The sequence below is a fragment of the Chenopodium album genome, chromosome 11, assembly GCF_948465745.1.
Source record: "Chenopodium album chromosome 11, dcCheAlbu1.1, whole genome shotgun sequence".
Taxonomy (NCBI): Eukaryota; Viridiplantae; Streptophyta; class Magnoliopsida; order Caryophyllales; family Amaranthaceae; genus Chenopodium; species Chenopodium album.
In genome coordinates, this window is record NC_137844.1 from 55,183,289 (window position 1) to 55,318,692 (window position 135,404).

Below are 135,404 nucleotides of genomic sequence, written 5' to 3' on the forward strand. Positions count from 1 at the left end.
GGTATTTTATTATTTAATTATTTATTACAATAAATATTATTTACACAATTATTTTAATTCCTTAAAACTAGCAAAATAATTTCCTAAAGTACTAAATAGGAGGGCCGAAAATATGAGCTTAGGAAAGCTCAAAAATTTCAGCCATCCCATGTAGATTTTGGGAAAAATATTTTTTTGGTAAATTGTATTTTTAATTATCTCCTTAAAATCTCCTATTTTCCTTAAATCTAATTCTCCATCTTTTTAGTATCCAATCATTTTATTTTCTTGTCATCTATTTTTCTTAATTATTCCCCAAGTAATTCCAATTTCCTTAATATTTTTCATGACAATCATACCTTCCATATTCAATTATACACAATCTCTTCAATATCAAAACTTTCCTTAAATCTTTACTCACTTCTCCAAGTAATCCCTTAAACCCTACTTACCATAATTCTTCCCAAATTCTCTTACCATAATTCTTGCATGAGCTAGCCTATAAATACCCCTCCATACCTCTCACATTCTTCACACCAATTCTCTTCTTTTCTTCTCCTCTTTAAAGCCAATTTTCGGGCACCTCTGGTCAGTTTTTGGGGTATTGCTGTTTCACAAAAGATTGTTCCTCTCAAAAAATCCTTGAGGTTAGGCTCAAGAATCACCCAATTCGGAGTTATATCAAAGGAGTTATAGCCTCTGCAAGTTCTGCCTATTATTTCCAATGAAAATCCAATTCTTCTCTTTTCCTTGGTTTCTTATCTTTTCTCTTTCTCTTCTCTTATTCAATTATTATTATTATTATGGGGGATTTATAAAAATTATTATGAGTAGTTTTAATTATATAAATTAGATTTTTAATGATGTTTATGAAAATTAATTTAAAAGGTTCATGTACATATAGTTGAGGGTTTTTAATTTCATTGTTGTGATTATTTGTTAACCTTATATTAATTAAGGTTATATTTATTTGTAGGGTGTTTTTGATCAAGCTACTTGAGAGTTCTTTTGAAGTGTTTTTGGCTAAGCAAGGATCAAGATACGTTAGGTGGCTAGATACCTTGAAAGTGATCGATTTGAATGAGCATGTTTGAATAATTTTATGGTGATTGAATTAAATTAACTCGAATTATGGTTTATGAAATAAAAGTATGTTTAAAAGATTGGTTTTAATAATTGAATTGGAGTATTGATTTTTATAACATGTTTTGATTAATTAATTTATTATTCATGTTTAAAAAGGATTGGTTTTGAAAGCTTGTTGGATTTATAAAAAAGAAGGGAGTTTGAATTATTATTATTAAAGGTTGGAATTATTGGATTTAAAGAGGATTTATTTAATCATTGAATTAAATTTATTATTTATGCTTTATAAGCATGTTAGTAATCCCACTATGCGGATTTGGTATTTTGATAAGGTCTGTATGACCGGGTCTTTCCTCAAGAATAGCCTTGTAACATAAGGAGACTAGCTTGGGGGGTGTGCACACTTGGGAGAGGAATTGGTTTAATTGGTTTTAAAATAATTGGAATTGGTTTTATTGATTATTGGGATTTGAATATTGAGAATTGGTTTTGAATCATGAGTTTGGAATTATTGGAATAATTATTGGAATTGATTTCAAAAGCATGTTTGCAAATAAATTGAGTTTAATTATCTTGCACTTACCGTACTTAGCATATTTTGCTAACCCGTATTTCTTATTTGTTTTGGTTCGCCCTGTTTACCGTAATGGTAAGCAGTGTTATTTCAGGTGGAGTGAATAAATTGATGCATTGGAGTCCCGGGATTTGGTTTCACTAAATTAGGAATTTTGGTCTTGTATTTAAATTGAGTACTCATAACATTGGTTTCTATCTATAGTTATTATTAATAAAGAAGAGTTTTGAAGTTTCCGCTGCAAAGTATTGTTTTGTTAGTAAGTTGAGTAGCCTTGCGTAATCACGCGGCGGTAATACGCCTAAGTCTATCTCTACGGTATAATTATACGTATTATACTAGTATTTCCGTAGAGGGAGATTTGGGGGTGTTACAATACGTTTTATAACAAAAAGGTAACATGAGAGTTTACAAAAGGGTAACATTTGTGTATACAAAGGGTCACCTTTATGCTTAAAAAGGGTAACATTCGTTCACACAAAGAATAACAAAATTCAGCACATTAACTTCAAAATTCAGTTTCATTCCAAGGTTGATTATATCAAAGTTACCTTCAGTTTCATTTGATTTCGATGTTTGTGCTAAATTTGAATCAATTGACTTACGAGGAACCACTTGATTTTCTTCTACATGGTCAATTTGATTACCTCTAGTGTCCTGATTCGTGCTTATACTTTCTCTATCCTCATTCATTAATGGCGCTTCTCTGTGTCTATCATCAATTCGAGTAGTTTCTATGTTATCTTCTACAAAATTCTCTGTTTCATTTTCTATTATTGTGCGATTTAGGTCGAAATCACCTAACAATGGTGTTTGAATTTGCCTCTGCTGTTGTAGAAAATCGTGGATCAAATTACTGCAATTTGATGAATTGAAGTTTGCTGATGAATCCTCCATTGATGATCGAATCGATCGAATCCCTAAGGTAATCAATTTTTCTCTCTCCTCCATTGTTGCGTTTTCTTTCTCCTCCATTGTTGCGTTTTCTCTCTTTCTCTCTCCTCCATTGTTCTCAGTTTTTTGCGTTTTTTATGAAATTTAAAAATAAATTTTTTTAAAAAAAAAAAAAAGCACGTATGGCAGCACCCGATTTACAATAAATTATTGTAAACCGGGTGCATGCAAAATTTTTTGAAAGTCAAAACGTGTCAACTAATAAAAAACGGAGGTAATACAAAATAAAGCGCAAAATTAAAGGTTTAAGATACACGGAGTATTATACATACATTGAGCCAGGGACTGCGAATGACTCACTGAGTTGAGACGGCAACTCCCACAGGAGAGTGAAGATTGGAGTAAATTAATTTTTGGTAAATTTGAGAATTACTCGTAATAAAGTTACTATTATACCCTTACTAACTTGTTTGATAGAGTGAATTTTGGTAAATTTTTGATTAATGGCTCGTAATAAGTTACTAAAATAGCCTCCATTTTACAAGTACCTAATATTGACTTATCGAGGGTAGATTACTAAAATAGCCTCCATTTTACAAGTACCTAATATTGACTTATTGAGGGTAGAATTGATTTTGTCAATGTTGATATGAGTTTATGAGGTAAATTACTAGTCGGTTCTCTTAACGAATAAATATTCTGTATTTTAAATGTTTAAATGTAGACGTTACCTAGTTTAATTGAAGTTTTACGGGATGTCAATCTATATCATATAATGATTTTTCTCATAATCATCCCTCCACGACAAATCCATTACACTTGTATTAGTTGTATATATAACTCTCAATAAACAGACACAAACAACCCAAAATAAAGACATTTTTGGGAAGTAATTTGAAGTCTTTTAATATATGGAGTAACACAAAGTTTTATATGTGGCTGGAGTTACTCAGTCAAAGGTTATTCGGTCGGTTAGAGGTTACTCGGTGAGTATTTTGATATGTGTCAACTTGCCGCACGGTGTGACTAGCCACATATTAAATATAAAAATAAAAAAAGCGGGAGTGTGGATTTTGTCCAACAAAAAAAAAAATTAAACTTTACAACAACTAATATTGACTTTGATTTTTATCCTTTTAGTATGTAAACACATGTTCAGTAAAATGTTGTTTAATAGCCTCTTTTTATTGGTGTATAGTAGTTATTATGACATATTGTTGATAATTACCACCCAGCAATTTTACCAAATATCTTTGTAAATAATTAGTACTTGTAGCCATTCTAAACAATCCATTCAAATTATCATTAATTGTTCAAACAAAAGTCAATTCAACAACAATAGATGGACAAGTGTTGTGTTAGATAGATGTATATTCACACTTTTCACACTTATCTTTCCATGTTCACCCATGATCACTTTGTACCCGTTATTTTGGATTTTGATCCATCTCTTAGAGTCTTAGGGTAGTCAATAGTAATGGTGTTTGATAAAATTGTTATTCCACATTTTCACTATGAATATGGATGATTTCTCGTCTTTGGAAGTGTAGTCTTGACCATGCTCTCTAACAAAAGAAATTCTAATGCAATGAACAACATAACAAGTTAAAGTCGATAATTATCGTGTTGAAAACATTAACTTTAAACCAACTTAATTAATCTCATGTCAAACTCTTTGTCATTAGGTGCAATTTAGGTTAGGATAACTTATGCCAACTCTAAACGTCCGATTCATCAAAAACACAATAAATTGAATTGTTGCCGGCCTTGCCGCCCCAAGGACAATGCTCTTTCTTGATGGGCTTGCAAATAATACAGATGACAATGAAAATGACCTAACAGAAACTGTAAAAGGGAAAAAAGAAGAGCTAGACATAATCAAGGCAAAGGAAGTAAAAAGAGGAACAAAGAAGACAGCAGCCAATGATTTCCCCCTGCAATTTCCATGCTTATCTAACATAAAGAGCATTAAAGTAAAGGCCCTAATTTCAGGGGGAAAGCTAAATTGCAACCAAAGAAGCCGTAGCTTGCCCAACACCCTTCACCCAGCCCTACAATGACAGGATATTTACTTTAGTCTTTAATGCAGATTTTTTTTTTTTTTTTTTTTTTTTTTTTTTGGTGGATAGGTTGGCTAGGTATATTCTCGGCCTTCGGATCCAGGCCATCTTGGACCACTCGTCGAACCTCAACACCCAGACCCGAATCTGACTAGACCTCAATGCATAGTCGTTGTTAGACCCTATACAGAGAAATGATGCATCCGAGACTCAATTCAAGTTGTTCTGCAGCATATCCGAGATGTGGCTTTGATGCCACAAGATCACTGACTAGATTGGCTCTACTAATGAAATTTGCAAAACACGTGTAGCAAAGGAACTTTTATCATAAATAAACCTGAATAATTTAATCTAGATTTATGCTAGATTCGCGGCTCTTCCATGGGTGATTAATCACAGTACAGAGAAGGGGACATAAATTTTACAGCACAAACACAAATTACATGAACATAAAATTCATTAGATATAATCATATTAGCTAATGGAATTCATTGCATGAATCAGATCACTTGCACATTCAAATGTCTGCTTAAGGCAGAATTCAGCATCTCTTAAAAGACTCTTCCAGAAACTATACAGACAGAAATCTTGTTAGCAGCACAAGCAAAATCAGCAGCTATGCTCTTTTCTTTGTTCCCACCCCCTTCCCACCAAAGAAAAATAAAAAAAGTTTAATAAAGAGATTACGGAGTAAACTAAATTTCTCGGATACTAATCTTTCTTTGAGGAAGCCCTGCTACTGGCTACACTCCATTGATCTGAAAACCCGGTAGAGGCGGCCCCATTGCAGCCACATTTTGCTACGGTTCTGACACTCTCAATCAACTCCTCAGTGCGCGCTTCTTGTGACAGTATCTCTACCAACTGCTCTGGAGTTATCACCAGCTTCACCTTCCAAACTCCTTCTTTTGCTCCTCCTTTATTGCTGTACCTCGAAAAGACATCAGTATTTGATCTCTTGAGAACATTGCTTTGAGTTGTACTCCTGCTATCAAAGGACATCCTATAACCTGCATTCCCTCCTGTTGTACCTGTAGGTATACTCTTGGATCTAACATGCCCTACCTTAACATCAAACTCGTCTTTATATTCTTTACTCGTATGAAGCGGAAGAAGCAAGTACGAAACTCCAGGATGAAGCTCTTCATTGTTTAGCAACGGCTTCCAGAAGAGATCATCACTCTTGAAAATGGCGTGGCAAGGAAATTCTTCCAAGATAAAGCCTACTGTTATAGGGCCATGGAATTCCATAATACCGCCATTTGCTGTGACAACTTGGATGGTCTCAGCCTCCTCCGCACCTCCCATGCCACCAAACAAGCAATTTCCCATGATGACTAGTACTAACTACTGGTTTGCTCCAACTATAAGAGGCTTTTTTGACACAGAAAGCATTTTCCAGTCATCCCCCTAATTTCAGCAATGCAGTTATGCTGATCTAGTGGGATTCTGGTATAAATGCAGGGGGGTTGGTTTTGGTCGGCAAATTATTGAGTTATAACTTATGAAAAAAACAAAAACTAGTTTTAAACCCGGGCAATGCCACGACTATATTCTAAAATAGTGAAGTATTAAATTCATGTTCCCCTGGTCCCCTCACCTCAATCTTTACTAATCTTTTGACTAACAAATGATAAGAGAACAAACAAAAAGCGATTCATCTTATAACAAGAAAACCGAGATCTAAGAGTAATTCAACGTCACGCTACGAGCACATATAAATAAGCCAGTGTTAAGCAGTGGTCTGAATCTGATGGTGTCTCCAACATCCACAGACTAAGCCAAAGAAAGATGGTCAAAAACACACCCAAGACTCATTGAAGTGGTCCACTAAACCTCATCATAACCTTCACTTTCCCTTTAACAAAGGCTATGTCTATATTCTATACCAAGGAATAAGATTTTTTATTTCCCGCTGCTTTTAAAAACAAACAATATTCCCAATCCCAAAGTACCACTATCCTTTTAAAGTAAGTGGAGTTTTATGCAGCAATTAACTGCAGTTTGCAGCTAAAAAGGTTTATATTAGTGGTTGTTAACTCCACTAATACATGCACTTCTAATTAAAGAAACATCAAAACTACAAAATAGAATATATTGCCCTCAAAATCCTCTAACTTTAAGCCTGAATCCACCTTATAACCACATTCCTAATGCAAATGACTTATATAGTATCTGGCAGCTCAAAAGGTAACAAAAGTATGCAACTTAATAGAAAAGAAATACTAATATATTGAAGTAAGAACCACTAATAACTTTCCATACATGTAAAGATGTAACAGTGTAACACCCCACTCACATATTCATTTTAAAAAAAAAAATAATAAAATAAAATAAAATAGGTTTAGTCCGACACAGTGCATAGAGTTTAGAGTTCATTCACAATTATTTCTACCAAAACCCTGCATAAACTTCGGGAGAAAATGATGTACATGAACTTGACGATGGTTCCCGACTTTAAATCCACCCAATGCCCAGTAGCTCCCTTTAGATTTTTGTAAAGAAGAAAAGGAAAAATCAACAATAGCATATTAGCATCCCACTTTTTTACACTTTAACATGTTCGGTATCTTGCACAGGCTGCACTACTTTTACTAATTACTGCCAGCGCAAAGATTGAGACAGATACTGCTTAATGACAGTCTGTTACTCAAGTAACTCCATTAATATGATGTAATAACTACCAAAAGGTTCCAGTTGCTAGAAGCTTCCTGTATCCCCTCAGGGGACAGATGACAGTTTGTAACTTCCAAAACCCAAGCTCAATTTTCACAGTAAAGTGCAAGTATAATATCACCAAATTCCAGGTCTCAGAAACAATAACAAATCTATAATGGTTTCACATCCCCATGGGAACGTTATAAGTTTTCCATGCAACCTATATGAGCCTTCGCATGTCTTCCACCTTGTTGGTCCATGTCTAAACATTACAGCCTGTGGCGGGTTTTCAACGGACTTTTCAGACCCTCTATGATAATCGAGTATCAAAACCTAGCAAGGTGTTTGTTTGGAGGGATAGAAAAAGGAGGATAGGGATAAAAGAAAAGAGATTCAAATTTTGCCTTGTTTGTTTAAGGGGATAGGGATAACATAGGAGAGGGGATAGGGATAAATTTACAGGTTATCCCTCCAAAATAATAACTAGGGGGAGGTTGTACAAGGATTGGGGACAAAATGAAGGAGATTTGAGCAAGTATAGTTAAGTAACTTTCTAACTTATCCCAATATAATTCCCAATTCATACCAAACAAAGGACGATCTCTTTTTTATCCTTATCCCACTTACTAATCCTCAAAACTTATCCCACCCTTTTATCCTCCTTATCCCTATCCCTCATACCAAACACCATGTAGAGTGACTCACTTAGTAATCCTCAAAACTCATACCCTTTTGACCTCCTTATCCTTATCCCTCATACCAAACATCCTGTAGTGAAACAGGATTAGACACCATCGGCATCCCGGAGAGGTCTGATAGTGTAAACAAATCTCTGAGTCGGAAAACTCTCGAGAGCAAATTTAGGTAGTAACTAATAAGGCACACCCTAGGGAACAAGGAAGATAAGAGTGGACCCTTAAATCCACTCTCTAAGATGAGGGCAAACGTTCTCATCTTGATATGACAAAAGGCAGAGTGAGGGGTAATAAGACCACCTCAAAGCCCCAAACAGTCTGCGTAAGCAAATGAAAGAAATATACATGGAAAGTTGGAAACACAGTTCATGTTCCATCCCGTATACAGCTAGTACACGTAGAATTCCAATGGCAGATACAGCCATACAGGCATACAGCAGATTACAAGTTAGGCAGGTAATAGCAAATAAATGGCAGATGTGTCAAATTCATTGGAATTCAAGAATCCAGGACGACATAGATAACGTAAACATGAGCTTGAAACTCATAATAGCTGATAGGGAACATTAAAAAAAACCTCAATAACTGCTACCACAACGGGTAATCATAGTTAAGTTATAAGTAGAATTGTCAAGTCAAAAACAGCTGCACCTTCATTCAGCCGTGCATCATATACAACCTTGCAAGATCCTCAAAGTTCCATCCAACTCTATGCCATTAAGTAGACCCAAAATGAAATACAATACTTCCTGATAAGAATAATTCAGGCTCAGATAGGCAGAAACACCAAGTAGGAGTATAGCATCTTTACATAGTCATCTATGTCCAAAATATACAAAAAGTACTCCTGTGTCCTCAAAAGAGCAAAGATGAATCAGTGCATAGGTTTTCTGGGAGCACGAGGGCGAACTGGTGTCTTGGATGGGCTAACCCTGTACAAATACAATCCACCAAAAACAACATGTAAACAGAGCTGTAGTGAAATACATGGGTATTCATATAAATGCACCGAACTCTGATATATGGTATCTGACCTTATAGCTGAAGTTCCCAAGACCACACCACTGCAATTCAGAGCTGCTATAGCACTTTCAGCCTGAAGAGGTCAAATGGTAAAGCGCATCAGTAACATGCTTTAAAAATTCTCCATTGAGTCTTCACTATGATCTTTATATATCCTGTTTTCTTCAATTTCTCTTCATTCACTAGGTTGATGATTTAAAATAACTATTTTTCGGTTCATCTACTAGGTTGATTACTCGATCAAATCAGACTAACAAGTGCTGAATTATTTTTTATTCTCATAGAAGTCAAAAGGCAGCTATACCACTAACACCCACGATCCAAAATACATCAGTGGCAGCATTAATAAAGTGACGGAGATCATGAAATTGGTAAACAAAACAGATTTATGCCAAAGTAAGCATGCTCCCACTGTCCCACAGACAATGCCCTTATGCCTTCTGTTGCACAACAAGTATTCGTCTACAAACCTCTGCCTATATTAGCCAACCTTTCAGATAGTTCAACTAGAAAGACAGTACACAACATAGATGGAGACTTTCAGAAATTTTTCTATCATAGAGTTTAGAAGTACAGCATGATATACTCTCTAACTGTTGCAAGTTGCAGGACAGACAACCACAGAGACATGGAATAAAAATATACTCTACTCAGTTGAAGAATAATTTTAAACACCCAAAAGTCACACTCCAGAAACACTAATTTAACCAAGAGGTAACAGATGTATTTGATAGAAAGTAAATGTTAAAATTTTTGATAGTTCAACCTTTTAGGAAGTATGCTGACAGCAAGTGCCACAAGAAAAAAGAAAAAACAAAAAATTCCATAGAGCATGTAATTTGTGCTGCATTTCATTAGAGTTACAGTGGTCGACAAAGAAGGATTAGGGCATTAACCTAAACATCAGTCAGAAAAGTGCAGCCATAATACTGCAGGACCACCTAAATTACATCTCGACATTCATCATCATGCAATTTACAGCTTCGTGGCTTTTAGACACTTCAACTTATTACTTTCAAACAACAATGTCAGTGGTGATTGTGCTACACTTTCCACTATAAGCTGAGCACAAATAATGCATTCAACACCTTTATAACCATATCAAACCTTGAAAAAAAAAATTTAGAGAGCAGGAGTTAAAAATGATCCCACATTGAAAAGCTCCCGCAGAAAGGTGAAAAAACATGTTTCATCCTACATTATAATTATTTCACTTCCATAGTATGTATGGGTTTTTTTTTTTTTTTTTTGAAATACACTTCCATAGTATATAAATACTCAATAAGCTTTGACTGCAAACATAATTCAGGAACACAACATTTTAAATTTTTAACTGACTGAAGGTCAGTTATATTGGAGGATAAATCCATTGTTAATTGGGATCAAAAATCACATTGTGCAGGTATATACCGATAAGACTTTTATCGCATTAACTAATCCCCACATACACCTCAAAAACAAAAAAGTGTATGGTTGAATTGATGTACATAATTTGACTTTCTATTCATCAATGTACAATGTTGGACCCTAAAAGGATATAATACCTATTCAATAAAATGAAAAATTAACAAAAATAAGGTCTAGAACTACAATTTCTCTCAGTGAATGCTAAAGTTATTTTACTCAAAGTCAGCAATGAAATCTTGAAGTCTAGAACGGAAATGAAAATACTTACCATCTCAAACTCAACAAAACAAATACGAGTAGAATGGTGATGATCTCCAAGCATCCTTAAGCGACGAACCTAAAACAAACAAGATCTGCAGTTCAATAAAGACCCTAAACAAAAAGAAAGTAATACAGTAAATTTCCAGGCAAGACTAAGCCACAAACCTCTCCACAAATTGTCTCAAAAAATACTTTGATTTCAGTCTGTGAGACCTACGCAACCAGGGTCACATACATTAAACCAGCATACAAATTTTGACAATGAACAACGAAAAAACAACTGCAAGAAAAAGAAAAGGCACCTTCTTATCGATATTGGTGCAGTAAACAGTTCTTGCACACATTTCACGCTCATCGTCGTTCTGAAGTCAAAATTACCCAAGTATAATATGTTAAATGGAGAAACAAAATAATAAGCCTAAAAGCAATATGAATGGTGATGGTGGTGATGACACTCACCTGGGGCAAAAAAGTGGGGTTTACAGGAGCAATTGCAGTCTTAGAAGGCAGAACTTTGATCGGATAAAAGCCAAGCATAGTACCAGACAGACTCAATGCAGCCTGTGCACCTTCTGCAGCACCACATAACAAGTTGTTTTGTTAAACTTAAAGAATCAAAGTTTTGATTTTGAAACTACAATAAGGACATGTTCAATGCTTTACCCTCATCTGTGAACTCAACAAAGGCGAACCGAAGCACAGAATTCGGGTCACCACAAACACGGCAATCCACCACCTAAAAGAGAGTGATACAATTTACAATACTATTCAGAACTAATGATAAAATTCAACAAAAACACAAAGAAAAACTACTGCTCGTAGACTAGTTTATTTTTAACAAATTCAAAAGCAAATACTGCCAAAAAAAAAAAAAAAAAAAACTGATAGAATTTGAGTCTATGAAATCAAATACCTGTCCATAGTTGATGAAAAGACCAGCCAGCTGCTCTTCAGTAACCTACCAAAAAACCCCAAATATAATTTTAGAAAATACAAAAAAGATTTAATTTTTTCTTTCATTTAATTTTTTCTTTCAATGAAAGTGATAGAATACCTGTTGATCAATATCAGAAACATAAACAGTCCTTCTAATAACTTCTTCCCTTTGTGCCATACCAGTTCGATTATTTGGCCTACGCTTTCCTTGACCATAATTAGCCTTCTTCTACACATAAACAACCCATTTCAATGAATGACAATCTTATCACACACAACAACAGATTCAATAAACAGTTAAAAATTCACAAAAAAAAAACAAAAAAGCATCACTCGAACCTTTCTCAGATTAAGATTATTCTGAGGATTCGGGAAGATTCGAAACGGATCATCCATAGTAGGAGGACCGAAATTAGGAACAAACGATCGAGGAAATTGAGGGGGAAATTGATGCTGACTACTGAGTAGAGATGGCGGAACAAATTCTTGAGCACATGGGTTTAATTTCGATAACATTTCCTCCAATTCCCTCATTTCTCTGTTATGATTTTCATTATTGTTGGTATTGTTCGTGTTATTGGAGGTCCGATTCATTGATGACCCATTTTCAACACCCAAATCACCCTTAACACCATTTTCAACCACTGCCATTTCTTCTTCTTCCTAAACTCTCAACAACTCTCCTTTTTCTCTCTCCTTTGAAAAATCCGCCTACCTAATTCAATCAATATAAAAAACCATAGATTATAAAACTGAATATAAAAACTATAGATTTGATCGTATAAAAGAAAATAGAGAAAAGGGTATTACCTGGGTTTAAGGAAGTTTGAATGATCGAATGAACTACACAACGAGTGATTGATTTATTTGAAACCTAACCCCACCTCGAGATTCTTCTAAAAGGGGGGAAAGATTAAGAAAAAGAAAAAATAGGAAATTCTATTTTTATGAAAGAAAAAATTAGGGCATTAAATGAGAAAGTATTGAAATGAAATTAGAGGAGAGAGAAAATTTTGTCGTGTTGGATCATAAGGTGAAAGGGGAGCAGAAGATCAAGTTTGAGTCTGCTACAAATCCTTCCAAAAATGGCGAAAATCGCTTCCTTATTCAGCACCTACTCTTTTTTTTTTTTTTTTTTTTTTGGGTTATTATTATGATTGATATTTAAAAATAAAAATTTATCATGAATTTTTGACAGGAAATATGAGAAAAAGGGGTGCCAAGTCTAAAGGTGACATATGGTGGGATTTGATTGGTGGATGTGATGGAGTGGGTTTTGGAGGGTGAGAGAGAATAATGGATGGATAGGATGATGCATGCCATAATGTCCCATGCTAATATATGATCTAGATTTTAGAGATGATATAATTAAATTGTTTGATTATCAAGTGATAATTGGTGTAATTGGGAGTGGTTTCATTTTATTATTACCTTAATAAAGTGTGTAGAAGTTTATCAGTTATGAATTTTGGATTTAATAATTTTAGGGAAGAAGTCTCGTTTTATCTCCTTGATAAGCATATTTCCTTTATTAAGGGGTAAAATTGTAATATCATATACTTGTATACATACTAAATTACGCATTTATTTATGACATTGTCAACTGAAATAACATAAATTGTTTATCAGGAAAATTAACTTGGATTTTCTCATTTATAGTCTTGTAGTTGAAGTATTTAGCTTGTGAGAAGTTTGATCTAGTAGAATTTTTTCCGTACACAAAAAAATGATTATTCGATCTTGCATGGTTCAAACATCACACAATATTTTTTGCTTGTTCCATGTACTAGTCCAGTTTAACTACTCCGTATAACTCGTATTCTTTATTTGATATGGAGCATTGGATTGAGTCAATAACAAATTACTTTAGTTTAATTTGTTTGGTTGGCATCAAAGAAATTACAATTCCTAAAAAAAAAAATTGAATTACCTAAATGGAGGTGGGTAAATTATTTTGCACAATATGTATTTCAATTTCCCACATAATGTGCAAATTAGCATTTAGCGTATTTCTATCAGCATTAACCAAATAACATAGTCTACTCTTTAACATATTTCATTTTCCTCCATTTTACATTTTCTTTTATGAGCATTAACCAAACAATAGTCTTTAATGTATTTGCTAGGGATTTTTAGTACTACATAAAATTGGTGCAACCATGTGCCATGACAATGATATACTCCGTAGTTTTGTTATATCAATGTATATGCAATGTATGTGATATTGACAAAATGTGACACATATAAATGTTGAATGCACACAAAATAAGTGGGATTAGGAGGGTAGTACTAAGGCGGTGCAAGAATGAATGGAAAATGGGAGAGTTTGGTTAACCAACTCGTGAATAGTTGTTCTGTAGTGCTTTAATATCTTTACTAGGTGGCGGTACACTTGGGCTAGTAGTGGCCTATTGCGCTTGCTTACCGCAATAGTGCACCGCACCCTTACACACACACACACCCACCTCATGCCCTGATGGTACTTGCTTGGTTGTGGCATGCACAGCTGCTGTAGCCTGCAGGAGGACAAGCCAGCTTTCTCTGCCCCTGCAGTCCTACAGTCCTTCGCCAACCCTTTTTGTCGTTTACTCGCTTTACTCATACACTATTACACTCATACTTTTCATTAGGGGTGTCCATAATTCGGATAAAATCCGAAATCCAATCCAATCCAAACCGAATTGTCAATTCGGATCGGATCCGAACTTTAAATCGGATCGGATCGGATTGAAATTTTTTGAAAATTCGGATTTTCGGATCGGATCGGATTGACCCTATTCGGATCCAATTAAAACCGAACACCGAACTTTAAGATGCCAGCATTTATAATATGGTCTGTTTTGGTTTATAATTGGGCCTTTAAAATTTAGCCCAAATACATACTATATAAATAAAAACCCTAAATTTGCCTATTTCAGTCTTCATTACACGCCTCTGACTCCCTCAACCCTCAACTCTTCAAGCGCTCTTTGCCTCTTTCTTCATCACTTCATCAGTTCATCATCTACTCTGCTACTCATCTATCTCATGAAAATTTAAATCAAATCATTCCTTTTTATTTTCTTGTTTTAATTATATATTAATATTGTTACTGATTTTGAATCTAATTATTATTTTCTCTTTATTTTTTCTCCCAATATCAAGATTTGTGCAAGATATCCATTGATGAGCCTGATACAGTTGAGGTTTTAGACGACTAAGCTTCTGCCTTGATTAAAGAATGCTGGTGGGCTGTTTTTGCTGCTGTTTTTGCTGCTGTTTGCTGCTGTTTTCTTCTTAAGTTGCTGTGCGCCTGTGACTGCTAGTCTGCTACTGCCAGAAGTGCTACTTATTTTGAACAAAAATCATGCTACTTAATTGTTGTAATGAACTCTTAGTGTTGCCTTTTAGTTGTACTACTTATGTTAAACAATTTAATTTGTTTGGATGTTAAGCAATTTATGTTAATCATGACTATCATTTTATGTTATCGTACTAGTATATTAGACGTTATAATCAACTTAATTTAATTCGGATTTCGGATCGGATCCAAAATAACCGAATTAAAATTCGGATTGGATTGGAAGAGTAATTCGGATTGGATCGGATTGAAAAATGAAAACCGAATTATAATTCGGATCGGATTGGATTTGGCCTAAATCCAAACCGAAAACCGAATGGACACCCCTACTTTTCATTGGATTATTGGACCTCAAACTAAACCATTTGCAATTTTGCACAACAGTTCATTAACATGGCCCGGCAATAAATCTTGGCCCCTTTTAGTCCCAAGCCCAATTTTTTTTTTTTGGGTGTTCCATTAGCCCAACTTTATTAATGACTTTGTATAAGGGCATGTTCACATTACTGAACTGAACTGAACTGAATATTTTATAAGAGAAAGAAATTAGAAGCTGAAATGCACTGAACTAAATTGATTGGAGTTTGACTGAATTGAACTGAAATTAAGCTGAAATGAACAGGCCCTAAGTAAATATAAAATGATATTGGGTTTAGATAAAAAGATAGTATTCGAATTCGAACAATGTCTCACATCATTACATGAAATTAAGCTAGTAACCTTAATTAGGTCACCAGTCATTTGACTTATTAAAAGAAAACGCCCATCAAAGTTGAGATTATTAAAAAATAATCGAAAATTGGATTATTAATAGTAAATGGCCTAAAATTGAGATTAATAAAACCAATTTTTATTTCCTATATTTCTTCTCTTTTAGTGTTAATCAAACAACTACTTAAATTGTATTTCTCATGAATTTTAACTTCCTTATTTTCTTTTAACCAAAGGCAAGATTGTGAGGGGAACACTACCTTTTAAATTTTTTTTTTTTTTTTTTTTTTTTGCTATTAAGTGAATAATGTTGGAAGTTTTTGAGTGAAACACAAAGAAAATGTTAAGAGGAAATAAAAGGGAGAGTTCTATGTTGATAAAGTTCAAATTTTTTGGAAGTATTACTTGTTTGAGAAGTGGAAAGTGTGTTGTGGCTTCTGATCATTTTTATATCCGTTTTCTCTTTGGTGGTTTATTTTTATTGGAATATTAGCTTAAGTCCCATGTAACACACGGATTTTACAACTTAATAACGGAGTATGAATTACAATGTTAATTTAACAACAGTTTTCAATTCCAAATAAAATAAAATAAAGTAAAATATGTTTTCAATTGAAACAAAATAAGTTGAACCTGATTAGAGCAAATAAAAACTACTCCAACAAAGTTGGATGATAGTACATTCGTATATATTACCTTACACATACAAAGTAGTATATGTTTGAATTTTATAGGGAAAAAAAATATCGTACCTAATATAAAATATATAAAAGATATGTGTTTTAAAATGCTTTTTTTTTAATGCATATTTAGAATATACTTCATACACCCTTGGTTTTGCCTTTAGTATATAGTTTTTTATTGATGATTGTATCAGTTGCAATATTTATTATTTTGTTTGTTGGGATTTAAGAGCAACTTCAATGATAAGCTAATTGTTAAATTAGCTTGTCATGCCACATATGATTTCAAGCTAACTTTCTTTATAGCTATTTTGTGCCCCAATGGTTAGCTACTAGCTTGCTAATTAAAAACTTGACTTTCTCAATTAGCCCTAAAAATTTAATTATTTTAATATATTAATCTCTAATAATTTTGAAAACTTTTTTGTCAAGCAAATTAGCTTAGACAAGCAAATAAAATTAGCTTAGACAAGCTAATTTGCTTGGCCAAACTAATTGTATTTTTTAGCTCCAATGGTCAAGCTAGTAGCTAGAGATTTTTGAAAATTACAAGCAAGTCTCTAGCTACAACCATTAGAGTTGCTCTAATAGCTATTGGGATATGATCCCTTGATTTTAGCTTCCTCTTGTTGCTGCTTTAGTAGGTTTTATTGTTGATTAATATTGTTTGTTTAATTGCTAGTTGTTATACCCTTAAATGTTGATTAAAGTTGTCTGTTACGGGGGATAGCTGGTCGTTTAGCTCCCTCCATTGCTATATAAAACAACTTCTTCACCTCCGTAATAAACTATCAAAAAATCAACAATTTCTTTTCACTTTTCTTGAAATATTCTTTCGATTTTCGAGCAAGTACTTTAAGTTCCAATTAGGTTTGTGAGTACATACAAACACCAGCGCCGTGCTCATCTTGGAGGGTTGCCGCTTGATTTCTATTGCACTAAGGGTAGTGTGTGGAATCGTCTTTTAAGTCAATGATTCACCATGATGCGACAATTGTAAGTTTAGTCTACACAACATTGAGATAAGTATCTATCGTTTCAATTGCTTAATTAATAACAAATAATGCGCATTATCAGATACAAATATATCTTTTATGATCTTATAAATACACTAATAGGGTAACACTTACTTTTAATATAACAAAAGTAACTGTAATATCATTGGATATCAAGCATAATATTTGATGTTATCAATTTCCTTATGCATATGGAACTATTAAAAAAAATCAAACAAAATTCATTAAAAAAAAAATACGAAAAACCAAATCAAGAACAGCTGTATCATATTTGGTGCAATCGTACTATGTAAAGTTGCGATTTCAATCTGTGAGGACATAGAAAAACAATGTAGGAAATTTCATTGGAATAAGGTTGATAGGACAAAATACACTTCAAGAATAAGATGGAATCATGTTACCAAGCCAATGGAGGTTGGGAGGCTAGGGATTAGACGACTTAAGTTGTGGAATATTGCTTTTATGGCTAAATTAGGGTGGACTATGCTAACTAATTCTTCAAAGCTTTGGGTACGAATTTTAAATGAAAAATACTTAAAACATAGTGCTCTCTTTGACTGTAATGCTAATGCTTCTCAATCACAAATTTGGAAGGATATTTTGAAAGGCAGACATTTATTGGCCTTGGGTTTAAGAGTTGGTATTGGCAATGGTAGAACTACCTCTCTTTGGTATCACCATTGGGTAGGTAAGGCTCCCTTGTACACTCTCATGAATGTTGAAGTTCCTAATTCAAAGGGGCATTGGAGTGTTGCAAATATAATTAGAAATGGGTGTTGGTACTTGAGGGATGTTGAGCATCTTTTACCTTTATATATTATAACATTGATTAAAGCTACTCCTTTATCCAAAATTCATGACATGGAAGACTTTATAACTTGGGACCTTAGCAAAACAAGGATTTTCACAATTAAATCAGCTTACCATTTCATGTTAAAAGATTCTTGTACTCCTAATAATTTGCATTCTTGGAAATCTTTATGGAAAATACATGCTCCTTTTAAGCATAGAATGTTGGCTTGGAATTGTGCACATGGTATCTTACCGGTGGCAGAAACTATTTCTTCTTATATGCCTCTTATATATCTCTCCATTTTGCTCAAGATGTAATTTATACAATGAGTCACACATCCATTTACTTAGGGATTGTTTTACATCCTCTATATTATGGAATGACATAGTTGCAAGAGTGTATCAACTAATAGAAGATAGAATTGGGGAATGTTTTCCTTGAGTTGTATCATTCACAAAGACAGAATATATACAAAGTGTACAAGCCTAATCTTAGGCGAAACTAGAGGAGTATATTTAGGAACTAAATATATCCTTTGACTAGAGAATATTATATACTAAATATTTACATATTTAACACACCCCCACAGTCGAAGCGGGAGAGGAACGGACGTTGAGACTGTCCCTAAAATCATCAAACAAAACTCGTGGAAGGCCCTTGGTAAAAATATCTGCAATTTAATTTGATGTCTAGAAGGCACATGAAGTACACGAACTTCACCCCGAGCAACTTTTTCCCTAACAAAATGAATATCCATCTCAATATATTTCGTCCGTTGATGTTGTACCGGATTTCCTGATAAATAAATAGCACTCACATTGTCGCAGTAAACAAGAGTAGCCTTTTTAATTGGACAATGTAGCTCTACCAAAAGATTCCGAAGCCAACAGGATTCAGATACAACATTAGCCACCCCACGATATTCTGCTTCGGCACTAGATTTTGATAATGTAGGTTGTCGCTTTGACGACCAAGACACCAAATTATCACCCAAAAAAACACAATAACCCGAAGTAGATCGCCGAGTATCAGGGCACCTACCCCAATCTGCATCTGTGTATGACACCAGAGTAGAGAAAGAAGATGGGTATAAATGTAGACCATAATCCAATGTACCCTTAACATACCGAATAATCCGTTTTAGAGCAGCCATATGGTCTACTCTGGGATCATGCATATGCAAACACACTTGCTGAACAGCATACGAGATATCCGGCCTAGTAAAAGTAAGGTACTGAAGAGCCCCTGCAAGACTCCGATAAAGAGTTGGATCATCAAATGTAGAACTAGAGGTAGCACTAACCTTGGGCTTCGTATCAACCGGAGTAGCAGAAGATTTACACGAGGACATCCCTGCGCGTTCAATTATCTCCTCTGCGTATTTCCGTTGAGATAAAAACATACCTCCCTTATTCCGAGTCACAGCAATACCCAGAAAGTAATTCAAAGGACCGAGATCCTTCATAACAAACTCAGAGGCAAGATGATCCATAATAGAACATCGGAGAATATCAGAAGAGGCGGTGAGAATTATATCATCAACATATAATAAAATGTATGCCATATCAGACCCCTTACGATAAATGAATAGAGAATTATCCATGGTGCTGTTAGTAAAACCAAGAGACAAGACATAATCTGCAAAACTCTTATACCAAGCTCGGGGGGCTTGCTTAAGTCCATATAATGACTTATGCAATCGACAAACATAATCTGGATGGTCACGATCCCTGTAACCCAAAGGTTGATGCATATAAACAGTTTCCTGTAACTCACCATGAAGAAAGGCATTTTTAACATCCAACTGATGTATTGGCCATGCCTTGGATAGAGAAAGACTAAGAACTGTGCGGATCGTAGCCGGCTTCACGACCGGACTAAAAGTCTCACCACAATCAATGCCAACCTGTTGTGTTTTACCATCACCTACAAGACGGGCTTTATGCCTCTCAAACACACCATTAGATTTGACTTTATGAGTAAAAATCCACATAGATCGAATCACATTAGCATCCGGAGGACGGGGCACTAACTCCCACGTCTTACTTTTAATAAGAGCATCAAATTCATCATCCATAGCCATTTTCCAATTCGGATCACGTAAAGCCTCAATGGGATTCCTAGGTAAAGGAGACCTCTCAACCGAAGTATGTAAGTTAGCATATTTCGGATTTGGCTTATAAATCCCATGTTGGCTACGTGTTACAACTCGACTTTGGGAAGCAGAAATGGGTTGAGAATTTGTAGTGGAGGGTGCAGGATGTGTTTGGGCTAGAGGTGAGGTAGAAATTGGGCTTGGGGAAGAAATGGGCCCAATAGGAGAAGGCATTTGAGGAGAGATAGGTTGGTGAGGAGACGTAGGCTGGTTATCCACGGCTGGCCCACCCACCGAGACACCACTGCCACCTGCATCCGCTGGTAACCTGGCGGGGCTGGCAGTTGGTGGCGCAAAACCATGCTGCCGGACGCAGGGAGTAGCATCAGGTGGTGGGGTGGTCACGCGTGGAGGAGAAGAAGGGAAGGGAAGCACCTGTTGGGCTGGAGAATTAACGGGCCCAGAAGGTGAGTTGGGCTCAGTAGAAGATGTAGATTGTTGCATATGGTGGATCATATAAGAAGAAAAACCATCATCAAGAAAGTCATATGTATGCAAAGTAGGAGAATGCACATTAGCAAAAGGGAAAGTATGTTCATCAAATAAAACATGGCGACAAATTATGATTTTTCTAGTAGACATATCATAACATTTGTAACCACGAAGGTTAGTGGGGTACCCAAGAAACACGCAAGGAGAAGACCTTGGTTGCAATTTATTAATAGTGGTAGAGGGAATAAGAGGATAGCATAGACACCCAAAAACCCGAAGATGATCATAAGAGGGAACCCTTTTGTATAAGACTTTAATAGGAGATTTATTATGCAACAATTGACTAGGGAGAACATTAAGGAGATAGGTTGCCATTTGGAGAGCATGATGCCAAAATGATGGAGGAAGAGAAGCATGAGCTAAAATGTACTTCATGCTCCTAAACTGATTAAGAATCTTATTTCTGTTAGAAAGTTTACTAAGGATAATTCTGTGTCAGTTGAGTTTGATCCTTTTGGGTTTTCTGTGAAGGAATTTCGGACGGGGAGACCAATCATGAGATGTGAGAGTCACGGAGACCTTTATCCAATTTCACCACCTTTCAACAATCAAGTTTCCTCTTTTGCTGCAATTTCTCCTAAGTTATGGCATGACCGCTTGGGTCATCCGAGGGCACCTATCTTAGATTTGCTTAGGAAGAATAAAGGAATTGATTGTAATAAAAATTCTAATTCAAGTATTTGTAGCTCTTGTGTTTTTGGGAAACATATTAAGTTGCCATTTGTTTCTTCTTCTTCGAGTACTACTATGCCTTTTGATATTTTACATAGTGATCTTTGGACATCTCCTGTTTTGAGTTCTGCGGGACATCGATATTATGTGCTTTTTCTTGATGATTTTTCAAAGTATTTATGGACTTTTCCGTTGGGTAGAAAATCTGATGTTTATGACATTTTCTTAGCCTTTAAAGCCCATATCTCAACCCAATTTGAACGTAATATCAAAAATGTGCAATGTGATAATGGTCGGGAATTTGATAATAATTCTTTTTGGGATTTTTGTAAAAATCATGGCATGTCATTCCGTTTATCTTGTCCTCACACATCTTCTCAAAATGGGAAGGCCGAACGCAAAATTCGGTCTATTAACAATGTCACTCGTACTCTTTTAGCTCTGATACCATGATAGAAGATAGAATTGGGGAATGTTTTCCTTGAGTTGTATCATTCACAAAGACAGAATATATACAAAGTGTACAAGCCTAATCTTAGGCAAAACTAGAGGAGTATATTTAGGAACTAAATATATCCTTTGACTAGAGAATATTATATACTAAATATTTACATATTTAACATCAACCACACACTTTTGGTTTTCATCTATTCAAAATTGCAGATTGGAAAAATTGGTTGAATTATAACTTGGGATTGGATAAAAAATGGAAACTGATTTTTATTACAACCTTATGGCATATTTTGTTACAACGAAATGCAATGGTCTTTAAGAATAAGCAAATAAATCCACACACATTATTCACAAAATTCTTTTTGGATTATCAATTTACTTATTCCATTTTGCAGGTTGATGATGGAAAAAATAAAGGCAAAGGCAAGGTAGGAAGCTCTTCTAGCAAGAACTGGGAAGCACCAAAGGCATGATACATCAAAATCAATACCGATGATGCGTGGATGAATTCTGCAATTTCTTCTGGTGGGGGTGTTCTAAGACGTGCAGATGGTACTTGGTACGTGGGTTTTTCATGTAAATATGAGGCTAATTTTCCACTAGTTGCAGAGTTGTATGCCTTAAATGATGGATTGTCTATTGCGGACGATCTCAAGATAAAGAAGGTGGAAATTGAAACCGATGCTGAATCTTTGAGAACGATGTTGCTAACCACGGGACCTAATCCTCATCATGAGTTAGCTGTTGCAGTGTGTGATGTGGCTACTGTTCTTAGGCGTTTAGAGGTAGCAATAATTTCTCATGTTCCTAGGGAGAAGAATGTATTGGCTCACAAGTTGGTTGTATTTGGAAAAGAAATGGCGGTGACTCATTATCTAGTCCCTGAGTGCGTTCGTGCCATATATTAGGTTGATTTAGTTGAAGTTCATGCTGCTGCAGCAGAGGTGAATGTTGCTGCACCTATGTAGTTCAATGCCTTTTCTTCATTATGGATGGAAGTTGTTTTTGGGGTAGTTCAGGTTGATGAGTATGGTATTTCTGGTAGTTATGTATAGCGGCAGTATAGTGTTAGCCTTTCTGTTAGGCAATTTTTTGGATAGCATCCATTTTCATTGTACTAATTATGTGATGCTAGTTGTAATTAAAACTATGGCATTAGTCTTTTAATACAAGTATTTTCCTGTTTGTGTTAAAAAGTACTATGTAAAGTTGCTTAAAGATAGTATTTCTTCCTATAACATTCTTGCCTCGGTAAGACTTTAAATTTGAAGGTGAAATATAAAAGTGTCTAACATGCGCGTATCTCACACAGAGCCACATAGGCAGTTGATGATAGATTTGCTATTGTTCAAATTCCATATAACCAGATTAGATGGTACTTTAAATTCTTGTACTATCATCGGTGTTTCTTAGAGCATTCACTACAATTAGCAAAAAACCACTTCCTTATTCTCTCTATACACACTTTCTCTCCTCTTGCTCTTGAGCATTTTTGTGATCATAATTTTATTCCACCAATAATCAAAAAATTTTCCTCACCATTATCTCTTAACCCACTCAAAACGCGTCATTTTGGGGGTGGGCAAAGCAAAATTACAAGCCGCCTCTTTTATTTGTTACAGGGCCAGCGGCTACCGTTCATTGCATTTTTTGCTCATTGGATGAGCAAATTTAGTTTTGCTCATGAGCAAATTTAGGCCCTGTTCTCATTGACTGAAATGAGCTGAGCTGAACTGAACTTATTAGAGCTAAACTGAACTTACTCCTCTGTCCCACTTTACTTGCAACATTTTGACTGGACACGCCTGCTGATGCACATGTTTGACCGCTAATATCTTTTATTATATACTAATATAAGCCATAAAAAGTTTATATTAAGAAATTATACATTAAAATAGACTTAAGAACATATTACATGATTATATTGGCTTTCAAATAATAGCTAAAAAAGATGGCCAAAGTGAGATGTGTGAATAGTGCAAAAAGTCAAAATGTTACGAGTAATTTGGGATGAGGGAGTATTAATTAGTGATTTTTAACTACGGATTAATGATCTTTGATTATTTATTATTTTTATTATTATATATGTGTATATACAAATATACATATTAAAATAATTTTAAGAAAAATATACTATATAATTAAAATATTTATGAAAAATATATTAAAAACATGGAACCCCAAAATATTTTAAAATCATATACTATATAATTAAAAAAATAAAATATTAAAATGACAAAAGAACACAAAACACTTTTTAAAAAATTCTCAAAATGAAAAAAATAAAATAATAACTCCTAGCTCGTCAAATAATGAAATACGGTATAATAGTCATTAAGTGAAATATGGTATAACCGTATAATAGTCATTATTATTATTATTATTATTATTGTCGTTGTTGTAATATAAGCTTAAAAGTATGAAATTTGGCTTTATATCATTAGCAATATCATTAGACATGAATTGAAGTGAACTGAACTGAAATGAATTATAATCTAATGAGAATAGACCCTTAGAAATAATCCTTAATGTAGTACATTATTTTTGATTTTCACCCATAATATTTGCTCATGAGCAATTTTTTTGCTCATTGCAGTGAATCTCTTAAGATCATTGTTACTATTGTACTTCGTATATTTTAATTTACCATGTGCTAAAAAAATAAAAAATATTTCTGTTCACTGAATTTTTTCTCTCTTCAAATTTGTCAATTTCCAAATTTTCTTCCGCAATTATTTTTCACGTGATTTTCCCCATTTTTATTTTATTTTATTTAAAAAAATAAAAATAAAAATAAAAATAAAAATGGACCCAGTCCACTGCGCACACCCTCCTCTTTCGCCTCTCTCTCATATCTCAGCAAGCAACACCTTACGGCCTTACCTCTTTCCAAACCACTTCCCAGTTCCCACCCTTTTTTGCTCCCAAAAAAACCACCATCTTTCTTAGCCGCCTTTCTCCTGCGACCGGAACCCGGCGACTGTTCAACGCCGATGAAAATTTACAACAAGATTACCGCAGTTGCAACTCGATACTCCCTTCTTCCGGTGGTTTTCAGCCCCAATGTTCAATTCTCAATTATTAGCAGTTGTTGATTCCCAAAACTTAGGGTTTTTCCGATTAAACCCTAGATCTGAAAAACACTGGATTTTCTCCACACAAAACTGAGATTCTACTCCCTTAAATCTTGAATTTTTAGAACAGAATCACAATTCACAGTTAGTCGAAAACTATGAAGAGCAGGTCGAATCGTAACCCGACATCCGACCCGCCGGATGACTGGGTAGATGGTTCATGGACGGTGGATTGCATTTGCGGCGTGAATTTCGACGATGGAGAGGAGATGGTGAATTGCGACGAGTGTGCTGTTTGGGTTCACACTCGTTGCGTTCGTTTCGTAAAGGGGGAGAAATCATTTGCTTGTGATAAGTGCAAGAGTAAAGCTAGTAGGATTAACAATGATAGCGAAGAGACGGAGGTTGCGCAATTGCTCGTTGAATTGCCAACCAAAACAGTCAAGATGAGTAGTGGGAATAATAATGTTTATAGTACAAGTAATTCTTATAGTTTTAGTAATCATCCTCCACCTCCTCCCCCGCCTCGAAGACCGCCTTATCGATTGTGGGCGAATCGACCGATGGAGGAGAGGGTACATGTGCAGGGGGTACCTGGGGGTGCTGATGATCCTGGTCTTTTTCAAGGGTTTCCTATACTTTTTGGGTCTGAGTTGTGGAAGTGTAGTGGCTATGTTCCAAAGAAGTTTAATTTTAGGTATAGGGAGTTTCCCTGTTGGGAGAAGGAGCTGGATGATGGGGAGGATGAGGCGAAGGCGGACGGGAGCCCTGAGAATGTGATTGATAGAGGGGCTGGTGTGTTGTACTCTTTGTCGAAAGAGAATGGGGTTGTTAGTATGAGGGGAGGTCAGTCTAAAGGGGGTGCTTCTGATAGGAAGGGTTCTAAGGATAGGAAATTGGAGAATGGTGAATCTAAGAAGTTGGGTTCACCTGGTTTGTCGAAGAAAGAACAGGGTACGAGTCGGTCGATTGTGTTTCATTGTAGTAAGAGAAGTAGAGAAGATTTGGGGTTGTCCAAGGATCGTGGTGGGAAGAAGAAGAGTAAAGCTAGTCATAGAGAACAGGATGATGTGAAGAAGAGTAAAGTTCAAAATTTTAAAGCAGGTAATTGCTGGAACTCTTAATGCTGTTTCATTGATATACTGAATTGCTAAATGTGTTTTGCACTTTGCATAATATCTTTTTGCTCATTGATTTTGCTTTTGTTTTTTATTTTTATGTTAGTTGTCATACATTCAACTAGTGCTAGGCAAGCTGAAGTGTGTGAAAGCAAAGCTCACAAAGTAGCATCAAATGGTAGCCTATCTGAGGGTAGTAACATAGAAAAACCCAAGAGAAATGCTGCTACTGATGAGGGAAATTTGATACTTAGGTCCCCAGAAGTGGCTGGACTTGGGTGTTCAATTGAAAAGAGGGTCAAAGCAGAAAAGCCTGGCCTTGATGCTACTGATGGTTCTCAGAAGTCTGCTAAAACCGATGCAGCCATTGCGGAGAAGGACAACAACACAATTAGTCCTATAAAGAAAGAGGTATGTTGGCTGATTAAGGTCTTCCACTGTGCTTTATGCTGTTGAACATGTTTTTTTTTTTTTTTCGCTATGAGTTATGACCACATAATTATGTCTTTCATTGGCATGGAATAGTATCCATGGTATCATGGTATAATAAACTAAAGGCTCCTTATGCAATATTACACTATCTTTGTTAATGTTTATTGTTATTCTGTAGCTAAGAGTCCGGGTGTGTCTTTTCACCCAAGCTCACTTGTTCCGAAATTATATGGTTTAGAACTTATTGTGGTTGTAGATTGAACCTTGTGTACTTATTGGAACTTTTCTTTGGAAAACAGCCTTTATATTAGTAATTGGAGTTAATGTGCTGGCACAGAAGGCTGGCTTTTGGTTTATTAATGTTTCAAATCATGCTTTACATGTTTAGCCACACAAAATTTAGCATAGTAATAAAAGATTTCCTAGGCTATAGACTCTAGAGTAATTTGCTTATGAGATTGCTCAGTAATTAGAATTATTGCCTCTGTTCCGTACTTCTGTTTGTTGTTCTTTGTGGGATATCTGAAAAGTCTTTCCCAGCTTTAGCAAAGCTTTGTATCAGATGATAATTGATAACTGTTTCACTCATTATCCCCATAGCTATGTTGATTGGGTTCCAGGATATCTGATACGGGTTTTAGGTGCGTATATGACTCATCAAGGCTCATAATGGCTTATAGTGGCTCGAACTGTTAGGACTTGGAGAGTTGTGACTATGTCCTAAGTTTGGTCATGAGTGTCATAACTTTTCAAGCATAAGAGTGCTTGAAATTCCAAATTTTTTGGGCTCTTGGTTCAACTTATTGCCTATAATTAGTTGTTTGTAGAAACAATGGCTGAGATTGGTGCTAATAGTTGATAAACACCATGGAATTTAGTTTTTATCCTAATGGTTGTGTTTGCTCTGTTTTGGTTCATCATGGACATCCTTAAATCACAACCGTGTGAAATTTCAACAAATTACTATGTAATCGTGATGTGGCCGCGTGGGTGAGTTATAATTCCATAGTTTCATAGTTTGATACAGATATCACACCCATATATGAGATATGGTGTGTATGTTGTGATGGATTATGCCACATTGCTAGAATTTGTTGATTTTGATATTTGGGTTTTTTTTGTCAGAAACCACCTATTAAAAGCCATTTTTTGTGAGAAACTACCTAATAAAAAAAATATTGTAAGAAACTACTTATTAAATGAAAATATTGTGTCTATTATTGGATTTTCACCGTCGACTAATTTTTCCGACCACCCACTTGCCAAAACCTTTTTTTTTTTTTTTTTTTTCATGCCCACCAACAATGCCACCTATCATGTGACTGATTGAAGGTGGTCAACGCTGGAGAAATTAGTTAAAGACGAAAATATGATGAATAATAGTTTTTTACAACACTATATGTTTTAATAGGTAGTTTCTTACAATATTTTTATTTTTGTGTAATGATATATGTAGCCCTTAGGGCTATGTATAAATATTAAATATACTTTTTAAAATGAAATTAAGTTGGGAATTCATGACAAAATCTCGCGCAGATCGGTGTAATGAATGTTAATCTATCCTCATTATTTTCTTTTTTAGCTTTTTATACATAGCCCTAAGGGTTATGTTTATCATTTTCCTTTTATTTTAATAGATAGTTTCTTACAACATTTTTTTTTATTTGGTAGTTTCTCAAAAAAAATTGCTTTTAAAAAGTAGTTGCTGACAAAAAGTCCTTGATATTATTACTAGTACGAGCATCAGAAAGTATTCTCTATATCACCTCCTCACGTGACATTCGATTTAGGCCTCTAAAACTCTATATGACTATCTTTTAGGCTCCAGCGGTGATACTCTAGTTCTATACTTCTATATAATTACTTGTATTAGAGACTCAAATGTCCAATGGTAAGATTCTTCCATACTCCCTCCGTTTTTAAATACTTGCTCCACTTTCCTTTTGCGGCCGTTTTTAAATACTTGCTTCATTTTCTTATTTGGAAATCTTTTACAATAATTAATTCATTTTTCTCAACTAGTGGACCCAACATAAATCATATTTTATTAATTTCATATTCTCTCTACTAGTTTTGCTTTTTACAATTTTTTATTTTTCAACCAACCCAACTACCACCATATTTTATTACTTTCTCCAATCTTTCCTAAAACTCCGCGCATTGAGAAATGAAGCAAATATTTAAAAACGGAGGGAGTATAAGTCTTTAAAATTATTTTTCGCCTATACATTAGTTGAAGTCATATTATTCTTTATTTGAAAAAAATAAAAAGAAAACATTCCATTTTTACAGGATGAACACTATTATGAAGTATTTATATATGTTAACTATTCTCAATCTGCTACTTACCTTGGGCCTCTCTTCTGACAATATTTTTTCGGTAAAGCCCCGTATTGGAGATGCTCTTATGTCTTAAAAGTGTTTGTTATTATGCTAATTTCACACTATTGCTTAAAGGTGTTGTTAATGAGGGGATTTTTTTTTTTTTTTACCAAATGTGTATCAATGTAATGTGAATAAGTGTTGATAGGATGAAAATGTACTCTGTGTATTGTATGGTAATTTTGGATGGGAGGATCAAGTTCTCGTTCGTTTGGGGCAATTACCAAATATTAATACATATTTGTGTTTAGACACTTATCTTTACAAGGATACCTTCCATTGCCCCAAATGAACAAGGACTTTAAACTCCCATCCATTACGGGTCCAAAAGGAGAAACATGTTGTTTGCGAGTTAAAATTGTGTGGCAATACCACAAAAGGACGACTGTGGTGGTTGTTAAGCTATAATTCATATTTTAAGTGTTTGTGCATTATCTTTTTTTTTTTTTTTTCCTTAGAAAAATAATATGAATATAACTAAGGGGGTGTTTGCTTCATCAAGTTAGAATGGATTGGTATGGAATCTCATACTAGAGAGGTATGAATTCTAAAAACCATACTTGTCCAAAGTTGTTTGGTTTTATTGTTGTAATGGATTCCATCCTTCATTAGTGGAATGTATTGTGAATATTAGGGGGAGGGGTGGGTATGGGCTTCCATGGGTATAGGGGAGAGTTAGAACCCCTTGGGTATGAGATTCCATTACTAAAAACCACAACCAATCCAAAAACTAGATGAAATGGATCCTAACTCCATTCCAGATGATCCAACCAAACGACCCCTAGTATAGTTCAACAGTAAGTTTTAAAAACTAACATGAGTAGTGTAAGTATGACTCATTTTGAGTTTATTATACATTTTGCATCATATGACTTTTTGTATCTCCTAGTAGGGTTACCAAGTGAGCCCTATGGTGTCGTCGTGTCTGATGGATGGGCTATCTATTTTATAATTATGGAGTGTGTATTATGAAGCCTTGGAAAGTGATGACTAATTGAGCCACTTTGGCTGCAAATTTGCTTCTAAGATTTGGGTTTCGAGGCAATTGACCAAAGTATGCCCCAAGACTCTTTTACGCATGTTCACATATTTCTGTTCGTTCATGAACGCTTTAACACTTGTTCACTCATCTACTCACATGCATTGTGCTTGCAAGGACTGATGCACAAGATTTTATGTGTGGTTTTTAAAATACTTTCTTTTGACAACAACCTTCAAGTGGTCTTCATCTTTGAGTATGACTGGCTGCGTCCAATTTCTTCTCTTTCGTTTCTCATCTCATTCAATTATGGAAAAGTAGATACTTTACTTACCATTCCTTTCCCGTCTCCAAATTTCCTTATCTAAACATTAAGTGAAAGGGAATTGGAACTATCGCATCTTGCACATACGATATTATGTTGTATGTTGTTCAGTTAGGATCAAAAGGAGTATGATTAGTACCTTTCACTATGAAGTGATTAAATAAAATGCATTCTTAGTTGTTCATCATGCCTGCCTTCTTGCTGTGGCCCTAATGCCTATGCTGCTACTTCCCAGGTCATTAGAGGTAGCTGTTTCCTCTTCTAATATCCCTGACTCATTTTCTGGCTAATGCTCTTAGAGACAATTTAGGATGAAATAACAAATTGGCAAGGAAAGCTTAGCATGTGATTGTAGCTTTTTACTCCCATGGCATTTATCTTTGCAGAGCAGATAATTGATTGAGTGGGGATTGGGGAGGGTTTTTTTTAAACGCTACTAGCAATATTTTCAATCTCTCTTTTCTGTCCACCCCCCCCCCCCCCCCCCCCCCCCCCCCCCTCTTTGTTGGTAAGCTTAGTTTTCATCCTCTTTTTTTTTAGATACATCACTGTTTTATTTAGAAGTTTCAATATACATGCATCACCTTCCTTTTCAGTAAATAATTTATCTCGCTCTCTTATCTCCTAAACTTACCTCAGAGTCCGTGATTTTAAAAGTGATGAATCTAAAAAAAAAAACAGAGGAAGTATTATAAATTTATGATAATAGGTGTAATTGAAATGGTAATACCATTGCAATTTCAGCTCTATATGTGTAAGTCAGTTTCTTCTAAGATATTCATTATAAGAAATCCAAACGTTTAAGTAGTCTCCGCTTCATTTCTATCCTTGGCTCTCACTTGTGCCATGCTGATTATGTTCTGCTATAGAAGAATGATTGCATTGTTACCTCGTTGTCGGCTTATGTTTCTTTATTAATAGCCTTACATGACTGCTTTACAATGCGGTTGCTGATTTTTCTTATATATGCTAGGGACTTGTTTTAGATGTCATGGATAAAAATCAAGGAGTGCTTCCAGTCGTTCCAGAAGGCCGAACTAGTGATATTTCGATGCTAAAGCCTATCACTGAAGATGTAGATATTGCTAGGGTAGAAGTTAATAAAACTGGGGTTGCTAAGGATATAGAGACTACTGTGCCTTTGATCTCTGGACATTGTGCTAGTAAAACAGAATCAGATACTGATAATCCTAATGGGGTTTTGAGGAGTCGTCCTTCTGATATTGATGTGGAGTTACATTGTTCTGAGCAAATATTATCTCCTGATCGAGAATGTGAAGACTCCAAACGGAATGAGGTTGTTGCAACTAGTTCTCAGCCCCTTGGGCAAGAGGTTCAAGACAACGAAAAAACTTTTGAGGCACTGAGTGGCAATCAGCTCGTGAAAGATAAAGAATTAGTGGAAAATCAATGTAATAACAAAGTGAATTGTGAGGGTTCAGAAAATTCCGATGAGGTGAAAAGACCTCTTTCAGACGTTAAAGAAGTTACAAAAGTTACAGGTGAGGTATCAAAATTGAGTGGGGAAATCCTACCTCCACCAGCCAGTTATCATAAAACAGTGTCTGTTGGAAAATCGTCGCCAAGCTCTTCAACTATTGTCATCTCTAGGTCTTGTCTTTCTGATAAAAATAGGGCTGGAAGCTCACAGAATCAGAGTTCCATTGGCAAACGAGCGTTGTCAAATTTCAGTATGGGTACTAAGAAGGAAAATGCACCTCTTGGTCAAGCTAAAGATGAAGATAAATATGAAAAAACAAAAAGCATGTTTAAAGATCAGTCAAAATCTTCCACCAATGCTGTGTTGAAGGCATCACAGCCAAGCAAGCCTCTGACGAGTCCTATTCTTAGACATCATACTTCTGTAGGAAAGGATTCATCAAGGCATTTATCTTCAAGAAAGTCCTCCACTGATGGTGCCTTGCTTCCTTCAAGTACTGACGAGACTGCTGGGACACAGCAGACTCAACATGCTTTAACTGGGCAAAGTAAAAATATAGCTTCTGCTGGACAACATAGAGGGGAAAAAGTTCTTCAGCCAAATTTGCAGTCATCCAAGTCAACTCAGTCATCTTTGGGTCACCTGCCACCTTCGTCAAGTGCCCCTGCTGGATTAAGTGATGAAGAGGTCAGAATAAAATAATTGTATACTTTCGATATAAATATAAGTATATAGATATTTTTTTTACTACGTATTATCTTTTTCTTTCTTTTTTATTGATACACAAGCTGTTTTTTTACAATTTTCGGGTTTTGTATTGCAGCTTGCTTTGCTCTTACACCAGGAACTTAACAGCTCTCCCAGAGTTCCTCGAGTACCACGTGTACGTAATGCTGGGAGCTTACCTCAGTTATCTTCTGCCTCTGCAACAAGTATATTTAACAAGCGCAGTGCTAGTTCTGGAGGGAAAGATCAGCAGACAGTAAGATGCTTCCTTTATTATAGTAATAAATCTAATAAATGACTGGGTTTTTATTTTATTTTATTTCTTTCTTTATTTATTTATTTTAATTTTCTTATTATGTCTGTATTTTCTTTCCTGGAGCCTGATAGTGGTGTTAAGGATCTTTGCTTTACATGAATTCATCTATGACTATTTTGTCCTTGCATCAATTTCTTATTCAAGCATCTGATTGTGTGTAATTGTTGTGCTAGTTTTCAAGAAGAAAGAACAAGGATGGGTCTCGCAATTCTCGTGATCTAGATAATGACGCTAGGAAGGTAGACAAGGCACCTTCATCTCCTGATTCCGTAAAAACATCTGATGCTTTGACTCAAGCAGAATGTGAGTCAATACATTCTGTGAGGAAGAATGGTGAAGATGTCTCCACATCAGCAGCAAATAGTGGTCCATCCTCCACTGATGCTAATGAGCGAAAATCATCATCTACCCGTGATTCCCCTGTCAATAAGCCTGAATATGATACAGGCACCAAGAAGGGCCTTGCTCCAATTCATCGCACTCTACCAGGTTACTGCAGTAAAATGTGATTAATTTTTATTTTATTTTTGAATCCAAATAATGTGGCATCACTAATGGATGGTTTTTGTTTTTCCTCACACTTGTAGGACTTATTGCTGAAATTATGGGCGCGGGCAGGCGTATGACATATGAAGAATTGTGTAATGCTGTCCTTCCGGTGAGTTCCTACAGTTTGCATGATGCTTTAATGTGTTTAATATAGTATTACAGCTCAAGTGGGTGGCTCTGAATCTCTGATGGCTTTTTGCCGATTAATCTTTACAGCATTGGCAAAACTTGAGAAAGCACAATGGCGAGAGGTATGCCTACTCCAGTCATTCTCAAGCTGTTCTTGATTGTTTGAGGAATCGGTCTGAATGGGCACGATTGGTTGATCGTGGTCCCAAGGTATGTTATCATCCCATTAAATCAACTGCTTCTTCTCTATTTTTGCTCACTTTCGTCAGCCATTCTCTTCATCACTCTTGCTGTTATTTTTGGTGACCAAAGACGACTTGTGGATTTTTCATGACAGTTCCAAAATTTTGAAATCTTTCAGCTGAAAACTTATATTGTGACCCTTGAATTTTTGGATTTTCTAATTCAGTATACCCCTCTCTGCTAGCTATTAATGACTAATTAGCAGATATGTGACATGCATATGATTGTTCTAGTCCCTACCAATAGCTGCATGCTGGAGATGGAGATGGTTAAAATTGTTGATTATACATTTTGGTCATGTGGAGGATGTATAGGTGCTTCATTTTACTAATGATTAAAGGTTTTTTTTTTTCCTTTTCCCAGACTAGTGCTAGTCGAAAGAAGCGCAAGGTTGATGTTGAGCCTTCTAATACCGAGTCAGAGGATGGTGAGGACAGAACTCGTAGAAATGGTAAGAGCAAGAGCTTTGATTCAAATAAAGATGAATTTCCTAAGGGCAGGAGGAAAGCTCGAAAGCGTAGGAGATTAGCCTTGCGAGGAAGAGGGGTTAACGATGATCGTAGAAAAACGAAGAAGGGAGCAGGTTCTGATGACTCCGGCACATTTTCTAATTCCAGTGAAGACAGTGGTTCTAGTGATGCTGACAGCCAAGGAAGCGGTCGTGCAGCTAAAAGTGAAGTTTCTGCCAGTTCAGCTGATAATGATGCCTCATAGTGTAAACTCTGAAGCATGTAAAATCCAGTTGACAGCAAGTGTTATATACTAATATGTTGTGCGGGATACTACAGTCAACATCGAGAGTTATATACTTAAAATGCAGTGTCGTTTCTCAGCAGCCAATCACATATCTCCTCATATGGCCTTGGAAAACATTTGGTTTATTGCAAGAGCAGGAATGCTGTTATCATGCTGTGTTAAAAGTGTTGCCTTCAAGTTTTGAGGAGATGGGCCTGCTTTCTTCCCCTAGAGGAAATGAAATGATTCCAGTTTTCGTGTTTACTATAAAGAAATACAAAAGTAGGTGTTAGTGTAAATACTAAATTGTAGTATTCCTTTTTTAGCTCTTTTGTTGGAGGTTGAGGGGAGATGGAGGAATCACGATATATAATAATTGTTTCTTTCTACTCTGATCCAGCTTGGTTACTTTGATATGTAAAGTGCTGTTAATTCTTTAATCTCATATTAATTGCTGATTTGCCTATTCTATTCCTAGTTGCTATTAATGTGGCTGTGGTAGGAGCTGGATTGTGTCATTTCATGTAGGATTTCTAAGACTTTAATAATGCGTGCCCTCAATGACTAATGCTTGTTGATACTTAAGCCGTACATAGATATTACACATCTTAGTACCAACAAAAATAGTAACAATCCTATTTACTTTTTTTGTAACAAGCTACGGAGTAACATTTTTGTTGGTACTAAGATTGTTACTAGCACAACTTGGTGGCGTTTTTAGATTCAGAATGTTTTACTCCGTATTAATCTCTAATTTGGATTAGAATTTTTCTTTCCTGAAAATTATGATGGAAAGTGATAGTTTCTGTTTTTCTTTTTAATAAAATAACACGAGTTAAAAAAAAAAAAAAAAAAAGTAAATAGGATTTGAGGATTAAGAGTTTAAAAGCTTGTAGATTTGTGGTGAAAAGTGTTAAAATGATTGCAATTATTATATAGATTTTTCGCTTTATGTTGCAATTTGATCACCATAATGAATACTCCAATATTTTATTTTCAGAATCTAATTATCAAGAAATTAATTGATAAGATATTGATAAAGCTGAATTACAAGTATTTTTTTTTACTTACATTATGAATTTATGAGTCTATCAAATTACTTTCACTTTAAACTTTTATCCAATTGCATATTTTCACATATCTCATTACAAATTTTTTTTTTTACATTGAATCAGACTTGGAATGGATCCAAACAAGTTATAAACAATTTTTTCTTTACACCATCTTTTCGAGCAAGTTGGTGTTAGAGGTGTTGAAAAATCAATTTGATTTAATAACATACTCTGTAGTCTATACCCCGTATTACTCAACACTGATCGAATTCGGTCCAAAACCTATACAACACACCGATGTTTTGTTTATTCTTTCTTTATTTCCAAAGAGTCACATAAGTAATTAAAAAATGTAAAATATTTTAAAATTAATCAAAACCGATACAATCATAAATTTCATAATGTAAATCACTAATAAGTCCAACCTTTATCTTGATTTTCAAATTAAGAGGGTTCGGTTCGATTGAGTGTTGGACTAGTGAACATCCCCTACCTTGTTGGTGCACCCAAAACGGTGGAGTAGCGAAGGAGTAACAATGACGATTAACCAGGTCAAGGGCTCGTCGCACAAAACCAAAAACAGACACATCTTCTTATTAGTTATTACGTACTACAACTTGCCTTCCCAACTCTGCAATCAGACCCTCGCTTTTCGCATATTCCTTTCTTTCCAGCTAGGGATTTCAATCTCTTAACTTTTCTATTCAATTCTATTTTTCAATCGAATTCAATCCCCAATTTCTTATTTTTTATCATCAAATCACATTGTTTAATCTTCTCATTCACAGCTATTCGAATTAATTTCTTCCCTAATTTGACCTCTCCATTTTTATTTCTTGATCTGCATATTCAATTTCAACTTTTCAATTCACTGGTAAGCATTAATTGATAATCACTAACCCTAGCATTTTTACTTCATTAATTTTGCTCTTTGTCTGATCTGGGTTGTATTCAATTTGATTTTAGTGTTCTTCCCCTTTTTAAATCTGTCGATTTTGCAGGATTAATAAAAATTTTAGTAGTTAATTGAATTTATCAATTGATTAGTTAAAGCTGATTTAGGATCTACAATGACGGTTCTTGAATCTGGGCATGCAAATTCGTTGAAAAATGGAGTAATTCACTCGCCACAAGAGGAGAAACGCATCGTACAGGAGTTGAATGATCAAGCTGAATCTAATCTTCAAGAAGGCAACTTATACTATGTTGTCTCTAGCAGGTAACATTTTCATGAATTTGTTTTTGAAGAAAATTTAAACTTTCTTACTATTTTGGCCATCTTTATAGTTTATAGAATTGCCTGAAGTGGGAAATTAATTTGTTGATTTGTTGAATTCTTTGGTTAATTTGTTGATTTGTTGAATTCTTTGGTTAATTTGTTGAAATATAGACTGCGATGAGATTTTAGGTGGGTGGAGGGAATTATGTGAAATGTAAATTTGTACTCTAGGTATACTTGTGAATTCGATTATTCCAGTGTACTTGACATGATCAGCATTTCAGCTCACATGTTTTGATTTCTTCTAGATTACCGTGAATAGCAATTAGACGTTTCAGCACTTTACTCTATATAGCCTGTATAGGGTGCAACCAGAGAGTACCTGTGAATTAAAGCTCAATGGTGATCTTGGCACCTCCCACCCGTGAGATGTTGTGGTTTGAGGAATATGTTGTTGTAAAAAGGAGAGTAATTTCACCCTAAATGAAAGGATTTACAACAATGGAGTCCATTCATCTGGTCTAACCATACTCTGTTAAAGAGTCTAAAGACTATAAGTTATTTAATGCTTCTTTCATGTATAGATCAAATTGATTCCTTACATTTGCGATGTTTTGCTTGTGCCTGCTTTGCTGCCAATGAACTTAATCACTACAAAAAGTACCTCCCCTTTAAAACTTATTTCAAGTTTTTTGGCTAGCTGAACCCTTGCAGTTAGACTATTAAGTATTAATTGAATCGAGTTTCACCTTTTAAAACCCTTACTGAGAGAATTGGGGATGATGCACTCAATCTTTTGTCCATGCTTCAGCTTGTGAGTAGGGTCTCTATTGACTTAGCCCTTAACTAAGATGTTGTTAGAAGTAGTAAGCAGCCAATCTGCCCTTATTTGTGATACAAGGAATGGAAAAAAGGGCATGCTGATTGGTAGTAAGGAATGGAAATAAAATGCTTGTGGATCAACTTAGCATGATTTTATGTTCTTTGGGAGGAAGGTATTTTGCAGAATTCATTACGGAAAGAACTGTGTACTGAGAATAAGAATATATTAGCCTGTTATTGGATGTAATTTGGGTAATTTGATTGACCAGTGCATAATGGATAGCCAAACTTGATCATCTTAAAGATGAATATGACTCAGAGAAGTGGACCAAGTGGCATTTGGAAGTGATGCTGACTTAATGATTAGGTTATATATGTTGTGAGTTCCATACATTTGAGAGGCTCTAGTTGAACTGCTGTTCCACTAAATTATATGAATAACTGAGTATGGATGTCCCAATGAAGTAGGTGATAGTGTCTAAGTGTTTCTAAACGGAAAGGAATTTAACTGAATAGCTCCGTCTATGTAGAATTGTTGATACATGTCCTATGGAGTTCCTATTTTAGCTTGTGTACGATTGGGATGATTGTTGAGATCTTTGTATAAGGCTTTGAAACTGTTTAATCAATGTGAATGACATGAATGTCTATGGTATAATAATATATCTACTAAGTGGTAAATCTGCTAATTACTATTCTCTGATGCAAACAGCTTTACACCATTGGCACAGTCTTATCCATGTAGAAATTGCAAGCTTGGTTTACACAATTTGTTAGGAAAAGTTTCACTGAGATATTTAGCTCCATAAGTATCTAATGAGATAACAGTAACTGGCTAACATGAAAGTACTTTTCTAGAAATCTCAGCTACTACTCATGAGCTATTTTACTCCGACAAGACTGTTATGTTTCATACCCAGTTCGACATGAAAAGATCTGGATCTGGGAATGGCATCTGCATCTGGGAATGACATCATATGTGGCTGCCAGTCAGGCACGGCAGGCTAAATGGCAGAGTGATTTTGAGGAGAAAGAAGATGAGAGTTGTTTCAATATATTATATTAACCCTACATCTGAGTTAGGAGAGGGGGGGGGGGGGGGGATAACCTATTTTTTGTTTAATTAATGGGGCTTTTGCTGAGAATGTAAACCCTATCACTCTGATGTGATATTTTGTGATAATCATTGCTTCAGTGATCTTTTCTGGCAACGGCAAAGGCTGTCAACTTAGTAACTCACATGCTTGCTGCGTTGTTTTATTTTTCATGTAGGGGTAGGTAAAGGAAGGGGTAGAATAGAATACTTGATATGAAGTATATGAGAAATAAAACCCCCATATCATACTATAACTTTATAGCTGTACTTCCCAATTTTGCCCCTCATCATCTGAATTTTATTTCTTGTTCATTATCTTCAACATTGCTAGTCTCAAACTTTGAGTAACGAGGGATTGATACTCATAGATTTTCTCTTGACCTTTTCAATTCAATATATTGTTTTAGTTCTTTTTAAGAAAAAAAATTATTCAATAAATATTTTTATTGCTGTTTCTTTGATCCCTTATTCCCTTGACCATGTCTAAAATTACAACAGGATCCCCATGTCTTGAAATTCCAGCTTTGTTGGGTCCAGCATACGAATCCATACCTGGATGTGACTCCGAGTAACATAGCTCAAGACTAGGACAACAATGCTTAAGACATTGCTTTTGACTTTATTATCCACGTTTAAATTATCTTAAAAGAAAAATTCACTTCTTTTGATTACGAAGCCATTAGGCTCTTGTTTAATATAATTTTTAAATTAGATATAGGTGACCAGAAAACACACATGTGAATAAGTGATCAAAGAATTTAATCAAAATGAACTGAGATGCATACAGACACATCATTGATGTTTGTAATGCAGTTAGATACGTAAGCTTCTATGCTTCTTGTGTTTTTTTACCTTAATAAATTTTGTGAAGATTCCATTTACTTTTTTCTCATATATGTACTGCTGTTTTCTTTCCGCTCAGGTGCGGGGTGTATGGTTGAACAAGTACCAGAGCATTTTTATATGCCTTTTTCAATAGAACATTTTTAAGTGATTGTCATCATGCTGTAATATATATATCTATTGTCATCATTTACTATTTTACTCACATTTGAATTCTGCGACAATCTATTTTGTTTTTTCTGGGCATATGAGCAGATCAAAGTTTGCTGTCTCAGATTAAGTTTTTTTTATAGTTGTTGATGTGGTGCCTTTCTTTCCCTTGTGTTCAGATGGTTTATTGGGTGGAAGAGATATACTGAGCAAGAAGGTGAAGATTGTGAAATGAATGGGAATATAGCAGATTTACCAAATCCAGCTGAAAGACCAGGGCCGATTGACAACTCTGATTTAATTTTAAATGTAAACGGTGGTGATGCTGATAATTTAGAGCTTCTTAGAACATTGGAGGAAGGACAACATTATGTATTGGTTCCTGAAAAAGTTTGGAAGAAGCTATTGGAATGGTAAGATCCCACCCCATGTTTTAGTTTTTTTTTTTTTTTTTTTTTTTTTTTTTTTTTTTTTTTCCAAGCATCTTATTCCCTATAAACCTTTTTATTTCCCAATCAAATATTACTAGGTCATATCAGGTACATCCATCTGGTGAGTATGTAGCTATTAAGAGTCAATTTCTTAAGAGTATAGTCTCAATTCTAGATAGCATGCTTGCACCTAGCACATAGAATGTGATTTATGTTTTAAGATTATAGTCACACTTATTTTTACTTCTCATAATTGGATCCGAATCAAATATTAACTTCTAACTTCAATTTGTACTTACTCCGTTCTTTTGATATTGCAATGCTTGCACTTTACACTATTCGCTCACCCATTAACAACATGTTATTCATATTTAAGGGAAGATGCAGTTATTTTTCGGGTCTTGTTAGATTCGTCTGGATGTATGATTTCACAATATTAGCTATTTATAAATTTCAACATTATATAATATAAGATATTCAAACTTTTTTTTTTTTTGAAAAAAAAAAGCAGTTTGAATATGCTTTGGGAAGCGAAATCTCCTTTGTGTTGCTATATCAAAGGAACAGAGGAAGTATTATTCTAAGCGTCAGACTATGTACTATGTCCCAATTTGACTTGTATAAACTACACCATCGCAATTTTAATTATATCTTTGAAAATTTAAAATCCACATTGGCCTAAATGTGAAAGTTAATAGTGTGCTGACTGCTGAGTATGTGGGTAGAGGTATGAATAGATTTTGTGAAGCATGTACATCAGTTGTGTAATGAACTGTCCTAGGGGAGGGGCATTATTGGTAGTCTAATATTGTTAGTTGTCATTATATTTAGTATAAATAAGGGAGAGTAAGCATAATAGGGAAAAGGCATGTTGAATCGTGTTAGAGAGTGGAAACACTTTGGAGAGCTCAACCTCTCAAATGTTAGTTTAGAGAACAAGCCTCTCGAAAGCTTGTACTATATTTATTATATTATCAAATTCTAATGCCAATTTCATCATCTTCATCCTTTAAATTTATGTTTAATTTACTAGTTCATAAGCTTTTTAGTCAAAATCATCATTTTAATCTCTTAAGAATCACCTGTATTATGTTTGTTCGTTACAGGTTGTAGGCTTGCAGCATGTTCATAAAGTCTCTCACTTGAGATTGTTAAATTGTCTCATTAGTCATTATTTTTGGTGGTGGTGGTTTTTTTTCTTTTTTTTTTTTTTTCCTGATTTATTGATGGATTCCTTAGGTGTTGACATGTTTTTAACATTGCTGCCTGTTTTATTTCCAAGCATTGTTTTTCCCGAAGATCTTTTAATGATGCAAATGGAGGGTTATGAGTTACTTGAATTCTGGTTGAGGTCTTGGAATTTGGTCATTTTATAGTACTTCCTCTGTTTTATTTTTCGTGTGACTGGCATGCTTACTTTGACCCTTAATATCTTAATTGCGTAGCTGTAAAAATAACATAAATTATGTATTTTGAAAATATATATCAAGACGATTATTACATTACCCAACTTAATTATGTTTATCTTCATGTACAATTATCAAATGAAGGTAAAAGTGAAATGGTGTTTAGTGTCAAGGTCAAAGCAGAACAAGTAAAAAAAAAAAGAAACAGAGGAAGTATAACTTAGTGGATTTGGTGCCCAAATATCCCACTTGAATCAAATCTCCTGTTTTTGATTGCACAATTAGGCCATTCTTCAATGTCTCAATGTGTTAAATGAGAGAAACTACATAATGGACACTAATTATATGGTTTGAATCATCTCAGGGACAATAAGATTTCTGTGATCATATGCCTCTTTCCACATCTTCTTTAGTTTTATGTGTGCGGGATGCTTAGATTTTGTTAATTTTTAACCCTGGTTCCAACATTAAATAAGAATGATGTCAAGGGTGATTCCAGACTCGTGCAGTGCTAACATTATTATAACAATATTGTATTCTGTGATACCTTTGATTTATGATTAATTTTCTTAGGTACAATGGAGGACCTCCACTGCCTAGGAAGCTGATTTCTCAAGGTGCTATCAACAAAAAGTTCAATGTTGAAGTTTATCCTCTATCTCTTAAGCTAACAGATTCCAGGGACAGTAGTCAATCTGACATTAGTTTCAGTAAGAAGGTATAAAATGCTTGATATAATTTACAGCTTTGGTGGAATCTTTTCTGCTGCTTGAAAATAATGTCTGATGAACTTTCCTTTCAGTCTCAACTCAAGTATTGGGATTTGTTAGAATCAGTCTGTAAATTGTTACTGTTTTTTTAGATGGTCTACACTTCTTGTTCTTTAATCAATGGAATTTTTATTTTATTAAAAAAGTATAGGAAGTTAGTATTCCCTCCCTCAAAGCCTATTTGGGTTTTTTCACGGGAATTAAGGAGGTTGTAGATTCCTTTAAACTAAGGATTGAGAGTACATATGTGCATGTGGGGCTAGAGAGAGATAAAAAGAAAGAAAAAGTAGTTGGGAATTATTGAAGAGAGGGAGAGAGAAGTGTTGGGAATTGATGTCAAAAGACATCATTAGCACAAAAAAGACAAAGAAAAAAATGACAACTCATCAAAAAAGAGGTAATATCGTCAAATGGTACAATCTTAAAATAGAATTAGGCTTTTAATTTTGGTTTATCCAAAAAGGAATATAGGCTTTGTAATATGAGACGGAGGGAGTACTTGATTATGTCGCTTAGATTTCAGTTTCCACATATTTGAATACTTTCTTTTTTGTTTCAAGTAAAAATTGTCTAGCTCTGATTTTAAGAGTTGATCATCATGCTTAGGCTTCTACCCTTGAGCTCTATGAAAAGGTGTGTGCACTCAAAGGGCTACCACAAGATAAGGTGTGTTGGTCTCTTTATATGGATGTTTGCCTACTTAATTATTATTTTTCTTCCAATGTTATTATTACCCTTCATAGTTTATTTTCTTTTGCTGAGGTCCCATTTTTTCGGGGTTTTAAATAATTTGAACAGGTTCAAATATGGGACTACTTCAACGAGAAGAAGCAATGTATATTAGTTCCTTCGGGCAACAAGACTTTGGAGGATGCTAACCTGCAAATGGACCAGCATGTTAGTAGTGCTTTCTTTCTTTCTTTGTCTAATTTGCAGTGTAAAAATAATTGTCACTGAATTTGCAGAACTTGTATGTAAATTTCACTTTGTGTGGGCTCTTTGTAAAGTGTGGCTAGTGAAAGAATTTAATAAGGGACAATTCATCTAAAAGTTAATGCTGTATCCATGTGCTAACACCACTATTCCACCAGTGAGATGAATATTCTTGTGGATTTGTTGCTGTATCATAAGAACAATCTTAATTGGTGAACCAAGATTTTAGAGGGAGAGAAATTTTTACCGTACTTTCTGAGTTTTTAATCTGCAATTGATTCTTGTGGATTTGTTGTTTTTACACTTATAATGACTTTTGACTCTTCTTCTGTAGATTCTTTTGGAGGTGCGAACTGTTGGGGAGGTATCAGCTGGCCTTGGGGTTTTATCAACCGGAAATGAACTTGCTTTGGTTCCTATGGAACCATCAAGGTCTGCCGTGACTATTGCTGGAGGCCCAGCCTTTTCAAATGGTTACTCGACGAGATACAGTTCCAATTTGTATTCTGGATTGAGTACTAGCTCGACTGCTGAGAATGGTGGTCATGATAGCAATGGTAGTCAGAAAAAAAAGGAAAAAGGAGGCTTAGCAGGGTTACAGAATCTTGGGAATACCTGCTTTATGAATAGTGCTCTTCAGTGTTTGTTCCATACTGCACCTCTTGTTGAGTACTTTCTACAAAATTATACTCTTGAGATAAACAAGCAAAACCCATTGGGAATGCATGTATGCACTTTTCAAATATTCTTCATTTCTGTATATTTGAGTTGGTCTTTATCTGGATTTTAAATGCAGAATGAGGTATTGAGCTTGTGATGTGTGGATCTTTTTGTGCAGGGTGAGCTGGCCATTGCTTTCGGTGATTTGTTGAGGGAAATGTGGTCTTCTGGGCGGACATCGATTGCACCACGTCATTTTAAGGGGAAACTTGCTCGCTTTGCTCCTCAGTTTAGTGGGTATAATCAGCATGATTCTCAGGTTATTGCCTTTAAGTGCTCATTATTTGCATTTTATAATCTAATAAGCTGCCCTGTAATCACCTCTACCAAATGAATTACCCCTTCCACACTCACGCTAACCCTGTTACCTCACCACCGTGCCCAATCATCATCTCCAAAACTATGTTCTGGTGGATTTTTTTTTTTTTTTTTTTTTTCCTTTTTTTCTTTTGGGGTGGGTTGATGAGGGTTGGACAAGAGAGAATGCTGCAAGGGTTGATCATGGCAGTGATGGGGCGACGAAGGGAAGAGAGGGTGATAATGTGCGAGGAGGTTTAGGTTGTATTGTGCTGGTGGTGGAGCTTCTTTTCGTAAGAGGAATTGGTGGTTTTGTTGGAGAGTAAGGTGGTGGTGGCAGTGAAGGTTAAGATTTTGAGCAATTTAACAGAATCAGTTGTTGGTTGGTTGTGCTACCAAAACAATGACTTGATAATTGGTGGAAGTTATTTTACTTGAGCTGGATATATGACAAATTTACTACCAAAGCTAGTGAGCTTTGACCACCAAATCTTATGGTTTCTGTTATATTGATTTTTAGGCAGTTTTAATCCTGCGAACTTCTAGTTTTTGCCTAGTTGAGGGCGAGGCCTACAATTGTTTATGCTATATTCCCACTCCCACGTCCAAATAATTATTTTCCTCTCATGTGTAAGTTTCTAGTTTCCTACAATACATCCATCATAAGTTGCTTAATGATAAAATTTTATATCATTTAGGAACTGCTTGCCTTCTTGTTGGATGGATTGCATGAAGATTTGAATCGTGTTAAACAAAAACCTTACATTGAGATGAAAGATTCAGATGGCCGGCCAGATGAGGAATATGCCGAAGAGTGTTGGAGAAGTCACAAGGCGCGTAATGATTCGATTATTGTTGATACTTGTCAGGTTGGTAGAGTTCTTGTTCTGGTTGATCTACTAAGGGTTATTATTTCTATTGATTAATTATTGTCCACTAAATTGTTCTTTATCTTTTTTGTCTTTCTGACGAGGTGACGGAGGGATGTAATTTTACTGTAAGGGCTTTAGGAAGTGTATCTCTTGTTTTCAGACTTTCCATTATTTGTCCTCACTATTAATGGGCTTGAAGTGCTTTAACACGTGTTATGCCTAGAAATGTCTGCAATTAATAATTAAAAAAAAATGTTATACAGGTGAATATATGTGATCAAATTGCATAATCTTTAGCTACGTACTTTGGCTTGCACAACTTTATTTCTTTTTCTCTGCTTAATTGCTTATAAATGCTCAACACATGCTTGAAACTTGATCAGTAGTTGAGCTAAATTGGATGATTGGCCACATGAGGTCCTAAAACAACTCTCATTCTGTTTGATGGGTAAAATGCCAACATATGTCACTGTTCTCTGTATTATTGAAATTTAATTGACCTAATCTCCGATTTTGGGCAAGTTAGTATTTGCAATGGATCACAAAAGTGGCTTTGTTCTACTTAATTAATGATTATTATTGCTTTGTTGGCTATATTATGCTGCTGCAGAATATTATCAATATTTTGGAGCCCAATGAAAAGCTCATATTGAGCTAAAATCTAAAATCTTCCATTCGTTGAAAAAAAAAGAAGAGAGAGAGAGAGAGAGATTTGAAACCTGGTTGTGTTCAAAAATACAAAGATCACTTGCAACAGAACAGCAGAACTTATTGGCCATGCATCAAATTCAGTAATTTTCATTTCATATGAGATATATTTGGCTGTTCGCTAACCATGTTTGGTGGTAATTCGATGCACAGGGCCAGTACAAGTCTACACTGGTTTGTCCAGTTTGCAACAAGATCTCAATTACATTTGATCCATTTATGTACTTGAGTTTGCCCCTCCCATCAATGACCAATAGAACGATGACGGTTACTGTGCTGTACACTAATGGAGTTGGGCTTCCAATGCCATATACTGTGACGGTTTCAAAACATGGATGCTGTAGAGATCTGATCCAGGCACTCGGAACTGCTTGCTGTCTAAAGAATGATGAGAGCCTCCTCCTTGCTGAGGTGGATATGCTTTATACTGTGCCCTGGCTACTCTTGGCTGTATTGCATATTATTGTATACATTTGTCGGCTGTCTATAATGTAATATTTTACTTTCAGGTTTATGATCACAAAATTTATCGGTACATGGAATCTGCTATGGAGTCGTTGTCTTCCATCAAGGATGATGAACATATTGTAGCTTACCGAGTTCCTAAGAAACTAGGGTTAAAGAAACTGGAGATAGTTCATCAATCCACTGAAAAGTAAGTAACACTACTAAGAGTAGGTCTCAGAAATCTCCTTCCCTTACCCTCCTTAAAGAATGTATATCTTCAGGGATTTTGCTACATTTAAAAAATTACTTCTCAAATTTCACTGCTGTGCTATTACATTATTGAGCTAAATTTCTCATAGTAACTCCTGATGACAGGAAGCTTTTAGGATCACCACTTGTAACCTATTTGCAAGAAGAGCCACAAACTGTTGCTGATGTTTGTATCGCCATTACAAGTATCCTTTCCCCCTTGAGGAAGGCCCATGTGCCATTGAGTAAGAATCACAGTGAGAAGGAAAATGGCTCTCTGTCCGGAGGCAATGATGAAACAGATAATGGGTTCATAAATGACACTGCAGGATGCAAGTGTAGCAGTGATTTGCCTTTCCAGCTCACTGTAACTGAGGACAGGCTTTCTTCAATTGGCAGACAAATTGATGATGATTATGTCAGAAGTAGTTCTTTCTTGAGAGTTACTCTTCATTGGACTGATAATGTACACGAACTTTATGATATTAGCTATCTGGAGGATTTTCCTGAGGTGTGCAAGTCCGGATTTACTGCAAAGAAGACTCGTCAGGAAGCTGTTTCTCTATTTTCATGCATGGATGCATTTTTGAAGGAGGAGCCTCTTGGACCTGATGATATGTGGTAGGACACATTATTATTTTTAAATTTCAAAGCCTATGTACTTGGTTATATTCAGGGTGTTCAAAATCTGTGTGCATAATTTATTATTTTCTCTGTTTGAATACAGGTATTGCCCAAATTGCAAAGAACATAGACAGGCTTCCAAGAAATTAGATCTTTGGAAATTGCCAGAGATACTCGTCATTCACCTGAAGCGGTTCTCATATAGCAGATATTTTAAGAACAAGCTAGATACATTTGTGAGCTTTCCCATCCAAAACTTAGAATTGGACAAATATGTGAAGGAAAAGGACTCATCTAATGTTCCCTACATGTATGAGTTGTATGCCATCAGTAATCATTATGGTGGCCTTGGTGGCGGACACTACTCTGCATATGCTAAGGTCAGAATTCCATCGTAAAACTTTGCTTCTTTGGCTGAAACTGTGTTTCTTGGTGGTGCGTGATTCTGATAACTAATAAGATGCATATTTTTTTACGAAAATCTATTTATTTTTCATTTTTATTGCAATTATAGACTTGCACTTGGGTTGACCTTGTCCATGGCAGATTTTCTCATTCATTTTTGTTAAGTAATTCATAAATATTCTTTCAATGGACAGTCATCATGTTTACGTTGTTGAGTAGTTTATGGATATCCTCGATGCATTTTGGGTCAGCAATTTGACAATCACGTGTAATGATTCATCTTTGCCTTTTACTAATTTGAGTGAGCTACTTTAAGTAGACCATGTGACACTATTACCACTGCTCCCCCCCCCCCCCCCCTCCGGTCGAATAGTCCAGGCCCACCAACTAGCCCTATCAAAACCGTTGGTTGAGTCAGTTTCAAACGAGCATCTGTCTCCTTAATTGGTTGTGGTGTGAAGACTGAAAAAAAAAAGTTGATGTGTCATGTTAGTTACTCCTATTGAGTCTAGCCCTTTTAGTGAAGGTATTAACTATCTTAAAAGCTGTAGAGTGCATTCAACTGGAAACTTATTGGGCTTTATTTGTTAATTGTGCAGTTGATTGAGGAAGACAAATGGTATCACTTTGACGACAGTCATGTTTCTCCAGTAAGTGAAGCAGATATCAAGACTTCAGCTGCATATGTCTTATTTTACCGTAGAGTGAAAGTTGAAGCAAAATCTGAAGCCAGAGGATGATCTTGGGATCCTAATCATTCTTAAAGGCAGTGTTGATTGTGCACGTCTACAATTGCAAATACTCATTCAGCCTGGATATTACAGGCAAACTACATTATAAATGTGTTTTTTGTGCAATATTCGGAAGATTAGCTTTTGGATGCAGGCTGATGTTGGCTTTAGATGGAGTTGATTAGCACGGAATTTTGGTTAGTCAGATTGGGAGGTAGGCTTTCAATTGTTCCACCAACTTTTGCTCATTTGTTCAACAAAATTTTGAAGTGAGCAGCTAGATCATAGATTCTTGGAATTATTTTTCCTGGGCCTTTATGTATAGGTCTGGCTATCAGTAGCTGATTTATTATACTAGGAAGCATTCATAACACTCTTTCCACCTCTGGTGGTTTTATTTAGTTTTCTTTTGGAGTATGACCTGATATGTAACTACTACGTCCTTCGTCCTTCATGATGAAATTTTCTTTTGTTGATGTATATTTTGCCATGTTGCGTATGCATCAGGTGGTGCCCCAAGTTCAACATTCAGGTTATAAATCATAATATTTTTTGCACTTGATTACATTGTGTAACTATATTCTACTTCGAATTATTAATAATAATTCTCATTCAAATTAGGGGTTGCAAGATTATGAATGTGTTTTTTCTAGACTTGTTTATCAGTCACCATTAACTATACGCAGTGAATAATCTGAAACATGGTAGTAAAAAAATACGTCTTCATCAAACTAGTATCTAATTGACCCTGTTGTTTAGTCATGATAACCCGATTTAAGAAATGGAAATAACAGTCCTATCTCTAAGGCTAGCTTGACTTGCCTTGAGGTGGTGTGCTGTGTGCATAGATGCTACATAAAAACCCCTCTACTTTCCTGTTGCATAAAGATCTGTTGCAACAAGGAGATACTGGAAGCAAGAAGAAGCAAAGAAAGAAGAAAAAGGCGAAAGAAAAGTAAAAGATATCCAATGGTTGTAGTGTCAAAAAGAACAAGAATGAGTCATTAAAAATAATAATAGTAATAATGATATTAACAGGAGTACAATCAAAGAAACTATATTCCTCCTTTCCCTAACTCTCAAGTCTCTCTTCCAGATCTTCAATGCGCTCCGCACCAAGAATACAATCATAAATGGATGCAATCTACTCTAAAGAACTACCAGCATAACAATCATAACTAATGAAGTGACCGAGAAGCCGACTGAGGGATATCTTTCCTGCAAATTCACACAGAAAAACTCTCAGTTTTTAAAATTGAGTTATATCTTGAGCAATAGAATTAATCTTATCACATTATTATGTATGATGTTCTCTATACGTATCCACCCTCCGTAACTAGTTCAGATTACACTATCGACTTTATCCAAGAAGTACGCAGTAAGCCAGTAATTACAGTAACAGCAACTATGTCCAATGTTACGCTACCAAATTTACACACCTTTAATTTCCACATCTAAACAGTAGACCTCTAAAGTACTAACAACCATTTACTTAAGAAAAATCTAATCAATTATAGCTGGTTTAATGAATCAATAATTCAAATATTACTCCAAATAACTAAAACACAAATACGTATAGGAATAAAATAAAAAAAGCTGAAGTAGCGAATCTACACCAATCTGTCACAAACACGAATCTTATGCTTTTTAATTTTCCCACAGTTGGGTGGCACACTTTAATCAGCAAGAATCGAACATACCAATAATTTAATCAAAATATATTTTTATAATACTACAACAACAAAGCAATAGTTCCAATTTTAAGACGAAGGGCCCTACTGAACCAACATTTCTTATAGATTTAGCCAATCTAAACTATGTAGGTCAAGCATTTTGGAGTTAAGGTCACAAATTCGAGCCCCGCTAACTCCACTAAACAAAGTTTAGTAGCATTAGTCCCGATATGATTTGAGATCGGCTAACATAAACCGTCATACAAAACCATATATTTTTATAATAAAAAAATACCCTTAATTTTTTTTTTTTTAAAAAAAAGTTGAAGATTGAAATAAAGAAAACTTACCGTTGAAAAAGAAATGGAGAGATACCCAGAAGAAGAGGAGCCACCTCCACCACCAACACCGCCACTAGCACCACCACCAGCTGCAGTTTCAGCGGAAGATGGACCATCAACACCATCTTCCCCGGAAGTCCCATTGCTAACAGCTTGAATTGAAGGAATCCCCAAAGAATAAGCAGGTGTACCATCAGGCTTAAACAAGCCATAATTCCTCTCAGAAGTTGGTCCTGGTTTCAAATTCTCATTAAACAACGCGAACACAAACACATTCAAATCACAATCTGGCTTCATTGGAGTCCCTTTCTTTTCAGTTGCCAACATCTTTATCAGATTTCCATTGTATTTCTTGGCATTCTCCGGTGTTGCCCCGACCTCGTCTTCGTCACCCTTTGACGGCCAACCAGTTTCAGACACCTGCACTAATACCTTGTTGTTGAAGTTGGGTCCCATTGCGGAGTACACCGCATCGACTTGTGCGTATAACATGTTATCATAGTGAAGGCTGGAATCAGGGTCGACTAAAACTTGTGCAGTTTTAGCCTGGAATAGAACATAGTCTAAGTTTACTTCCTCCGGGTTACCCTTGTACGCGAAGTACGGGTACGCGTTTATTAAAAACGGGGAGCCTGTCTTCGCGTGGAAACTTAAGATCTGCGAAATGCAACTTCCTAAGTCCGACCTAAACGATCCTGGTGACGGCGGGTACGACGTATCGAGGATGGCCAGGTTATGAGCCGTGGTCACCCAAACATTCCGATCCAACCTCAATGTTTGGAGCGCGGAATGCATGTTTTGCATTGCAGGGTAAAGGCTACTAGTTAAGGTTGTATCATTGAAAGTTAGAACTTCATTTCCAATCAAGATACATGTAATGTTTGTATCAGGTAAATAAGTTTGGACATTCTTTTTAACCCAATCAATAGCTTGTTTTGGGTTTTTTGCCAATTGTGGTAGTTGGTCATTTCCTATTGTGACAGTAAATTCGATGCCGGTTTTAGCGAATGCTTTGAGGACTTTCGGGTCGGCGTCGTAGAGTTTAACCTTGGTTGCTCCGATTGCTTTGACTAGTGGTACTACTTTGTCTGGTGTTGGTAGATTGTTGGCTATTTGGCCGTAGTTTATTCCTAGTGATACCACTGTCACTGGAATTGTACCTGATGATTTTTCGTAAATTTTAGTTACTATTTTCACCTGTAATTACTACCTCCGTCTTAATTTTTTTATTCACACTTTATGTCAAATCAAATCGTTACAAATAATTTGAAACGGAAAAATATAACATGGAAAATGGTAGATGAAAATTAGAGTAATTACCTGAAAGAACAATGAATGATAATAAGAAGAATGATGAATGTGGGTATTTGGTTGTTCTTGTTCTTGTGATTCTACCTCTGCTTGGTGACTCCATTAGACTGATGAATTTGAAAGATCTACTCAATTAATGAGAAATAAGTTTAAAATGTTTAATTTTTATGAAATGGGTATGATTTTTTTGGTACTCAAATGTGTTGAAATTATTTTGGGGAAGAGAGAGAAAAGAGAAGTGAGAAGGGGAGAGAGACAGAGGAGGTGCTTTAGTAGTGTGTATAGACTGACAGCACCGAGCAAGGCAGCAACTAGTATTGCTTGCTTGATTCTTTCTCTTTTTGTTATTAATAATATGGACTAGCAATATTTATATATCTATAATAAACCACTCCAATTAATAATATTATCATAGTAAGTTGGTTTGGCATGGAGAGCTGCAGATTATTCGCTCAACCTTAAAAGTGGTTAACGTATCTTTTGTTCGGGTCCATTTGATAGATAATACTTTCTCCATTCTTTAATTGAAACCATTATTATTGTAGAAATTTTAACGAAATTTGCAATATCATCATATGTGTACTAGTACTTCCTACATGCTTTCACTTTATCTCTTTTCTCATTGCATGAATTCCCTATTACATAAGTTTCAATTGATAGAGTATAAAGCATATTTAAGTTACTGGTTGAGGCTAGCAATATGTTTTATACTAAACAAGTAAGAATACAATTATAAGACTTTATTATCTTGGAAGGATGGTAATCGTTTTTTTTTTTTTTTTATTACTATTATTTTTATTTATTTTAAAAGTCAAGTGTTCAATATCTTGTGCTCCGTACTGAATTACATAAACTTAATTTGGAACGAAAGGTGAAAAAAAAGGAAGAATTTGACTGATTAAAAGTGAGTGATATTAGACAAGATTTATGGATGAAATATGATTTTTATTTAGAGATTAATAAATGACAGAGGTGAGAATAAATTTACAAGAAAAAGTCTTAGGGCTCGTTCACTTCACCTTAATTTCAGTTCAGTTTAGTTTAGTTCAACTCCAATCAGTTCAGTTCAGCTCCTAATTTCCTTCTCTCATAAAATATTCATTTCAGCTATATTTAGTTCAGTTCAATTCAGCTCCAATCAGTTCAGTTCAGTTCACTTTAGTAAATGTGAATAGGCCCTTATACGTAGTATTATTTTTCATCAACCTTTAATTTATTAGAGATTATTATATACTCAAATATAAGGTATATCTAAGGGTATTTATTTGCTCATTTGATGATAAAATGAACAATAATTTTCGAAATGAGCAAACAATATGTAATGCTAGTTTATTTTAAAGTGGTTATTTGAGTATGATAAGTCGGATAGTGTGTTCATGTGTGCAAACTATAAAACGATAGTAGTTTCACTAGCATTAGTTGTTATACGAGGTGTCATCATCATAGCTAAAATTTAAGAAATGTGAATACAGAATAACTAAAATATAAAACAGATGTATCAGTTTTAAATGACGAGATTTTTCATAAGACTTGTATAAAACTAACTTAGCTTTTTGATAAAGTTATGCCTAACAAATATCAATTACAGTAAACACTCATTTAACATTTTTGAGGTTCTTTATTTTCTTTTCTTTTTCTACTTTATCATCTTTTCTGGATTCCACCACTCCTATCTGAAAGCACCTATGCTTATGACCCCATATGATCTTTTGCTGGCGAGTTTGTCAATACTTGATTTTTTTTTTCATTACTAGTAACTTTGTTTTCAACCCTGCCCCCCTAACTTTTTATAATGAGGGTAATACATTATAACAATTTATTAAGAGAATAACTCACGTGTGAATTAAAATATTATCCTGCATTGAAACATAAATGAAAACAAGGCTAATTTAAGTTAGATAAACTAAACATAACCTTGTTATGTACGACTCTACCTTTTATTCAAGGAGAGAGGATTATTAGAGTTGTACGAATTTAAACTCTTTCATTACAGGTTTGATTGTTGATTTTAACCTATTGATGAACTATCACAATTCACAATCAAATACCTAACGTAAACCATAAGCTACTAACTTAACTTCACTCTAGCTCACTCTACTTTTTTTACGAGTACTTTGAAATCAATCTCTAATTCAATTCATTAACGTCATATCTTGTATTCCGTAGAATATACATCAGTCATTAATTAGGTTTAGTCGCTAAACTTGTTGCTGAAAATAGACTATTCTATCAGTTATGATAACATAAAAAAAAATAATAATAAATAAAAAAAATAAAAAAAATTAGTACCAAGACTTGATCATCAACTTAGATCTAACGGTTTGAATGACATGATTTTTAGTGCATGAAACATAGGTTTGATGAAAGACAAGTCTCGAAATTCTACGAATATGATGGTTTCTACTTTCTAGTGATGTGTAAAAGGGCCCCACTCGTACCCATGTTAGGAAAGCTAGTAGTTAGACTTGAATTGAAGAAGATGAACTTGAACTTGAACTTGTTATGAGCACCAAACAAGTGTGAAAAATATTTGGTCCGACAGCTTTCACATGTACTACACCCGTTTCGAGTTATTATTATCACTTTACCAACAATGTAGTACTCTTTGATTAACTAAATATCTTATTTTATGGCTTATTCTGTTGTTTGATTGTAACAACAACGTTAACATAATTTACGCTTTTTTTTTTTTAAAAAAAAAAATAGAGACGTGAAGTGCCTGCAAAGTAAGCTTTTCCCCTTTGCCCACCTTTCTTTTCAATTATTCAAAGCCGACCTTGTTCATTCATTCATGAACAGGATAAAATAATAATAATTCATGCTTTTTTTGGATTTTTTTTACTTGTATTATACTACCTCCGTTAACTTTAAGTTAAAACTTTGAAATATTTACAACTAAAAATTACAACTAAAAGTTAACGGAGTTGGTACATTTGTACTTACAATATTTTAGTTTTGCTTTGATATTAGTTTATAAATATCAAGTGTTGGATTAATATCAATGTATATTTTCAGATATTATTCTATAATTTTTTTTATTATTATGTCAATACATTATAAGGTCAAACTTATGCACAAACACGTAAATCTATAAACTTATTGCAAGTGATTAGGAAAAAAAAGGGCTGTTGACTTTTGCCTTCATCAAGAGATGATTAGCAGATTAGGTGATTATTGATGATTTGCGAGTTGGGGCGGTTGTTAAATGAATAAAGACCTTTGAAATTAAATGAATTTTCTGCAATAATTAGACCAACGATGACTCAATTTCAGGAGAATCCAACACTTGATATTTGGTAATTTGGTGACCACATTCGTAACCTGTTTGATTAAAATCATCTGAGGAGACAAGAGTTCTGTTATGAGTCTTATGATGCATGTGTGTTTGTCAATTGTCATGTTGCTGCTGCGTAAATTTTCATTAAATGTGCAACTTTAGAGTATTATTTGTGAGATATAAAATATTTTAAAGTTACACATAACATTTAAAAGAAGTTTTATTTCAATAGCTGATTTTTAGAGATGGGGTTATTAGCCAAACCTTGACCCACCGATCTTGGTGCAATCCCGAAACAGCCCACGGGTCTCTATGTGCCATGGGTCCAAGGTTGGCCTGTTGTTGCATTCTGAACCAACAGCCTCGGTGTGGAAATGAGGTCTAATGCATTACAAGAAGCTCTTAAACAGTTTCTCTTACTGGTTTAGAACCTTATACAACTTATTGCTTTAGGAAGAAAGTGCTATTGCACCTATATTGATTTCATGGTGCATAACCACACATTTCTTACATATTCGGATGCTCGAACATAAAATACATCTTAGCATTGAACTGCGCATTCTTTAAAATGCAAATGCTCGAACATACTATACATATTACTATATTAGCGTTCAGCCACATAACATGTGACTTCATTCCGGACATAAGGAGGGAACATTGAAACTGTTCCCGTGGATGTCAGCTTGCATAATATATAAATGTATTGTTAGTAGTTCCCACAGCATTCAAAGGGTTCATACCGCAGCAGCCTTCTTCTCTTCGGCAGAAGTAGCAACTTCCTCTGCATCAATACCAGGTTCGCTTCCAGGAATATCTAAACTCAACAGCAGCTTTTCCCACAGCTTAGCAGGCTCCTGTATTTTGCAACTCACACCATTAATTTATGACCAACTATTCTCTAATTGAAATACCTTAGAATGCCATTTCAAAATGAAAAATCGAAAGCCAAAGACTAGGTAAAAGGAAGAAGTAACAGACCTTCCAAGAAACATCTTGAGCCATGCAGTTCTGGATCATCTCTTTCATTGCAGGGGTACGGTAGGTTTTCAGAGCTCTCTTGACAGTTGTGGCTAGAGCGGCTACATCACTTGGGTCAATGGTTTCGCACTGAAGATAATAGAGGCAGGCTTTAGTATTCATATTCAGTCATACAAAGCTTACCAAGCATGTAATATTTTGAACAGAATCAGTATTTTACTTCTCTGATATTCTTACATTCCATTTTATAATCACACACATTAAGAAAAGCTGTAGGGATATTGCAAAAAGTGGTTATATTTTTAAAAAAAAATGTGGATGGAGTGGTAAATTAGAAAGTGTAAGAGAAAGCTTAGGAATTGAGAGAAAAAGAGGGTTGGTGTTTAGGAAAGATAAAAGGTAGAATTCACATCACACAGGAGGAGGGGGAGTTTTACCAAAGTAGGTAACAACTTAACAAGTAGATTATTACAGGACGGAGGGAGTAGGTGAATTTCATCGGCAAATAATAGTTTCATAGGAGACACAGAAAAAGTTCATCTCAACCAAAAAAAAAAAAAAAAAAAAAAAGGTGATTTAAACAACTCACTTCAACATTGAAAGCTCCCATCTGGAATCCAGTGAAGCCTTCCTTGACTGTATCAACTAACCCACCAGTTGAGGCAACGATAGGGACCTGCCAATGCAAGCATTCGGAAAGGGGACGATAAGAAACATAGATATCAGTCAATATGCCAACCACATAAGTTCAGAAAGGTTTCAAGACAATACAGTTCCATAGTTCATGGCATGCAATTGGACAAGACCACAAGGTTCAAATCTGCTAGGAATCATTATGTAATCAGCGCCAGCAATAATCATATGAGCCAAGGGGGTGTTAAACTTTGCAACTCCTCTAGCTTTGTCGGGGTACATGGTCTCAAGTTCTTCAAGCTGCTTCTCCATGGTCTTTTTGCCAGTTCCCTGAGAAAACGATACAACACCATCAGCTTGTTTGCCTTACGAGAAACAACCATTAAGCGTGGAGAACATGAGAAAAGAATACTTACCAGGACAACGACTTGGACATTCTCTCCAATGAATTCAGGAATTGCTGCAGCAAGAATATCAGAACCTTTCTGTTCCTCAAGTCTACCGATGAAGCCTATCAGTGGAACATCTGGATCAATTGGTAACCCAACTTCTGCTTGAAGGGCTTCCTTTAAAAGTGGTTTTGCATCCATCACCTGGAAGCAGCAGAAAGTTGCACAAAAGTTCCCACATGATGATTAGATTTTTATTTTCACACAGATACTTGACTAGAAGACCGTAAAGCTATGTTCGATTGTTCGACAATCCATTTAAAAAGAATGAAAAAATAAAAAATAAAAAACTTGGGGGTTATTTTAAAGCTAAAACCTAAGTTTGCTCCCAACAAACAGATCACTTTAAAAGAAGGGGAAGGGGAGAAGGGTATTTACCGTTGTGTTGTCATAATTGACATCAATGTATTCATCAGTTAATGGGTTCCAGTCCTGGATGTCTGTGCCATTGGTGATGCCTGTAAGAGTTGCTGTACGACAGGCGTTGTGCAACTCGACACCTTTTGCAGGACCTGATAGGATTTCCTGAGCATAATTAGGACTGACAGTCACTACCCTGTCAGACTCCAAGATCCCGGCCTTCATCCAATTGATTTTTCTTCCTTTAACAGGCTTAACATGCCTGCACATCCAACGAAATTCCAGGATCAGGAAAAGAAGGAGAACGTTCTAAAACAAAGTTTTATTGGTTAACATAAAAGGTGAATGTTTCAAATAACAGAATGATGACTTCACCTACCCGTCAATGAAATCAAATGATCCCCTGAATTCGTCAGGGAGGTTGAGCATTGAGAAATCTGAAAAGGCGAATCTCCCTTGGTAAGCGATGTTGTGGATACAGTAGACAACCTGCCATCATTATACATTTCAAACCATCCATGGTTGGTTTTCACGTTTTGCTTAAGTGATATTTGAGTATACAAACAAATTAAAGGAGGTTTACCTTGGCATTCTGATAGATGCCCTTAGATTGGTACATGGACTTGAGGTAGCATGGAAGAAGACTTGTGTGCCAGTCATTGGCAACGAAAACAATATCCTCCCCTGCAAGAACATTGCAACAGCATATGCATTATAAAATATTTATTATCATGGTGCATGTTGATGAGAATCTTATGTAATCAAACTAAAAGCTGAATAATACACACCATATGGGCCTGAAAATTTCGGGTTGCTGTTCAGATTCAAAATTCTCGGGGCTTCCAAAGCTGCCTGCAGCAAAGGTATTTACAGAACATCAAATGCCTGCTAGCTAATGAATCAGTGAGTTAGTGACTACTTTGAAGCAGGTAAAAAACCAACAGAACTTTATGAGGGAAAAGTTATTCAAATAAATCAGTGCACAAAGTTTATCATATTCAAGACTCAATATTCGCAAGTAAAAAAACTAGGATGAATGTGCTTGGGTAGCTAGAAGCACCAACATTCTCCTTAGTACTGTTGGAAAGAATATAACATCAGATTGCACTCAAAAAATTACCTGGCAGAGCAGACTGAAACGAAGCTGGTTGTCATCAAAATCCGATCCAGCTGTGGGACCATAGAGCTTGGAACCAGTTTTGCCCCATACCTGAAAGTTCATGAGTTTTGGTCATGAGTTCATATGATACCTGAAAAGTTCACAAGTTAATAAATTATACTATTTTCCACGATAGAGTTGGTGCAAACCTTCTCAAGGAATATTGGATGGTCAACAAAAACACGGTCTACTCCCCTTTTATAACAATGGAAGAATCGGACAGTGAAAAGCATGTCCCCAACTTTCAACTGCAATGAATAATCAACAGTTTGTCAAATCCCAAAGCATTTTAACAATTACAGAGAGATGTAGACCAGCAAAACATCACAGTTTCAAACAGAAGTGTAACAGATTACCTCAACCAGCACACTGGTATCCCATGCATCTTTGTATTGGTCATAGCGAGGTACGATTGTCATGACTCTGTGTCCTCTTTTCTAATAGATTGGTATAAAGAGAAGAAAAACAATGTTACATGTTAAAATATTAGTCAATACTAACTTAAATCGACACAGTCTAACAACAAATCACAAGACTCACCGCCAAAGCTGGTGGGAGGCCGCCAACAACATCACCAAGGCCACCAGTTTTGCACCACTTATCACATTCAGTAGATACAAATGCTATGTTCATCCCACGTATAACAGCTCTGAATGGCACATCATTCTGAGCTTTGTGCCCTTTGCTCCGTACAACTTTAGTCAATGCTTTCGTGTTGGATTTCATCTGTAGCATGTCACCCATGTTCAATGATCTCAACCCATTGTGAGTGGTGAGACGGCTTTTTAGATCAATCTGCGCCAAAGTTGTCCTGGTTTCTGGACCTGCACAATTGATGCGCGCTCCACTTGACACAAAGTGAGAGGAAGCAACAGATGCCATTGCTTAGCCTGAAACCAATATACATGAACTTAGTATGAGTAAATATTTAAAAACTGATCCTAGACCGTTATTTTAAATCATCTTACCAGAAGATTTACTGCAGTTTATAAGACAAATAACATGAATAAAAAAAGATAGGCTATAACATAAACAAAGTGACGCCATTATTACAAGAGACGGGATGGGCTGAAAAGATTAATACAACACTAACAGAACCATATTTAACTAATGATTTTAGACAAAGAATTTGAAACATGTTCTCATCACCTAACAAAATTCAGTTTTAGGATATACTAATCAACTTAAATCAGTTTTGATCAGTAAAAACCAATTTTAATCAGTTCACGGTACAAATCAATTTTAATTAGCAAATACCATTACATAATAAGGTAAAGAGAACAAAGCCTTAGCCATTTTACAGATCTAATTCCTTATAAATTCAACCTCACGTAAATTTGTGTTTTCTTTTTTTAATCTCTTCTCTCTTTTTAGTTTTCTTGGTCGTTTAGGCCGAAAATAGTCTAATTTCTTCGGAGATTAGATTATTTTCGACCTTTTTTCTTTAATTCAATTTAGTTTTTTATTTTGGTTTGTTTGTTTTATTTTGTTCTCTCCATCTGTGAGAATCTGTCCCAATTTTCTAGGTTTTTTCCAATTTTTTTGGAATTTTGATTCTCATCCATGGATGGGAATTTTATTTTTAAGATTATTATAATAATTGGGAAGGTGATTTGGGTTCCTATGGGTCTGGGATTTGTCATCAACTGGTCGACCAAAACATCAGCGCAGATTGCGGAGGTCTCCAGTTGGAAAGATGCAAAGACATTGAAAATCATTGTTCGCGTCAAGCTTGAAGCGGTGGCGTATGAGCTATGTCAAATATGCAAATTAGTTATGATTTTGATTGTAAAAATTATGATATTTTCTCTAAATCTGTGGTTTACAGATTTTTATTACTGTAGATTTCGTATGGCTATTATTTAATGATATTATTATTACTTCCCATTCACAAAAAAAAAAAAAAAAAAAAAAAAAAAAAAAAAAAAATTCAACCTCACATAATTTCTAAATTGTACTCCCTTTATCCTGAAAAAATCATCACAAGAATGTTACTCTAACTTTAACTCATGACAACTAATTGAAAACGGAGGTAGTAATTCAGGTCACTAAACATGAAACCAATACTAATTTATCCCCCACCTAACGAGAAAGTTGTCACAATCTCTAACAACGGGTAAAACACTCTAAGAAACATTTTGGTGAACATAACAATAAAAATGAATACTTTATTCAAACGACAAAACATAAACATTATCACAAATTCACAATACCTCCAAAAGCATATTATATTATTATATGTTCCTAAAAAAATTAATTTTTGAAAAACATTCCCTAACCCCATGTCAGCAATCTTCTAAAAAATTCCAACCTTTTCATTTCCTTTATACACTTAAAAATGCCACTCTCAAAACCCAACTAATCTACATTATCAAACTACAAATTTCAACCAAAATTACAAGGAAAAACAATTCAATTACAACATTTTATGATCAATTCAAAACCAAGAACATAAACATAAACACATAAATTAAAGTATTAAACAAAAAAGATGAAAAATTTACCTGAAAATTCTAAACGATGAAAGCTTTGATTGCTGCTTTCTCTCAGAAGAGGACACCCCTTTTGTACTGAAAATGGAGTGAGTGAGGAATCAGTCATTCAACCTCCACTTATTTGTAGGAGTGTCTTCTTCTTTCTCACGTGTTATTATACGTGGCATTTTTTTAACAGTTAAGCTCTATTAGCCTCAATTATTCTTTAATCTTTTATTTCCTTAATAAGAGAAAATAGATTAATTTCGTTGTTAAGTGATATATTGCCAAATTGGCCTCATAACTCGGGTGTGAGTAGGGCTGGCAAAAGCTGACCCAACCCGACAACCCGACCCGAACCCAACCTGAAATAAATGGGTTTTGATATGGTTTTTCAACCCGTTTAAGTAATTGGGTCGACCTGAACCCGACCTGAAATTAAATGGGTCGGGTTCAGGTTGAAAATTTCAACCCGAAAACAACCCGCCTAACCCGTTTAACTAATTTGGGTTAGAATTAGGTTTGCTCAACTTGATCATATGATCATATCCCATAAGAATTAACAAATTTTAGTTTTTATGGCCCAAGCCCAATACAATTTATATTCATATAAAAGCTTAACCCTAAAATGCTTCTACATTTCATCAAATTAGAACATGCCGCTTCTCTTTCTAATTTCCCTTCTCTCTCCTCGTTGTGTTGTATCACATTCACAATCACAATATCATCAGCCACTTTCCCTCTTAATCTCACCATACTATTTTACCTATACCAAGGAGTTAGCAAATTATGTGAAGATTATGTATTACTTTTCTTCTACAATTTTTACCTCTTAATTCATCATGCTTGAAGATTTTGATCTCGTAATTGGAGTTTTTTTTTTTCTACTAAATGAGTCATGAAATCACCCATGTAAAGAAGGAATTGATGGCGGTCATGGCACCAGTATAAACCTTTTGGAGAAATGAAGAAGACCGATTAATGTCGTGTAGAGTATATCAATCTATGTTGAATATTGTATATGAGATTGAAATTATAATCCGTAATACCAAAATATTGATTGTGAATATGTATCAATTGGTTTGATTTTTAATTAAGAATATAGCTTTTACACAGTGTCAAGGATACTGATTGGTCTTTAAACCATAAACAAGCTTTTTTTTTTTTAATAATTAAAAAACAGGTTAAATGGGTCGGGTTCAGGTCAACCCGCTTAAAACCAGGTCGGGTTCAGGTTTGGATTTCTGACCTGTTTAAGTAAACAGGTCGGGTTCAGGTTTTGGGGTGTTGACCCGTTTATATAAACAGGTCAACCTGAACCCGACCCAACCCGACCTGATTGCCAGCCCTAGGTGTGAGTAGAAATTAATCTTCTATCTCTTTCCTTTGCAGCCTGGAAATTGAGTTTATAATATTTTGAGTTTATAATATTTTGATTATTTGTCATAAACAAGAAGAAATTTTTGTAGTGTTCAAATTCGCTAATTATTTAATGCATTAACTACCAAAACAAGCGTGTAGAACGGTGATACGAGAGTGAAATGTGTGTATGTCTTTTATGTATTGAGTGCACATTTATGTTTTAGTAAAAAAGACGAGACAAATAATAGTCAGTTTTGAATTAATTAGTTTCTTAATTTGTTACAAGACTTACAACTCACAAGACTCAAAATTATAGGATTTTATTCAACAAATACAATACCTAAATAAAATCTTTACAACAACGATATCACGAGTGATTTGGTGTTAACAATACATTAACCACTGGAGCTAACTATTATTCATTGTTTAACTTATTTTCCTTCTCATACGAAAATTTCCATATTGTTTCAATTCCTTCTAATTAGGTTATAATCTTACAAATTATTGTCATACTCTCCTCTTTAACTTTAGCATGAGTATTATTGCAAAACTAAACACTAACTATAATAAATACTTGTAATACATTGGAACAATTACTAGCAAGGTGAAGTAAGAACTTCTTTCTCCATGCTTTTTCCATCCTATACCTCATCTCCTTAAATATTACTCACAATTTACATGCTTATTCAATTTATTACAATGAATAAAGAACGAAAGAATATATCTTCCTAGATTCATACAAGAGGGCCAACCTCGTTAAATGATGGGGAAAACATTTGAGGTTGATAAAACGCAGTACCAATTGGCAAATTGGTCTAAGTTGGCGTTTTGCAATTTTTTTATTTTTAATAATTTTAATTATTTAGACATGTGTGCCATCAGCCATTTGATGTGTCCTGTTCCGGAAGATTTTTAAAAGGCATCGCTCAAATTGGCAGAAACAGACGCCCCCCCATCCCAAATCATATGAAGTTATGGGGTCCATTTACTAAGGAATGGGCGGTCCTCAATTCCTGATGCCACAAATATTTAGCCCCTCTCATTAATGTGCCGTAATTAAAAGTTTGTCTATTAAAATTATTGTGAGTATTTAAGAACGAGGGAGTAAATTACTAGTAGTTTTAATTTATGAATTTGCCTTTGAACAATAGGCTTCCTTTTAAATGATAGAGGAATAGTTTGTATGTTGTATAAGAATTTATTTTTCTTCTTCACCAAAAAAAAAAAAAAGAATTTATTTTTCTTTTTAAAATTCAGTTCTATTCTATATTCAATGCCGGAGATTTTACCTTTTATGATCTTTTTCTTCTGCTGTGAATATAAATTAAGAACACTTCAAAAATCATGTACAAATATCACATATTGATATGTAAAAATGATTTTAAAAGTTTGTTGCATTACATACATAATTGTAGATAGACTCATACAATATAAGTAGTTTCACTAATATTCTGGATCATTTTAGCCAGAGCTGATACACTATTACTAATATCAAGTTATCAACATGTACAAGATGAATGCTTTTTGATATTATGAGGATGATGAAGGAGACTAAAATAATATATGGTCTCATGCATCATTAATAAGTTTTATCTCCATCTAGGAAAAATAGTTTTATCTCCATCCAGGAAAAATCTTACCATAATTGAGGGCAAAACCATCACCTGAATAACCATCCTCAACACCGATAATTTTTTTTACATTTTTTTGGTGGCTTGTTGTATACCACCGTCAATTGATGACCATACATTACAAAATGTTGATCGAACTGTAGCTTTCATTCGACTCCAAGATCTAGTCCTCTGCCAAAGAACTTGAAGAAAGAACTACCACATGATATTTTGTATGACACTTGAATATTCAACATTTTATACTTGAACTTCACAAGGTATCTTTGCCCTCTCTATTGAAGGGCTCCACCCAATCTATACTATATATTAAAAGGCGTTTCTAAATTTGTGTATGTGACACGTGTATCCTTTCTCACACAAGTAATATGCCACGAGATTCAAACCCAAAACCTCTTTAAATGAAAAGAACATGTATTAACATCTAAGCTAGAAATAAATCATGCTCTATTAATTCACATTTATATATAAATACAAGTATTACAACGTAGAATAAAAACAAAATAAATCCAAAAATAAGTTATTTTTGTCATTGTATTCTAATTTACCCACTTTTAAAGCATCTAATATAAAAATGAAATTATTTAAAGTATCACCCGGAGAGAAGCCCGGTTCACACACTAGTTAGACTATAATTAGTTAATTATTACTCCGTATACAATTAAAATGCCATGAATATCCCACAACTAACTCTGATGGTTTTGGCTTCACATAAGCAATAGCCTTCAGCCTTCGCTATCACCAAATGTGGACACTTAACCTAAGTAAAATGCTTAATGACATGGATCTGCCCTGCAACAAAAACTGTCATGGGCCATTCATGCAAAACAACATGCTAAAATACATCAATTACAAGTATTTTGCAGAATCAACCCTAATTATATCAGCATTCTTCTACATTCAAACTCCGTATTAAGATTCAAAGTAGCAGAAAAACCTGTTAAAATTAACATGCCTCCATTATGGTGTGGACGTGTGGTACATCATAGACAGCTAATTGCCTAATATAATCAGTTTATGTCAAATTTAACACTACCAAATGCTCTTGCACTGATCTGGCCATAAATCAAAAACAATAACCTTGAAATCATCAAAACATTCCAGATTAACAAGGATCCTGATCAACAAAGAATAATCAGCCTAAGATTCACAATTCAAAAGAACAGAACATGACCACAATATATAGACAGGATGTAAATTGTCTCCTAAAATGACTCTTTTTGCAATAAAAATAAAAATTATCTATTTCCTAGAAAATCTCGAATCTAGACCCTTCACATGTCCTACCTAAGTTCAAGGCATATTCATCATTTTTTATCTTCTCAAGAATTGACTCCTATCCCCATATGATCAAGAGTCATGAGACAATGTTCAACGGAACTGATTCATGTCACTTCTTATGTCATTTCATAAGCCTAAATTAAATCAAAGCAAATAATTAAATCCTATAAAGATTAATAATTTGATTAAAGAAAGAGATCAGCACAAAGGATGAACATGGAGATAGTAGAGATGATCATTAATAGTCATCAAAAGCTCATACGCTAGCAGGGCGTGTTACACACTCACATGTATCACGACAACCATGGCCATGGTACACCGAGGCATACAGTAAATGTTCTGATCACCAAGCATGAACATATCCAAAGCTCATACGCTAACAGTACATGACATGTGTTACACTCTCACATGTATCACATACCACCCCGGGCATGGTACACTGAGGCATTACAGTAAAGGTTTTGATCACCAAGCTAGATCATATCAACATATCCTTCAATGAATGAAGCATTCCTAATGCCCTTACTAAGCTACTCTAAAGTGATAAGTATAAACTTCAGCTATCTCACCAACACAAAACCATACACAAGCCAAAATAACAAACAATCCAAAAATTCTACACATTTTCGACAAGTAGAACAATGTACATTACTGTATAAGTGTATAACCAATATAATGAGCTGCATGAATTACAATTACATTAACCAATGCCAAATGTATAAGATTTCACCAAGATTAAGCTCAAACCAAATCAATATAAGATAAAATGTATGATACACCAGATTTAACATAAAGGGGATAATCCCTTTGTAACGTCTAAATTAAAATCAGAAGCCGCCAGAGAAAGTACAAATTGGAGTACAACTCAAAACATCATCGGACAAAATTGATAACAATTACTCAAATAACCAGGTTAATTCCATCAAACCTCAACGCCGAAATTAGATTGAAAAAATTAGGGTTTCATCGATGAGCAGTAATTAAGGTTTCAATGAACCTTAAACCGTCAAATCTGGGTGAAAATTTCTCCTTCCCCATTGACGCTGACGATGATTGCGCGCCAAAAGACGCATTTTCCTGCATTAATTCAAAAAATAAATAAACCCCAAAACTCATAAATTCATAACAAAATTATAATTGAATCAAAAACCCAAAAAGAAATTGAATTGAATTGAATTGGGGGAAATTACCTGTAATTGGGAAGGAAATGTGAAAAGAGGGACGGTAGAAGCTGCAAGAATGGATGCAACAAGACCGCTAGATCCTTTCATTTTGATTGAAATTCGATTGAATTGAATAATTGAAAGAAAAGGGTTTGAGAAAAATGGACGAAATCCGGCTGAGAAGAACTCCGCCGGATCTCGACCAAGAAGAATCTGGAAGAACAGTAGAGTAGTTTTGAAGCAACCCTTGTCTTTCTCTTTTGCCAGGAAGAAATGTTCTGTACTTTGTAACTCTCACGCTTTTCTTTCTTTCTGTTTTATCGGATTTCTTGCTAATTTTGGTTGTGTTATTTATAGACGGTGGTTACAGGTTACAGCATTCAAGTAATTAGATTAGGTTTGGGGTTATTAGGTTGGGAAAGTCTTCAATACTCTTAATGAAAAACAGGAAAATAATTTTGTTGTCAATATAAACTTATCAAGTATGAGACTTTCAATTTCGATGTTCTAAAGCTGATATTATCATTGCTAGATGCATCGGAAAAATAAATTAGAGTTTATTGAATTAATATTGGTGATTTTAACGCTCTCTTGATTTGGTTGAAGTTGTCAGTAATGTTCTTCTGATTGTCGTTGACGATTGTTGGTGATTTTAATGCTCTCTTAATCTGGTTAAAGTTATTAGCAATGGTGTTTTGATTGTCGTTAATAATTGCTTAGTAAACCTCTATGTTGAAGGAGATAATTTGATTATGATAAACAAATGATATCACTAGAAGAAATTTGGTCAAAATTTATGGAGGTTTCAGTTCTTGCCTGATTGAAGACATTAGAATCATGTAACCCCCATATGTCATGTACATCGAGAAGCTACTAGGGTTACCGGTTGACGGAACTAGCCTATGTTGACTTCAATAATAAGAAAATTAGAGAAGATAATTGCTTAATAAATCTCTTTGATATAGGAGATAGTTTGATTATGATAAATATATGACCTTGAGAGAAAGAAAAAAAAACACGAAAATCTTTACAAGCTTCACTTCGTGATTGAAGACATTAAATTATAATCATGCAATAACATCATCATACATCATGTACATGGAGAAGCTAATAGAGCTACTAATATTCTACTAGACCTACCCTATCCAGACTTTGACAATAAGAAATATTTACTAAATTGTATAGGTCTTATTCGTGTAGATAAATACAAGTATATGATTTTGTCTTATGAGTAGACATTAAGTGTTTTTGATTTGTTAGGGTGTATTTTCTTCACCAAACTTTATAAAATATAACTTATAATACCTATTTAGGTTGAATTTTCACCTTAAACCTGATTGGGCAATCTACTCGGAATAGACATTATAGCCTTACAACTTATTTTCAAAAGGTAAATATAACACATCCTCATATTTCATAAAACAGAAAATTAGTAAAATTGTTAATTCAAAATATTTCACCTTATAATTTAAGTACAATAACATGAGTAAATTAATTCATCATCATCTCATCAAATTAGCATTCCCCTACCCCCAAGGCCCCAACCCCACTCAACACCCCACATCTAAAACAATTTTCATTCAGGGTGGGTCAAGGTGACATTGGACAACCTTCCTCTATAAATATGTGAAGATATATTCCGAATGACTTATGATACAATGTGTGATGATCTTGTGCTGCTTCACAACAATATAAAGTGAATACAAAGCCTTTTTATTTAGCTTATAGTAATCTAATCGCTAATGTTTAAAGTTAGGAATAGACAGCTGAAAGAAAATCATATACTACGTAATAAAGTGTATGTGAAGACATAAGATGTTGTACAGATTTTTTCGACTAATAGATTAACAGATGAAAAATAATCCCAACTCCCCCACCCCCCAAAAAAGAGAGAAAAAAGAGAGCCCAATCTCTTTCCCGTTTATAATACAAGGAGCAGCCTTCTCAATTCGCAGGGCCACGGTCATGGCCATCAACCTTCTTTCATTCCCCATCAAGAGGCGGGGAATGCTCCGCATGCAAGCAAATGGTTCTTGCAACTTTTTCATGAGCAACCCATGTCATGTCTTCCGCCCCATTCTTGCAAATCTTCTGGCCACTCCAAATATCACTGCTTTGGTCAAGAGCCCTCTGTCAACAGTGCACGCAAGAGCAATAGCCCCACCTACTATGACAGCTCTAGGTATGGCTATTCCTGATTTCTCCGAAGAGTTTGTATCTGTGTCGTGATTTTCAATTGGCAAATCACCAGTTGCAGCCTCCAAGGCCTTGAGGTAATCTATACTTACTCGAGTATAAGAATGAGCCATCAAAGCACAATGAGAAATTGGACCTCCAGACAATCTCTCTTTTTGGTATGTGCGCAAGCCAGGGTCTATCTTCTTAACTGCATTCCACATACCCTGCTTGATTCCAAGCTTCGCAATCTCCCAAGGAATACCCATATCTTCATGATGGAAGAGTATTACCTCACATGCAGTCATCTGGCCTTCCTTTTTCTGAGATACAGCTGGTTCATTTTCATATGATTAATAGTTCAGTATTCCCTTCCAAGGCTATCATAATAACTTAACTACTGCTAATAATAAACATGAGTGGCTAAACAAAAGTACCTGCACGAATGCACCAACTTGAATAATAAAGATCAACACGCCTTGGTTTATCTCGTCTAGTCAGAGAGGGAAAAGGCACACCCTGTAACAAAACAGAAAAGGAGATGATTGGTCACTTAATTCAGCTATACATGTTTGAACGATAACAGCTTATTGGGTACTCCTTGTCAAATGATAAATCCACACCAATTTCATTTCAATGCAAAAATCTAGTACACTGCCAGTTCTATTAAGCAGTGGGAATAAGAAATTGGCCTGATGCAACTCTCAGATGTAACTCATGATAGTCGACAAGTGTGAGCAACCAAAGTATGCACTTGCCCAACACCCTTTAGTCCCTACTAATTTACCCACAATCATTCAAAGACTCAATGGTAGTAATTGGTAAATTACCAGGAAGCAAGGGAGCACAATCAGACCCTAATCCAAAAGGATTTTCATTTAGGGGAACTTTAAATTCTATAAAGGGTGCTATTAAGGAGGTAGATGCAGCTTACATCGTTCTCATTTTTTGTCACTAGTGGAGGGCAAAGGTTTCCACTGATGTCATCGATTCTAGGGAAGGTCCTGAAATCTAGACTTCTTGAATTCAGTCACTTCCGAAAAACATTACAACAATGTGTTTTGGGGCTGCTCGTGATCATGGAGCTTGAAACCGATCATGCTTCTCACCACTAAATGGGTATGACTCATATGAGTTATGAAGTAGTTCAAAACTTCAAATTTCCAGAGGTCTAAACTTCAACATCTTCTAATGTTCAAACATCTTGAACTTTGGCACCACTCTGCATCTATGTTTGAGCTTCGGCTGGTAGATCTATTGATCTATGGATCTATAACGTTGTTTTGAGCTCTGTCTGTACATAGATTTTATGAGCTTCACCTCTAGGTGTTGTAAGTTCAAGCTCCTAGGAGTTTTGAGCTTTAGCTCTAGAATGTATCAAGTTCATGCTACTATTTAGATCCCCATATTTTTGCCAAAAAAAAAAAAAAAAAAAAAAAAAAAAAAAAAGAATAACAAATTGAAGGCATAGTCAAAAGCTCACAAAAGCAAATGTTGTTACCTTTGTGACGCAATAATAAGAGCCTCCAGATTCCCAGATCCGGCGACCAATTACATACTCTCTGTCACTGCAGAAGAATGGAAACTGCAAGGAGCATAAATTATGAACATGAACAACAGAGAAACACAAATGCTTTATCTGGAAAGAAAGAGGAGGAATTATAAAAGATTTGATGATGCCAAAATATACCTTGCGTACCCACTGCACTATCATGGTGCCGGTAGACTGAAACTCCTCCAATACAGCATGATGTATGAGCATATCATCCCATTTGGATCGAAATTCATCGTCCCAGAAAAAATCTCTCACCATCTCTGGAGTAGCATCTTCAAAAACAGTTCTACTACGATACTGTGGAGGACCAGTCTGTAAAATGAACCATGCAAAGGTTAGTTACTACTTCTAAATACACAGAGAATCAGACTGCCAATCCAAAACTCTAAATTAATATTTGAATAAAATAACAAAGCATGCTCAAGTGGTAGTAATTAACTTACATGAAAAATATGAAAAAACAAGGGAAACTAACCGGGGGATCTCTGCGCCAAGCTTGGTAGGTCATAGTTGGAGTAGAACGATCCATCATATGAATCCAAGCAGGCCCTCCATCTTGCACTTCAACCAATCGATACAAATGCCTCAAATCAGCTTCATTGACAGCAGAGGCCACATGTCTCTCATGATTTGACAAACTGAAACATGAATTATAACCCAAAATATTTGGCAGATCATAGAGGAGAGCAAGAAGCACTTGCAGAAATGATATCATTCTACCAAATTCTCAAATTAGAATATTATATGTATTACCCAAGAACCAATTAAAAGATATATAGCAAGACAGCCATTAGCATCTTCATCTTTGGTCTCCCAGAGCCTAGTTGAATCTTACCATGTTAACTAAACCCAGATTGCATATTTGTCACCACTTAACTTCCTTGGACTGGCTACCACTTAACTTTTGAATAAAACCCAGAAACCTTCCTTGGACTGGCTACCACTTAACTTTTTCTAATATCTATTCATCAATATGAATCTTACCATGTTAACTAAACCCAGATTGCATATTTGTCACCGTCCCCCCCCCCCCCCCCCCCCCCCCAAAAAAAAAAAAAAAAAAAAAAAAAAAAAACTCAATATACAATCCAATAGAGACTCGTAAATTAAATTCAGATACAGGACAGTCAATAAATAGTAAAATTGACATGATAAACAGATGATTAACCATGCAGAAGTGATTGCTAATCATACTTCACTGGCAATACTAGACCCTATGTGACCCATACATATTTAGGTTAATATATGAACAGCTATATATACCTTTTTTAATAGGTAGGCATAATTCTGATGGCCCCTAAATGATCCAAACAGGCAAACATTTTATACGCCGTACTATAGGCAACCAAATTACTTAATGTTACACTTTATCTATTTCTTCTTTGTTGCAACCTTTTGACTTTCACACTTGCCAAATGCACAATTATGACCACTAATTCCTTTAATGATCCATTAGTAAATAAGTTTCCATATTTTGCAGAGACAAAAAAAGCATCTCTTACATTGGGACATTTGTAATACATGGATTCTCAATAAAACAAAAATAAAAATAAAAAGTTAATAAAAGGTTAAGTAGGAAACAATGAGGAATAAAAGGAGGGGAAAAAAAAATATTAACTTTTATATCGCTTTCTTAGAACAAAAACCTTATAAACTAAAAACTACTCTCCTTTCCAAACATTCTCACCAAAGTCGTTTTCACAGTTAATTCTGTGTAATAAGCTACATCACTGCCTAATATCAACAGGAACAGGAAACAGAATTACAATTCAGTTTTGCCCTCTTCAAAAGAGATTAAGTGTTGTGGTCTAATTACATTAAGTCAGGTATGTTGTCAAACTTTATGGTATGGGCTCTGTCTTATTCTAATAAGAACTAAACAGTTCTTGAAGTAAGGTGAAGAGAACATAGCCTTGCTTACCCCTCATTGCTATTAGCCCAAACAAGGCAAAACTTTGGCTAATGGCAAAATAAGAGGGCAGGGGGAAGGCATAAGAGTTGGTAGCAATTTATCATCCAGTATTAACATCTACATTAACAAATTCCCAACTCATTTACAAGGTCAATTAAAACGTTCAAACAACTGCTAATTTGCAGAGGTATTTTATTAGCTCCAACTCCCTCTTATAACATACGGGATATATAATACCCAGCAACAACTAGGTACATTAATATGTTTCAGGCATCACATGGACCCAAAAATTCATCAATTGTGGTAAAGCCAACGTGTGAGTTACCCATCTAATTCTCATAACATTCTGAAAACATAACAATGAAAACAAAAATCATAACCTTATTCCCAAAAGAACGGGGTTGGCCCCAAAAAACCAAGAATTTATGATATTTATCACTTGTGGTCATCCACATAGATCCCTTTTTTATGGGGTTTTTTTCCCTTTCCTATCTAGTGCTACATGTTCGTGTAAACCTACTTTCTCAATGTCATTCTTATCTCCCTTTATCCAAGTCATCCTGGGCCTTCTTCAAGTACTTTTCGAACCTCCGTTATCTCAATTCTCATTTCTCAACCTTCCTTGCCAGTGAATCATGTAGTCAACATCACTAATCCCAAATAAAGCTATACAAGATAGCTGATTCTCCCTCATCTTATCCTCAATATTCATAAATCCAACATTTCCTCAAATATTAGAGGCCTAATTGTATCTCTCAAATCGTTCCCACACATCCATCTCAACATATGCAATTATGCATATCTATAATACTCGTCTTCATAACATGTTATTTCCTAAATGCATAACATTTGGACGCATAGCAATGCAGGTCTAATTGCCGTCCTACAGAATTCTTTTCAACTTTAACGGCACACTATGATCAGGTTGATCACATAATAACTTAGTTGCAGTTGTTGGTCACTGCTCTCCACTTGAACCACCCAAACTTAACCACTATGAGTTACATCCTAATCAATCCTGAAAAACATTCATTAATAGCCATAATAGGTAAAATCTTACATCTAAAGTCAAACCATCTTCAATTCACCCCCTCCATGTACTCAGTTTTACCATAACTTACTCTAAACCCTAGTGATTCTAACTTTTGTCTCCATCACTCTTACTAGCATTAACTCCAGTCTCATCAACTAACAAAACACCATCCACAAATAGCAAATACCACTGTGTATCATCTTGGATAGACCTTGTTCCTTCATCTGCAAGTAGCAAATACCATTGTATTTTCCTCAACATTGAAGGGTTTCCAAATGGTAAATAGGTGTAACTGTGTAAATGGGGATGAACATTTGGACTCGCTATGTCTCCATTAGTTCCAACCTTGCCAACCATGTTGGGATCCAAATTCAATAAGATTTTAGATATAACCTCCAACAAAGTTGAACATAAGTACAAGTACATTAAGTATTGGACAAATAATGGAATGAAACATGCTAGTGTTACTCAATTTCACATAGTATAATCTATATATTCTTCTCAATCACAATAAGCTCAATTCGCTTTAGTTTCCAGCCAACCCTTCGAACCCAACACAAGCATCAATTTTCTACAATTTTGCCCATCAAAACAAACCTTAATCAATTTCCCTTTGATTCAAAACTGCCCCTAATTCCATAATCACATTCTTAAGCCCATGAACAGGTTCAATAACCAAAAATCTAGTCAAATTCAAACTTCGATTAATCATATTGCATACGCTTTCATTCCACTATAATCCTACCAGAAATTAGGTGCATAACAATTGCATGATAACTACAGCATTACACATACCAACTTAAACCTAAATTTATCTTAATACCCATATGACGCAATTGGACTAAATTAAACTACCCATTTGGATTATCAAACAGCAAAGTGAGCAAACTACCAATCTAAAAGTCAAACAAACTTTTGATCAAAACAACCTAATATATTACAATACAATTGCATACAAATAAATAAATTTAAAAAAACTGAAAAACCAACCTTGAATTAGACTTCAAAAGGTTATTTTGCTCATCATCCAAGTTGCCATTTGACACAGTCTGAGACAAGAATCTGGGAACCAGTGATTTCAAAGATATAAAACTATTATTTGAATTAAAACCCTTATCATCACTTGAAGAAGATGAGGAAGACGATTGTTTTTGAGCTACACCACCACCAAAAATGGCCCAATTGGGCCTCCAAGCCCAACCCACAACAACTCCCACAAAAACAGCAATCCAAAGAGGCACAGTCAACAACATCAGCTCCAACAACATATCCCAGATACTGGGACTCTTTAAAACTTCCAATAATAATGAAATCACAATCATTTTCCCCTAAATTTAATCAAACCCTCGATTCAATTTGATCTGGGTTGAATCGAGGGTTCTTGGGTATGGGAAGAAGGGGGAGAATTCAGGATAAACCCCCCCAAAAAAAATAAATTAAATTGAATGATAATTGAATAAATTGAAGGAAGAAGAAGACAAAAATGGTAAAGTCAGAATCAGAAAGAAACACAGAAATGAGAAGTAAAAAGTGGATAAGGATTGGAGATAAGTGCCAGCTTATGAGCTCAAGCTGTGGTTGCTACTTAGACCAGAGATTTTCGGATTTTTTGTAGGACCTTATATTTAATGAGTTTATGATCAATAAGTTTTAATAAGGGATACCGAATATGCTAATTTTTAGTTATTTTATACCCTTAAAGACTCAAATAAACGCTATAAATTAATTATGTTTTGATATCTGATTTTGCTATTTTATTTTAGGTGAGAGTGAAATGAACAAAACTATATAAACTAAGCCTATTATAGATTAATCATGTATAACATTTAGATTTGAAAACGTTTGGCAAGTTAGCAAAAAATTACAAATTTATAAAGTGTATTTAAGGATAAATGATGGTTGAAATTGAAAAAAATAAATAAAAACTATATACGGAGTATTTTTTTTTATTGTATTAAAAGATGATATACATAAATGTCAAATCTAATACTACGTAAGTAGTATACAAGGATCATACAGTTTTATTTGATCCCATTTAATATTGTACTCAATATGCATTCCACGGTTGGTATTCAGTATTTTAGAGTCATAAATTCTAGTTAATAATTTTTTTTAATGTTCTGTACAAGTACAAAGTTGGTTGAATTGATTAAGAATCTATCATAACTTTATTAGTTGGTTGATACTTGAAGCATTACATAGAATTCCTTTCAATTTGATAATGATGCTGTGATCACCTACACCAATTAGACACTTGTATAACGTTACAAAATGAACTTGGTGCTTTTATAGGTTTAGGGATAAATGTTTCAGGAATGCAATTACTGTATTTTAATTAATTTATGAACTTTAATGAGATTATGCCCATTTAAACTTTGTTGATATGAAGTTGTAATTTTTCTACTTTGGATCCATCATAGGGAAAGAAACAGCAATAATGTACACAAAATTTATTTTATATTGGCATCAACCATCGATACATTCACCTAATAAATGTCACTACTCCATCACCTCAGGGATATGAAGTGGGAGCGATATCACTACTCCATCACCTCAACCTCAATAGATTAGCAAGCTTAATGTTTAAGTTTATAAGTGAATTGGTACATACAAGTGTACAATATTCAGATAATGCTAATGATTAGTGGAGTAAGCAAAAGTAATTATTGGAGAAAATGCATAAAGAAGAGTAGTGGGTGATTTGACGGAGACAAAGATAAACGGCCATGAGTGATTATAGAGCATAATGAATTGTGATAAAATCATTATAAGGTCTTGGAATCTCATTACATGCAATTGAACTGAAAGTCTTTTTTAATAAAACCAAGACATCAAAATTTGGAAGAAAGACGTGAAATTATTATTTTTAATTAATATACTTGTTGCTTGTACATTTTGTATAGATAGTTCGATTAATAAGTCCGTATTTTTTTATCTTTCCCTTTCGAGTTGTTCATAGGAACCACTATTTTACTCTTATAAAGATACTTTAGGTTCCACTACTTTTCTCTCTCATCACTCAATCAAAACTTAATAAAGTGATGTTTCTATGGAAAATACCATTAGAGACGGAGTGAGTATGATGTAGCCAAGAACATAACCAGCATACGTACTCCTTTGCAACTTTTGACTTTTTCCGCAGAGCTAGGTCACTAACTGCAATCTTCCCAAACTTGAAATGTACAAACTTATTCAGGATCTGCGATGGCTGTGAATGCTCAATGCTCAGTTGCTCACATCTTTCATTGATCTATCTATATTCGTTAGATTATGACACAAGAAATGATAGCAGACCAATAAATTGAATGATACAGTTGAGCCTATACCAGACAACCAATTGGCCATACAAAAAATTGGGCAGATGATAGTTTGCTTAGCAGACAAAAACCAGGGAGAAGACCATCACACCCTGTCCACCACCCCGGCAAAAAAGAGTATGAACACTGGCTTCAGAAACTAGCATGCCATATAGCTCCATCACCTTCTCCACACCGTTGGTGAATTTCCTCCATTCTCTCAACTGATCTACATAGGCCACTGCATCTCCAGTCGAATGATGCAGCGCAAGGGTTTCCTGCCTGTACCTTCCATTCACAATCTGCACAATTGCATAACATGACAGTATGACACGGGACTAAGACAAAATGATGACTATTGGGGTGAAAGAGAAAGAGAACATAATATACACTGATTTGGTTTGAAAAGAGTAGGGCATTTTATTAAGCAAAACCATCAGTCTGTAGAAAGTATCAGACCCAATCATATTTTTTAATTATCTTGCAGCCGAATATTTTGCTAATAATAGATGCATTTGTCCCCTTTCAAGCAAACCATGAAGACAAATTATCTCACAAATTAAACAGAATAATTGTAATAAAACTCATCTAGAAAAGAAAGACGAACCAATGATGCCCAATGAGTAGGCTAACAGTCTCTTCCGTTTCAAAAGCTGACATCAGATCAAGATTATGAATGCTTGACCATAACCACTAAAGGCCAACAGAGTACTTTATACAAATAAGGGTTGAACAAAAAAAACTATGCTTTGGCCTTTGGTAAAGTACCTCCACTATGAATCAATGCCTATTTGAGCATGTGCCAAGTGACATAGGCACACAACACTCAAGATATTCTAATATGGTCTTTACTGGTCATGCTACTCCAAAAGGAACAGCTAAAATATGTAACCAAAGAAACTGATTGCTTTAAGGCCTTTAACACTTGAACAAAATAGTAATACACCCAAAGCCCACTTAAGTAGTCAGTCACTAAGCTAAAACATTGTGTAACTCAAGCCCACGTGATCCTCTTAACTTTCACAAAAGAGAGTGAGCAATGTAAAATAACACAAGGGTGCATTGACAACATCTTACCAAGAGGAGTTCCACAGCAGAGGCTTCTATCATCAATATGATTGACATCAAGACCGATCAGCCAAGAACCAAGTGACACATCCTCATTGGCATATCTGTGTAGTACATCCCTATAGCATAAAAAATAAAAAATAAAAAATTAAATATAGTTTGAAAATCTGTCACCTACACTCTACCCAAAATAGAGAGAAGATAAACAATAAAAGAACCCACTTATTAACTGAAATATAGGTGGCTAAGTCTTTTGAAATTGCATATATTTGGCCTGAGGCATGTCTGAAATATTTGTTCCCTTCTTCGCCAAACTTCCAGAACTCTGGTTCATGGTACTTGACCCCCCTGCAAAAAGCAGCAGTAAACCCTTAGTCCAAGTTCTTCAAGAAACTAAGAGAGACAGCTTAAATTTTCTCACTTTTGGGACAGGACAAATCCAGACTTCATACAGCCTATGTAAACATGGGACTTTAACCTCTGGCGCGCCAGTGCAGAAACCACCATACCTGACACAAACAACACGTTATATTATATCTTTACACATATATCCCATTATCCCAGCAGATAGAATTTAGTGAGAGATATGGGGATACTAACCAAGATTTACATGCACATCATCATCGACTTTAACGTAGAAGTCAGCATCCCACTTTGCAACAGCTGTTGAAAAGTAAATTTTAGTTTTTGAAGACAATTCATGATATCCTTCTGCATGGTCCTGCAATATAGCAAATTTTCATTTAGGTAAGCTCTTCCAAACCATGGATAAGATATAATAGTGTTACTGCCGACATTACAAGAACATAGGGGAATATATCTTAGTATTCTTCTTTTAATTTGCAAATACTAAGCACAATATAGCATAGAACCAATACCAAAATACTTCCTGAGGATGTTATATTCAGTGCATTGAAGTCTTTGTAGGTTTCAATAAGTTCTAGTCAAACCCCAGGGATGCCTATGAAATGGTATTCAGACAATCAAACGCCACAAAAAAATTGATATGATTTTGCACGAGATCTGTGTGAAATATGGATTTAGAGACATAATGTGCCCCTAGATGGGGTTTAACTTTTTATTTTGGATAGGTTGTCAAGATATAAGGATAACTTTCAACATATTAACTGGACCATACAATAATAAATGCGAAATACGTCACTAACTCCTTGTCTCACAGAAATCTTTTACTCAGACAGGTGTAAACGATTGACTATTTAAACAAGAGACTGAGCATAAATATCAATCAATCAAAGCCCTAATCCCATAAGTGGGGTTGGCTAAATGAACAAAAAGTGATTATTCCGTATAGTCATCCACACTGAGCGTAAATAGCATGGATATAAATTCTGCATAACTCATCCACACGCCTTACTTACCAATCGAAAAAAATCTTTATATTGAGCTTCTTCTGCATCAAGGACCCGATCTAGAACACCACCAGGGCTAGAACTGAAACAAGGATAAGAACAACAGATACATTCAAGCATGTATCTTACAAATATAGTAAAATATAACCAAGAGACCTAGACAAGTAAATTACAGTTATAACTATACCTGTGTCCTATAACAAATCGCACAACAATACCTTTCTCTTTTTCCAACTTTTTTAACTGCTCACCTGTTGAAAAAGCAAGAAATTTACAAGACATAAGACTTTTCCTAATGAAGGATTTGATGACCGACATAGTCAAAATTCAAATGAACCTTGCGGCATCCAAGTTTCTCTTATTGAATTCCTGCGTTTTCTACTGCTAAATGCAGTCATAATTCCCATGAAAAAGAAAATCTTGGGACGGTCCTTTTGTTGCTCAATTCCTTTTGTTGTAGTAGTTGGAGTTGACACTTCATCGTGAACTTTGGAAGCTCTTGCTGCAGCCAGCTGCATCTCTAAAGAGGACATGGATTTGTCCAGCTTCCTGTACATATAGCAATGTCAGCAACAATGCATCAATACTAGTTCATTTGACACGTTTAGCCCATATAAAAGAGAACTCTTGAATAGTATAGGAAGGCATCACAATTGCTGTAGAAAGTTACATGATTACGTTGTGCGTATGAGAAACTTGAGAAAAGATGTCCCTGGCTTGTAAAGATGCTTCCTCTTCCTGTATGTGCAAAGGTAAAGTTATACACACAAATACAAAAGGTTGGAGAAAATGCAGTGTTCATGTCATCAATTCAACTTGCCTTGTTCTCACAGTTTATTAGCGGTTGATTTAGAATCTCATTCTGCTTTGGCAGCAAAGACCTGCTTTCCACTGTTATTGATTCAGGAATAGCCTGGAATCTATGGATAAGTCATCAGACAAGCAAATTGCATTTGAAAAAAATAGTTGGAGATACAGTCAGCAGACAAGTCTACAGTTTAAATGAGGTCAAAGGATATCAAGGACAATGGCCTAGGACCATACTAGATTGTCTACTCAAGTGACTCCTTGGACAGAGACAGAACCAAAGTCCTACAACATTAAAGATAGTAGTCAATAGTACCAACAAGAAAATATGAGCGAACACAATTGGGCTGATTGACAAGGGAGTTTCATGTGTTTTCCTTAGATAGCCTGATCCCAAAAGGGGTGCAAGCCTTTTCAAACTCTCAAACACAAAAAGAGGTACAAGCCTGTTTTCCAATAAGAAAAAGAAGATAAATATTAACAGATTTTTAAGCCTCACAAAACAACTGACCTTCATTATAAGAGATGTCAAATTCTGAACACATAGATTTCTATTATTTGAGTTCCTCTTACTCTTATATGAATATTTATCTACTTCAATATCCCAAAAACCAACATATCTCATGCCTAAGAATTTGAGTCATTCCACAACGGCAGCATCACCCGCTGCCCCCACCAATTTGTCACCCTCAGGTTACGAATTAACTACTGCCTGGCTCATTAATATGCAACTCCTTTCACTTCCATAACTACACTGAAGTGCTAATTGTGCGCCTATTGCTAATATTGCATACAAAATACAAATAAATTAAACCCACATACTCTGTCTTCTTTTCATAGCTAATTGATTAACAGGAATCTCAATACATTTCAAGAGGATTTTTACAACAAAAGTGGTTGGACGCATGAATAATGAATTACAAGCATAGATAAATTATGAGTAGGTGCGGATATTAAAACATAATTTTGATGACTTGGTAGAAAAACACAAGGCTATATTGGTTCTTAGTTTTATAGTGCACGACTGCATGCAAAAGAATGGAGAGGACTGTGAGGTCACTATTCTCCTGTGGCTAAAATGAATACAGTCAATCAGATGCACAAAACTGGTAATTCTACCAGATAGATGAAAAAACAAATTAAGCCATTCTGTGGCATTGTATTTTGTTCTAGAAGATGTATGTATGGAACTTTTTCAAAGGTTACTTGATATAGGAGCTAATGTGGTGTCTCAAGATAGGGTCTTAACCAGACAGCACCCAGCATATCCTCCAAGGCTCTAAGGCTTGCCTCCAACCAGAAAAGTCTACAATTCAAAAATCCCCCAGACAATGACAAGCAAAGTATCTACAGCCTTTATGGCTTTATATCAATGGATCATGCAATCCAAGAAAAATTATTTCTTTTTTCAAGTAAATGGAAGGGAAACACCATTGTGGTAGTGTTGGTTTGTATAGATTAAGAATTGTGACCTCATACAAGCCTTCTTATCAGCAACGGCCATTTGGATACTTTTAAATTAGGGAATAAAGAGATCTGCTCAAAAGATTTTTATACCACAAAAACCATGATTTTAGCATGGAAAATGCAAAGCCATTATAACTTCCCATGGATCCTCAGTTACTCATTTCAATCTTACAGAAGCATGAAACCCTTTACCCGGAGCTACAGCTTATCAAAGTCTCATTTGCCTCATTTGGCAAGCTAACTACTTCATCTTTATTAGTACTACAAATGGATTTCATTTATAATATATATGCTCACACAACCGTACATCCAACCACAATACACTTGCAAGAAGCAAAATGAGTTCTTGTACATGTTGCTGCAGCTTCTGGACAACAAATTTGGATGTCTAGAATAGCTTATGACAATCATGATTAATTTCAGGCTGTCTAATGTCCATAATACCAACCACAGGCTTTTAAAACTCGGCCACTTTCATGTACTTAGTCACAAAAAACAAACAGCTGCTGAACCAACAGCATAAACTGAATATAGAGCCATGTCTATTGCAGCCAATACTAGTTTTCTGTAAGAGAGAGAAATTTTTAGTACTAATCACTTAGTGCATGATATAATTTATACGAACAAATTGATGTCTCATAGAGTTCATATAGTCATTTCAAGAGTTTTTATCAAGAGTTTTAGTTATTCTAGTTTCCCAATGCATGCTAGTTTCCTATAATGTGTCAAATTCCTGTTAACCCAAAAACTTTTGCTAGTTTGTACTACCTCCGTTACATATTTGTTGCAACTTTGAAATATTTTATGCCTCACAAATAATACCCCAAAGGTGTAACTAATATATAACGGAGGTAGTATATATATCGCCAATATGACAAAACATTATTTTGCCTTGATCTTACCCTAATAAAGTCCATGCTCTTTTCATCTAAAAATTTCCAAATGGTAACTGAACTTATTAAACCTTACCTCTAGCTACCGAAGTTCTATGTATCATGAATAGAACTCGGTAACATGTACTTGCCCAAACTTATCTGAACGTATTAGACAAAAAGTTAAACAACTCGTATTATTTACTCATAAACGAACCCAACCTAAATTAATATAGATTCATTTTCCATTTCCAATATTTTAGCAGGAAACAACAGCAATCTAAATTTAGATTAGTTTAATCCACACCAAAATGCATCATTAATGAAGCTTCATTACGCTTCTAGAATCATGACACTCTACTGTACAACAATAATAAATCAAAGGACAAATATAGAAATTTAATCCTCAAACAAAACAAAAAATCTACTAATTTTTAAATAATTCCGATTAATTAAATAAAAATTGCAAAATCGAGAAGAAAAAGGAGAGAGAGTTTCACCTGTTGACGACAAGAACGCCGCATAAGAAGCTAGCGATGCAGAAGAAAGTGACGCATCGAGCAGAAACTCCATTACTGAATTTGTGAGGTTTAATGCCTCCCATTTTACGTAGATTTTGTTTCGCAAAATTGTTGAATACATTCAAATTATGAAGAAATTTCCGCCATTAATGAAGATTTTGTTCAACAAATGCTCTATAAAATTGGCAGGAAATTTGATAGAATTAAGAGAGAAATTTGGTTGAAAATCTGAAATGTAGATCTAATCTAACAGAAATATGAAATAGTACGCGTAATAATGTTGGTAGATTGTAACAATGGTTAGTGTAAAGGTGATGAAATGCAGCCGAGAATTAGTGAATTGTTCCAAGTGTTATTATTGACGTATGAAGAGTGAGGACAGAGAAGTCAGGAATAGGTTGGGTCGATTTGTTTGTCTGTGACTGTGTGCTATATAGACAGAGGGTTGGCTCCATTTATATGTTGTCCAACATTTTTTCAAATTTTAAATTTTTTAAAGGATGATTACGATGCGGTGATTTACTAAGGTTTAGGACTGTTCTTTTCGACTTAATTTCATTTCATTTCAGCTTTTAATTTCCTTCTCTTATAAATAATTTATTTCAGTTCAGTTTAGTTTAATTCAGCTTAGTCCAGTAAATCAGAATATGTCCATTTTCATTGTTCAATTCTTTGACAACACGAAAAAACCAGAAAGTTAAAAACTTCTTAATCCCCTGTTTTCTTTTTTCGGAAGATAGGAAAGAATACAAATCCGCTCTATGAGGTGAGCAAGCCTCGGGTTATCACCTGAATAAACAATATGTATAAATCAAATGATAAATTTGTCATCAAATTAAAAAAAATTTATCAAACAATTTGATAATTTTAGTAATATACAATTTACAAGTATGAGGCATACGCCCAGGTTTGATGAAAAGTTGTTGATTTAATTATAAGTGCATCACTTGATTTGCATTTTTTGTTAATCATGGTAATACATTTGGATTTTCTTGTCAAGGTTGGGTCATTCAATTTCAAATACATTTCAATGATGATCGGGCTAGGTTTGTTCGATTAAGTCAATATCAAGACATCTAATCTATCATGCAGTATCCAATATCAAATACAAATTAGTAATAAAAGTAATAGTTGTATTTGGTTTTCTTTTCTATCAATGAATCCCAGTTTTCTTTTCTGTCAATGAATCAAACACTAAATAACACATTAACGTCAAAGATGTTTGATACATGGTTCAAAATGACACAACACGTATAATCAAATGGCCAGGTTAGTGTTGAGATTCTAAAACCCATTTATGACAAGTTTGCCAGTTTTAAGTCAAAGGGTTATGCTAATGAGTTGAGATCGTTTCAGGCTCGACACTCGTGAGCTAGCTCGAGCTCCAAGCTCGTTGAGCCTAAGAAATTGAGCTCAAAACCCTGTGGGTATAACTCAACTCATGACTCAATTAACAAATATCTGATCTACTCTCAAATTATTTATAAAAATTGATATTTATTAATATAAAAAAATCGAGCCAAGCCAAGAATAGATCTCATTTGGCTTATCAAGATCTCAAGCTGAATCCAAATTTGAGTCAAGTCTGCTCGAGCTGTTCTTTGACCAAGCCGAGCATTGAGCAATTTGTGAGCAGACTCGGCTCATTGACACCCTAGGTAGGGCCAGTTCACTTCAGCTCCAATCAGTTCAGTTCAGTTCAACTCCTAATTTCCTTCTCTCATAAAATATTCAGTCTAACTCTATTCAGCTCAGCTCAGTTCAGTCCAGTTCAGTTCAGCTCCAATTAGTTCGGTAAATATGAACAGACTCGTAGTAGGTATGCTATCATTGTACATTAGAAATTAAACTTACTACAAGAACGACACCGTTTTGGCAACTAATCCAATACAACCATCATCCAAATCGCAAAACAAAAGTAGAGGATAGGCCTCACTCTCCAGTCTCCACAATCCTTCATCTTTCTCTCCTCACTCCAACACTTGTTCACCAATTCGAGCTCTGTAACAACCAACAATGGCGCAACCTCTATCTGCCTACCACTACCACCATGCCGCAGTTGCTCCATCTTCTTCCTCCATCACTTCCCAAAAACCCAGAAAACTCTCTTCCGCTCTCCTCACTCCTTCTTCCCTAAGCTTATCCTCTAACCCCAGAAACTCCCTTCAATTTTTCAACAACAAACTCTTCCTTTCTTCTCCTTCTTCTTCTTCTCACCGTCGTCTTTCCATTGTTGCCATGGCTCCCAAACCCGGTGGCAAAGCTAAAAAGGGTATTTCCAGATTTCAATTATTCATCTTCTTATATCCTAATTTTATACTACTGTATGCTATACTTGTTCCGTTCTTTAGTTATCGTAACAATTTGACTTTTGCGCTATTCATATACTTATAATTGTACTAGCTTGTATGATGGATTGGGAAATGTGATATTGAATTGTGGGTTTTATTTGATTTTGGATGTTTGTAATAGTGATTGGAGTGATAAAGCTTGCGTTGGAGGCTGGAAAGGCGACACCGGCGCCACCAGTGGGGCCAGCGTTGGGTTCAAAGGGTGTGAATATAATGGCATTTTGCAAGGATTATAATGCTAGGACTGCTGATAAACCTGGTTTTGTTATTCCTGTTGAGATCACTGTTTTTGATGTTAGCACCCCTCTTTTCCTTTTAATTGAATTTTCCTTAATTGCTTTAACTTTGTTGTATATTGTGTTAATTTTGATTTGAATTTGGTTGATTATTACAGGATAAAAGTTTTACTTTCATTTTGAAGACTCCACCTGCTTCTGTTCTTCTTCGTAAGGCTGCAGGTATATCTTTATCTTTATCCTATCTTTAAAGTGATTGGTAGAGTTGTGGAATTGTGGTTGTATTACTAAGTGATCGAGTACTATTACATTGATATGATGAACAATGAGGTAAAAAATTTAATGGAACAGCAAACAATGAAGTAAAAAATTTAATTGATATAATGACCCGCTGGGGCAAAGCCACAAGTTAACTATAACAGTGACTGATAAGCTGTTAATGCAACGTGAAACAACATGTAATAGACACCTTAGGAGTATTTGGTAGCTTCTCCCCTGAATGAAGAAGTATAAGAAATGAAGTATAAGGCTTGTTTGGAATTATAAAATACTCCATAGGATTTTGAGGCCATTGTAGGCATTGCTCACCAGTTGGCTTGTTGCCAGGATTGTAGTTCAGTTCAGTTTTATTTCTAGAACTTTGAGAAAGTATGCAACTCCAACACTTGGGTTTGATTATTTCCTTTGTACATATATGGGGCACCATCCTAGTAAATCCTACTTATAATTTTCTAGCCTAGCCATAGTTTCGAACTCTTCAAAGGGACGAACCTACTGAGAGGGGGTGTGGGCGTTCGGGTGAGACAGTATTGCAGCAGTAGGTGATACGATGATATGAGTTGAGTTTCTTACTCTCTGCATGCATCGAAAGTCTATGCTATCCTCTGGTCTTGAACTAGATCAATGATATCTCACTATCCCGTTCAACTATCATTATGAATGACTTTCTTCTTTGTAGTTCACAGAGTTGCTAGTGCTAGTGCTAGTGCTAGTGCCAGTGCCAGTGCCAGTGCCATTGCCAGTGCCAGTGCTTGTGCTAGTGTCATAACATTTGATATGCAAATTGTCTATTTGTCTGTAGTGGTGTCATTGTTCTGGTTTGACTTGGACAAGATTATATCGAGTTCCTATACTTAGGTTTTGTTTGTTTGGAACAATTTTTTTTAATCGTCAAGGAGTGAAAACATTTTCCCCATCCCTAACCTTAATGTTTTCCTCTTCTCCAGTTTTCCTTTTCCCTTTTTGCTCTAAATTTTATGGTAAGGATTTAAAGAGTGGAAAATGATGTTTAAAAGCCAATTTTCTTTAAAATCTACTTTTCATAAAGTACTTCATAAATTTATGTTGAATCTTGTTAGTACTTTACTACTATCCTCCAGAACAGACCCTAGTATCCTTAGCCTGTTAGTCTTGTGTGCTGCCTTCTCAGAACTATTATTTCCCCCTTCCTTATGGGATTTTGGGGTTATGCTGGGTGGGGAGGGGGAGCGCAGTGTGGAGGGATTGAGTTTTACTCCTTTAATATCTGACCTAAAAGCATTGAAGTTGCATTTTCCTTCTGTGAGGGTCCATTATGCATCTCTTCTTTGGACAGCAGTTCATTGGGTTTTTTCTATTTGCATTCAAAACCTTGAATGCAGTAATTAGGTAAAGAATAATTTCCCAATCAAGAAAGGAATGGGGAGAGATACAGCATTCTAATCTTGTAGAGCTCCTTCCTATGCTTGATTAACTTTTAGATTATAGAACATGCAATTTACTTGATCGAAGGCCCAGGATGACAAATATCTTGAAACATGTTAGGGTTTAAAGGGCGCAATTGTGCAAAGCTGTAGTTATGTTATGGTTTGGGTATCTAGTCTCATTGGATTATGAACATGAGAATGATGAGATAATGACATGTTGAGCCGTTGAGGACTAGGAAGCCCTAACTTTGGTTTCAAATTTTGGCTCTTTTGTTGTGTTTCAGTGACTAGTTAATGATCTGTTAATTACATCAGCATTAACTCGATAAAAGGCTGTTTAACCATGATGATTGTCAACGCAGGTGTTGAAAAGGGATCAAAGGACCCAATGAGAGAAAAGGTGGGGAAGATCACAATTGACCAACTACGACAAATTGCCAATGAAAAGTTGCCTGACTTGAATTGCTCAAACGTTGAATCAGCAATGAGAATCATAGCAGGAACTGCTGCTAACATGGGAATTGACATCGACCCTCCTGTTCTAGAAAAGAAGAAGAAAGAAGTAATCCTCTAAGCAATTTTGTTTCCCTACTCTATCTTGTAGTCAATCTATATAGGCTGTTTAAATGTTCTTTGTGATCGATTCTTTTAAGATGATGTGTAACTCGGGCTTACTACTCTGTTCAAATTTTAATAGAGTCTGCCAATTGTAATTGCTCATTCTTCTCTTGCTCTCTTGGCGAGGTTGATTTCTTTTCTACTCCGTAGGATTTAAAACTACAAACTGTTAAAACAAAGGTTATCTACAGGTTCGTCTAGATTTCCCTTTTTACTACGAACGATACCGAAAGAAGATTATAACATACTTTTTACAAGAATTGGTCATATTCTGGCATCGTTTAGATTAACACAATATGTCATATTTACGTGTACTTCATCATATAGCAATGAAGGATCCTACTCATCGAGATAAGATTGAGTAGAGCAACTTGTAGAATAATGACAAATCCAGTCGGTTTATAGTTTTGACTAACATGCAGAATGCCGTTAATTCAGCCACTGTGGTCTTCATTAATACGTAAGGAGTATACGTTTGCAAATAGCAAATGTGGATTACGATATAGCTGGTAATGAAATGTCATTTCGGTACAATGAGATAGATGAAGTCATCCACCGACTAACTAATTTGCCACATGATTACCTTCTTATTAGACATACTTCGTAGAACTTTTGGATGTCTCTAGCTAGGGGTCAGGGGTGGTACTAATTGAGCGAGTCGATCCTGAAATGAGGGGTGTTCAGATTGACTTATAAACTTTTAACATGTACTCGACTCGTACTTGATACTCACTAAACTCGATATTAGCTTGGTTTATTCATGCTTGTTAAACTTTTGAGTCAAGTCGAGTACTCGAGTAGCTCTTATCTATTCATTAAAGTTTTGGACCTTCTAAAATTCTAAGGTTTTTTTTTTTTTTTTTTTTTTTTTTTTTCGTTCACTTTTTAAAAGATTTTATTTTATTATTATTAGGAATTTACTCTTTTTTCTCATAATATAAATTTACTCTTATTACGCAAATTGTTTAACAAAATGGTACGAGTAACAACTTTGTTTTAAAAATATATATTACATAGTAGTATATTATTGATATACTCATGAGTTTATCGAGTGGAGTTAAAGTTTGCTTAACTCATGTTCATTAATGTTTCGAGTCAAGTTTAGACCAAGTCGAGTTCGTGTTGTTCGTTAGCTACTCAACTCGAATAGCAGTATAGCACCCACACCCTACAGTTAATATTGCATTTGGATGACCGAGCCGATATTATCCAATCCGATACAATTAATTCATCCATGGAGTGAATTTTGTGTCCCCGAATATTCTAAAAACCATCCTCCGATGATCCCATTCTACGAGTTGCATCCAAACAGATAGTCATATAAATTGTATGTGACTACGACAACTAAATTAAGAGCAACAAAATATTAAATATTCCCCTAACAAATCACATTGCTAGAATCCACAAGAAAGACGTTTTCTTAAAATATTTGTTCATGGCACGAAGTTGAATTGAGCCATACATGACACACACAAACTCTCCATGATCTTGACCAGATTTTAGGAATGTGGGGACAGCAAGACGAGCCAACGCGTCCTGCCATCTCAATTCTATAACGTTGACCCTCCCCTTTTCCAATTTATTTCTTTTCACACACTAATTATTTTTATTATTTATTTCATTCAAATAATTAATAAAAAAATTAAGTTCTAACCTTATAAAAACCCCTCAAAATTAGGACATACTCAAGAATTCTGTAGATCTCCGTCTTTTCTGTCTTCTTTCATTGCGTTTACTTTCTCATTTTCTGCTACTTCGCTCATTTTCTGGGTATGTTTCTCATGTTCTTTTATATTTCTTTTCTGGGTGAAATTTGTAATGTTCTTGCTTGCATTTTGTTTTATTACATTTTTTTTAATCCACTTGTCATTTGTTGCTTTTTATCCATTGTAATAATTTCTGGGTTTTGCTTTTTGCTTGATTTATCTTTGAAAATTATTCCAATTAGTACGAGGTTTCATTTTTATGGTGGGGTTGTAATGTTCTTTATTGTTAATTAGACTAATTTATCTATTAATTCCATGCTTATATGTATAAATTAATCAAGGGTTCTGGTTTAATCTGAACAAATTGGGAGATGTATTACATTGTTGATTTGGATCTTAATTATCGACATGAATTAGTAATACTCACAAAAATCACATGCATGATGAACAGATGAAGTGCTCCCCATTTCGAAATAATGTGCTAAACACGATTTTATAACAACTTTGACCTCGTATTTTTATCAATGTAGATTGGTATAAATGATTTCTACAGATATGATTTCATTGAAAAGATCATTTGAACAATGTAGGTCAACACATACTATGAATTAATTAATAGTCAAAATTAGACGAATATTCGAATGTTGCCTAGAATTAAGAGTGGCATTTGCTGCCATCTCCTGATCCTGTGGTTGCTGAATCGATGCTCGTGGGGGTGGGGTGCAGGGCGGATATAGAGGGGCAGTAACTAAGGCGTCGTTATAGGCTGCTAGGCTGAATGTGGCCAAGTTTTGGTGATTTGCAGCCTATGTGCTCTTACCAAAAAGATTGCAATAAGGTCTTAGGTCCTACACTGGATGAAAGAGTTTATACGCTTTAATTAGATCAATTCATAAGAATATATGGTTTATAATAGGTAGTCAATCACTTGCATTGAATTATATGTTATTGTGGCCATTTGGAATTTGAATTGAGGAAAGCAATGGGATCTTAGGGTTCTTCTGTTAAAATATGGAAGGCTTGCTTTTCTTTCTACTTGAGTTCTAACGCGATTGGATGGTTCAAACCATGTCCGTTTTTGCCCTTCTATCCCCTTTGACAATTTTTGAACAATTTTTGGATTGTTTTTGCTTATACTGGTTCTAAAACATGATTAATGTGTTATCATGATGTCCTTATTCATTTTGTTACTTATATTCCAGAAATATGGCTAAAATGAATGGTGTTGAGGAGATAAATGGTGTTGCTGATCAATTTAATGAAATGCGTCGTCCAACTCCAAAATTGAACCAGAGGATCATTTCTTCAATGTCAAGGAGATCTGTTGCTGCCCATCCTTGGCATGATCTTGAGATTGGTATGTATCTCAATATGTTATTTCCCCCCATTGTTCTGTGTATTATCTTCAAATGTAATTAATTGGTTTTACATGTTTGTTTACCAGGACCCGATGCCCCTGAAATTTTTAACTGTGTAAGTAGTCATCTGCTTCTGCTCTGTTTGCAGAATTTCCTCTTAATGCTTGGCTTAAATCCTTGATTGTGTTTGATCTGGCAAGTTCTGCTTGCAAATGTAACAAAGAACTTATGAAACCTTCTATTGCAGGTTGTTGAAATTAGTAAAGGAAGCAAAGTCAAGTACGAGCTTGACAAGAAGACTGGGCTTATCAAGGTGAGTTTATTTTGTCACTCTCTTACTCTTTACGTGTCACTTTCCTGCTGTTACGCGAAGGATAAAAATCAATGATAAGATAGTTTTTTTAGCTGGAATATATGTTTCAAGTTTTATTATACTTGTCTTTGGTAGCAATTAGGAGTAGTTTGTATTTATTCCCTCATTCCAAGCATTTTAAATGTTGCTTCTTTTTCAGGTTGATAGAATTTTGTATTCGTCTGTGGTCTATCCTCACAACTATGGATTTATTCCACGTACATTGTGCGAAGATGGTGATCCCATGGATGTGTTAGTGCTTATGCAGGTAATGTCACTGAAGATAGTATGCATAACAGGTGTATTTCTGGCTGCAATATCACTGCTTTATATGGGATGAGAAAAGAATTATAAAAGTTTACTACAAAGGCTGAATTATATGTCATATTTTCCAGGAACCAGTTGTCCCAGGTTGCTTTCTCCGAGCCCGTGCCATTGGTCTGATGCCTATGATTGATCAGGTTCTAAAAGGGTTATTACTATGCTTAAATGTTCAAAGATTTGTCATGGCTGTTACTTGAGTTTAATGTTGATAACTTTTGCTCTATCCCTTGAACAGGGTGAGAAAGATGATAAGATAATTGCAGTTTGTGCTGATGATCCTGAAGTGCGCCACTACACTGACATCAACCAACTTCCTCCTCATCGTTTGGCTGAGATCAGACGCTTTTTTGAGGACTGTATCCTTACCAATTTTATTGTTTATAAGCTGATGACTTCCATAAAACTTCTAAATTATCTGTAGAATTTTAAACTCTTTTTTTAACTTTCATGAATGCAACATAGCTTTTTCTTAACGGTTTTTTAGACAAGAAAAACGAGAACAAAGAGGTTGCTGTGAACGAATTTTTGCCACCCCAAGTTGCTCATGATGCCATCCAGCATTCCATGTAAGGAATAATGTACATGTTATCAAACTTCCGTGGCTTATTCTCTTGCCAGTAAACTCTAATGGCCTAGCATTTTCTTTTTTTATTGCTATTTCAGGGATCTTTATGCAGAATACATTCTACAGACACTGAGGAGATGATTGTCAGTTAGATTTTTTTGCCAGCCATATTCTGAAGTAATATTGAAGGACTTTGGCTACAAAATCACACGACTCTAGATGCTACATATTGGAGAGTCTGTTCAAAAAAAAAAAAAAAAAAAAAAAAAAAAGGAATTTTTTTTATTTGTTCTTATGTATTGATTTATTTTTCTAGCTGATGTTATAGTAAGCTTCAGCAAGCTTCATGAACTTGGAAGTTTTGTTTCTTAGATCATGTTTGTTTTTGGATGCTACTGTAATGCCGCTCAACAGGATTTTCTTCCGTTTTAACTCTCTAATTCAGTTGATAAACTTGAATTAAACTTCAGAGAAGATTTGTTTTTTAAGCTGTGTTCTGGATTGCGGTCATTCACACCAAACTCTGAGCCAAGTTTTGCATTGTAAATTTTGTGAATCATATATGTTGTATCAAGTAATCCCCAATGATCGTCCGCAAGATTCTCCGTTAATCCCCTATGATCGTCCATAAATATCCTTATCCACACGACCACACTTCGTTCAATATAGCCTCTCTCAGCTTCCAGTCCCCAACATCCCAACTCTTCACTTTCCTTGCATCGTTTCATCTATTGTCGGCTAGTCACTCGTCACAAAGTTTCAAACCATCTCAACATCAGAAATTCTTGCGACACTCGTATTCTTTAGACAAAAAAAATTGGGAATGGAAGGGAGCCAAAAAATATCAAGTTACCCCATCCGGCCATCACTTTTCCCCCTATAACTTCATCTCAACTATCAAGAAATACACTTTTGGCGTCGTTCCTTCCCCTATGAACCTTTCCTCCCTTTGACTAGCCCAAATATAATTTTGGAAAAGGAAAGGCTAAATTTGATTGTTATCATAGGAAGAACATATTTCTGTGTGGTTTATAAGATAATGCATGAGTTCAGACAATATGGACTTAGGTTGAAGGAGAGCACAATGACCAGGGGGTGGTGGAGGACCACATCACCTGCCAGAGGCGGAAGAAGGCTTCAATGCCCTTACTGAGATGTATGATGTATATACAGAAGCTGCAGGTACTCAGGCAGGTTTAACAGAAAGATGACGATAGGCTGTTAGCTTATGAAGAATAAGAAACTGAGAGATGAAGTTTATTACTACTAAGCTGCTTTTAGACATTATATCTGAAATTTAACCATAAAAACATCCCTGCAATATGTGGTATTAAAATCACTACATTCACATCCCTCCGTTCATTCTGGTAAAGCATACAATACATGGCTATCCATAGAAATCAGTCAAAATTGTAGACAGAAAAATTTCCTTTCTCAACCTATAAAAAGCTAATTAGAAGTCCTGACAAAGAGTAGAATAAATCATAACTTGGAGTTCTTTCATACCGCAGAATATGAGCACAATTGGCAATCGGCATCCATGGTACCACAATGTTCATGCTCAAAGTTTCAAAACATAATTTGACAAAAGCTAAGTAATACTCAGTAATAGAGTTATTTATGGACTTGGAAAATTGCATTGCTGTGAGATGATCATTAGATTTGCAACATCAGTATTTTTTAAATGAAATCTATTCAAAGCATAGTGTATAACTTGCATTTAGCTCAGCATCCCTCAAAACTATCGTTGTTGGCTAAAGAGAGCTTTGCTAATTATACCAGTAGCCTCAATATACCGATCCACACATCTTGAAATACAGCTGCTCTCACTTCCACTTAAACTTGATCCAGGTTTTGTTATGCACTTCTCGAAGCACTTCCCCCTGACAGTCTGTAGACATAAGAAAATATTTAGGTAAAAAAATCAATGCATGCATTACGAAACCTGTTCTTCTAGTTTTCCATCTTATTCATATCATAAACACCACAAATATAGCATAACTAGCTCTCTTTTTTTTGTGTATTCTGTTAATCTGTTATTAGCTCACAAAAGAAAATGCAGTACAAGTGACCATCAAGCTACATTAAGCTTTTCATGTGATGATCAGATGAAAATGATCTCAATTCTTATGATTCAAATTATACTCTTACAATTTTGGAAGAAACTAGAAGCAAAAAAGAAATACCATACAATACAACATTTTTACTTAACTAAGGGGAGCATAGTGTGAACTTTAATATACACTCTGCATTACAATTTGCTTACATAAAAAGCACTCAACAAAAAAATCATAGCCACATTGTGTCATCCCCTCTTCACAGTTAACCATTTTAAATTTTATTTTTTTTATTTTTAATGTTAATCTACTCTGCATCACTCAACTCAAACGAGACCTTGAAAAATTACAATTAGGGAAACCATAATCTAAAATTACTTATTTTTTATAGATATTGAGAAATGCAGATCTCATTCAAATAGGCATCTACAAGACTACATCAATAATAAGGTTAATGTTGTGAACATTTGGAGTTCACCAAAACTTCCTTCTGAAGGACTAATATTGGGGGATATTGCTATATTTCAATACATATGAAATGTACAGATGGTGGGGTAATAACAAAACCATATGAGAACCAGAGTATAGCCATGAGAAAACTAACCTATAACCATCAAACTAGAGTATAATTGAGAAGTAAAATCATAACAAGAAAACAAATTATTGCATTCTCCTCTCTTAAGTTTTTGAAGCATAGAAAATAATTTCACAGCCTCACAGGGACTATGTAGTATTCCCAATAGCAAGAAATGCTATAATGTTTCATCCCCTGCAGCCACGTCTTACCTTTCACTCTCTCCTTCCCGACACACATCTCCTCCACCTTCCCTCTTCCCATCCTCTATTTTATTTGTTTGACAAAAAGCCATACAAAAGAAAAACAAAGCTTTAAAATCGATATATGTACAAGACTATGAGAGTACAAGTGCACTCTCCATCCAATGACTCCAAACCGGACATTGTTGAATCATTCATATACAGAAATAATACATACGGATCCTTCAAATTTGTCGAACTATTCTTACGCTCTCCTCATTACTCAATCTTAAGAAGAATTTCTAATCATAAACCCTAACTGTTCCGAACATTCTAAACTAGAATAGACTACAATTTCCAGACCGGTGAGCTAATTTTCAAATTTCAATAGAATTTTGGGTTCAGTTCAGTACTTTCCTTCAAACTAAATCATCAAAGTACCAAATGTTTCCTAATTCCTCAAATTTACAAGTTTTCAACAACATCTACGATAAATAAAAAACCAACACATTATTCAATTCAATACATCTCAACTTCAATTAATGTAATTTTTTTTTTTTTGAAAGAACTTCAATTAATGTAATCGCAACACTTATGAATCATATTCATAGCAAGTTCAACAATAATCAATAGTTCTAATTTCACTAATTTAAATGAATAATGTAGGATTCATTATACTTCAAACAAATCAATTTAAGCAAAAAATCGAATAAATTCCTTTCATAAACCTGACTTTTAAAAAAAAAAAAAAAAATCGGAAAACACCTCGAGAAATTCTTCAGCGTAGGCTTGAGCAAGCTGATTTTTGACCTGATCCATAATAGCTTCGGGATTAGGTTGAGCAGCAGAAGATCCATTCGTGGAAGATCCAAATGAATCCATGATTTTCTCTCTCCTCCTTAATTCACCGGCGATTTTCTCTCTCTTATTTTCTTCAATTGATAAACCCTAGCTTAAACCTTCTACGGGTATATCGTTTTTCCCCTTTCGCAAGCTGGAAGCTAGATGGGCTGGATTCTCTTCGGTTTTTTATGCCTTTGGACTTTCTATGACTCCTTTGTTGGTCCATTGTTTTTGTATTTTCGTAGTCCATACAAGTAAAACTTTCACAATACTTCCTTCATTCCAAAAATAAAGCGAGGGTGTTTGGTAATAAGCTTATTAAGACATAATTAGATGATTTGGCCGAAGTTTAAAGGATCTTATTGAACTATGATCTCTTATAAGTCACCGTTTTAGAATAGGGGAGGGGGGGGTAAGGGAATCTCCCTACTCCCAAGCACAAGTATGTGGTGGGAACTCAACACCAATTCTACAAAACTTTCTTGGTACGAGTATAGGGTATTTCTAATGATGTCTATACTTTAGTAGTCAAACCCTACATCTTACGGGGTACTAGTTTTGTCATTTTCACTCAATAGAAAAAAAAAATCATTAAATCATAATTCACAAAATTCGGTGGACAAGTAATGAGAACCGATTCCAAAATTGCTTGAAATTGAGAAGAAAGTTTTAACCACCTGAACTATTCCCCACTCTCGGATCACATTAGATTATTAGATCAATCATAGTTCAAATTATTGGACAATGTCCATAACAAATTACATCTATCCAATACAAAATGCATCAAAAGGCAATTACTACATAGCCTTAGGCTTTGGTGGGCCCAATACATAATCCCGAAACACGTAGCCCATATAAACTCGTCACCTCGATTCAGGATTTCCTATAGAAGTGTAAGATGTGTTCGATACTTCGATTGAAGGTCTAGAATAAAGTTATTATTATATGAGGGCACAAACAAACTATATGTTAGATGTATCGTTTATAGTAAATAAAATAAGAAATTAATCTCTAATTGAGGTTTTGGGAAGGACATAAGCAACTTGATTGTTGTAAGTCCAGAAGAGAAGAGAAAAAAAAAAAAGACTTAAACAATTAACATGCTTCTTCGCTGCCGGGAAGAAAAAGACAATTAATTAGAAATATTAAAAATATAATATTTGCGAATACTATATTTCATAAAAAAATATGACTAAATATTTGTTAATAACATGATTAAAGGTAGAGATTCCTATGATAAATTAGTTCAATAAAACATGGACGTCAGCCATAACATGAGGCATGACGAACGCGATGTCTTAAGTTTTGATAGGACCAATAATCAAAGTCATGTCTTGTTATTGGAAAAGGTTAGGCTAAAAGTTGATACTTAAATTAATGAAAACACTAATTTATAATTTTTATACTCATTAATCTTTATTAAACTAGCTAATGTGAAAAGGATGTAATTGGACACGAGGATATGATAATATAATATTAGAAAATGAACATGAGGGGTTTATTCAAAGGAAGAACATAAGATTGACATCATTTACTTGTTAGTTACTTCAATTTTTTGGTTCTAGTTTGTTTGAGAACATGTAATTTTTCATTGTTGGCACTAACAAGTAGCATAGATAGTTAGATATATTTAGGGGATGGTAAATGAGTATGGCATCCAAAAATAGAATAAAAAAGAATTGTATATATATGACCAAAATAATAATAATAATAATTTTTTTTTTTTTAATTTGAAGTCTTTATTGTTAAAGAGAACTAGCGCGTCAGAAGTTGAGTTCAATAGAGTACAATAAAACTTTAATTGCTTATTGGAATCAGGTTCAATATCTGGTATGCATGATTCGTATATCATCTCGACACATAGACCATATGGTATATTGAACCTATTAAAAATCAACACGGTACAAGTCTAACACAACTTGACTTTTAACTCTAACTTACACAACTCGACTTTCATGCACAACTCGCCAAAAGGGTTGTTGACTTCACATGTGGACTTACACAACCCATCCCTTGCCAACCTAGCTAGCTCAAAGTTTACTAATTAAAAGTTTACGTCTAGATCATTACCTCTTCTATCAAAAGTAACAACGATAAAAAAGTAATAATATATGTTTTAACTCTAACTTAGAGTCAAAACGAGCTTAGAGCTTACACAAAAGATATCATAATTCAAATAGAAAATTTCAAAAGCAATACTCAAGCTTGCCCTAGCTTTCAGATTCATTTCCAACGCTCATTAGTTAACTTTACAATAATTTACCCAAATCTCAATCACTCGTTTAAGTAAAGACTTGAAAAAAAGAAAATGTGGATGTATGCTTGACCAAGTCATATATAAAAAGCTAGTTGGTCTGGCTGTGGAACACTTCAATTGTGACCCGACATGTGGTAAACAATTGATAGGTACATATATTACATGGGTAATAGTGACACTTAATTTGACATTTATGTTGAGATTCTACATGTTAACCTCTACTTGTACTATCAAATGATATATAGTCTAGATATATAAATAAAAGCAATCCCATGTAATTTAAGTAATTATCAAATAAAAACTGATATATGAATCATTTAAGCTACATATACGATAATATATATGAGGCCTTTTAAGCACTAAAAGAGTAAAAGCTAGTCTAGCTAGTGACTTAATCCATGATGACATCTATTATTTTCTATCAATTTTCCAATTTTAGATAGTTTAATACCCTCAGAATTTCTTTAATAATATAGTGAGATTTTTACTTGATATATACATATTCCTTCTACGAATGTTCTAACTTACTAGAGATGACCTACATGAATTGTTGGGTAAGTGTGGCCCAAATTCCATAGCCCAACTCAATATATGTCAAGGTTTCTAGAAAATTCTAAAATAATCGAGAAATTGATGGAATGGTGAAAGAATCTAGAAGCAACGAATGCTCAAGAAAGTTCTAGATTTATGTGGACAATTTGAAGAACTTGTGTGTAGAAAATTCCACACACTTCCTCCACCTCCTTACATCACCTATAAATATAAGGTGTTGGGCATCATTTGATGTATGTAGCCACCTACATATCCTCCAATACTCCGATACCCTCATACACTCTATGAGTGTCCCTCCATGCTTAGAGAGAATTTACCTACAAATACAGCTCTCTAAGATACATATCATGATCGGAGTTTCTACATACACACAATCTCCCTAATCCACTATCCCTACTTTGTAATACTCCTTTGAGAGTTCTTATAGTGAGAGTTCTCTTGTAATACTCACCCTTTTAAGGGTTCTTGTACTCTCCTATTTTCACATAGTGGATTATTTTAACGTTCGTCGTTCGTGGGTTTTTTTGACAATTTTTCCCACGTTAAATATTGTGTGTCCAATTCCCTACTACTTATCTTGCCTTTATCTTTCTTCTACTTATCTTATCAATCTATACATCTTTAATTTGCTTCCGTTGTGCACTCACCAACCCTAACAAGTGGTATCAGAGCCAAGTTTGATTAGAGTGTTTACACATTAAAGATGTTTTGACTTACGAAGCTCGAGATTGATAAGTTCGATGGCAAGATTAGTTTCAACATTTGGAGGATTCTTATGAAGGCTGTTCTTGATTGGAGCGGATTGGACGCTTGATGGCGTACGTGAAAGCCATACACGGTGGATTCATCATTCAACCTCGGTTGGCGTTGCGTCCTCGTCAAATGAGTTTGAGTATGTCACATTTCTCTTCACCCCATATATTGATTGGGTTATCAAGTGACATATTACATACCCTTTTGGGTTCATACGACGAGTACATACATGCATATGGAATTTGTTCCAAGGTGGAGATTGTTGGGTAAGTGTGACCCAAATTCCATAGCCCAACTCATTATATGTCAAGGTTTCTAGAAAATTCTAAAATAATCGAGAAATTGATGGAGAATGGTGAAAGAATCTAGAAGCAATGTATGCTCAAGTAAGTTCTAGATTTATGTGGACAATTTGAAGAACTTGTGTGTAGAAAATTCCACACACTTCCTCCACCTCCTTACATCACCTATAAATATAAGGTGTTGGGCATCATTTGATGTATGTAGCCACCTACATATCCTCCAATACTCCGATACCCTCATACACTCTATGAGTGTCCCTCCATGCTTAGAGAGAATTTACCTACAAATACAGCTCTCTAAGATACATATCAATGATCGGAGTTTCTACATACACACAATCTCCCTAATCCACTATCCCTACTTTGTAATATTCCTTTGAGAGTTCTTATAGTGAGAGTTCTCTTGTAATACTCACCCTTTCAAGGGTTCTTGTACTCTCCTATTTTCATATAGTGGATTATTTTAACGCTCGTCGTTCGTGGGTTTTTTGATAATTTTTCCCACGTTAAATATTGTGTGTCCAATTCCCTACTACTTATCTTGCCTTTATCTTTCTTCTACTAATCTTATCAATTTATACATCTTTAATTTGCTTCCGCTGTGCACTCACCAACCCTAACATAAATGATTTACGGTTAGTTTGTCTCACAACACTACAAGTCGACAACTGTAATCTCGAGCCAGGGTGTATGTAAGCGTGTTAAGTGCATGGTATGCGCTCATACGAGCCACCTATGACACTTGATACACCATTTTCAACATCCAAAGATAAGATTTAGTGTCGTTTAATCTAGGCAATTAATTCAAAATATTTAATAGAATCAATTGAAACTATATATCATTCATCTGAAAACCAAGCAATAGGGTTGCAAATAAATAAAGAGCGAAAAAAGGAATACTTAATTATGTAAAATCAAATACTTATTAATTATATATTGATCGAGACATGACTTTGTAAATCATTCTTAAATTAATACTAATTGAAAAAACATTTTAACCCTAAATGTATTATGACTACTATACATGTATCATTACAGTTGTTCATATATTATATATCTCCATATAAGAGTAACTAATAATACGATGGTCAAATGTATATGTATGTATCTAATGTATTTATTTATGTGATATGTATGTATGTATGTATGTATGCATGTATAATAGTGAGGTTGGTACTTGGTACAAGTTATAGTAGTAGTTTGTTGAATTTTAATGTAGTCTAGAAACATTCCACAATTATAGTATAGTTAAAAATGTCTCAAAACTTTAAAGCATCTATCATAGAGACTTTAGTTTCTTTAATACTGTTTCCTCCATTTTATTCTTAAATTTCGGCTGTGTTTACTGTATCTAGCAATAAATGAGCCGTAGTAGGAACTAGCAAGCGACGGAGCGTAACCAATTTTACTACCAGTACCATTCTCATGGACGGTCCGTCAGAAAGAGAGCGCAAGGAATTTTAATTTTCATCATCTGTTTTCTTTTTGTTGTACCGTATAGTTTTAGATTGTACGGAGTAATTTGGTACTTGTGCATGTAATTTGATATTTATCGATCTCTTCATTTGTTTATGTTGTTAGTATTGGAATTCCTTTATATATTTTATTTCAAATATAATATAATCGAATTTTGTTTGACCTATAAAGTTGGATTGACTAAACTTATGTGAGATGCTCAATTTTTTTAGAGTATTTCTCCTTAAGCCCTTACTTTATTGTAAAAAGAATCTCAATACAAATATATGATTAAATACAACTATTCAAAATAAATAAATAAATAAAAATTAAAGTTGGTGGATAACTCACCATATGTCCTTTGAGGTCACAAGTTCTAATTTCCTTCTATCCTCAAGCGTTAACTTGAATTAAATAGGAACAACAAGAATAAATAATGGGAGTATGAAATGGTTGATATTTTGAAGATATATTACTACGTATATAAACTTCATTCATTAGGACTATTAATCTAACAATCTTTACCATATTAACATTTTTTAAAAAATAAATTCCTGTATATATATTCGAAAGTTATAATCAATCAAAATACAATTTATAAATAATGCAAAAGCTAAAACGTTACGATTAGTAAAGACTGGAAATATTACTTACTATTCTCAGTTTTTGCTTACTTTCCCTTCTTAATGTTAGCTCTTGAAACGACTAACATCATTTTTGTTGTTTTCCACTTTATAATTTTACAGTAAATTAGGAAAACTTAAAGTTGGGACTCTTAAACCTGTAATGGCCCCCTCAATTGCCTCATGTAGCAAAAATAGAGTGGTCCGTACGAAATTAATGGGAATGAAGTCAAAGTCTAATCCCTTTAGTTGGTGAGAGCATGCATAATGCATATTCCATTATAATTATTTATTTTATTTAATTTCAAATGTTTAATTTAATTTATCTTATAAATCCATGAATACGTTTCATTTTTTTTTTTGTAATTACTTGTAGGACCTAAAGAAAAAGAATCCCAACTTCCAAGTACGAAGTATAAGTCATTTTTTTCACGTATTTTATTTTTTGAGTTTTTAAAATATACATAGAATAAGAGAAAAAGTCCAAAATCAAAGTGGTGGAAAAAAATTTGTTTACTATGTTCTAATCACCCATGTTGCATAAACAGGAAACAAGTATACTTTATTCATCCTACGCTAAACTACAAACATTATCGAAATTATAAACTTGTACTACATTAGATTAGTACAAGTATCTTATTACAGTCATTAGTATAATAAGTTTGAATTAAAAACTAACTAACACGCTGTCAGAAATTAAATATTCATTAAACATACAACTATCTAGCAAATATATGTTACATTATGAATACCACACTCCTCCTTCCAAGCTAAGTACCATCTAGTATACTTCGAATGAATTTGTAGCATATAAAAAGTAGCTCATCATACTTGGATTGTTCATCTTCAGAAGATAGAAGATATATATATATATATATATATACTTTTTTCCTTTTTTATTTCTCAGCTCATCTGCATTCTATAAATTGTACTATTGTCTAATAATGCATCTAATTAACAAGATTACTTTATTTTAACTAGATTAAGTTATTAAAACTATTCAAAAAAAAAAAAAAAAAAGATTAAGTTATTAAAAATTAATGATTTATGAAAATATACATTAAATTGAATCTAAAAAGATTACTTTATTTTAACCAGATTAAGATTGAAGTATGTACTGAGACTGAAATGAAATTATAAACCAAATCAAATTTAGTTTGACTTTACCTATTTTATCATCATATCTTATATAAATACAAAGTATTATATTAAAACTTACACTTTATATATATATATAAAATCAACCTAAAATCGACCAAACTCAGTCCTTGATCTTAATTGCCACCCCTAATGTTTTATTGATACAAAGAGTATTTTATTTGTATAGAGTAGAGACCATTAAAAATATATTTCGTATATTTAAAAATCCCTACAAAAGGAGTATCTTATTTGGACGGTTGAGAAATGAGAATAGAATAATACAAGAGGCTCGTGTCATGTATTGTCAAAATAATCGTACTCCTAAATACAGTACAAATTAAAGTACTCCTTACTGTATTATTAGTATTTATACAATAATTATAAAAAATGAGATAATTTTACAAAAGAAAAAAAAAAAAAAAAAGAAAACAGCTGGCTAATGGGCCTAATAAAATCTTTGTAAATAGCACCCAAACGAATGAGAGAGACGTGGTCACATGAGCCCAACCAGATACTTGATGGGGGTCCCCCACTCTAGTATAAAGTCTCCCCTCTCTTTCTCCTTCTCATTTTATTCACCTTTTTTTAATACTGTAATTTAATTTAATTACCTTCATTTTTCCATCACATTTTTTTTTTATATAACTATTTCCTAATTTTATTCTACATCTTTCTTCCTTCAAAAGAACCTTCCAGGACTTCCCATTTTTTTTTTTTTATAAATTTAATTATGATTTTCAAAAATTTATATTAAATCAAATTAATTACTTACCTAGCTAGGTAGATAGCTAGAAATTGGGATTGAACTAATTAATAGTTCTGAATTCTTATACTACTGCTCATCTGTTTTAATGAAAGTTTGGAAAATACAAAAGAAAATGTTGTTTATAGCAGAAGGTAGGTAGACAAAAATATCTTTAAACCCTAACTAGCTATATAGTTTTAGTAATCACTCATCTCTCTTTAAAATGGTTTCTTCTTATTACCCTATACATTTATTTTATTTTCGTCAGAGTTGATTGAGTTTTTGAAACAAAGAAGAGGGCAAAAAGGAATACCAAAAAAAATGGAGTATACTCCGTCTTCTTACAAAGGTTTGGTACATCGAGAGATAGAGTGGATGTCGTCGTCGTCGACGAATAATAATTTATCATCAACGACAACGAATATTGAGGTGGTTGATGAAGAAGAGGGGAAGAAATCGGTAGTAGTAATAGAGAGGGAGCATATGTTTGATAAAGTGGTGACTCCAAGTGATGTTGGGAAATTAAATCGGTTAGTAATACCGAAGCAACACGCAGAAAAGTACTTTCCGTTGGATTCATCTAACAACGAGAAAGGATTGCTGCTGAATTTTGAGGATCGCACGGGGAAGCCGTGGCGGTTTCGGTATTCGTATTGGAATAGTAGTCAGAGTTATGTGATGACCAAAGGGTGGAGTCGGTTTGTGAAAGAGAAGAAGTTGGATGCTGGCGATGTTGTTTCGTTTCAAAGGGGTGTTGGTGAGATTGGTAAAGATAAGTTGTTTATTGATTGGAGGCGAAGGCCTGATGCTTCTACTTTGCTACCTCATCATCAGTATAATAATCCGCAATCGATTTCGCAGTATCATCATCATCACCATCACCGGAATGTTGTTCCCGCGGCTGCTTGGGCTGGTACTAGTCCTACTTTTGTGTTGAGATCTCATCCGCATCCTCATCCTCATCCTTATTCTCAGCCTTACCCTTATCCTCCGCAAAGCGGGGAAGGGGGTGTAGTTTGGGACCACCAGGGTAGTAGTACTACTACTCATCATTTATCTAACATGAGTCTAATGAATGTGATACCTTCTTCACAATCACATCCGTTTCGAAGGGGTAATAACACGAGTAGTACTAGTGGTGGTGTTGGTGTTGGTGGTTACGGATTTGGGTTTGGGAATTTAGTCAACCCTCCGCAGTATCCAGTAACAGGATCGTTGATATTTCTTAGATCTTCATCGGCAGTAGCACCAACATTAGGAGCAACATCATCATCAACATCATCATCGATACCACAAAATATGGAAGAGCATCAGCATCAGCATCAGCAGGGTGGAGGAGGATCAGTGATGCAGGTGCAGAGGGAGGAAGGTGGGGTTGAGCCCATGGTATACGAGTCGGTGCCGGTGGTCCAAGGCAAAGCTGCAGCTAAGAGGCTCAGGCTATTTGGCGTGAATATGGACTGCCCCATCTCCCATCAAACTCATGATTTTGACATCTTGTCTTCCTCTTTGGCATCCTCGTCCACCCCCAACCACCCTTCGCCTCATCATAATTATCTTCTTCAACAACAACAACATGACCAACAACAGCATAACACTAATACTACTACTGCTGCTGCTATTTCAATGGGCCCTCCTTCTTCGTCATCATCTTCTTCCTTCTCCTCCTCGCCTAGCCAACAACAACAACACCACCACCTTCTTCCCTTGCAATTAAGGTCATTCTACACTGGCGCCGGCGCATCTCCTGTCAAAGGCAAGTCATCCACATCATCATCATCCATGTCTTTAGATTTGGACATATGAATCAAAATCCTTTCAAAACCAATTTTTATATTTTTTTTTTAACATCTAGCTGAAATGTTAGGCTACATCAGAAACAAAGATGCAGAGAGAACAAAAGGGTTCATCTTTTTTTTTATTAGTCAAAAAAACAAGAGGTAATTAAGTAAGATTATTATTATTATTATTATTATTATTATTATATAATAAGCTCAGTATTCAAAAAATTGCAGCTTATTAATATAATTAGTTATCCCCTCAAATGTATCAATTGCTGTAATAGAGGAAGACTAGATATAGTAGGTCTATAATACCAATTAACCATCCAAAAAAAAATCATGGATCCCTCTCAAGTCTCAACCATCACACACCAATCTTACTGTGCGTACCGCGCCGCATTCACAAAGGAAGAAAATTCAAGCAACATTGATCAAAGACGAGTCGAAAGCGCCCCAGATCAGTAGTACTACTTCTCTCAGTCCTACTATCATATTAGTCATCATAATTTCTTTAATTCATGTAAATTACATCTTAATTATATATCAATATATATATATTATATTACTGCATTTGACTTATATAATTATATGTTACTATTAGATTTATATGAATGATACAACTTTTTTTTTATTAATCACTCAATCATGATCAAAGTTATAATAGTTTGTTGATATATAATTTGGCATGCTGCTGTATTAGATGTACATCCAATTGATCAAAGTTTCCAAATTTCAACAACTGCAGTATTCAGTCTTTTTCTTGTTCTGTCTCCTTGGATTGTTTCTCTCTCCTACTTTCTTTTTCTGCAGCTGTGTTTCTGCTATTTAATTCTTAACGAACTTTCTGACTTAAGAATAATAAGCTAACAAAGTTGTGTAATTTTAAGGTACAATGTCTACCTCCCCATCTTATAGGAGAATTATTTATATATTTATATATTGTGTGTTTGTATTACACTATATAATGTGATGATATGTAATACTTTGGTAATATTGTATGTTTGTATTATACTATGGAGTATATTATGACCAAATTTGTAGAGGCTGTTTGTTTTTGCTCCTTTTCGTCGCTGCTAGAGTGCTAGCTGCTGAATTCGGCATGCCTGCAGGTGCTGAAACAACTAATTTCCTCTATCAATTTACAGTTTCAGATCCTATTATAAGGTACTGTCTTTCTCATCAGTTAAATGCATTTTTTTTCTTGAATTAGCTATATACTCTATATTTTTGTTATTAATAGTATAGCAGTAAAAAAATATACACATAAAAAAATAACATTTCTCAGTAATTTTTGATTGCATGATATATTGATATGTGTTCTTAATATCTTGCATTGAATGAACATGCACGGTATGGGAAAAAAAATGTGTGTAGTATGTGTACGATGAGCATCCATACATGTGTGTATTATCGATCTAAGAATTGGTACTACGAGTAGAGTACATATGTTTTATCTTATATATCTGCCTGCCTCTTAAGATATACTTAGCCTAGCTAGGCACTTAATTAGAGCTAGCCCTAAAGTTTCTGCTTCTAATTCCTTTACAACTCGATTTATATGATACTTAATGCATTATTATTAACTTTAGTAATTGTATTATTGAATGCTTGTACTCTTGTAGTATAATGTGCCATGTGAAAAAACTATATATATGAAGACCTTAATTTTCATGTTACACTTTATATGAGATCATTTGAAATATCATCATTCGTTTTAGATTTAGTCTCTACATTGATATGTATTTGTTACTATAACGCATATGAAGATAAGATATCTCTATTGTGAACCAGAAGTTTTTTGAGGCTCATAAATAGCTAAAGAGCTGAGTTTAGTACACAAGAAAATATAATAAGTACTGAAGTACATCCTTCTAAAAAATCTCTGAATTTAAGTTGTATAAGTGTATCATGCATGTTTGCTAGATGGTAATTGAGAGTACGACTAAATGATATGTTAAGGAAATTTCTAATATTACTTCAATAGTTCAATTCAAGTATATGTTTGTAATCATATCTTTGATACTTCATTCAATATGTTTATGTGGATGGAATTTTTATCATATACTTCGTACAAAATAGGTGAGTCGACAATCGGACATACATACTAGCGTAAGTGTATTCATGAACGAGTTTGAAGTTTATTTGCTAGCTAGCTTATGCAAATTTGATGATAGCTCAGTATCATTGTCCTTTAAAAATTGTTTGATCAGATCAACTTCCAAAAAGGGCTTGCTTGCAATCCATTAGTGATGATATCTCATTTCTCTACTTACATCAACAATTAGGTAGTTTCATCTATCTACTACAATTCTAGAATACAAGTGTTAGATCGGTATATTACTTAGAAATCCATCTATATCATGAATGTATAGTAGGAAACGCAATATGAAGAACAGGAAACGGTGCCATTCTAGAGCAATTGATAGTATTCTACATGAATGAGGAAAACATGCATTATTATTTCCATTTCATGCATGTCAACAAGCATCTTATAGTATCATGTGTGTATAGCTAGCTTTTCTAACTGTATCTTTGAACACACCAATAAAAATATAGGGAAAGTTAGAATTAGAATTACATATTGCAATCGTCGGAGTTGCTGGATTGTTAATGGTTAAGTGCTTGTGTCTTGCCCTACTAGCTAGCTAGCTTGTGAAGAAATAGCCCCTTATGTACTCATGGATTCGCTTGCTATTAATTAATGTTAAGCTCGGTTTTCCTCAAAAAAAAAAGCTAGCTAGCTTGTGAAATTCATATTATGGAAATAAAATTATTGTTGTTTACGACATTCTTTTAGTTCTTATCTAATTTGTACATTTAGCTTATAACAGTCAAATTATTAGGTTTTTTAGACCATTTAAATGCCATATATAAAAGGTATAGGGTGAATCTGAAGATATATACGAAGTATATATATCAGAGGCATGTGCATATATGAAGTTATAGAGTTGTTGCTGCTGCATTGTTGATGCTACATAGCTTAAATAGATATATAGCTGGTTTTTTAATGGTTAAGTAGTTTTATTTATTTATTTATTTGGTGTAAACAATGAACATTGAGACCTTCAAGTTGGTGTCTCATTGTTTAAGAGTTTATTAGAGCTAAATTCTTTTCCAAAAGGTGAGGAGACAAAATCTAGGCTTCTTTTATCTCGAGGTTGAATTATATTCTTAGTTCAAGATAATAGTATAAGGTGACCAAAAGGATGATATTGTCCTAATCTATATTCCTTACCAGTTAGTAGTTTGTCACTCAATTTGCATCTTTGTAAATACACGTTAAATTATATAAACGATTTTTGTTGGTAGTGATTTGAGTCTAGTACGTGATTGGTGTTATATATAAACTATTTATTGCAGTTTAGACCGTCTATTTAACACCCAAATCAAATCCTACTTCATTTATTCAATCTGTAATAATAATGTTGGGTCTATGAGTATAAAGATTACAAAGTACTAAGAGAATAAGCAATTGGATCGTAGGAATAAAGTGAATTTCTTTATTATGTGTTAAATAATTAACGTGATTATACATTTAAAATGAACCAAATTATTGTTAGGGTTTCTTAATGATCACATTGATGGTACATGAATAGGGAACATATAAAAATATTCTCGTAGATGATTCTATACATCAGCTCCTCAAGATATTGTGTTTGGTGATGATACATATAATATGTAATGTAATAGGAGGATGATTATTTAACGTATTTCCTAGAGATAATGTTGCAATCATGCGCATGCCTATGGGATTCTTGCCTAAGTTTGTCTTTGTTTTTGACGATATTTGTATGTAATTAAAGTGTTACATATCTCTGGACTCTGGTTAGAATAAAGCTAGGGAAGTTTTTTAAAATAATGTAAATGAAATATGTTAAACAATTAGGATTCTCTTTATGCTCGTTTTACATCAATTCGAATTTATTGGTCATGTTATTGTGTGTCTTCGGGAACACAATAATAAAAAATTTGATAAATCTTAATATAGTTTCATAATTTAATTTCTTATCTTATTTGATGATCTGAATCGTTCTTTTGAAAGTTGCAACCTATATTGAAAAATTAAAGTTTCGTTGCAAGTATATATGTATGTTTCTGAAGTTGTTTTGAGAGAAAGCATGCATGAATCAAATGCATCTTATATGTTTGAAGTTTGTTACACAACTTATTAACAATCGTTTTATATTACCAAAAGGATTAGGTTTTGATATCTTTATTTCAAAAATTTTGTTAGACAATGTTATTCAAATCCAAGAGAATATATCAGTCAAATAAAGGAGGGCAACCCCCCTCCCAAGAATCCCTAAATGCTATTATACTACCCTATAAAGCATAATAGATAAGAAGAGCTTTTTCAAACCTATTATCTATTTATTAATGTCACATTATTCACATATTTAAGCATAGAGTTTGTAAAATAATTCATAAAGAATATTCAAAATCGCTCCAAAATTACCAATCCATCCAGAAAATCCAATAATCACTACACCACATGGTAAATATTTTAGGACCCTTTTTGAAAATCAGTAGTAATTTTTACTCTTTTACCAACTGTGACTTGACATATATTTATACGGTGAAATGTCCAAATTCAAGAAACCAATATTTTGGACCACTTATCTCAAATATGAAGTGATGATTAATCGAGAAGTACATTATAAACTTTTATTTTAAAAAGGGTTGTAGAATATGTAACTCAATTTTAGTTATGGACCCAATTTACTTTTTCCATTTACTAAAATCACGACAAAGTTTAAGTCCGTTACATTTGCATGCTCGATAAAAAAAAAGTTGCGATATTCAAAATAAAATGGAACAATTATGTTATTACGATTGCATTCATATGAGAAATGTATGTTATATGTGGATATACGTAGAGGTAGGTACATTTTGGTATCATCGGATATAATCCGATATATTAATGCAACCTTTTTAAATTTATATATGGCACAAAGATTAGGGCAGAGGTATATATATATATATATATATATATATATATATATATATATATATATATATATATATATATATATATATATATATATATATATATATATAATAGTATAGGAGAGAGTAAAATATGGAACCTAATTCAACATCCGGCCATACTGTTAAAAAAATTTCCTTATATAGACCTACAAATTTAAGTGATGTTTCCAATAAGATTATAGCTATTGACCTAACTACTCACATAGACCTACGAATGAATTTAAGTGATGTTTCCAATACTGCATTTATGTATGTAGTTTAATTTCATATGATGATTAAATTACTGTAACTAGTAGAGCACTTTGGTTTCATTGGCAACCATATATGACTTTTATAATTATTCATTGTGTGAACTGTAAATTAGATTCTAACTAGCTTTTTAGCTTGTGCAAATCACAAATTGAATACTATGATTGTCTTGGTATCATGAAAAAGCATGAGAAAAAAGGGACAAAAGTTGAGAAAATATATGTATTATGTATTATTATGTGTATGTTTGTGTGACATGCAATGAAAGACAGAAAATTAAATACTTTTATTACTTTTTTTTTTTAATTTTAATTTTTTTTTTCATCTTACTTGGAATTTTTTTATATTAGAGATAAAAAATCAAGTTAGAAAGTACGTAAAGAAATAAATAGAGCATGTATACGATATTTCCTTATTATGGGGTATTTAAATTTATTGTACCCAATGTATTTTAAAGATCATAATTCTTTCATTTTATAAGTATATTGTTTATTTATTAATTCGGTTAGGGTTTATGTGTAATGTATGTTCATCCCCGCATTATACTTGTACAATTGTCATCAAAGTCAACTAATTTAGTCCAATACTTTTTAAAAGTGGTATCAAAACTTGAGATCAAATTTCTTTTCCGGGTCCAATCCGATCCCCAATAAGAATTTCATTCCATACCTTTACGGCTTAAGGCTCTAATGAGTTGAACCTGGACATAATATGACGGCTGGGAAGTGTACTGTTGCAAGACAGTTAAGTAACTGCAACATTAAACAGGAATTGGATGAGCAATTCTATAGTTGAGATTGACAATCAAGAATAATAAAATAAAAATAATAATAATTGTAAGTGTACGTAGTAAAAGGAGTTAATGGAAGCAAAGCTAGTAAGGTTGTCGCAATTCTGTCATGCTTTACAAGGACAGACAACCCACCTGCACCCAACCATTTTTACACACAACAATCCCTACTTTTTACGCACAAATTACATGCATGCATTTCACTTAATGTCCCTATATATTTTTTTCCAATACTATATAATATACATACTCTACATACTACAATAATAATATTGGTACTCCTATAATATGCTATTGCATGATCATGAAATATGCATATAAACCTAAGCTATAGTATACAAATGTAGGCCATATAACCTTAGTATAATTAGGCATCTGACTCCATATTTGATAGTAATAGATATGGTATGATATATGACCCCATCTTTTTGCCCCTCACTTAGCTAATATAGGAGTATAGGGTATAGGTTATAGGCACCACTCTTGTGAAAAGATGAATTCTAGTAGCTTTAGTTAAGCATATCAACCATTATTATAATTAATTAATTAGTTAATACTGCTTTTTATTTGGTCCAACCTTAATTCTAGATTAGATGGTCATCAATAATAATCATATCAAATAACTCTTTAAAGTGAAATAATTCTGGTAATTGTGCTTAACTTTATTTAGAGCCCTTTTAGGCTGTTTATTTGTGGATCTAATAATTGTTGATTTGAATTGTGCCATTGAAAGTTTCTAGAAGTTGAATTTTGATTTTCTTAGTAATAATAATAAAGCTTGTTTGATTACTTCCTCTGTTCTCAATTAGTTATATAATCATCTTAGGAGAAGAAAGTAACTTAAAACATCTTAATAAAATTAGATGTAGAAAAAAAAAAAAAAACTTTAATTATATTGTTTGGTATCGGTTTTTATTTTCAGTTTCCTGTTTGTTTGTTTTTTTAAAAAAAAAAACAAAAAATCAAAAATAGGAAACAATAAAAAAGTGTTTCCACTTTTCTTTTGTCAGTTTTCAAAATTATCATGATTTTAATAAGGTTGACTAATTTTTGATTCATTATGTGACATTTATCATATGATTTAAAAAACCAAAAAACAGAAAACCACAACGACGCCAAACGAACCCTTAAAATTAGATAAACAAGTACCAGATATCTTACCAAATTGAAATTTTAGATATATACTATATAGACAAGTACCGTATATCTTACCATATTGAAATAGGGTTGAATCTTACCATATGAGGATTATAAGATTATTGCTTCGGAAATTACCATTTGTTAAAGTTATACTTCGTAATATAGAGAGAGGGGCTAGGGCCTAGGGGAGAGAAGAATATAAAATTTTATGCAATCCACATAACTAATATCATACAAAGTCTCTTTTATAAAATTTTAAAACACTTACTATATATTACTCCCTTCGTTTCAATATGATAGTCCCATATGAAATCAATCACATAAAATAAGAAAATAAGAATATTTGAAATCTAACAATAAAGTTAAAAACAATTCATAAATAGTTTTGTCTTATTTAAATTATTTTGATTTTTTTAGAAAACCGTCAAATATAATTGCATAATTCAAGGGAATAATTTCTTTACTTAGAGTCATATCATCAATTCACAATTAATTAATTAAACCAATCAGAATTTAATATGTATAAAATAGGAAATAAAAACTAAGTTAAAAGTGAAATACATTCAATATGGGTAGAATTTTTTAAAACGCCAAAAATAATATATGGGACTAAAAAATTAAAATGGAGGAGTAACTTAAATATAGGAACCTAAGAGTAAACAAGATTCCACTAACTACTAACATTTCTCAACTAAATAAAATTATTTCGCTAACTAAGTATAGCACTAACACACTAACTGACAACTTATACAAGAAAATAGGAACTAATTACAATGTTTTTTGAAGCATACTTTAATGTATACTTTTTCTAATTTTTTTTTTTTACTATTAATTTCATTTATTCATATCATACTCCTTAAATTTTAATAAATTTTACTCTCTAATTCCCCTCAACTTAAGCTATTAGTACCAATGGAAACATAGCTATCGTATTAGTTTGGCTAGATCGTGATAGCATCATATCATCGTCCCGTAGTACCACGAGATTAAGAAAGCTATATAACATTACATACTTGAGACAACAAACTTGTATATGTGCATATAACTAGTGACACACATTTTTTGCCCACCCTAAGTTTTTAACTCTTCTCATACTCATTTATGACTCAGCATGTCTTGTAAGTATATCAGGCAGACTTCCTCCTTCACGATTCTATAGAGGTCCCCTTCTCAATCGATCAGTCCTTTGCAATAGCTAGCTAACAGCCTTCTTATGCCATTATGTATATAGCATACTTATTACCTGCGTAACGATACACCGTGTTATTCATGCATGCGATCCTGCTTTAGTACGTCGTGAAATTATAGGATCTTTTATCAAAATGGTTAATTTTACAAAAGTATTTACCAAAACGGCTAATTATAAATTTTAATTCTCAAACTAGCTAATTTATTAACTTGAACGGAATTTATCCATTTCTTATATTCCTTTGAACGGGTTTGGTTCACTTTATGGATTTTTTTTTTTATTTTTTTTTATTTTCTTTCTCTGGTTTTATTTTTAAAAAAATTTGGTTCTTTGTTTTTCTTTGGGAATTTCTAATTGCATAGTTTAAAATATCCCATTAATTTGAACAATAACATTCAACATATTATATTTGCAAAAATCCTCAATTTTTAAAAAAGTTACACAAAATAAACAATCACTCAAAAATTGATCCAAACTTCCAGTCAACCAAAAAATAAAAAATAAAAAATAAAAAATAATTTAACACATAAAGATAGAAATAAATTAAGGTCTAAAGGCCCAAAGTTTCTAATGCACTTAAAAGGGAGAAAAAGGTGCATTAGAATAAGATAAAAGCCTAAAATTTAGAAAGCAAGTAGGAACAATCAAGTCTTGAAACATAGAATCATTTATTTGCTCCGGAAACAGCGAACATCAAAGCTTCTTCTTAAATATTGAAGATAAGGCACCCAAATCAAGCTGCAAATACGAGCTAATAGTGTATTTATAATTATGCATATACCTCTAAAATTCGTAGTAATAAGCTAAATATATGGCTAATAAATTTTTTATTTATTTATTTTATTTAAAAAAAATTCTTTAAGAAAATTAAAAAAAAAAAAAAAGACAAATAAAAAAAATCAATAAAGGGAATTGAACCAAACCGGTTCAAAGAAAAATAATAAATAGATAAATTAATTCCTTCCAAATTAATAAATTAGCTAGTTTGGGAATTAAATTTTATAATTTAGCCATTTTGGTAAATACTTTTGTCAAATTTGCTATTTTGATAATAGATCCGAAATTATATATTATCAGATCATTAATTACAGTCGTTTTAACTTTGCATTGGTCCTAACTAAAGATGAAATGATGATGATCCTCGACAACTGCACATTATAAAATGTATAAACGTGTTACTTTGAGTACGTTTTAAAGTAAGTCTCGAAAGTGTTATTAGTATTATTATTTTGTGCACGTATTTCCCATGTCTAAAACCAAGCAATATACTTGTAATATAGTTAGAGTAGTAGTTACTATTCATCACTTTATTTATTTTTGGTTGTCTAAGCTCTTATATAATTAAGACTCTACTTGTATAACTTACATATATAGTGAAATGTCAACAAGTTAGTACACTTATTGGAGCTGAGCTTGTGTGTAGCAGTGTTATCCCTCTCATTCTCTCTGGCAAAAACAAGTACAAAATGTAGTTGTTTTTGTTTGTATACATTTGGCTTTCAAGTTATTCAATATACAAATTTATATTATATGGTATCGAAGCTAGTGAATTTAGTGCATTTGTATGAGTCCACGTACCAATAATAGTACTTGATCATAAGCGTATACACTTTAAACTCATGTTATGGACCACTTTCTCATCACAACATACTTCCAGGTCCTTAGCTTCTTGGATAAGCGAATTATAAAACTAAATGGATGAAAGTATTATTCAATGACCAAACCTTTACCCTTTGGATCGATGCATGAATTAGGTGTTGCTAATGTTTCTAGACCTAGCTAGTTTGGTTCAATGAAATTGAACTCACATTAGTACGTACTTTCATATAGGGCTTTGTGATGAGCCTCAGCTTATGGGTGGTATATAGGCTCCCACGCGGAGAACTAACTAATGCACAATAACTCTACTTGCTTGAAGTTATTTGTCGCGTTAATAGTGTAATTTGATGAATTAATTATGTGACAACGTGCTGATTTTGGACAACACGAACATATGTATGTTTTACTGCAGTTCACGAATTGGATTGTACTCCGAGTGGTAATTTGTGAGAGATAATTCAACAAGGGAAGTTAGTTGTACTATGTATGGGCCCATGAATAATTCTATATCTGGAATTGGTTTAGAGTAATGTCTGCACAACATATACGTACCCTTATACAGTTATACTCGAGACACCTTCATGTACATGTTCGTTGATAACATGTACCTTACATGTGTTACGCGTGTATGTACTTTAGCTTACATGTTCTACATGTAGTGTTCGTTTGTTCATAGAGATCGATTATTAGGATTAACTTGGTGCATGCGAAGAAAAAAAAAAACCTAACCGCAACTCAAAATATAAAAGGGTTATGATAATTAATTATTTCCATTGGTACAGTGGTGGTGATAAGGTTATTATATTACTCTGTTAAATGTATATCATTGCCTTTTATGACTTACGTATAATGTGTACATCACGCCAAACAGAGTTGAGTATATATATATATATATATATATATATATATATATATATATATATATGCGCGCGCCAGGTGATGAATCAATGCAAGCTAATAAGTAAGAAGGTGGTGAGTTCAGAAATTCTAAGGCAAATCGTGTGAATACATTGTTTCATTAACCTTCAATATAATACAAGCTGGCTCATCATATTAGGTCAGTGCGTTCAGACTGCTCACCAACTTTCTTACAAGGGATGAATACAGTCATTCATAATCGCACCAATCAGATACTCTTTACATAAACCGTTACATTGCTTTCCACTATTTATTTTTATTGCTGCAGATTTATTGTAATAGGACAGTTAGTATGTTTCCCTAAATGTACTTATTAAGTTGGGACTTTATCACTTAATCACGATATATATTTTTTGTTTGTGATTATTATATGTGTTATATTTTTATTTTCATCCTCTTATTTGTTTTATACATTTTATATTTTCTAATCAAATTATACTTCAATTGTTTCATACTAGTAATTCATAAAGCACATTAATTTTCAAGATTTCACCAAAAACCTAACATCACTTAAATTAAAATATATTCCGTAATTTAACCAAAAAAAAACTGTGTAATTCTTAATTAAAATTTCATTATATCATTTGTAACATTTTCATCAATAATAACTCAATATCGATATCAACTCTTTCATGAAACACCTCCACTTTGATTTTCCACTGTATCATTAAGTATGTGAGATTTTGTTTAGATGCCCCTACTTTAATTTAAATCCTTCATAATCCATTACTTCAACTAAATTTAAAATATATTAACCTCGGTTCAAAATGCACCATGTTAAACCCTAGTATACATCAAACTATCAATTAAGCTTTCAGGACGACTCATTCTCTCATTTCCTTTCTCTTACTTTCTATTTTTCCTTTACACAGTTGTAAAATAAATAAAATTCAATATTATGTGTCTCGATATATGATCAAATGATTCAATGATATTACGACACGTAGTAAATCTAATCACATAATGCAATGGCTTGTATGCAATGGTACGGATATGCATTGGTTTTGCATCCATTATATTATTCTATCCACAATACTCGTAGTATGTAAAGTAATCAAAACTCTGCGATTATAGTTATCGGCTGTTAGAAACTAACAGTTGTACGAATAACCAAACTAATACAATAAGCCAAAAATAAACTAGTTGGTTAGAAATTACAAAAAAAAAAAAAAAAAAAAAAATTACCTCATAAATCAACATGAATAACTCCTAAAAGTTAAGGACAGTCCCCACTCTAGAAAGGTAGGTGTACTTGGTTATAGGCAGGGGTTTTTTTTTTCTGTAGGGTTGGAATTTTTGCATCATGTGTGTTATATGTACATTAGCATTATATATAGGCCTAATTAATGACGGCATTTAATATTAGTGTAAAAGGAAAGAAAAATAAAACGGGAAATTACTGAAATGTTGTTTTCAAAGGTGTCCTAAATTTTTCTTCCTGTGGTACTACTACACTACTTGTGTAGACTGGTGTCTCTAAATACAATCCATTCCCATCATCGTGTACTCTCTCTTCGTTTCAGATTAATTGTTACAGTTACACCCTCCTTTTCAGATTGAGTTAATGTACATTTTTAATCACTAATATTTTGATTATAAATTTATTAAAACTAAGAGTATTGAAAGTTGACATTTGTGTATGTACATTTGATAAATCTATAGTCATTTAACATATTAATATTTGTTTATAAGGATCTGTTCTTTTCAGCTTAATTTCAATTCAGTTCAGTTCAATTCAGTTTTTAATTTCCTTCTCTCATAAAATATTCATTTCACTTCAGCTCAATTCAGTTCAGATCTAATCAGTTCAGTTCAGCTTAGTGCAGTAAATAAGAACAGACCCTAAGTGTTAATCATAATTACAATCAAAAGAAGATTTATGAATAATAAAAAGTCAACATTTTGCATCTCTATCATAATAGCAGAGAGAGTAAATATTTTCCTTTTATATTACTTTCATTAGTCAAACATTATTAATTTTGATATATTTTTTTTTTTGGTTGAAATTTATAACAAAATAATTAGCGGTAATCATTGTTATTAAAATCCCGATTTAAATCTTAGAATCTTACGATTTTACGAGATTTATGTATGGCATACGATTCGATTTACGATTCTACCTGATTCTACATATTACTCTTAACTAGCGAAAACATTATAAGTTTAAAACATGCCTACAACGTTATTTATAAGTATATATTGTCAATTATTGGTTGTTTAGTGGATAAACAATTATTTTCTATTAATAATTAGGCTTTAAACTTAAACTTTAAAAAATTTCAATTAAATTTGAATATAACGTCTTGATTATTCATGTTTGTAGAATCTTACGATTCTACGATTCGATTTTGAGAGGCCCTTCCAATTTAAAATAGAATTCCGATTTTAATAACCTTGGCTGTAATTATTGAAATAAAACAAATTAAATAAGCTAATATATACTACCTTTGTTTTCTTTAATGTAAGTAATAAGAAATGAAGGTGATATTTAAAAAAGCAAAAAGACGCGTGTAATTCATTCCACTCCCCTAGAGCTTTATACATTAATACATAATTATTAGTAGGGGTTTATTATTATTATTATTATTATTATTATTATTATTATTATTATTATTATAATTTAAAAAAAAATTATTTTTGCATTGCATGGACCACGTTGAAAATTTGTTCTCAATTGTAATTGCGCCCATCCTATTCCCGTGAACCCCCCCTTCATCCTCACCTCTCTTAAGTGTTGTACATATCGTCCCCGTAAAGACCACATGTAGTTACCACACTATTTGTCTTGGTTGAATTTGGACTTCACATGAATTTATTACGTTATCGATCTTCATTTATACGCCTCATAACAATTTAATAATCATTTCGTTTTTCATGCTAATTCTATATATCTATACAGTGTTGTTTCAATATATATATATAGTTCCCTCTAGATTTTCTCCATGGGAGGGTTTTTTTTTATTCCCTTTAGGGTTTCTCCCTTGGGAGGGTTTTCCTAGCCTCCATTGTTAGGTTTTTTCAAATTTTTTTTTGAAGGTTTTCCTTCTCTCTTCTCCCTTTTCTCTTCATCTCTACCATCTCTTTTCCTCTTGGTCTCAGTTGTGAATCTTTATAGGGGCCTCCACTAGTGTTCTTGCCGATGATAAGCCCCATAAACCTTTAAATAGCTTTTAATAAACAGATCTCATCCTTGAGATGATGATTTTTCTCTTGAGTTTATTTTCTTTTTATGTTTCTATGGTAAGAGTTGAAGATCTAGGGTTTCATATTCTCTACAAGAATCCGGAGGACCACATGAATATTTTCACTCAAACGACTACGCATCCGTGGATTCAAGCCGAATCAGTGTGAACTCACATATTGTATTGCTTCAGATGAAGCTTTTTATAAAGGCGATTGTGTAATCAAATCTACGATATATTTAGTTTTAAGGTGTGTACTTGTGTTGGAATTCTTGATTTCTTAAGAATTATATATAAGTGCCGTTTAGCGATATTTTATTAATGAAATCCCTTTTTCTTCTTGTCAAAAAAAAAATATAGCTTAGCTATAGTTTAAAGTTTTTGAATATATATATATATATATATATATATATATATATATATATATATATATATATATATATATATATATATATATATATATATATATAGTTTACTTAATTTGTTCTTATTTGAATTTTCTCTCCCTTAAATTTTTTAAACGGAAACGAGTAAAGTTTAGAAAAACGCCAAGAAATAACGTGATAAGTGTCAACAAGATGAATGTTATAACTTGTACTAGTCAGGTCCTAGCTAAGGAGTAGGCTATCAATTCTTTATAGCTAGCTTTCTGAATAACTGTACTAGTGGTCTGAGTTGATTCTGTGATGATAACTTTACACAGTAATTTAAATCCAATTTGAATATATCGAATGTAAGACAAAGTGATTAAAAATTTCTAGGGACCATAAATTTTTTGGATACATACTAGCTATCTTCTAACTATATATGAATTACATATTCTATCCCATAGAGTTGGCAAGAGAAAGAGTTGTCCCTAAATTTCATAACCAAGCATAAGTCCTAACTCCTAAGTCCTAAGACCCTTATGAATTCATTTTTGATCACCTGTTTTCCTCTATAACCTATTTAATTCTTGCAATTCATTGAATTTCCCCTTAATATAAATAAGAATGTTTCAAAATGTTTTGTTAAAAAAAAATAAAAAAATTCATATGTATTACTGAAAAGCAAAATGAATTGCATTAGGTTTTATATTTTCGTGCTGCATATAATTTTTATAGAATCCTGTATGGGATGATATCCGGGCATGACCGATATCTTGCGAAAGCACGTGACCAGATCACAAGAAGACGCCGGTATGTTACAGAAAGAGGACATGTCGGCCTGCCGCAATTTAACACGTGGCAACAGAAACTCGACACTTGGCGCGAAAGGTTGTGCATGGGTGAAAGCCACCTGTCAAGGTAGATTACTATAAATAAGTAGGTAAGACCTCATTAATAGGGACAATGAATGACTCTCTCTCTCTCTAATCTCTCTCTCTACTTTCTTTCTCTTACTTATCTTCTCTTCTCAAATACTTTCTGACTTTATCATCGGAGTGGTTATCCCCGGATCACCCCGGGGTTAGCTAACTTCTTCTCATTGTGTAGGTTCTCAGCTTGCCGATAGGGGTATCAGAATCTTAGATCCGAGTTCCTGGAGGAGTTGGGATCAGACAGAAACAATTTGGCGCTAGGAGGAGGGGAGTTGATCACTTCTATCGCCTAAGAACCTCACACAAAATATATATACAACAACAATAATCATGGCCGGAAACAATTTAAACAATGGAATACCAGAAGGACAACCCCAGGTGGAGATAGTAGATGAAACCCATACCCTAGAGGGTAATCAGTTCCATGTGCCGATAACCCCCCTACAGGAGGAAGGGAGGCAGAGGATCCTATGGCAGCATTTACTCCAGATGAATTGGAAACAGCCGCAAGGGTGATGAGTGCAATGAGCAAGAAGAGAAAGGAGGCTGAGGCAGCACGGGCTGAAGGAGAAGCTGCCCAGGCCGATAGAGGAACATCGCACCATCATCAGGAGGAACAACACAATCAGCTAGAGAACTCGTCAAGGAGACCCCGACATGAGTCGTCAGTAAGGACGCATACAACATCACGGCAAGATGAGCAATCCTCGAGCCGTGTTGCGAGTACCAGAACTCAGCAGCAAAGAAGCTCACAAGTGGCAGGTCAAACAGTACGCACGGTAGTGCAGTTAAGGGCATCCCCATTTGCCCAGCACATCTTAGAACAACCAATGGAGAAAGTGAAAATGCCGACTTGTAGATATGATGGAAGAGGGGATCCAGCAAGATTTATAACGTCTTATGAGGGACACATGATGCTGTACACAAACTCAGATGCAGTTTGGTGTAAGGTCTTTCCGACAACTTTGATTGGGGCTGCAGCCGATTGGTTTAACAACCTTGAAGTTGGATCAGTAGATAGCTTTGAAAGACTGACTGAGATGTTTGTAGGACAATATGTCAGTAACAGCGTGAGGCAGAAAACTTCTGGAGAATTGATGGCTGTGGAGCAGAAATCAGATGAATCTTTGAGGGATTACATCAGGAGATTTAATAATGAAGCAAACACTATTCCGAAGTTACAACAGGAGATAGCTGTGATGGCTTTGATGAATGGATTAGTTGATTCGGATTTCAAAAGGTATCTTACAAGGAAGAGTCTGCCGACATTGGCGACAGCGTTTAGCAAAGCTCACGATTACATAAAGAGTGAGGAGCTGTTGAAGACGAGTAGCAGGCATATGGTGGTAGGAAAGGGGCAAAGTCAAAATGAGGGGACCTCGTCCGGAGGGAGCAGGCCGAGAACTCCTGCCCCGGGAAGGGGAGGAGGAAGTCGGCAAGATACCAGACCAACAAGGCTGCCCATGAGATACAGCACTTACACCCCCCTGAATACACCAAGGGCTGCAATCTACTCAGTGAATCAGAACAGAGAAGATTGGTCAAGGCCGATTCCCATGAAAGCAAGGTCGAGGGACATGAAGAAGTATTGTATGTTCCATAGGGATGTGGGGCATTATACAGAAGAGTGTACCCAATTGAAGGACAACATCGAGGAATTGATCAGGAGAGGGCACCTAACACAGTACCGGTTGAATACCGGTAGAAATCAACAACCGGCACAGACCGTCGAGAGGCAACAGATAGAGGCAAGGCCTGAAAGAGCTCAAGGAAGAATAGTCCGACAAGGGGACGCAGGAATACCACCGTTATCTACTGGAAGAGTAGATGTGATAACGGGAGGACCGATTCACGGAGGAACGATTAGTGGGGCAAAGAAGCATTTAGCGGAGCACCGGCATCTGGTTTGTGCTTTGGATGTAGACAATCGTCCTCGGCCGGCATCAATACCACAAGTTGTGTTTACGGAAGAAGATGCACGAGGTGTAGTGTTCCTACATGACGATCCGTTAGTCTTGATAATCAAGATAAATGGTGCCGACATCAAAAGGGTGCTGGTAGATGGGGGCAGTTCAGCAAATGTTCTGTTTGTTCAAGCTTTTAATGAGATGAATATCGGGAGGCAATACCTGAAACCGGTGTCGTATCCAGTAATCGGGTTTAATGGATCAACTGTGAGGCCGGAGGGGAGCATTGTGTTGCCTGTAAGGATGGGTGATGGACCACAAGCAAGAGATGTGATGGCAGAGTTTCTGGTGGTGGATGTCAAGTCAGCGTATAACGCAATTATCGGCAGACCGATAATTCATGACATGCAGGCTGTTGTATCAACCTACCATTTGGCAATAGCCTATGTGTCAAACCTGGGAGCTGTGGAGAAGGTGTATGGAGGCCAGGTTATGTCAAAAGCCTGTTATGTCACAGCTTTAAAGAACCCCGTTGGTAGTGCCACAGTTCCATGCAACCCAACAAGGGAAGGCGAACCGACAGTGCAAGATTTGACAATGAAAAACTTTGATGCAAGACCTGAAGAAACACCAAGGCCGTTGCCGGGCGGAGAAACCGTCCAAGTTGAATTGCAGCCAGGCGACCCCAGTAGAACAGTGAAAGTTGGGGCGGATATGGATATGGAGACCAGATGTAACCTGATAAGTTTATTGCGCGAGAACGCCGACGTCTTTGCGTTCTCGGCCAGTGAGATGCCAGGCATACATCCTGAGGTAATGGAACATAAGCTGAATGTTGATAGAAAGTTTAGGCCGATAAGGCAGAAGAAGCGTAATTTCTCGACTGAGAAGATAGAAGCAATCCAGGCCGAGGTGAATAAGCTCTTAGCGGCAGGGTTTATAGAACCCTGTACATATCCCGAATGGTTGGCAAATGTAGTAATGGTGAGGAAGCCGATAGGGAAATGGCGAATGTGTGTGGATTTTACAGATTTGAATAAAGCTTGCCCTAAGGATTGCTACCCCTTACCCCGAATAGATAGGCTGGTAGATTCGACCTCTGGTCATGCCATGCTTAGTTTTCTGGATGCATTCTCAGGATATCACCAGGTCAGCATGCATAAGGCCGACAGAAATAAAACGGCCTTTATAACGGATGTAGGTGTGTACTGTTATAAGGCAATGCCCTTTGGGCTGAAAAATGCAGGGGCAACCTATCAGAAGTTGGTGGATAAGATTTTTGAGAAACAGAAAGGGCGGAATGTTGAGGTGTATGTGGATGATACGATAGTAAAGAGTAAGAACAAAGAAGACCATATAGCCGATCTGAGGGAGACATTCGAAACCTTGAGAAAATATCAAATGAAGTTGAATCCAGAGAAGTGTGTTTTTGGGGTGAGATCAGGGAAGTTTTTAGGTTTTATGGTTAGTGAACGGGGGATAGATGCAAATCCCGATAAGGTGAATGCGGTGCTTCAAATGAAACAACCAAGAACCATCCGTGATATACAGAGGTTAACGGGCAGGATGGCAGGGCTAACAAGATTTATCAGCAAATCAGCTGATAAGGCACTCCCGTTTTTTATGGTGCTGAGAAAGAATAAGGCATTCGAGTGGGGAAAAGAACAAAGTGATGCCTTAGAAGTAGTGAGGAATCATCTTAAATCTCTTCCCACAATTGCCAGGCCTGAGAAGGGAGAAGTTTTACAATTATACATCTCAGCATCACCAAAAACAATAGCGGCCGTTCTGTTGGTAGAAAGGAAGAGACAACAGCCGATTTACTTTGTCAGCCATGTCTTGAATGCGGCAGAACGCAGATATCCAGTTTTAGAGAAAATGGCTTTAGCTGTACTGGTAGCGGCCAGGAAGTTAAGACCTTACTTTGATGCACATCCGATAGAAGTACTCACCAATCATCCCCTAGAGAAGTCACTGCGAAAAATGGATACGTCTGGTAGACTACTGACATGGGCAGTAGAGTTATCGGAGTATGAAATAAGTTACAAGCCTAGGACGTCAATTAAAGCTCAAGCGTTATCAGATTTTATTGTTGAAACCACATACACGGATGAAGAAGAGGAGTTGGGAACATGGCAGGTATCAGTTGATGGATCAGCCGCAGCAACGGGGGCAGGGGCCGGAGTTGTGATAACGGCTCCAGATGGAAAAATATTTGAATACGCCATGAAATTTAAATTCAAGGCAACAAACAATGAGGCCGAGTATGAAGCTGCGGTAGCTGGAATGCAGCTGTCGATTGCGGCAGAGGCAAAACGGTTAGTTTTGACAACTGATTCCCAGCTGGTATCAAGCCAGTTCAGTGGGGAGTACGAAACTCGAGAGCCAGCAATGGTAAAGTATTTAGAGAAGATGAAGCAGTTGGCAGCTCAGTTGCAATACTTTGAGATCAAACTGGTTCCGAGATTAAAAAATGCTCAAGCAGATGCACTGGCAAGATTGGCAAGTTCAAGCTTCAATGACTTGGAAAGAACGGTTATGGTTGAGATTTTAAAGCAGAGAAGCATAGACGAGATGCCGGCAGATGTCAATTGTGTTGAAGTGAAGGATCAGTGGTATGATAAAATACTGGCATACATCGTTCATGGTGTAGGGCCAACCGATAAAGGGGAGCTGAGAAGGTTACAGAAGGATAGTGTGTGGTTCGTTATGTACCAAGGCCAGTTATACAAAAGGGGATTTTCATTGCCGTTGCAAAGGTGCATAACGGATTTTGAATCCGCAAGATTAGTAGAAGAATTGCACGAGGGAAGTTGTGGTAATCACCTCGGGGCAAGAGCTTTGTCCAGAGAGGCAATGAGAAGGGGATACTACTGGCCGACAATGATTGCAGATGCGACGGCTTATGATAAAAAATGCGAAAAGTGTCAAAAGTATGCTCCAATTATCAACTTGCCCCCAAATGATCTGACTCCGATGTTGAGTCCAGTCCCCTTTGCCCAATGGGGAATGGATATAGTAGGCCCGTTCCCATCAGCCACAGGTGGAAGAAAATATCTGATAGTGGGAATTGATTACTTCACCAAGTGGATGGAGGCAGAACCAGTAGCGAAGATAACGGCATCGGAAGTGAAAAAGTTTATATGGAAAAGCATTTTCACGAGGTTCGGGCTGCCGATGGCGATGGTTTTTGATCATGGAACTCAATTTGACTGTAAGCCAGTCAAAGATCTCTTAATGATGTATAAGGTAAAATTTGCTTATGCAGCTGTATGCCATCCACAGTCTAACGGCCAAGCAGAAGCAGCAAATAAGCAGATAATAACGGCAATTAAGAAAAAGATCGAAGACGCAAAAGGTTTATGGGCGGATTTGATACCAGAAATATTATGGGCCAACAGGACAACAATGAAAGAAGCCACAGGTGAATCCCCTTATACTCTGGTTTTTGGAACGGAGGCAGTCATACCAGCAGAAGTCGGGTTGCCGACATTCCGAATTCAGCATTACTGTGCAGATCAAAATGATTTACTCCTACGGCAACAGTTAGATTTCTTGCCAGAGCTAAGAGAAAAAGCAGCAGTTAAGTCAGCTGTCTTTAAAGAAAGAATGTCCCGGGCCTACAACAGAAAAGTATCATACAGGCCGTTAAGCAAAGGAGATCTAGTCTTACGAAGAACCGCAGCAATCGGTAAGGGAAATGAAGACGGGAAGCTGACTGCAAACTGGGAAGGGCCTTATCGAATAAGAGATGTCGTCGTCCAAGGGTCATTTTATCTGGAAACACCGGATGGGACACCTCTAAAAAATGTATGGAACTCCGCTGTATTGAAAAAATACTATGTGTAATGAACGAATCCTTATTTTTTGAAACTGATATCAAAAAAGATATCGGTAATGAATGAAGAAGTATTCAGACAATACGCATTGAAATAGGCATCCTCCATTTAACAAACCATCGTTAAGTGGGATGGACAGCTAAAAACCGCTTCCATGAAGATAACAGTTATACAACCTGATCAGTTGTATATGTTAACTCATGAGGTTGCTGGTTCAAAATATAAATACCGGCCAAATCAATTCGAGTATACGCCGACATGAGGCGTAGCTCAGAAAATGATCGCCGAGAGGGTACCTAACTGGCTAAAACAACACAGCAGTAGGTGACCAATGTTATAATCTGAACCAGCAACAACCGTTCGCTTTTATGTTCGCAGCTCAGTGTGCATAGCTCTAGCGTGAACTATGTACACTGGGGGGCACAAGGAATGATATGGCGTTCAAATGCGTTGTGATATCCATAGTATGCTGATAAGTTTTTAAAATATGCTGGTAATTTTTATATGCAATTTCTCGAGCCAGGTTTTAGATCTGGTATCTTCGGAAGCTGGCGTCTTTAAAAAGGTTTCTAACTGGAAGTTTTCGGATTTTAGACAAAGCATTAGGTAAGTAACTATTTTTTGCAATTTTTTATGCATTGAAAACTAGCAAGGCGAGGCAACATGATTATCATAACCTTGTTTAAAAACAGGCAAACTAGAAAATGATAACTAAAGAGTAACACAGTTATGATAAAAGTATAGAATTTTAAAGGCAAACGGCAGACGGTAAAAATAAAAATAGGTTTACACAACGGATAAAATTAACAGCCGACAGGCATCACCACAAAAGAGGGGTATATGCCGATAAAACAGCACTGTCAAAACATGTTCATACATACAAAAACAATAAAAGAGTTACGGCTGGTAAGGCCCAATGATACAAGACCCACAAGAGGATGTCGGTGATGACTGCCCGCCCCTTTAAGATTGAGCATTCTCAGGCGTTGGGGAATCCAAAATGCTGGGATTGCTGGGGCCGTCATCAACAGTTGGCGCCAGGTTATACAAGTCCTCATCAGAAAATTGTTGCGCCTCAAAGCCAGAAAGGATCTTGTAGGCTTCCTCGCCGAAAGCCTTTTCAATTTTTGCCCAATCATCCTTCTTCCAACCGGCGGCGTGAGCAATACATCTCTGAGCAGCGGTCCAACCTCCATCAAAACGATCTTGGAGCTTGGAGCAGAACTCATCAGAGGCTAGATAACGGCCGACCGCTCTCCGACGAATACCAGGTTTGTCGGCTTCCATTTTTTGAACCTTTTCTTCAAGGCTCTTAATTTTAATCCTGGCATCCCGGAGATCTTTTTCAACTGAGGGAAGCCGCTCAACGACCTTATTTTTCTCAGTGATCTGAGTCTTCAAACTTTGCACCTCTAGCTCGAGATTGGCAACCCTCTCAGCCTTGATCTTCAGCTCCGACATCTCTCTGTCGTCTTTCTCTTTTATTTTCCTTAAGTCATCCAAAGCTTTTTCAGCATTTTTGATGACTTCCTGCATAGCACTTTCGCTGGCGGAGGCTTGATGATGCTTCTCCTGATAGTAACGATACATCTCAACCAGCTCTGTGCCAGACATGACGGCCTACAGAAATGTATATATAAGCAAAAACAGGGAAGCAAAAATTTATATATATAAAGAAATAAAGTAATAACATATATACGTACCTTCATCATGTTGTGCATATGAATAGCAGCAAGGGGGCCGACTGGACCAGCAGGTCTGTCCATTGGCAGTGTCAAATTGCTCAACAACCGATAACCGAGATTCCCACCTTGCATTGGGTCATCGGTTATCATAGATTCGTTCCGGCCGACATCCATAGCAGGTTGCCAACGATCGCCGGAATGGCCGGGAGGGACAGCAAACCCCTTCAGAACTTCATCTGGAAACCTTCCAGAAACACGTTCAATCCATCGATTGGACCGATAAGTCAAGGCTGGGATGCTAGAGTCCGACCCAACCGTTGTAGGAGCAATTACGGTGGTTGCCTGAGGTAGACGGGGAGATTCAGCAGAAGTGAGATCTTCGACCTCAATACCCTGAATAACCTTCTTCACAACGGCCTCAGGGCTTTTAGCTTTGTTAGCAGTCGGGGTCTTTTCAGACACCGACTGGTCCTTCTTCTTCTCGGGCGCCGATTGCTCCCTTTTCTTTTCGGCTCGCCCTTCAGGTTGCCTGGGGCTGGAGATCACAATGCCGCCTCGCCGGTTGGCTAGAGGTGTTAGTTTTCTTTTCTTGGTATTTTCATCGGCCATGATCTCAGCTCTTCTCTTGGCACTAATGGCTGGAGCACGCCCGCAAACGGAAGCAAGAGTATCGTAGGGGTCGGAAGCTTTCGGGCAGCGCCTGATAACCCTTGTCCCGTCAGAAGATAGGCCGAGTTGTCTGTTATCCAACTTGTCAATACCTGGTGAAAAGGAATGTAAATTCAATCAGTTAAATGCGAATATATATATATATATAATAATAATAATAATAATAATAATAATAATAAAAGGGAAAGGAAGGTAGCACCAAACAAGTAAGCTACGCCGTTTTCATTATGAAAAAAGAAAATGAATAATTAGTAAATAAGCGTAATAAAGCCAAGAAGGATAAGCTATACCATGCTGGTCAGTCCAACAAAGACCGACACGAGAAAGCGGCGCGTTGCCCAGAATGTAACTCACATTCGGCACCCACACCGCAGGAATAAGACGAACCTTGCCGTCACCTTCATCATGTTCAGAGATGTTAAAGTAATTGACAGCCCTCTCTTCATGTTTCCCGAGATTTCTCTCGGGGATTGAATCAAAGTGGGGATGAGGCTTGAAAAAAGTTCTCCTCAAAGGAAAATCCTCTGGGACTGACATGAAGAAAAACTTATCCTTCCAACCTTTGCAGCTAGATAATTTAGGATGGACGGTATATTTATGAGGTAGGGTATATAAAGACCACCACCCATCTGATTGACCATCTCTCTTTAGGGTAATAAGCCGCCTGAATACATTAAGGGTTAGAGGGAAGTTCCGATATAACATAACCCAAACTGTAGCGACAACGGCACGAATGGTTTGAGGGGTTAACTGGACCAGGCAAACGTTCCAAGCCTTCAAGATTTTAGCAACAAAGGGATGTAGAGGAAAGCGGAGGCCGAAATCCAAATGCTTCATGTAAACAGCAATGGAACCAGCTGGACAATCCAACACTGAAGCTCCAGATGGAGGGAGAGACAATTCATACCCATCAGGTAAGTTAAAGAACTTTTTCGCACGACGACAATAGTCCTTTGTAATTGCCGTTTTCCTAAAAGCTTCACTTATCTTTTCCTTTGCTACTTTTCCGTCGCTGGCAAGAACCATAGGTTGTCGGAACTCAGCCCTATCAGTCTCAGAACTATACCCCTCGTCCAGATTCTCTTCCTGGATAACCTCAGCCGTTAAATCAACAATGTTATCCCTACTCTCATTATTTACACTGTCTTCCTGAGCGTCGTCATCTCTTAAAACTGAGTTGACGGCAGAATCATGAACAGGAGATGACGGACCTTCTTCAGGTGTCAAAGGGATATCATCCTCAAGTTCTTCTTCAGAAGAACTTATAACCTGACCTTGTCCAGGTCTTTTGCTAGATTCCGCTGCCTTGGCGGCCTCAGCTGCTTTGGCTGCTTTGGCGGCCTCAGCGGCTTCACGGGCGGCGGCTCGGGGTTGATAACTTGTACTCTTTACCCTTGGCATAGTGTTTATACCTATATTGCCAACGTTAGTGCCGTATTGATTAAAATATCGTCTCCCAGTAAAGCTGCGTAAGTGATAACGGACATTAACAGGCTCAACGTCAAGAATTTCAGTATCGGCAGGGATATCAGGGTTAGTAGGGTGAAGGGCACTTTCACGGTGGGCAATGGTCCTATGTATCATAAAAGCGCGTTTTTCCTCTTCAGAAGATAACGTCTCAAAAGGATAGTCAATATTATCAGAAAGGGAAGACGAATTACCCTGATTACTACCGGTTTCTTTGCCTAAAGATTGCCTAATTAAGCGACGCCTAGCAGTACTAAGGTTAGGAAAATTCTCTTCAACACTATCTTCAGACATTTAATTGAATATAAGAAAATATATAAAAAAAAAAGGGGCATGAAAAATCAGAGGTTAGGGTACAAAAATACCTTCGATGAAAATCGCGGATTTAACGCCTCCAACTGATAAGGAAACGACGAAGAAAGAGAAGATACGCCTGAGGAAACGGAATGCACAAACCAAACGCGAAGAAGATAAGAAAGGAAAGAACTTTGGTCGGTAACTTAAACTTTTTCGAGAAAAAAAAAACTAGGAAAAAATGCGAAGTAATGAGGAAATGGCGAAATTTTGATCTAAAGAGAAGAAACTGAAAGGCCAATTGAAGTGAAAGGCGGTTCAGAGATCTGACGGCTGTAAATTGACAAACTTTTTCAGAAAGCAGCGGCAGGATTTGTGACACGTGTAAAAATTTTCCCGCCCAAACAAACAAAAAAAAAGAGAGAAGGAAAACGGTTACACTACCATAACGTCCACCTTACACTGAATAGACCTTGTATGTTATCAGCATACAAGGTCACTTGGGGAGGAAAACGGAGTTTTTCGCTCCCAGGTTTTTTATAATGAGTTGACCTTGTATGTCATCAGCATACAAGGTCACTTGGGGAGGAAAACGGAGTTTTTCGCTCCCAGGTTTTTTATAATGAGTTGACCTTGTATGTTATCAGCATACAAGGTCACTTGGGGAGGAAAACGGAGTTTTTCGCTCCCAGGTTTTTTATAATGAGTTGACCTTGTATGTTATCAGCATACAAGGTCACTTGGGGAGGAAAACGGAGTTTTTCGCTCCCAGGTTTTTTATAATGAGTTGACCTTGTATGTCATCAGCATACAAGGTCACTTGGGGAGGAAAACGGAGTTTTTCGCTCCCAGGTTTTTTATAATGAGTTGACCTTGTATGTTATCAGCATACAAGGTCACTTGGGGAGGAAAACGGAGTTTTTCGCTCCCAGGTTTTTTATAATGAGTTGACCTTGTATGTTATCAGCATACAAGGTCACTTGGGGAGGAAAACGGAGTTTTTCGCTCCCAGGTTTTTTATAATGAGTTGACCTTGTATGTCATCAGCATACAAAGTCACTTGGGAAGGAAAACGGAGTTTTTCGCTCCCAGGTTTTTTATAATGAGTTGACCTTGTATGTTATCAGCATACAAGGTCACTTGGGGAGGAAAACGGAGTTTTTCGCTCCCAGGTTTTTTATAATGAGTTGACCTTGTATGTCATCAGCATACAAGGTCACTTGGGGAGGAAAACGGAGTTTTTCGCTCCCAGGTTTTTTATAATGAGTTGACCTTGTATGTTATCAGCATACAAGGTCACTTGGGGAGGAAAACGGAGTTTTTCGCTCCCAGGTTTTTTATAATGAGTTGACCTTGTATGTTATCAGCATACAAGGTCACTTGGGGAGGAAAACGGAGTTTTTCGCTCCCAGGTTTTTTATAATGAGTTGACCTTGTATGTCATCAGCATACAAGGTCACTTGGGGAGGAAAACGGAGTTTTTCGCTCCCAGGTTTTTTATAATGAGTTGACCTTGTATGTTATCAGCATACAAGGTCACTTGGGGAGGAAAACGGAGTTTTTCGCTCCCAGGTTTTTTATAATGAGTTGACCTTGTATGTTATCAGCATACAAGGTCACTTGGGGAGGAAAACGGAGTTTTTCGCTCCCAGGTTTTTTATAATGAGTTGACCTTGTATGTTATCAGCATACAAGGTCACTTGGGGAGGAAAACGGAGTTTACAAAAGTCACCCTCTTTGCCCAATGAATAACAAAGAGTACTAAAAGTAGCAAATTAAAATGATACTTCTCAGCAAAAGAACATAGAGCTTGAAAATATATGAATGTGTAGACACTAATTTGCCTAGATACAGGCCAAGCGATTACAATGAATTTTGACAAACGACAACACTAGTAATGAAACTTTGTTAATACACAGTACTTAACAGAGTGCAAGAAACGTTGTTACAAAAAAAAATTTCCAATTTAGAGAAGAGTCTGAAGAATGAGATGCGGAACCCAAAGTTTGTTTTGTTAGGTTCAGCATATCTCCCATGATTAACTGAGCACGATGATGAACGATCATACGTCCTCACTTGGGGGGCTAATTGTATGGGATGATATCCGGGCATGACCGATATCTTGCGAAAGCACGTGACCAGATCACAAGAAGACGCCGGTATGTTACAGAAAGAGGACATGTCGGCCTGCCGCAATTTAACACGTGGCAACAGAAACTCGACACTTGGCGCGAAAGGTTGTGCATGGGTGAAAGCCACCTGTCAAGGTAGATTACTATAAATAAGTAGGTAAGACCTCATTAATAGGGACAATGAATGACTCTCTCTCTCTCTACTTTCTTTCTCTTACTTATCTTCTCTTCTCAAATACTTTCTGACTTTATCATCGGAGTGGTTATCCCCGGATCACCCCGGGGTTAGCTAACTTCTTCTCATTGTGTAGGTTCTCAGCTTGCCGATAGGGGTATCAGAATCTTAGATCCGAGTTCCTGGAGGAGTTGGGATCAGACAGAAACTTCTGACTTTATCATCGGAGTGGTTATCCCCGGATCACCCCGGGGTTAGCTAACTTCTTCTCATTGTGTAGGTTCTCAGCTTGCCGATAGGGGTATCAGAATCTTAGATCCGAGTTCCTGGAGGAGTTGGGATCAGACAGAAACAAATCCTGTTTAATTTTGAGCATATATTAGTTGTTATAATCATTCACATTGCTCACTAATTTGCATGCTCACAAATGTGATTACCGTTAACTAATAACTATAGCACAAATTGAATTGAAAAAAATGTACGATTTATTTGACAGTAAAACTTGAAGAGAACGAGAGAACACTTCCTTTTCTAGCTAGATTTTACACTCCCCTCCTAAAATAGCAAAGAAAGTACATTTTAATGATGATTATATGAGTGTGATTAATTTCTTCAAAAAAAAAAAAAAATATGAGTGTGATTAATTACTAATTAGTTCTTAAATTTGATGGTGATTGACGGCCCATTTGTCTCGAATAGAATTGACGACTTGTTTGTAAAGCAACAACTAGCAAATTTAAGCCATGCTATCATTTTGGGGACCGAAAGCTAGCTATCTATCTTAATAATAAATTATATATGTAAAATAAAGGGAAAAATCCAAACCAAAAAGAATGTACTGTAATAGAACTATCAATTACTTAATTCCTCCATTTCGTGAATTTCTTGTCAATTTTGTTTCAAATAATTGTTCCTTAAATTCTTCTCACTTTTCCTTATTCAATTTTTTTGTCAAAGAGATATACTAGCTAGTGTATGTATTTGGATTCTTTACCCTAATTTTTGTGAGGATATCTTTGTTATTACACTATAACTTTCGCTGTAAAATTTAAAGTAATCACATGTATCAAATTACACTAATTAATTCACTTTGTATATATCTTAGTACGTGACTATATAATAAGGATCTATTCTGTTTAGCGGTTTAGCCTAATTTCAGTTTAGTTCAGTTCAGCTCCAATCAATTCAATTCAGTTTAGTTTAGTTCTTAATTTCCCTCTCTTTCATAAACAATTCATTTCAACTCAGTTCAGTTTAGTTCAGTCCCAACCAGTTCAGTTGTTTTCAGTAAATCGAACAGGCCCTAAGTGGGGAAAAGTTCGTGGAATGGGATGAGTGCCTGACCACATTTTAAAATTAAAAAAAAAAAAAAGGCAATACTAAAACGGATCGAATAGTAAACAATTGAGGTTGTATCAGTTATATAGTCAAACAGTCCAGGTTTGAGATGAAATTTGTAGAAAACTTCACCATAGCAAAGAATTGGAAATAGGTTTTAATGCAATAGTACAAAATTTTCAAAAGCAAGGAAGAGGATAATGAACAGTGTACTACAATGTCACATTATAGCAATTAGGTATACCACATTTCTACTGTATACCCATGCATTAAGAGAAATGAACAGTGACCCTTCAGAGAAGAAAAAAACCTCACTTTTATTATTTGTGTACTTGATTTATAGTAATATGTTGCTAGCTAGCAAACACAATGCAATAATTTCAAATAATTTGAAGATACTCAGTTATCGATTTTATAATATATTTTGGAAAGTTAGTTGGGCTCTTATTCTCTAAGATCGAATTTTATGACAAAAGAAATTTCACAAAGTCTTATATGTGGCTGGCCAGCCACACGGGGTTATTTCGCTAGTGTAATGGGGGTTACTTGATCAGTGTTAACGGGATTATTTCGTCATTGTTATAGAGTTACTCGGTCAGTGTTATAGGGGTTACTCGGTCAGTGTTATAGGGATTACTTAATCAATGATATAGGGGTTACTTTAAATGGCCACACGGTGTGGCCGACTGCACACAAAACGGGCTGAAGAAATTTAGCACGAGCTTAATTTTTGAATTGAGAAAATATAGGATATACGCATATATACTATATACCCTTCAAATATATCTAACTTGCTCTCTAATCAAATACTCCCTTGCATCATGACTTCATGAGACAGTTGAGGTTTGAATTATGTATGAAAAATCAGTTGTTAAGTATAAGTGTGTAAGTATTAAGTGTTCCACATTGAAAGATAACGTAAAGAATTTCTAAACTTTACAACCCAAGTAGGTTAATTACTTTTTCTATTTTCAATTGGGTTTATGATGGAATCATAGCATAATGGATCCTAGATGGCGAACATTGTTCTATTCTATGCATACCATTGAATCCAAATTTCCAAGCATCTCACAATAATTTTTTTTTTTATTTTGCTAGAAATGAAACTGAGCCTGGGCTGATCTCAACAATAACATGTGTAGGAGGCTAGGAGCTAAAAATAATCGTCAAATAGTGGACTATAGCTTGGGCCTAAATTTCTAAAATGTACTTCACATGAATTTAAGAATAAATGGGCTTCATCACAATGAACGTACACTATTGGGCTCGAATTACTTGGGCTTACTGGACCCTCATCTCACAATTGAGTTTAATATGATTTTTTTTTTGTTTTTTTTAATTGGTAAAGAGAAGAGTCCTATCGAGCCAGAACCTCTCAGAGGTTCTCTCGATCCTCATCTCATTATAGCTTATTATGAATGATTTGGTATATATATATGGGAGTTTTTTCCCGAGATTTTTAGAGAGCTAGGTAGGATTTAATTTTTTCAGCGCACCATGTAGGATAATAAATTTTAGTGGTAGCCAATTAAATACGAGATTATTAATTTCTTTTAGAATTAAATAATTTAAATGACACGTAAGCAAAATTGACGAATGAGATTTCCCATTTTAAATTAATTAAATATAAAATATTATCTTTTGATATCATGAATTTTATCTAAATATATAACAAATTTTAACACATAAATAAATATATATATATATAAATTATTTTAAAAAATTCAAACAAACCGTGCATCGCATGGGCTTCATCTAGTACATTACCATTTTAAAAAGTATACTGAACAAAGTACGAGTACCGAA

At 35.0% G+C, this 135,404-nt stretch overlaps 12 protein-coding genes across 16 annotated transcripts; 5 read left to right on the plus strand and 7 right to left on the minus strand.

Moving 5' to 3' along the window:
- Window positions 1-5,304: 5,304 nt before the first annotated feature.
- On the minus strand, window positions 5,305-5,925 carry LOC145566900 (uncharacterized). Its single transcript, XM_081626172.1, has one exon. The coding sequence runs from the start codon at window positions 5,923-5,925 to the stop codon at window positions 5,305-5,307; it is 621 nt and encodes a 206-aa protein (XP_081482298.1).
- A 2,481-nt stretch (window positions 5,926-8,406) lies between these two features.
- LOC145567811 (polyadenylate-binding protein-interacting protein 11-like) lies at window positions 8,407-12,745 on the minus strand. Of its 3 annotated transcripts, none has more exons than XM_081627197.1 (11): window positions 12,384-12,745; window positions 11,913-12,284; window positions 11,692-11,802; window positions 11,551-11,595; window positions 11,301-11,373; window positions 11,097-11,209; window positions 10,940-10,999; window positions 10,803-10,850; window positions 10,645-10,713; window positions 8,981-9,042; window positions 8,407-8,878 (listed from the first exon to the last, which is right to left on the minus strand). In XM_081627197.1, the coding sequence occupies exons 2-11, from the start codon at window positions 12,222-12,224 to the stop codon at window positions 8,821-8,823; spliced, it is 951 nt and encodes a 316-aa protein (XP_081483323.1). In that variant the 5' UTR covers window positions 12,225-12,284; window positions 12,384-12,745; the 3' UTR covers window positions 8,407-8,820. The 3 variants fall into 3 exon arrangements, with proteins under 3 accessions (XP_081483323.1, XP_081483324.1, XP_081483325.1); XM_081627198.1 differs by having other exon boundaries at window positions 11,692-11,799; window positions 11,913-12,288; window positions 12,384-12,744; XM_081627199.1 differs by having other exon boundaries at window positions 11,913-12,288; window positions 12,384-12,744.
- Window positions 12,746-24,714: 11,969 nt separating this feature from the next.
- Window positions 24,715-34,808, plus strand: LOC145567812 (uncharacterized). The gene is made up of 8 exons (XM_081627200.1): window positions 24,715-26,066; window positions 26,187-26,491; window positions 31,172-32,326; window positions 32,463-32,621; window positions 32,855-33,170; window positions 33,269-33,339; window positions 33,447-33,569; window positions 33,966-34,808. Exons 1-8 carry the CDS (start codon window positions 25,121-25,123, stop codon window positions 34,314-34,316), a joined length of 3,426 nt encoding a protein of 1,141 aa, XP_081483326.1. The 5' UTR covers window positions 24,715-25,120; the 3' UTR covers window positions 34,317-34,808.
- Window positions 34,809-36,013: 1,205 nt separating this feature from the next.
- On the plus strand, window positions 36,014-48,660 carry LOC145567814 (ubiquitin carboxyl-terminal hydrolase 10-like). 3 transcript variants are annotated; one of them, XM_081627201.1, is made up of 14 exons: window positions 36,014-36,263; window positions 36,391-36,608; window positions 39,699-39,932; window positions 41,930-42,074; window positions 42,733-42,792; window positions 42,925-43,023; window positions 43,394-43,786; window positions 43,898-44,038; window positions 44,775-44,945; window positions 45,810-46,067; window positions 46,166-46,311; window positions 46,479-46,973; window positions 47,080-47,356; window positions 47,981-48,660. In XM_081627201.1, exons 2-14 carry the CDS (start codon window positions 36,460-36,462, stop codon window positions 48,119-48,121), a joined length of 2,709 nt encoding a protein of 902 aa, XP_081483327.1. In that variant the 5' UTR covers window positions 36,014-36,263; window positions 36,391-36,459; the 3' UTR covers window positions 48,122-48,660. The 3 variants fall into 3 exon arrangements, with proteins under 3 accessions (XP_081483327.1, XP_081483329.1, XP_081483328.1); XM_081627203.1 differs by having other exon boundaries at window positions 36,437-36,608; XM_081627202.1 differs by having other exon boundaries at window positions 36,452-36,608.
- Window positions 48,661-49,068: 408 nt separating this feature from the next.
- On the minus strand, window positions 49,069-51,779 carry LOC145567816 (glucan endo-1,3-beta-glucosidase 11-like). Its single transcript, XM_081627206.1, has 3 exons — window positions 51,447-51,779; window positions 50,136-51,286; window positions 49,069-49,330 (listed from the first exon to the last, which is right to left on the minus strand). The coding sequence occupies exons 1-3, from the start codon at window positions 51,538-51,540 to the stop codon at window positions 49,262-49,264; spliced, it is 1,314 nt and encodes a 437-aa protein (XP_081483332.1). The 5' UTR covers window positions 51,541-51,779; the 3' UTR covers window positions 49,069-49,261.
- A 3,304-nt stretch (window positions 51,780-55,083) lies between these two features.
- Window positions 55,084-60,931, minus strand: LOC145567815 (granule-bound starch synthase 1, chloroplastic/amyloplastic-like). Its single transcript, XM_081627205.1, has 14 exons — window positions 60,798-60,931; window positions 58,834-59,183; window positions 58,650-58,730; window positions 58,443-58,541; window positions 58,255-58,344; window positions 57,923-57,986; window positions 57,718-57,818; window positions 57,514-57,623; window positions 57,153-57,396; window positions 56,742-56,918; window positions 56,464-56,655; window positions 56,282-56,368; window positions 55,693-55,821; window positions 55,084-55,568 (listed from the first exon to the last, which is right to left on the minus strand). Exons 2-14 carry the CDS (start codon window positions 59,173-59,175, stop codon window positions 55,449-55,451), a joined length of 1,836 nt encoding a protein of 611 aa, XP_081483331.1. The 5' UTR covers window positions 59,176-59,183; window positions 60,798-60,931; the 3' UTR covers window positions 55,084-55,448.
- A 7,029-nt stretch (window positions 60,932-67,960) lies between these two features.
- On the minus strand, window positions 67,961-74,382 carry LOC145567817 (uncharacterized). Its single transcript, XM_081627207.1, has 6 exons — window positions 73,867-74,382; window positions 70,407-70,569; window positions 70,067-70,243; window positions 69,878-69,961; window positions 68,814-68,895; window positions 67,961-68,710 (listed from the first exon to the last, which is right to left on the minus strand). The coding sequence occupies exons 1-6, from the start codon at window positions 74,196-74,198 to the stop codon at window positions 68,262-68,264; spliced, it is 1,287 nt and encodes a 428-aa protein (XP_081483333.1). The 5' UTR covers window positions 74,199-74,382; the 3' UTR covers window positions 67,961-68,261.
- Window positions 74,383-75,734: 1,352 nt separating this feature from the next.
- Window positions 75,735-82,569, minus strand: LOC145569280 (beta-1,6-galactosyltransferase GALT31A-like). Its single transcript, XM_081628641.1, has 11 exons — window positions 82,257-82,569; window positions 79,431-79,530; window positions 79,281-79,342; window positions 78,948-79,159; window positions 78,798-78,861; window positions 78,620-78,692; window positions 77,841-77,961; window positions 77,662-77,749; window positions 77,463-77,588; window positions 77,250-77,359; window positions 75,735-76,474 (listed from the first exon to the last, which is right to left on the minus strand). The coding sequence occupies exons 1-11, from the start codon at window positions 82,358-82,360 to the stop codon at window positions 76,326-76,328; spliced, it is 1,209 nt and encodes a 402-aa protein (XP_081484767.1). The 5' UTR covers window positions 82,361-82,569; the 3' UTR covers window positions 75,735-76,325.
- Window positions 82,570-84,197: 1,628 nt separating this feature from the next.
- LOC145567818 (large ribosomal subunit protein uL11c-like) lies at window positions 84,198-87,269 on the plus strand. The gene is made up of 4 exons (XM_081627208.1): window positions 84,198-84,549; window positions 84,750-84,922; window positions 85,023-85,086; window positions 86,912-87,269. Exons 1-4 carry the CDS (start codon window positions 84,294-84,296, stop codon window positions 87,121-87,123), a joined length of 705 nt encoding a protein of 234 aa, XP_081483334.1. The 5' UTR covers window positions 84,198-84,293; the 3' UTR covers window positions 87,124-87,269.
- A 1,519-nt stretch (window positions 87,270-88,788) lies between these two features.
- On the plus strand, window positions 88,789-91,960 carry LOC145569281 (soluble inorganic pyrophosphatase 1-like). Its single transcript, XM_081628642.1, has 9 exons — window positions 88,789-88,937; window positions 90,076-90,230; window positions 90,318-90,346; window positions 90,479-90,544; window positions 90,744-90,851; window positions 90,979-91,044; window positions 91,143-91,263; window positions 91,392-91,473; window positions 91,571-91,960. The coding sequence occupies exons 2-9, from the start codon at window positions 90,080-90,082 to the stop codon at window positions 91,611-91,613; spliced, it is 666 nt and encodes a 221-aa protein (XP_081484768.1). The 5' UTR covers window positions 88,789-88,937; window positions 90,076-90,079; the 3' UTR covers window positions 91,614-91,960.
- A 985-nt stretch (window positions 91,961-92,945) lies between these two features.
- Window positions 92,946-95,241, minus strand: LOC145569282 (mitochondrial import inner membrane translocase subunit Tim13-like). Its single transcript, XM_081628643.1, has 2 exons — window positions 95,051-95,241; window positions 92,946-93,363 (listed from the first exon to the last, which is right to left on the minus strand). Exons 1-2 carry the CDS (start codon window positions 95,165-95,167, stop codon window positions 93,214-93,216), a joined length of 267 nt encoding a protein of 88 aa, XP_081484769.1. The 5' UTR covers window positions 95,168-95,241; the 3' UTR covers window positions 92,946-93,213.
- Window positions 95,242-102,807: 7,566 nt separating this feature from the next.
- Window positions 102,808-105,301, plus strand: LOC145569283 (uncharacterized). Its single transcript, XM_081628645.1, has one exon. It carries the CDS (start codon window positions 103,277-103,279, stop codon window positions 104,759-104,761), a length of 1,485 nt encoding a protein of 494 aa, XP_081484771.1. The 5' UTR covers window positions 102,808-103,276; the 3' UTR covers window positions 104,762-105,301.
- Window positions 105,302-135,404: the final 30,103 nt, after the last annotated feature.

Excerpts from the sequence above, each read along its gene's own strand:
- LOC145567814 (XM_081627201.1), top strand. The coding sequence starts at position 36,460 with ATGACGGTTCTTGAATCTGGGCATGCAAATTCGTTGAAAAATGGAGTA. Across the intron at positions 42,075-42,732 it reads ACATTAGTTTCAGTAAGAAG|GCTTCTACCCTTGAGCTCTA; the intron begins GTATAAAATGCT and ends CATCATGCTTAG. Across the intron at positions 46,974-47,079 it reads CTTGGACCTGATGATATGTG|GTATTGCCCAAATTGCAAAG; the intron begins GTAGGACACATT and ends GTTTGAATACAG.
- LOC145566900 (XM_081626172.1), bottom strand. The coding sequence starts at position 5,925 with ATGGGAAATTGCTTGTTTGGTGGCATGGGAGGTGCGGAGGAGGCTGAG.
- LOC145569281 (XM_081628642.1), top strand. The coding sequence starts at position 90,080 with ATGGCTAAAATGAATGGTGTTGAGGAGATAAATGGTGTTGCTGATCAA. Across the intron at positions 90,852-90,978 it reads ATGTGTTAGTGCTTATGCAG|GAACCAGTTGTCCCAGGTTG; the intron begins GTAATGTCACTG and ends CATATTTTCCAG. Across the intron at positions 91,045-91,142 it reads TGATGCCTATGATTGATCAG|GGTGAGAAAGATGATAAGAT; the intron begins GTTCTAAAAGGG and ends TCCCTTGAACAG.
- LOC145569283 (XM_081628645.1), top strand. The coding sequence starts at position 103,277 with ATGGAGTATACTCCGTCTTCTTACAAAGGTTTGGTACATCGAGAGATA.
- LOC145567811 (XM_081627197.1), bottom strand. The coding sequence starts at position 12,224 with ATGGCAGTGGTTGAAAATGGTGTTAAGGGTGATTTGGGTGTTGAAAAT. Across the intron at positions 11,803-11,912 it reads ATAATCTTAATCTGAGAAAG|AAGAAGGCTAATTATGGTCA; the intron begins GTTCGAGTGATG and ends GTTTATGTGTAG. Across the intron at positions 11,596-11,691 it reads TTTCTGATATTGATCAACAG|GTTACTGAAGAGCAGCTGGC; the intron begins GTATTCTATCAC and ends GTTTTTTGGTAG.
- LOC145567815 (XM_081627205.1), bottom strand. The coding sequence starts at position 59,175 with ATGGCATCTGTTGCTTCCTCTCACTTTGTGTCAAGTGGAGCGCGCATC. Across the intron at positions 56,656-56,741 it reads ATGTCCAAGTCGTTGTCCTG|GGAACTGGCAAAAAGACCAT; the intron begins GTAAGTATTCTT and ends TCGTTTTCTCAG. Across the intron at positions 56,369-56,463 it reads ATGCCATGAACTATGGAACT|GTCCCTATCGTTGCCTCAAC; the intron begins GTATTGTCTTGA and ends TTGCATTGGCAG.
- LOC145567817 (XM_081627207.1), bottom strand. The coding sequence starts at position 74,198 with ATGATTGTGATTTCATTATTATTGGAAGTTTTAAAGAGTCCCAGTATC. Across the intron at positions 70,570-73,866 it reads CTTTTGAAGTCTAATTCAAG|TTTGTCAAATCATGAGAGAC; the intron begins GTTGGTTTTTCA and ends TTCATGTTTCAG. Across the intron at positions 68,896-69,877 it reads CTTATTATTGCGTCACAAAG|GGTGTGCCTTTTCCCTCTCT; the intron begins GTAACAACATTT and ends GTTTTGTTACAG.
- LOC145567818 (XM_081627208.1), top strand. The coding sequence starts at position 84,294 with ATGGCGCAACCTCTATCTGCCTACCACTACCACCATGCCGCAGTTGCT. Across the intron at positions 84,550-84,749 it reads CGGTGGCAAAGCTAAAAAGG|TGATTGGAGTGATAAAGCTT; the intron begins GTATTTCCAGAT and ends TGTTTGTAATAG. Across the intron at positions 84,923-85,022 it reads TTGAGATCACTGTTTTTGAT|GATAAAAGTTTTACTTTCAT; the intron begins GTTAGCACCCCT and ends TGATTATTACAG.
- LOC145569280 (XM_081628641.1), bottom strand. The coding sequence starts at position 82,360 with ATGGGAGGCATTAAACCTCACAAATTCAGTAATGGAGTTTCTGCTCGA. Across the intron at positions 78,693-78,797 it reads CGATTTGTTATAGGACACAG|TTCTAGCCCTGGTGGTGTTC; the intron begins GTATAGTTATAA and ends TCCTTGTTTCAG. Across the intron at positions 77,589-77,661 it reads GGATTTGTCCTGTCCCAAAA|GGGGGTCAAGTACCATGAAC; the intron begins GTGAGAAAATTT and ends TGCTTTTTGCAG.
- LOC145567816 (XM_081627206.1), bottom strand. The coding sequence starts at position 51,540 with ATGGAGTCACCAAGCAGAGGTAGAATCACAAGAACAAGAACAACCAAA. Across the intron at positions 51,287-51,446 it reads ATCATTCATTGTTCTTTCAG|GTACAATTCCAGTGACAGTG; the intron begins GTAATTACTCTA and ends AAAAATCATCAG. Across the intron at positions 49,331-50,135 it reads TCTCCATTTCTTTTTCAACG|GAAAGATATCCCTCAGTCGG; the intron begins GTAAGTTTTCTT and ends GTGAATTTGCAG.
- LOC145569282 (XM_081628643.1), bottom strand. The coding sequence starts at position 95,167 with ATGGATTCATTTGGATCTTCCACGAATGGATCTTCTGCTGCTCAACCT. Across the intron at positions 93,364-95,050 it reads ACGCTGAAGAATTTCTCGAG|ACTGTCAGGGGGAAGTGCTT; the intron begins GTGTTTTCCGAT and ends TTATGTCTACAG.
- LOC145567812 (XM_081627200.1), top strand. The coding sequence starts at position 25,121 with ATGAAGAGCAGGTCGAATCGTAACCCGACATCCGACCCGCCGGATGAC. Across the intron at positions 32,327-32,462 it reads CTGGATTAAGTGATGAAGAG|CTTGCTTTGCTCTTACACCA; the intron begins GTCAGAATAAAA and ends TTTGTATTGCAG. Across the intron at positions 33,171-33,268 it reads AATTCATCGCACTCTACCAG|GACTTATTGCTGAAATTATG; the intron begins GTTACTGCAGTA and ends TCACACTTGTAG.